Source organism: Globicephala melas, chromosome 10, assembly GCF_963455315.2.
Source record: "Globicephala melas chromosome 10, mGloMel1.2, whole genome shotgun sequence".
NCBI lineage: Eukaryota > Metazoa > Chordata > Mammalia > Artiodactyla > Delphinidae > Globicephala > Globicephala melas.
In genome coordinates, this window is record NC_083323.1 from 72,155,220 (window position 1) to 72,299,398 (window position 144,179).

At 34.8% G+C, this 144,179-nt stretch overlaps 1 protein-coding gene across 2 annotated transcripts; it reads left to right on the forward strand.

Moving 5' to 3' along the window:
• Positions 1-20,575: 20,575 nt before the first annotated feature.
• On the forward strand, positions 20,576-100,935 carry ABCD2 (ATP binding cassette subfamily D member 2). 2 transcript variants are annotated; one of them, XR_009565480.1, is made up of 11 exons: positions 20,576-21,850; positions 23,358-23,538; positions 36,594-36,715; positions 39,443-39,611; positions 40,341-40,435; positions 43,912-44,057; positions 68,610-68,755; positions 78,798-78,882; positions 87,231-87,356; positions 96,909-98,366; positions 99,865-100,935. XR_009565480.1 is itself a non-coding variant. In XM_030835005.2 (10 exons), exons 1-10 carry the CDS (start codon positions 20,915-20,917, stop codon positions 97,126-97,128), a joined length of 2,226 nt encoding a protein of 741 aa, XP_030690865.1. In that variant the 5' UTR covers positions 20,576-20,914; the 3' UTR covers positions 97,129-99,703. The 2 variants fall into 2 exon arrangements, 1 of the variants encoding a protein (XP_030690865.1); XM_030835005.2 differs by lacking the exon at positions 99,865-100,935 and having other exon boundaries at positions 96,909-99,703.
• Positions 100,936-144,179: the final 43,244 nt, after the last annotated feature.

A 144,179-nucleotide genomic window follows, 5' to 3' on the forward strand; every position in this document is an offset into this window, starting at 1 on the left:
TATATTTTGAAGTCTCCTGGATTTTATGCAAATATTCTCCAATATATTTTACTATAATGGTAAGCACAATAAAATGCAGCACTGATTATTACTTAGGGACAGGACTTCCATAGCCTGACCATCCCTTAGATTTCAACCTTGTTTTCCATTCTTCCGCTTCATGTATTCCAACACCCAACCAAATTAAGATATATGCTTCTCTAAGTCAGAAAGGGAAAAACAAATGCCGTATGCTAACACATATACATGGAATCTAAAAAAAAAATGGTTCTGAAGAAACTAGGGACAAGACAGAATAAAGACACAGATGCATAGAATGGACTTGAGGACTCGGTGGGGAAGTGTAAGCTGGGACGAAGTGAGAGAGTAGCACTGACGTATATACACTACCAAATGTAAAATACATAGCTAGTGGGAAGCAGCTGCATAGCACAGGGAGATCAGCTTGGTGCTTTGTGACCACCTAGAGGGATGGGATAGAGAGGGTAGGAGGGAGAAGCAAGAGGGAGGGGATATGGGGATATATGTATACATATAGCTGATTCACTTTGTTATACAGCAGAAATTAACACACTGTAATTATACTCCAGTAAAGATGTTTAAAAAAATAAAATATATGCTACTCTTCTTCATACATAGATACTTCTTCCACCACATTTTTTTATTCAGAACTTTCAGTACCTTCAAGACCCCGTTCAAAAGCCAGTTTCTTCACGAAATTTATATGTACTTTATAAAAAATAACTTTAAGAGTTTTTCTAATATTGCCTTGAAATTTTAACTACCAGAGAATTGGGAGTGGGGAAATGGGAATGAGGCTCAGCCTTTTAACAATTATTATTTCATTCTAGAAAATGGATTTTTAAAGTCACATACCGCAACCATCTCTTTCAATAAAAGTCTGAATGAACACTATTAGTTGCCATTATAGCTACATACTAAAAAGAAAATCAGTAGGGCATAACCTCTTCATAAAACACTACAAGTTATCAATTATATGAAGAAAGAATATAGATATTTGTTACATTATTTTTTGTTAAGCAAAAAGAATAAAGTAAAACAGAGAGGTGTAAAAAAGGTTAATTGAGGGAAGGTAGGGAAAAAAGGGGAAAATAGTAAGGGAGAGAGTGAGGGAGGTGCAGAGAGAGACAGATACAGAAAGAAATAAAACCATGCTGGGAGGGATCTTCAAGATGGCAGAGGAGTGAGACATGGAGATCAGCTTCCTCCTCACAAATACATCAGAAATACATCTACATGTGGAATAACTCCTACAGAACACCTACTGAATGCTGGCAGAAGACCTCAGACTTCCCAAAAGGCAAGAGACTCCCCACATACCTGGGCAGGGCAAAAGAAAAAAGAAAAAACAGAAACAAAAGAATAGGTACGGGACCTACCCCTCTGGGAGGGAGCTTTGAAGGAGGAAAAGTTTCCACACACTAGAAAGCCCCTTCACTGGTGGAGACGGGGGGGAGTGGGTGGGGGGAAGCTTCGGAGCCAGAGAGGAGAGCGCAGCAACAGGAGTGCAGGGGGCAAAGTGCAGAGATTCCCGCACAGAGGATCGGTGCCAACCAGCACTCACCAACCTGAGAGGCTTGTCTGCTCACCTGCCAAGGCGGGTGGGGCTGGGAGATGAGGCTCGGGCTTCAGAGGTCAGATCCCAGGGAAAGGACTGGGGTTGGCTGCGTGAACACAGCCTGAAGGGGGCTAGTGTGCCACAGCTAGCCAGGAGGGAGCCCGGGAAAAAATGTGGACCTGCCTAAGAGGCAAGAGACCATTGTTTCAGGGTGCGCAAGGAGGGGGAATTCAGAGCACCGCCTAAACAAGCTCCCGAGACAGGCGTGAGGCACGGTTATCAGCGCAGACACCAGGGATAGGCATGAAACACTAACGGTACTGCTGTCGCCACCAAGAAGCCTGTGTGCAAGCACAGGTCACTATCCAGACCTCCCCTCCCGGGAACCTGTGCGGCCCGCCACTGCCAGGTTCCTGTTATCCAGGGACAACATCCTCGGGAGAACACACGGTGTGCCTCAGGCTATTGCAACATTACGCCGGCCTCTGCCTGCTGCAGGCTCACCACGCATTCTGTACCCCAGCCTGAGTGAGCCAGAGCCCCCTAATCAGCTGCTACTTTAACCCCATCCTGTCTGGGCAGGGAACAGATGCCCTCAGGCAACCTACACACAGAAGCAGAGCCAATACCAAACCTGAACCCCAATAGCTGTGAGAACAAAGAAGAGAAAGGGAAATTTCTCCCAGCAGCCTCAGTAGCAGTGGATTAAATCTCCACAATCAACTTGATGTACCCTGCATCTGCGGAATACCTGAATACATAACGAATCATCCCAAAATTGAGGCGGTGAACTTTGGGAGCAACTGTAGACTTGGGGTTTGCTTTCTGCATCTAATTTGTTTCTGGTTTTATATTTATCTTAATTTAGTATTTAGAGCTTATCATTGGTAGATTCGTTTATTGATTTGGTTGTTCTCTTCCCTTTTTTCTTATATATATAAATGTATATATATTTTTTCCTTTTCCTCTTTTTGTGAGTATGTATGCGTATGCTTCTTTGTGTGATTTTGTCTGTATAGCTTTGCTTTTACCATTTGTCCTAGGGCTCTGTCTATCCGTTTTGGTTTTTTTTTTTAGTATAGTTTTTAGCGCTTGGTATCATTGGTGGATTGTTTTTTGGTTCGGTTGCTCTCTTCTTTTTTCTTTCTTTTTTTAATTACTTTTCTATTTCTTTTAATCTTCAATAACATATATATTTAAATTATGTTATTTTATTTACTTTTTTCTTTCTTTTTTTTTTCTCCTTTTTCTTCTGAGCTGTGTGGCTGACAGGGTCTTGGTGCTCCGGCCGGGTGTCAGGCCTGAGCCTCTGAGGTGGGAGACCCAAGTTCAGGACATTGGTCCACCAGAGACCTCCCAGCCCCACATAATATCAAATGGCGAAAGCTATCCCAGAGATCTCCATCTCAATGCTAAGACCCAGCTCCACTCAATGACCAGCAAGCTACAGTGCTGGACACCCTATGTCAAACAACTAGGAAGACAGGAACACAACCCCACCCAGTAGCAGAGAGGCTGCCTAAAATCATAGTAAGTTCACAAACACCCCATAACACACCACCGGATGTGGTCCTGCCCACCAGAGAGACAAGATCCAGCCTCATCTCCCAGAACACAGGCACCAGTCCCCTCCACCAGGAAGCCTACACAACACAATGAGAAAACCTTACCCACTGGAGGCAGACACCAAAAATAACGGGAACTATGAACCTTCAGCCTGCGAAAAGGAGACCCCAAGCACAGTAAGTTAAGCAAAATGAGAAAACAGAGAAATACACAGCAGATGAAAAAGCAAGGTAATAACCCACCAGAACAAACAAATGAAGAGGAAATAGGCAGTCTACCTGAAAAAGAATTCAGAGTAATGTAGTAAAGATGATCCAAAATCCTGGAAATAGAATGGAGAAAATACAAGACACGTTTAACAAGGACCGAGAAGAACTAAAGAGCACACAAACAATGATGAACAACACAATAAATGAAATCAAAAATTCTCTAGAAGGAATCAATAGCAGAATAACTGAGGCAGAGGAATGTATAAGTTATCTAGAATATAAAATAGTAGAAATAACTACTGCAGAGCAGAAAAAAGAATGAAAAGAATTGAGGACAGTCTCAGAGACCTCTGGGACAACATTAAACACACCAACATTCAAATTATAGGAGTCCCAGAAGAAGAAGAGAAAAAAAAAAGAGACTGAGAAAATATTTGAAGAGATTATAGTTGAAAACTTCCCTAACATGGGAAAGGAAATTGTCAATCAAGTCAGGAAGTACAGTGAGTCCCAAAAGGATAAATCCAAGGAGAAACATGCCAAGACATATTTTAAACAAACTATCAAAAATTAAAACAAAGAAAAAATATTAAAAGCAGTAGGGGAAAAGCAACAAATAATATACAAGGGAATCCCCATAAGGCCAACAGCTGATCTTTCAGCAGAAACTCTGCAAGCCAGAAGGGAGTGGAAGGACATATTTAAGTGATGAAAGAGGAAAACCTACAACCAACATTATTCTACCCAGCAAGGATCTCATTCAGATTGAAAGGAGAAATTAAAAGCTTTACAGACAAGCAAAAACTAAGAGAATTCAGCACCACCAAACCAGCTTTACAACAAATGCTAAAGGAGCTTCTCTAGGCAGGAAACACAAGAGAAGGAAAAGACCTACAAGAACAAACCCAAAACAATTAAAAAATGGTAATAGGAACATACATATCAGTAACTACCTTAAATGTAAATGTATTAAATGATCCAACCAAAAGACATAGACTGGTAGAATGAATACAAAAACAAACCCCGTATGTATGCTGTGTACAACAGACCCACTTCAGACCTAGGAACACATACAGACTGCAAGTGAGAGGATGGAAAGATATATTCCATGCAAATGGAAATCAAAAGAAAGCTGGAGTAGCAATTCTCATATCAGACAAAATAGACTTTAAAATAAAGACTATTACAAGAGGTGGGATGGGGAGGGTGGGAGGGAGACATAAGAGGGAGGAGATATGGGGATATATGTATATAGAGAGCTGATTCACTATGTTATAAAGCAGAAACTAACACACCATTGTAAAGCAATTATATTCCAATATAGATTTAAAAAAAATAAAATTAAAAAAAGAAAAAAAAGACTATTACAAGAGACAAAGAAGGACACTATATAATGATCAAGGGATCAATCCAAGGAGAAGATATAACAATTTTAAATATTTATGCACCCAATATAGGAGCACCTCAATACATAAGGCAAATGCTAACAGCCATAAAAGGGGAGATCAACAGTAACACAATCATAGTAGGGGACTTTGACACCCCACTTTCACCTATGGACAGATCATCCAAAATGAAAATAAATAAGTAAACAAAAGCTTTAAATGAGAGATTAAACAAGATGGACTTAATTGATATTTACAGGACATTCCATACAAAAACAACAGAATACACTTTCTTCTCAAGGGCTCATGGAACTTTCTCCACGATAGATCATATCCTGGGTGACAAATCTAACCTTGGTAAATTTAATAAAATTGAAATCATATCAAGTATCTTTTCCGACCACAACACTATGAGAGCAGATATCAATTACAGGAAAAAAACAGTAAAATATACATACACATGGAGGCTAAACAATACACTACTAAATAAACAAGAGTTCACCAAAGAAATCAAAGAGGAAATCAAAAAATACCTAGAAACAAATGTCAATGAAAACACGATGGCCCAAAACCTATGGGATGCAGCAAAAGCAGTTCTAAGAGAAAGGTTTATAGCAATACAATCCTACCTCAAGAAACAAGGAACATCTCAAATAAACAACCTAACCTTACACCTAAAGCAATTAGAGAAAGAAGAACAAAAAAACCCCAAAGTTAGCAGAAGGAAACAAATCATAAAAATCAGATTAGAAATAAATGAAAAAGAAATGATGGAAACAATAGCAAAGATCAATAAATAAAACTAAAAGCTGGTTCTTGGAGAAGGTAAACAAAATTGATAAACCATTAGCCAGACTCATCAAGAAAAAAAGGGATAAGACTCAAATCAACAGAATTGGAAATCAAAAAGGAGAAGTAACAACTGACACTGCAGAAATACAAAGGATCATGAGAGATTACTATAAGCAACTATATGCCAATAAAATGGACAACCTGGAAAAAATGGAGAAATTCTTAGAAAAGCACAACCTGAACCAGGAAAAATACAAAATATAAACAGACCAACCACAAGTAACATAATTGAAACCGTGATTAAAGATCTTCCAACGAACAAAAGCCCAGGACCAGATGGATTCACAGGCAAATTCTATCAAACATTTACAAAAGAGCTAACACTGATCCATCTCAAAACTCTTCCAAAATACAGCAGAGGGAGGAACACTCCCAAACTCATTCTATGAGGCCACCTCACCCTGATACCAAAACCAGAAAAAGATGTCACATAAAAAGAAAACTACAGTATCACTGATCAACATAGATGCAAAAATCCTCAACAAAATACTAGCAAACAGAATCCAACAGCACATTAAAAGGATCATAGACCATGATCAAGTGGGGTTTATCCCAGGAATGAAAGGATTCTTCAATATATGCAATGAATCAATGCGATACACAATATTAACAAATTGAAGCAGAAAAACCGTATGATCATCTCAATAGATGCAGATAAAGCTTTCAACAAAATTCAACACCCATTTATGAAAAAAACCCTCCAGAACGTAGGCATAAGGGAACTTACCTCAACGTAATAAAGGCCATATATGACAAACCCACAGCCAACATCATTCTCAACGGTGAAAAACTGAAACCATTTCCACTAAGATCAGTAACAAGACAAGGTTGCACACTCTCACCACTATTATTCAACATAGTTTTGGAAGTGTTAGCCACAGCAGTCAGAGAAGAAAAAGAAATAAAAGGAATCCAAATCAGAAAAGAAGTAAAACTGTCACTGTTTTCAGATGACATGATACTCTACATAGAGAATCCTAATGATGCTACCAGAAAACTACTAGGACTAATCAGTGAATTTGGTAAAGTAGCAGGATACAAAATTAATCCACAGAAATCTCTCACATTCCTATACACTCATGATGAAAAATCTGAAAGAGAAATTAAGGAAACACTCCCATTTACCATTGCAACAAAAAGAATAAAATACCTAGGAATAAACCCACCTAAGGAGACAAAAAACCTGTATGCAGAAAACTATGACACTAATGAAAATAATTAAAGATGATACAAAAGATGGAGAGATATACCATGTTCTTGGATTGGAAGAATCAACATTGTGAAAATGACTATACTACCCAAAGCAATCTACAGATTCAATGCAATCCATCTCTAACTATCAATGGCATTTTTCACAGAACTAGAACAAAAAATTTCACAATTTGTATGGAAACACAAAAGATCCCCAATAGCGAAAGCAATCTTGAGAAAGAAAAACAGAGCTGGAAAAATCATACTCCCTGACTTCAGACAATACTACAAAGCTACAGTAATCAAGACAGTATGGTACTGGCACAAAAACAGAAATACAGATCAATGGAATAGGATAGAAAGTCCAGAAATGAACACACGCACATATGGTCACCTTATCTTTGATAAAGAAGGCAAGAATATACAATGGAGAAAAGACAGCCTCTTCAATAAGTGGTGCTGGGAAAACTGGACAGCTACATGTAAAAGAATGAAATTAGAACACTCCCTAACACAATACACAGAAATAAACTCAAAATGGATTAAAGACCTAAATGTAAGGCCAGACACTATAAAACTCTTAGAGGAAAACATAGGCAGAACACTCTATGACATAAATCAATCACAGCAAGATCCTTTTCGACCCACCTCCTAGAGAAATGGAAATAAAAACAAAAATAAACAAATGGAACCTAATGAAACTTAAAAGCTTTTGCACAGCAAAGGAAACCATAAGATGAAAAGACAACCCTCAGAATGGGAGAAAATATTTGCAAATGAAGCAACTGACAAAGGATTAATCTCCTAAATTTACAATCAGCTCATGCAGCTCAATATTTAAAAAAGAAACAACCCAATCCAAAAATGGGCAGAAGACCTAAACAGACATTTCTCCAAAGAAGATATACAGATTGCCAACAAACACATGAAAGGATGTTCAACATCACTAATCATTAGAGAAATACAAATCAAAACTGCAATGGGGTATCACCTCACACCAGTCAGAATGGCCATCAACAAAAAATCCACAAACAACAAATGCTGGAGAGGGTGTGGAGAAAATGGAACCCTCTTGCACTGTTGGTTGGAATGTAAATTGATACAACCACTATGGAGAACAGTTTGGAGGTTCCTTAAAAAACTAAAAATAGAACTACCATACGACCCAGCAATCCCACTACTGGGCATACACTCTAAGAGAACCATAATTCAAAAAGTGTCACATACCTCAATATTCATTGTAGCTCTATTTTCAATAGCTAGGACATGGAAGCAACCTAAGTGTCCATCAACAGATGAATGGATAAAGAAGATGTGGCACATATATACAATGGAATATTACTCAGCCATAAAAGGAAACGAAATTGAGTTATTTGTAATGAGGTGGATGGACCTAGAGACTGTCATACAGAGTGAAGTCAGAAAGAGAAAAACAAATACCACATGCTGACACATATGTATAGAATGTAAGAAAAAAAATGTTCTGGAGAACCTAGGCGCAGGACAGGAATAAAGATGCAGACACAGAGAATGGACTTGAGTACATGGGGGGGGAAAGGGTAAGATGGGACGAAGTGAGAGAGTGGCATGGACATATATACACTACCATGTAAAACAGATAGCTAGTGGGAAGCAGCTGCATAGCACAGGGAGGGGTGGGATAGGTAGGGTGGGAGGGAGAGGCAAGAGGGAGGAGATATGGGGATATATGTATAGCTGATTCACTTTGTTATACAGCAGAAACTAACATACCATTGTAAAGCAATTATACCCCAATAAAGATGTTAAAAAAAAAAGTGAACCATGCTGACTACAGAAATGTATCAAGGCATTCTGCCCCTTGCTATTCTTTCTAATAGGAAAAGCTTTAAAGGAAATGTTAAAGAAATACTTTCTTTAAAAAAAAAAAAGACAAAAGTAATAAGGTTGTCAACGTAATATCAAAAAGAATACTGAAGTACATTTTACATGGAATATGCAGGATATATTGAAACTACATTAGGGATTAAAAACTATGGGTGTCTTATGCCTTAATTGTCAGTTAGTCTTAAATTGTTCTTTTTTGTTTCTTTCATTTTGTTTTGCTTTTTAGTTTGCTGCTTATTTTTTTCAGTGGCATGATATCATGCAAGAGAAACTGTTCTAGATTGTTAAAATTTTATAATACCTTACGTATAATTAAAAGTGGAAAATGTAAATAAAATTAATAGAGCAATAACTAAAAATGAAAAATAATATTTTATGGTTCGTGTTACACCGAAATTAATATTAACCTAAAACATCATAATCTAGCACTGTTAGCTAGCAGACTTATTAAGATTCAGGGCAGTAACTAGCCTAGAAAAAGTACTTACATTGGCTTTCCACAAAACTAAAGCAGGTCTACCTGATGCGTTAAGAATAGTAATGATATATTTTAGAATATTATAGCTTTAAATAAATTCTTCTCTTGTAATACAAGAAAAAAGTTTTTAGATGTATGAATTACAAAAGGTAAAGTATTGTGAAAAAAATTTGGCAAATCAATAGGCAGAAATCCATCTAATACTCAGAATACAGAGGTTAATTAAAAGTAAGTTCTTAAGAGACTGAATTATTATAGTATTTTCACACAGAAAACAATGTTTCACAGTTACAGGCTGTAATGATAAACATGAGCCGCCATCTCTTGAGTCACACAGTGGAAGAGATTTTAGAATGTGAATGATACCCCAACATAGGTGTATATTTCACAATTAAGTTTTAAAAACATTATTTCCAATAATTATAATTCACTAAAACCTTCAAAAGTTGAAGTTTTTTCCCTCCATTTAGGCACTACTTTGAATAAAAATTTCCAACTGTTTGAACAAAATGTCATCAAAATTTAGAGGACTTGCTTATAAAAATGTTCAATAACAATGTAGTACAAACAGACTGATTTATAAAGTAATTCTTAAAGGACTCAAACGTTCATGAAATTCAATTAAGGAAAGGCAGCAAAGAGAAAAAGCTTTTAATGACATGCCAAAGTATTCTTTTTGTATTCAACATTAGTATTGTCTCAAAAACACTGTAATTCAGTTACATTAACTGTGCATATATAAAATTGTTTGAAACTGTGACAAGTACGGCTTCTGTTTGGTAAAATATAAAGCCTCTTTGGATGCAACTATGAAATATATGTAAACCACAACCAATTCCAGGTATATCTTGGCTACATAGGTACATAATTTAGTAAGAACCCTGTTTTACCCATGATGCTATGATCCATCAAATTTGTATTCATATTATTATTGCAGAAGTAATTTTACCTTTAATGTTCTTCAGTTCCATGTGTCAAATTACTGTCTGCAGCTATAATCGCCTTAAAATAACTACTATATCTGAAAGTAAATCCTGATGCTTTTCAGTAGGTTTGTGGCTTCAGATTGTCATGTGGTCAACGACATAACCATGAGAGATGATAAATGTTGGCACACATCTTGTACACAAGTTACAGATTCACATCAACTTGACTGAAAAACAAAATATCAGAACTTAATTTATCATTAAGTATTTATTCTTCTTTATTTGAGCTCCAGGCTGCAAAAAAGATTACAAAAGCATTATCAAAAAATATAAAAAAAGAAAATAATTGTTGGCAAAACCACTACAGCAGCAACAGTCCTACTACTCTTTGTATGTTCTATCACAGGACTGAAAGGCCCCAATTCCTTATAGATACTTCACTGACACCTAATATAAAATTTCCCAACCCCAGCCATGGTGGCTGGACAAATCTCTCCGACCTTAGCATGCAATGGTACAACTAGCTGGTACAACAAGCGGCCAGCAAGGATAGCAGCATTAAATACTTCCCACCCAATGCAAGTTAGTTGCCCCAAGCTGCTCATGTCCCAGCACACTTAATTTTATCAGCAAGTGCTGATAAAATAAACAGCAAGGTCCTACTGTATAGCACAGGGAACTATATTCAATATCCTATAATAAACCACAATGAAAAAGAGTATGTGCGTGTGTGTATATATGTGTGTAACTGAATCATCACTTTGCTGTATACCAGAAACTAACACAACATTGTAAATTAACTATACTTCAATTAAAAATAAAAACAAAACAAAAAACCTCCAAGAACAAAGCTGAACTGGGCATGCCACTAGGACCACAGGCATAAACCATGACTGTCCCAAGCAACTGAAATGATGTTCACTGTACATTTAAGTATTATCCCCATTTAACAGATGAAGAAAGAGATGTATAGAGACAGAGGTTAATTTATTGTGAAGACAATTTATTGTAAAGCTTAAGCTTCAGGGCACTTCACCTGAATATGCATGCCCTTTCCAAGCCCTGTACATAATTTTGTAGTCACAATTTTGTATTCTTTTTCCATAAAGAGGGCTCCTTACAACCTGGATCTGCCCCTGTACAGAGGTTTAATAATTAACCCAAATTCACATAGCCCACAGTACCTAAAAAGGAGTTAGCACTGGTATTGATTTGATTTGGAGAATATACAGTCATATCAGAAAATGAAAAAATAGTATTAGTTGTTTTTTCCCCCCCCAAGCAGAATCCTAACTAGTATTGCTATCCTGGAGTCTTTCCCTGCTATATTCCAACCTACACACCACTAACATCACAAAGAGTCATAAAATACCACTTTCATTGCGTTACTTCTGAATTTGAATGAGTCTTCAATAACAGATCAAATTTCAACTTCTCAGTCTGTCTTTCAACCTGTCAAGCAAATACCACACACACTGTAAAATATTTAAATATATAATCTTATCTCCAATTAGTTATGTAATGTTTATTTTCTTCTTTGTCTTTCTCCATCTGAACTTTCTTTCATCCTTGTTTCTGATTTGCCAAGCCCTATCTAAAACTACCCCATGTTCTACTATTATTCACAGTATCTATTTTTTAAACCACATATTTTGGCCTCTGACCTTAAACATTTTCAAGCTTAATAGCATGTCATATTCCCCCTCCCCCCGATAAACTATAAATCTATCAGAAAGAGACTAAATTTCGGTTATTTTGTACCCCAACCTGGCACAGCACCTGGTGCATAGCATTCAACAAATGTTTTGAACAGGTGAACATTTTAGGCCTACATTTACAAAGGCAAACCTCTACCTCACCTAAATTTAAACAAGATTTTAATCTGTGTTTTTCTTATGACACTGGTCACATTCTTCAATCTAAGTTATAAAAAGGCGATCTCATTCTGAATAGCATATTCTGGCCCAAAGACTGGTTACATCTTTATATTCTACTTCCTCTCCTCTATCCTACCACCCTCATTTCTGAAGTGGCTATGAATTTGGTGAAACAAGTCACCAATCAATAAATAAGGAAAATAAAAGAGAAACTTTTCCAAATTTAAAAAAATCAGTTGCTTATACCTGACCTCTCTCAAATTTATACCTTAACCTGACTAGGAAAATACAGGGTCTCAGCGGTGACTTGTAAAAAGTATAAAACAAAAATTAGAGTTCTAGGTCAATGATTCCCAAATAAAAATAATTTTTTTAATTGGTAAGACTGACAAATTACTGATATTTTAATTTTGTCAAGAGAGGACTTAAAGGGGGAGAGGTACTTTAAAATCAAAAAAAGTAAGAGAAAAAAAAAGTAAGAGGAATATAATTTTAGAACAGTCCTTAAATTGAAAAACCTGACATTATCACTGATTAGCAAGTTTCAGGGACAGTAGATTGGGAACTGCTATCAGAGATGTATAAATTAGTTTCAGCTTAGATCAAATATCTTTACCCTAAATGAGACTTCGTTTGAAATGAAATGTTATGACATCTTGCAAAGATGTCCACAAACCATAACACTAAAGGCAAACCAAGTTAAGTAATTTAAAAAGGAAAATAAGGGAAGCTTAGCCCTTTCCCTCACAAAAGAAGACATTTTATGTATAACTGGTAGAGTCCCTGAACTGAAGAGCAGCAAAAAGTCAAATACCAAGAAAAACTGTAAAGACCTTTGCAACTATAAAGATGCTCCTATTAGATGATTCTGTAATTACACTTAACATATATCAGATTTCTATAATATACAAGAATACTCTCCCTCAGTTTAATGTATACAATCAAGTTGTTATGACCAAAACATAAACTTGCTATAGCCTGCTTCATTCATTCCCTTGACAAAAATATATAGTCCCTTAAGTGTTTTCCTGTCCTTATGCAGACCCCCCCCACACACACACACACTGCAAAATAATCCTTTCAAGTTCTTTAATACCTCCCCTCCCAATCCATCTCTTCTAAGAACTCTTGCTAAAGATTAGGTCTCCAACTTGATCAATTATTTATCTCACATCCTTTTCAACTTTTAAGAACCTGTATTTCATTGCTTCTCTGTGGTGTTTGTTCTGCTATTCTTCAAGGCTTAACATAATTTCCTGTTTCTCAATTCTCTAAATATCCGCAGCCCTTTATTTATCCACAGGCCACTTTTACAATACACATGTTTCTATATAGCACTGTGTAGTGGTCAAGCACATTGTTCTCTAATCCTAACTCTTGTCACTGATTAGCTAGGTGACCTTGGGTGAGTCACTTAACGTTAATGGTTTCCCCATCAGTAAAATGGGGATAACATCTGTACATACCTCATAGGGTTCTTGTTAAGAGTAAATGAGCTAATATACAAAAAGCACTTAGAACAGTGCTTGTTATATATTAAGTGCTATGTATCTAGTATTACAGTCATTTACCTAATTCTAATCTCACCATTCTACCATATATTCTTTTTGTGGGCCAAAATTATATCTTTTCACTTCTGAGCCCTTACAGCTTAACACCCCCATACAGCCTAACAATGTCCTAAACATGTAGGCATGTAAAAATATACTTGTTGAATACTTAATGTTGAATGTTATAAGGGAGCAGTTGTTCTGAGGGGACTCTGTAAATGTTCTCCAGTTATTTCACTTGTCTATATTTTAAGTTCCTAACAGTTCCCAAAATTTTCAACCACAAAACCATCCTAACATCAGAGGGGAAGAAACAAGTACTCCAGGATGGTCTGGGATAAGAATTAAAATTTCTATTCTATAGTAGCTCCAATCAGCTGCTAGTGATTACTAAGCATTGTCTGGGATTCTGAGGCCCTTTAGGGTCTCATGATCAGATGCCATGATCAACTAATCTTGTCAACTGTTATAGTAGAAAGTGGAGGTACTCATCTTTTCATTACAAATCTGCGGTTTGACCCTAAGGAGCCCCTTCACCTCCCTGCACCCCCACCATGCACAAGAAAATTTATTTTAAATTACATATTGTACCTTAAAATTTCACAGGAGTTTTGTATTTTGCTCTATAATGTATCCATGTTAGTTTAAATTTTAAAATATATTTTTCTCTGATCTCCGAGGAGATCTGATGCTCCAAGGAGATGTGTCATGTTTCTTCTGTGGTTTCTTAAGCCCCCTGGTACCTAATACCTCCAGGTACAGCACTACCTCACTTTGAGAAACACAGTCTTTGACTACACGTTTCCTGTAGTTTACTGCTTTTACATCCTCCCAATAGCAACTAAAATATTACTCCCTGAATAACCAGAAGTTTGAGATATATAACAGAATAAGAATAGCACTTTTACATTTTCATGCTTAAAATGTAACACACTTGGGCTTCCCTGGTGGCGCAGTGGTTGAGAGTCCGCCTGCTGATGCAGGGGACACGGGTTCGCGCCCCGGTCCGGGAGGATCCCACATGCCACGGAGCGGCCCGTGAGCCATGGCCACTGAGTCTGCGCGTCCGGAGCCTGTGCTCCACAACGGGAGAGGCCACAACAGTGAGAGGCCCGCGTACCGCAAAAAAAAAAAAAAAAAAAAAAAAAAAAAGTAGCATATTAAATGCTTAAGCATTTGTAAAATGACTTCATATCTCATTTAATATTCACATTTTAGAAAATATTATAATCAAATTGTATGAAATTATAATCATATATCAACTAAATCTTGTGAAGCCTGTAAATGAATTTTCACTTTTCTCCAAAGTGGAAGTTTGATGGTAGAACACTAGCCAGGAATAATCAAGATAAATTTCTAAAATAAAATGCTAACATATTCTTCAACAGGATAAATGTGCCTGCTAAAATTATTGGGCACAGTTACAATATTTGGTGAATACAAAAACTGTCTTTCCTCTTACAAATTCGTTAGAATTTAAATGTGTTATATTCTAACCATATACCACTCTCCTGGGTCTACTTGTGAAAAAAATTGTATTTAATGGCTTAGAGTTTCAATCAAAACAATTTTTTTCATCAAGGAATTTGATCAAATGAAATTATAGACCCACATGATTTCCATCCTAGTGGACTTCAAGGTCAATAGCAATGAATAGGTTATATAAAACTAAATTGTCAACCCATTATGTTTTATGTGATTACTCCTAAATACAAAGTACATTGTAAATTCTCTGTAAGTTATTAAAGTAAAAACTATTTATTTTATCTCACTTTAAAACAAACAATATTGGATTTTTATGGTTGATAGTGCCCCCCCATCAATATATTTAAGGGCCGCAAGGAATGTCCTCTTCCATAATACTTTGCAAATTCATGCAAAGATTATATATTGACCTAAAAGAAACCGCTCCCAAGAAAGAGGGGCAGGGCGGGAAGAAGGCAGAAAAGGGCTTAGGTGCTCAGAGGCCTCATTAGAGGAGGACGCGGGACACTAGGTGAGCAGAGAACCGCATGGAAAGTAGCACCACCCGTGAAGCCTTTGGAAACACAGCGGGGAAAAGCTGGATTGCTTCTGGTTTAGGAATAGAGACTTGGTGCTAGGATCTCCCATCTCAGATAACGATTGAAAGCCGCACTCCTGACAAGTTCTTTCCAGCTAAGTCTCTGCACTCCCCACCAGGGCTAACGGAAGAGGCGCCATTATGGGAATGGGACTCAAATGCTACAGTCTCAGGCTCCAGTAGCACAACTCACCGGGACCCCCCGACCCAATTCATCTCCTCAGAACTTCGGAGCAAGAAGACACCGGGGTCGCGACAGGCTGTTGCTCTGACTTCTTCGTTTTGGGATGAGCGACACGTTCTTAGGCCTCAGACAGCCCCTTCTCGGCTCCAGGGAGTATGGCGCAGCCTCCCAACAGCCTCTGTGGCCTCGGGTAGGCTGCTTCCGGGCCTCCCGACAGCCTCTGCGGTTTCTGCGGAGAACATATCCTGACAGAGCCGCAAGCGAAGCTCTGGGAAAGCAGTCAGCCCGCCTCAAGGAGGAAGAACACAGATTTAACAGCTCAGGCAAGGGAAACCTAAGTAAATGAAATATTGGATTGTGGCCACAGGGTTAGTGTTTCAAACCACCTGCACCATAATTTTATTTAGTTCTGTATTGGTTTCAGACTTTTCTTCCAGGTCAAAGACCAGACTTGGTGGAGAAAAAGAGAGGACAAAAGTTATAGATCCATAATCCTAAAGATAATATTTCCTTTCCCACTTACCACTCTTTCTCCAAATCCTTTAAAATCTTTCACTTGTAGTTTTAATATTCAGTAAACAGTTGTCTGTTAGAAACATTGCACCATAGTAATTGATTATTCTGTATATTTTATTATTTTTTGAGAGAACTTCATCAAAACTTAATTTAGCTGTAAAGGCCCAAAGACTTTAAACTCCTTACTGAAAAAAAACCTCAAAACAAAAATTGGGTTTAGCTGTTCATATCTGTGTTATGTTTGTATGTCCTTACAAAAATTTATATTACAAAGTGTTCTATGATATTTTGGTTAGAAACTAGGAATCTCTTATCCCAAACAAATGCACAAAATACTTTTTTTTTTCGCAATTGTCATGATTGTTTTCCACATTTTAACCTGGGGAATATCTCATAATTTCAAATATAATACGTTTTCTGTTGTCCTTAGGAAATAGTACCTAAAATAGGATTATCTCCCAGGATATACATCTTGTGTAATCATATAAATACTGATTTTTATAACAAAAATTCAGTGAACTAAAAAATTAGACTAGTTGGGCTTCCCTGGTGGCGCAGTGGTTGAGAGTCCGCCTGCTGATGCAGGGGACATGGGTTCGTGCCCCGGTCTGGGAAGATCCCACATGCCGCAGAGCGCCTGGGCCCGTGAGCCATGGCCGCAGAGCCTGCACGTCCAGAGCCTGTGCTCCACAACTGGAGAGGCCACAACAGTGAGAGGCCCGCGTACCGAAAAAAAAAAAAAAAAATTAGACTAGTTATTAGGTAGTTATTTGTAACAGCTGAAATGTTGACTTAAGATATCATCAATATTATGCCTCACATGAATAAGGCTAGCATGACTGATAGATAGTAAGAGTCAAAGACTGATCTGTTTTAGGGTCAGAGGGCAATTAGGTAACCTCTTAGGTCAGGAAACTGTTCAAGAAAGAAATACAGCACTGATAAAATATTTAGCATTTGTTGGAAAGGAAATCCATCCAAAATTCTTAAACCTTAATTTATCTTTATTACTAAAAATTATTTACTTTCTGATGATTTACTATCTAAACACATAAGCATATATTATCTACATGATATATATTTTTATTTACATACCTGTATATGTAGATCTCTTTATTATAAAAAATTACATTTTACAGTTTATAAATCATATAGTTTTCCTAATATGTGTAAATATGTGTATATGTTCTCTAACATATATAAAATGTATTTAATCCTGCTCTTCCATGGACATTGGTAGTATCCACTTTGACACGGACATTGAGAGTATCTCACTTGAGAACAGAGTAATTTAATAATTATTGCTTAATTTTATTATTATTATTATTTTTATTATTATTATTATTTTTTTTTGTGGTACGCGGGCCTCTCACTGTTGCGGCCTCTGCCGTTGCGGAGCACAGGCTCCGGATGCGCAGGCTCAGCGGCCATGGCTCACGGGCCCAGGCGCTCTGCGGCATGTGGGATCTTCCCGGACCGGGGCACGAACCTGTGTCCCCTGCATCGGCAGGCGGACTCTCAACCACTGCGCCACCAGGGAAGCCCTATTTTTAATTTTTATTTACTTTCAATATCTTTGTCTAAGATTATTTCTTCCCTCTTAAGAAAATTTTAATACTTCCCCATATAAAAACATGTAAACTTGACAAGCTGGAGTGGAAATTAGACTGAACTATGTTTACTATAGTAAGCAGTGATTTTTTCTTCCACCTCCCTTTTCTCTAGTTTGGAACTCAACTTAAATTAACATTATCGCTGCTTTAATTGCATCATGCCAGTATAAAAAAATGAAAGAAGTACTTTGACATTCGTAGTTTCTTATTTAAATGGCATATATTTCCAACTGGAATTACCTATCTGGTTTTCTGTCATCTCTGCCTTTCCTGAAGGCTTGAGCCTAGTCTCAGATGCTCAAATCAATCCTGGCCTTTGGGGGCAGGGTGGGATAAAGGGTGGGAGTGGAATTTAAGTGGTGATAGTTAGGCCTGTACTTTAGTGGCTTAACAAGTTAAATCTTATATTGACCTTTTCCCTAGTTCTAGTAACTGGACTTCAACCTTCCTTGTACCACATTTCTGGCAAACAAATTTCTCTTCTTGATCATTTTCTTTATACCCAGTTCCTCAGTCTAACAAGGCTTTCACTCCAGGCTTTAAAAGCTTTTTCCTGTACCCCAGCTTCATTACCAGTTGGTAAACTGACCTGCCTACATATTTAGGCCTGCATATTTAGGTCTCTAATTTTCTTTGCTTCTAGATTTCCCACTGCTCTGCTCCTCCCCTGATCTTGTTGTCCTATGCCAGTGATGCAGGCCACTTCCCTTGACTGCCAGCTGCTTTCTGACCCATGCATCCCTCTGTGTATCATGTTCTGCCAGCTGAACATCCTCCTATCACCCCCAGTTAAGTTTATCCTGACCCTCCACATGTCCTATCATAGTCAGGAGATGTGACATAAAGAATTAAAATTTATAAATGTAAGGCAGCCTTATTTTGACACATGAAAAGCATGAGATTAGGAACAAAAAATTTTTTGAAAATAATCACTATGACACTATGATCTCTATGTACAGACTTAGAAAGTCTTAATGGAATGATAGATTACTGTGCTAATATGGCCAGCTATCAAAGAACCTTGCATGAATTTGCTACTCATGTATTAGTAAATCTGCTGAATTGAATGCAAACAAATGAAAAGAGATCTGTGATGATTCTTGGAACTCATATAGGTACCTGGAAAAGGAGGAGTTTGGAAAGTTTAAAAATACGGTTACTAATAAAAGTGAGGATAGTTCTTTATTCACCATAAACTGAATAATGAAGATCACAACACTGAGGCAAGTTTTATATTCTAGCACAGGGTTTGGCAAACTTCTCTAGAGGGCCAGATAATGAATACTCTGGGCTCTATTTCATCTACCCAGTTCTGCCACTGTGGCTTGAAAGTCAAGAAGTAAATAAATGGGCGTGGCTTGAAAAACAATAAGTAAATAAGTGGGTATGGCTATGTTCCAATAAAACTTCATTTATGGACCCTGGTATAAAAATTTCATATAATTTTCACATGTCACAAAATATTATTCTTCTTTTGATATATTTTCAGCCATTTTTTAAATATAAAAACTATTCTTAGCTCATGGGCTATATAAAAATAGGTGGTGGGACAAATGTGGCCCACTGGTTGGGTTGTAATTTGCCAACCTCTGTTCTAGTTTAATGCATATCTTCCCAGGCTTCCAACTGACTAGATATGTGTGTGTATGTTGTGTATGGGGGAACAGGGGCAGTGGAGAAACAAAAATGTTTTTGCATTTTTGAGAATAACTCATCTTTGCCTAAAAACATGCCTTTTACATTTTTAAAAATATCAAAATTTTGCTTGACTGTTTAGCAGCTAAGTTCTCCATTAGGGATGTAGAGAATTTTTTAAAACACTTTTGATTTTTATCAAATAATCAAAATGGAAATGGGAAGTAGCCAGTAGATTATCTGTAAACCTAAACAAAGCAAAAGCTTACAAAAGTCAAAAACTCTTGCAAAATGAGGTAAGATCCTGGAGAAGCTATTTCTACCATCTAACTCCTGTTTGATTCCCAAATGGTTAACTTTTGATTGTAAAGTAACATACCTCTAAGTAACAACTCTAAAGGACCCAAGGGGGTGGTAGAAGTGAAACACTGCTCTCATTTATTTAATAGTCACCTTGTAAATAATCACCAATGCATCAGATCTCTATTGCTAAAAATAGCAGTTATGGGGCTGGAAGATTTTCATTATAAGGACAAGTAAACTTTGGAATGGACGCATAGCAAAGAATTATTTTCTATTATACAGAAGACTTATCTCCTATTTATTTACCAAAAAATAGGCTCAACTTGTCTGATAGGTTCTGGGACTTCATGTGAAATTACAGAGACGGAAAAAAAAAATTAATGGGGGAGGGAGGAGTGCAGAAAAACAGATCCAAGTACTTGATACTTTGGTTTTTTCCAGTGCCCCTCCCATTTGTCACTTTCATCTCTCTCCCTTTCAGATTCATTCCATACTCTTTTCATTATATGTTGATCCTCTTGTCTCTCTTCCCTCATCTCCCCAGTTCCTCCTCCCTCATTCGTTTTTAAGCTCTTAGAAATCTCCCTTTCTTTTTGCTCTTCCTTTGTGGTATCTGCTGAAACCTTAGAGAAGTGATGTATTTTCTGAAACTTCTGTGGGTTTCTAAGTGACGCTGAGCATGCTCAGTCGCTAGGGCAGGTTTTGTCGCCAGCAGCTGCCCTGATTCGACCTCTCCAAAAATAGACATTTAACTCTCTGAACTGTTTAAGGATGTAATTCGTTTTGCTCTCTCTTCATTTTCAAGGTTCAAAGGAAAGCGGCGAGGATTCCAGGGGTCCCGTCGCCCCTACAGCCAATGAGGGGCCTGAGAGGGAGGAGCTTGGGGCTGCTTGGTGCAGCTTGAGCTTCTGAGGGAATCATCCTCACTAGACGCAGTGGAGTCTGAGCTGTGCTGCATGTCACAGAACAAAATCTTAAAAAATAAAAACAAAAAACAGAAGAGGAGAAACGCTGCAGAGTATGGAACGCTATAGAACTTTCTGAAACATTTGCTTGGGATTCCCAGGGAGCATGATCTTTTAAAACCAATTCTTTCTGAAGCCGGTTTGGGTAACTGGGAAAATGATACATATGCTAAATGCAGCAGCTGATCGAGTGAAATGGACCAGATCGAGGACTGCTAAAAGGGCTGCCTGCGTGGTGGCTGCAGCATATGCTCTGAAAACCCTCTGTCCCATCATTGGCAAGCGTTTAAAGCAATCTGACCACTGGAAGAAAAAAGAAGCTTACCCGGCTGCAGAGAATAGAGAAATACTGCATTGCACCGAGGCCACTTGTAAAAAACCTTCGCCTGGAGTGAATGCAGATTTTTTCAAACAGCTACTAGAACTTCGGAAAATTCTCTTCCCTAAACTTGTGACCACTGAGACAGGATGGCTCTGCCTCCACTCGGTAGCTCTAATCTCAAGAACCTTTCTGTCTATCTATGTAGCTGGTTTGGATGGAAAAATCGTGAAAAGCATTGTGGAAAAGAAGCCTCGGACTTTCATCATCAAATTAATCAAGTGGCTTATGATTGCCATCCCTGCCACCTTTGTCAACAGTGCAATAAGGTACCTAGAGGGCAAATTGGCCTTGGCCTTCAGAACTCGCCTAGTCGACCATGCCTATGAAACCTATTTTACAAATCAGACTTATTATAAGGTGATCAATATGGATGGGAGGCTGGCAAACCCTGACCAGTCTCTTACTGAGGATATTATGATGTTCTCTCAATCTGTGGCTCACTTGTATTCCAATCTGACCAAACCTATTTTAGATGTAATCCTGACTTCCTATACGCTCATCAAGACTGCTACATCCAGAGGAGCAAGCCCAATTGGGCCCACCCTTTTAGCAGGGCTTGTGGTATATGCCACTGCTAAAGTGTTAAAAGCCTGCTCTCCCAAATTTGGTAAATTGGTGGCTGAAGAAGCTCATAGGAAAGGCTATTTGCGGTATGTGCACTCCAGAATTATAGCCAATGTTGAAGAAATTGCCTTCTACAGAGGACATAAGGTAAGAAAGAAATTAAGGTGACGGGTGAAATGTGAGACTGTTCAAGCTGCCACTGCAGTGCTAGATACCATCTGTTGTACTGTTGATGGACCCACTTCTTTAGGGTTTTAGATTCTTATGACATTCAAACCTGTATTAAAATATATGCTTCATTACCCTTTTTAATCACAAGCTGTTAAAGAATTATATGTAGAGTGCAAACTTTTCTAAAGTTTCATGAAAATAACATTTTCAGCATTCTAAAACAGTCTACTTAGTCTCAGTTATCCAAATATGCTCAGAATTATCTCTAAAGCATTTTCTTAAAACTGAAATCCTAAGTAGATGGTCCTAGAACATTGAAGAAAATATATGTTTAGAAACTAAGTAAACATACTTCCACTGAGATGGAAAATTTAGGATGGTATTGTTTGTTTGTTTGTTTATCAAGAGAAAAAAAAAGTGCTTTCATATGAAAGACAGGTGTGACAGTTTTGCATGCCTGGTCCATGATGGAGTTCCTCAGTTCTAAGAAGTGCAGGAGAGTGGCTTACAAATGGCATTTCCATTACTCTTAATGTTCAGTACCATGTTTTGACACAAATTAAAAAAGGTAGTGAAATGAAATTTTGTCTAGCTTAGAGGGAAAAGCTAAGATTAGAGATGAAGAGGCAAAAAGGAGCTCCAGAATGTTATTTTTAAATATTAAAGATTTTCAACATTAAGCAGGTCCCTTAAATAGTTAACCTGATTACATAAACTTGCAGTACATTAAAGACTTTTTAAGGTGATGCATCTGAAATCTTAATACAAATGACTTGGCAAATGAAATAGTAAGTTATTCTAAAGTTGAAATGGTATTATAATTAAAAAGCAGAATTATTTAATTTTGAAACATCATCAATAACAACAAAAAAAAATTTTATAGTAGTACCAATCTGAAGAAGAAAATTTAAAGCAAATTTAGGACTTCTATTCCCACTTGAAAATTGGCTTATATGTTGTAGTAATCATATTTATGTCATTCTTGAATCACTGAGCTCAGTGATATAAATTATAGCATGTTGTAGGCTTCTTGCATTTAAGACAAAACCCAGTAAATTGAGTTAATTCAAAAGTGGAGTCTAATTACACATATACATGTCTTGTGTTTATTTTCAGATATTTTTGCTATAATCAAAAAGGATAAGGTTCTAACTGTTTATTCATGTCTTATGGCATATCATTTAATTTTAACATCTTATACATATAAATTTGAAAACATAAGTATAAATCACTTGTATATATTTATATTTAACATTATATTTACTGAATATCGACATTTAAAAAATAATATAGGTGTGATTACAACTAAGTAATGACTAATTCTGACATTAATCTGTATTTATTGGTTGTTAGAATCACAGATAATAGTATACTAAGTAAAACAAAATAATATGTAATTATCTTTAAAGAAAGTCCTCAAACATACGTTATTTATTTTTATAGTTCATACTAGGTTAATTCTTATCTCTTTTTGTCTCCATAGGTAGAAATGAAGCAACTCCAGAAAAGTTACAAAGCTTTAGCAAATCAGATGAACCTCATTTTATCCAAACGTTTGTGGTACATTATGATAGAGCAGTTCTTGATGAAGTATGTTTGGAGCAGCAGTGGACTAATTATGGTGGCTCTACCTATTATCACTGCAACTGGCTTTGCAGATGGTGGTAATGGCATTTATGCTTAATATTAAATATATGTTTCTGATTATTTCTCTTTAAGGTGTCACTGCTGGAGTTATGTCAGTGAATTGTGTAGTCATCATTCTATAGTCCTTAATGGTCAGAAACAATGGCAGACTTTGCAACATCCAGTAATAAGACCAGCAATATGAAAGAAGTGACTCAAAAGACCTTTCCAGTTCTGTGATATTTCAGAAACCTCTGATTTAGTGTTTTTGGGAGATGATCTTGAGCAATTTTAATTATACTGCCTAATATAGAATGATTCTCTAGTTTACAGTTCAACTCAACACAAATTAATACCTTCAAAAGGAGTATAATAGAAAGTCTCCCCATGTGTTGTAAATTTCAGTTCTGCACATAGCATGCATTTAGTCTATAAATATTCTATAATTAGATCTGCCCTGATTTGTGATTTGAATAGTTGGTTGACTACATAAGACAACTAATAATACTGTTTCAGGGAGAGCTTCATGCCATGGAACAAGGTCTCCTCTACTTGTAGGTAATATAGAAAACCTCCTATTTGGTGGTATTGTGGGGATAGGGATTGTCAAGTTTCAGGGGTCTAATTCTATCCTACCACTGTCCCAGTGTTTTTTTTAATCAACATTTTTCATCCTTTGGAACAACTAAGAAAGATAAAGACAAGGAGGACAATATTAAAATGTTATGTAATACTTGAGATGGGAGTTTGGGTCTTAATTGGCAGGACAAAAGGGGATTAATTAAAGAAGCAGCATTTTCCTCTCTTTTTTCAAAGTAAAATATTCCCCCTCCTCTTTAAAAACCACTTGACCAAAATTGGTCTTAGTGTTGAAAGAGCTAGACAAAAACATGGACTTTGTGGTGAGACAGCTTTGCTCAAGTCTTTGCTTTCCCTCTTTCTGTCTGTGTCCTTTTAGTCATGTTAATTAAACTGTCTAAACCTCAGTTTCCTCATCTGTAAAATGAGAATCAGAAAGGCTACTTCAGAGTGGGGTGGTGAGGATTTAGTAAAATAATGTATCAAGAGCATGTATCAAGAATATTGACATGGTGACAATTATTGCCTAGAAAACAAAAGGCAACACTAAGAAAAATGTAACAGAATTCACACTATTTTACAGTTATTTTTGGTGTAGAACTAAGTATTAATAGTTATTTGTTTGAAGTCATCCAATAAAAACAAGTAAAAAATTACATATGCTTTAATATTTTAAAACAGTGCTTTAATGCTTTACCAATTCTCACAAAAACACCTGTCAAATTTGAGTCATTCTTAACCTAAAATTGTTCATTTTGGTAAAGTAGGATTTGTCAATCCCTTGTGGTAAGTGCTATACATATACCAAATGTACTGTGCAACTCAAGTGTCTAATAGTGTATTTAGACCACTAGGAAAACTGAATTTTATCTGTTTATTTAATGTTTTCAAAATTTGTTTTAATCATTTTTAAAAGCTTCTATTGAAAAAGGCATTGTTAGTATTTTTAGATTTAATCCTTTCATAATGAAATAAAATAAATTGCTTTTTCAAAAGAGTATTAGAGAAAAAAACACAAAAATGTATGGTCTTAAGATTAGTTTTACTAAGAAATTTAACAAAATTGTCAGATATTCATAGTGAATATCTATCCATCAGTGTATGGATATTTTAAAAGTTTCATGTATAATGTATATTAGAAACTACCCCCGTGACAAAATTATGGTGGTGTTCTGTTAGCCTTTGGAAAAACCGGTCTTATTAGAAAACCCTGGAGTATTCAACATAGAACAGAGAAAATGCAGCTATTAATGGTGACAAATTAACCCCACAGAGACCAGTAAGAAGTAAACAATGTATGCAAACAATCTAACAATCTTCTGTAGGTGATGTAATAAGATATTTTAAAATGAATCCTACAAATCTTGAAAATACAATAGTAAATTAAAGAAACAGCGTTAAAATTTTAGATTGAAATTGTGATAATAATCACATTGATGCAAGTGAAAGAAAATAATTCTTAAAGCTTCTTTTCAAAAGAAAATTTTATAAAAAGAAAAGCAATGTAAGAATTTCATAGAAGAATAAAATGAATTCATATGATAATATTAAGAGAGTGTGTCTTGATATCTTCTATAATTTCTAAGGTTACTGTGTGTATGCTTATAATGTTCGTATGTATGTATTTATGAAATATATTTGACTTATGATGACATACCACATGAAAACACTAAGTTATCATTTTACTCAGACAAAATAATTAAGTTTTTTTTTAGATAATGATATTATCTTTGAGGCTTTAGGTCTTGGAATTAAATACTATCTATCCTAATCTAGTCTTCAATCTTAATTTATACTTATGCCCTGAGTTGTCTCTTACATTAGAGATAAATTAAGCGCATGATAGTACATATTTTAATGCAAAAATAGATGGGAAAAAATGGATGAATAAGAGGGATGGCAAAGAGGAAAGGGAGAAAAAGCAGAAAAGAGGAAAGAAAGAGAAGAGTAAAGGAAGAAACAGGCCACTGTTCAAATCTTGACTCTGCTATTTAGTAGTTATCCATCCTTAAGAAAGTTACAGAAACTTTATATGCCTCAGTTTTCCTTTCTTAACTATTGGAATAATAATATATATTTTACAGAATTGTTATGAAATTATAAATAATGTATTTCATGTGCCTTGAAACAGTCCATGGCAAATAGTAAGAATTTAGGTGGAAGCAACGGTTAATATTTATTACATTCTTACTATGCGGGCTCTGGTATCAGATTGCCTGGGTTCAAATGCTGGCTCTTTTGCTTATTGGGCTGTGACTTTGGACAAATCATTTAACCTTTTTGTGCTTCAGTTTCCCCATTTCCAAGATGGGGGAAATTATAGCAGGGTTGCTATGAAGATTAAGGAAGATTCCATGTGTAAAATTTATAGCAATGCCTGCATCATAGGAAATGCTCAATAGATGTTTGCTGGCCTGATCATTGTTAAAAGAGCAAGGCATTTGAAAGTGATTAGGAAGTTGGAGGTAAAGATGCAAATAGGAATAACCTACATAAATTGTTTGAGAGGAGAAAAGAAAAACAGTTCTGGAGTAGATTGGTTACACCATCTAGCTACAACTTTAAGTAAAATCTTGTGGTAAGGACAGGATTATGTTTATATTCAACTTCACATTACAAAACTGCATATGGTATCATGTCATTTTCATGTCAGAAGCGGAGCTTACAGGTGATCTAGTCTGGAGCCCCAGGCATGCCTAAGATCACACAAATGGTTAGTGGAAGCACTAAGGATAGAAGACATTATGTAGTTCCTTGTGCTTTGCTTTTTTCCCCTTCACTATGCTGCCTCTACATTAGCTATATTAGAACTTATTCTATAAGGGACTTAACTTATTTGAGACCAAGTAATCATGGGAGCAAACGGTTGAAAAAGGCATTGAAATAGTTGATTTTGTATCATCTCTATTATCTGTATAGAGAACATTACCCCTTTATTTGCTTCATATTAAGAGAAAGACTGAAATTATGTGAAGAAAATAGTTACTTGGGAGCTATAATCTCAGTTGTTTAATGTTATAGGCCACTTCCACTTTTCTTCTCTTTATGTCAAGAGCAGTTCTGGGCAAGGCCAGGGAAAGCTACTTATAGGTCTCTCCTGCCAGACCTTATTACAGACACCTAACGAGTAGGGAAGAGAGCAGCTAAGCCACTGGCACTGCCAGTGTTGGTAATCTGCTAGTGTGAGGTGGCACATCAGAAGTAGCAACTGAGAGATACTGTTCTTAGGAATAGAACTATATTTTACCCATCACCCTAGTAACATGGGTGATGTTTGTATTCTCAAAATGTACCTGCAACAAGATTCTATCCATAGCTCCTGCTGCATTAGTATGTCTCATATTCCTATGTCAAATTATTCGAATAAAATGTTATATTATAGGTCAGTTTAGATATGATTACTCTCCTGTCGACCAATAACAGTAATTATCAATATATATCAAAAACATACTTTTAATTGTAAGTAGCTATGCATATATGTAGTTATGATTTTAAAGTATAACACATATCTCAACAAGACACAATCATTAGTGTACCACTCAACCAATTGTCACAAAGTTAAGACATATACATAATCACAACTCAGAAGAAATAGAACCTTACCTTCATCCCAGAAGCCTCCATACCCCTTCCCAGTCCTATCCTCATCATTAGCCCCCCACCCCAACTCCACTTACTCCTGCCCTTGCCATGCCACAGCAAAGATAATTATTTTACTGACCATTCATTAATATTTACTGGTTTTTGAATCTTCTATAAATAGTATCGTATAGTATGCATGAGCATTCTAGTCGCTCCACATCTTTGTCAATGTTTGACGTCATTCTTTTTCGTTTAGGCATTTTTTTCAGCTTAGGCATATGGTGAGTGTATAGTGGTACTTTACTGTGGTCTTAGTTTTAACTTCTTTGATGACTAATAAGATTAAGCACTTTTTATTCATTTATTGGCCATTTGGATAGCTGTTCTTATGAAGTGCTGATAATTTTTAAAATTAATTTTAAATTAGCTTATCTGTTTTTTTCTTATTGATTTGTGAAAGCTGTTATGTATTCTGTAATAAGTCTTTTGTCAGACACACACACACAAAATCTCAAATATCTTTTCCCACTTGATTCTTCCTTTTTCAGTCTCCTAACAGTGTCCAAGAGAAGTTATCATTTTAATATAGTTCAATTTATCAATCATTTTCTTTGTGGTTAATGGTTTTATGTCCTGTTTAAGAAACATTTGTCTAACCCAAGGTCATAAAGGTACTCTCCAATTTTATCTTTTAGAAATTTATTGGTTTTTCTTTTCACATTGATATCATCAATCTATTTAGAGTTGATATTTATATATGGTATGAAGTAGGGTAAGGCTATAGTTTTTGCTGAGATTTGTCAAGATGACAAAGGTAAAGTGTAAATGAAATTAAATAAACTCAGATTAGAAAAGCAAAGGATAAAAGTACAAAAGAATAGCCTACTTTTTTAACTTTTAAAAATTAATAGACTTAAACCTGAGTTATAAAATTCTTTCTCATCTTTTCAGTGAAATAGCAACAGATGTGACTGTTTCAGTACATACTTATTATTAGCAGTGATGAAAAGTAGCAGTAAAATGAGCAGATATGTTAACTATTAAATCCTTAAATGTGGAACTTTTGAAAAAATATTTTAAATATTTGGTGAGGAAAATGAAATATGTTTACCTAGGATACAAAATAGGCGAGTGCTTTAGGTCATGAATTTATATCTCTGACACTAAGGAATCTGGCCTTGTCATAGAAGTTATTTGCTTAATGTGTACATGACAAAATACTCTTGCACTGCTCTCAAACTACCTGCCAAAGAAAAACCAGTAGAATAAGTCAAATGAAGTCTTTCCAGAGCTATTTGTAATTTTGTTACAAATTTGTAATTTTGAAAGCATGGAGAAAACCCAGTAGATAATAGTCTGCCAAAGCAACATAGAAATTACCATGCCATACCAAACACCAGTCCATCTGTGCTAGTGTTATTTCTTTTTTGAATTTTATTTTATTTATTTATTTTTATACAGTAGGTTCTTATTAGTTATCTGTTTTATACATATCAGTGTATACATTTCAATCCCAATCTCCCAATTCATCCCACCACAACCCCTGGGCTTTCCCCCCATGTTGCTCATACGTTTGTTCTCTACACCTGTGTCTCTATTTCTGCCTTGCAAACTGATTCGTCTGTACCATTTTTCTAGATTCCACATACATGCATTAATATACGATATTTGTTTCTCTTTTTTTGACTTGCTTCACTGTGTATGACAGTCTCTAGGTCCATCCATATCTCTACAAATGACCCATTTTCATTCCTTTGTGTGGCTGAGTAATATTCCATTGTATATGTGTACCACATCTTCTTTATCCATTCATCTATCAATGGGCATTTAGGTTGCTTCCGTGACCTGGCTATTGTAAATAGTGCTGCAGTGAACATTGGGGTGCATGTGTCTTTTTGAATTATGTTTTTTTCTGGGTATATGCCCAGTAGTGGGATTGCTGGATGGTATGGTAGTTCTATTTTTAGTTTTTTAAGGAACCTCCATACTATTATCCATAGTGGCTGTATCAATTTATATTCCCACCAACAGTGCAAGAGGGTTCCCTTTTTTCCACACCCTCTCCAGCATTTATTGTTTGTAGATTTTTTGATGATGGCCATTCTAACCAGTGTGTGGTGATACCTCATTGTAGTTTCGATTTGCATTTCTCTAATTAGTGATGTTGAGCAGCTTTTCATGTGTCTCTTGCCCATCTGTATGTCTTGTTTAGAGAAATGTCTATTTAGGTCTTGTGCCCACTTTTTGATTGGGTTGTTTCTTTTTTTAATATTGAGCTGCATGAGCTGTTTGTATATTTTGGAGATTAATCCTTTGTCCATTGATTTGTTTGCAAATGTATTCTCCTATTCTGGGGGTTGTCTTTTTGTCTTGTTTATAGTTTCCTTTGCTGTGCAAAAGCTTTTAAGTTTCAGTAGGTCTCATTTGTTTATTTTTGTTTTTTATCCATTACTCTACGAGGTGGGTCAAAAAAGATCTTGTGTGATTTATGTCAAAGAGTGTTCTTCCTATGTTTTCCTCTAAGAGTTTTAGAGTGTCCGGTCTTACATTTACGTCTTTAATCCATTTTGAGTTTATTTTTGTGTATGGTGTTAGGAAGTGTTCTAGTTTCATTCTTTTACATGTAGCTGTCCAGTTTTCCAGGACCACTTATTAAAGAGACAGTCTTTTCTCCATTGTATATCCTTGCCTCCTTTGTCATAGATTAGTTGACCATAGGTGCGTGGTTTTATCTCTGGGCTTTCTATCCTGTTCCATTGATCTATATTTCTGTTTTTGTGCCAGTACCATATTGTCTTGATTACTGTAGCTTTGTAGTACAGTCTGATGTCAGGGAGCCTGATTCCTCCAACTCTGTTTTTCTTTCTGAAGATTGCTTTCACTATTGGGGATCTTTTGAATTTCCATACAAATTGTGAAATTTTTTGTTCTAGTTCTGTGAAAAATGCCACAGGTAATTTGATAGGGATTGCATTGAATCTGTAGGTTGCTTTGGGTAGTATAGTCATTTTCACAATATTGATTCTTCCAATCCAAGAACATGATATATCTCTCCATCTGTTTGTGTCATCTTTTTTTTAACACCTTTATTAGAGTATAATTGCTTTACAATGGTGTGTTAGTTTCTGCTTTATAACAAAGTGAATCATCTACACATATACATATATCCCCATATCTCCTCCCTCTTGTGTCTACCTCCCACCCTCCTTATCCCACCCCTCTAGGTGGTCACAAAGCACGGAACTGATCTCCCTGTGCTATGCGGCTGCTTCCCACTAGCTATTTTACATTTGGTAGTGTATATATGTCCACTTTGATTTGTTTCATCAGTGTCTTATAGTTTTCTGAGTACAGGTCTTTACCTCCTTAGGTAGGTTTATTCCTAGGTATTTTATTCTTTTTGTTGCAATGGTGAATGGGATTGTTTCCTTAATTTCTCTTTCTGATCTTTCATTGTTAGTGTATAGGAATGCAAGAGATTTCTGTGTGCTAATTTTGTATCCTGCTACTTTACCAAATTCATTGATAAGCTCTAGTAGTTTTCTGGTGGCATCTTTAGGATTCTGTATGTATAATATCATGTCATCTGCAAACAGTGACAGTTTTACTTCTTCTTTTCCAATTTGTATTTCTTTTTCTTCTCTGATTGCTGTGGCTAGGACTTCCAAAACTATGTTGAATAATAGTGGACATCCTTGTCTTTTTCCAGATCTTAGTGGAAATGCTTTCAGTTATTCACCATTGAGAATGATGTTTGCTGTGGGTTTGTCATATACGGCCTTTATTATGTTGAGGTAGGTTCCCTCTATGCCCACTTTCTAGAGAGTTTTTATCATAAATCGGTGTTGAATTATGTCAAAAGCTTTTTCTGCATCTATTGAGATGATCATACTGGTTTTATTCTTCAGTTTGTTAATATGGTGTATCACATTGATGGATTTGTGTATATTTAAGAATCCTTGCGTTCCTGGGATAAATCTCACTTGATCATGGTGTATGATCCTTTTAATGTGTTTTTATATTCTGTTTGCTAGTATTTTTTTGAGGATTTTTGCATCTATATTCATCAGTGATATTGGTCTGTAATTTTCTTTTTTTGTAGTATCTCTGTCTGGTTTTGGTATCAGGGTGATGGTAGCCTCATAGAAGGAGATTGGGAGTGTTCCTTCCTCTGTAATTTTTGGAAGAGTTTGAGAAGGATGCTGTTAGCACTTCTCTAAATATTTGATAGAATTCACATTTAAAGCCATCTGGTCCTGGACTTTCATTTGTTGGAAGATTTGTAATCATAGTTTCAGTTTCATTACTTGTGATTTGTCTGTTCATATTTTCTATTCCTTCCTGGTTCAGTCTTGGAAGGTTATACCTTTCTAGGAATTTGTCCATTTCTTCCATGTTGTCCATTTTATTGGCATAGGGTTGCTTGTAGTAGTCTCTTATGATGCTTTGTATTTCTGCGGTGTCCATTGTAATTTCTCCTTTTTCATTTCTAATTTTATTGATTTGAGTCCTCTCAGTCTTTTTCTTGATGAGTCTGGCTAAAGATTTATCAAGTGTGTTTATCTTCTCAAAGAACCAGCTTTTAGTTTTATTGATCTTTGCTATTGTTTTCTTTGTTTCTATTTCATTTATTTCTGATCTGATCTTTATGATTTCTTTCCTTCTCCTAACTTTGGGTTTTGTTTGTTCTTTCTCTAGTTCCTTTAGGTGTAAAGCTGATTGTTGATTTGAGATTTTTCTTGTTTCCCGAGGTAGGCTTGTATAGCTATAAACTTCCCTCTTAGAACTGCTTTTGCTGCATCCCATAGGTTTTGGATCATTGTATTTCCATTGTATTTTGTCTCTAGGTAGTTTTTGATTTCCTCTTTGATTTCTTCAGTGATCTCTTGATCATTTAGTAACATATTGTTTTGCCTCCTTGTGTTCGTGTTTTTTTACGATTTTTTCCCTGTAATTCATTTCTAATCTCATAGCATTGTGGTCAGAAAAGATGCTTGATATGATTTCAAATTTCTTAGATTTACCAAGGCTTGATTTTTGACCCAAAGTGTGATCTATCCTTGAGAATGTTCTGTGTGCACTTGAGAAGAAAGTGTAATCTGCTGTTTTCGGATGGAATGTCATAAATATCAATTAAAGCTATCTGGTCTATTGTGTCATTTAAAGCTTCTGTTTCCTTATTAATTTTCTGTATGGATGATCTGTCCATTGGTGTAAGTAAGGTGTTAAAATCCCCCACTATTATTGTGTTACTGTTGATTTCCTCTCTTATAGCCATTAGCATTTGCCTTATGTATTGAGGTGCTCCTATTTTGGGTGCATTTATATTTATAATTGTTTTATCTTCTTTTTGGATTGGTCACTTGATCATTATGTAGTGTCCTTCCTTTTCTCTTATAACACTCTTTAATTTAAAGTCTATTTTATCTGATATGAGCATAGGTACTCAAACTTTCTTTTGATTACTATTTGCATGGGATATCTTTTTCCATCCCCTCACTTTCCATCTGTATGTGTCCCTACGTCTGAAGTGGGTCTCTTGTAGACAGCATATATATGGGTCTTGTTTTTGTATCCATTCAGTGAGCCTGTGTCCTTTGGTTGGAACTTTTAATCCATTCTCATTTAAGGTAATTATCGATATGTATGTTCCTATTACCATTTTCTTAATTATATTGGGTTTGTTTTTGTAGGTCCTTTTCTCCTCTTGTGTTTTCTGCTTAGAGAAATTCCTTTAGCATTTGTTGTAGAGCTGGTTTGGTGGTGCTAATTCTCTTAGCTTTTGCTTGTCTGTGAAGCTTTTGCTTTCTCCGTTAAATCTGAATGAGATCCTTGTCGGCTATAGTAGTCTTGGTCGTAGGTTCTTCCCTTTCATTACTTTAAATATATCATGCTACTCCCTCTGGCTTGTAGAGTTTCTGCTGAGAAATCAGCTGTTAACCTTATGGGAGTTCCCTTGTATGTTAGTTGTCATTTTTCCCTTGTTGCTTTTAATAATTTTTCGTTGTCTTTAATTTTTTTCAATTTGGTGACTATGTGTTCAGCATGTTTCTCCTTGGGTTTATCCTGACTGAGACTCTCTGTGCTTCCTGGACTCAGGTGGCTATTTCCTTTCCCATATTAGGGAAGTTTTCAACTATAATCTCTTCAAATATTTTCTCAGGTCCTTTCTCTCTCTCTTCTCCTTCTCAGACCCCTGTAATGCGAATGTTGTTGTGTTTAATGCTATCCCAGAGGTCTCTTAGGCTGTCTTCATTTCTTTTCATTCTTTTTTCTTTATTCTGTTCCATGGCGGTGAATTCCACCATTCTGTCTTCCAGGTCACTTATCTGTTCTTCTGCCTCAGTTATTCTGCTATTGATTCCTTCTAGTGTTGTTTTCATTTCAGTTATTGTACTATTCATCTCTGTTTGTTTGTTCTTTAGTTCTTCTAGGTGTTTGTTCTTTAAATCTTCTAGGTCTTTGTTAAACATTTCTTGTACCTTCTCAATCTTTGCCTCCATTCTTTTTACGAGGTCCTGGATCATCTTCACTGTCATTATTCTGAATTCTTTTTCTGGTACGTTGCCTATCTCCACTTCATTTAATTGTTTTTCTGGCATTTTATCTTGTTCCTTCATCTGGTACATAGTTGTCTGCCTTTTCATTTTGTCTGTCTTTCTGTGAGTGTGTTTTTTGTTTCACAAGCTGCAGTATTGTAGTTCTTTTCTTCTGATCAGTTTTATTTCTTCTTAACAGAGGCTATCAGTGAAAGCTATTATTCAAACTACTTTTAACCCAAATTCATAAAATCCCATAATTATTTTAGATCATCAGCCAGATTCTCTGAGCCAAAACTATTCTTAGCACTTTAACTGATACAGCAGTTACTATTTTGGTAGCTTGCAAGAATCCTTTGTTAATTTTTTGTGGCTATCTAAATTTTATCCCACATTTAAATGTGTTTAAGAATATCTACATTCTGTTCCCAGCCATTTTAGCCATTCAGGTCTTTCTCTCATCACTTATACTAACAGTCAAAGCCTTTCTTTTTTCATTCTTCAAGGAAACAGACTAACTTCAAGGGAACTAAAGATAGTTTTCTAGAGCAGTACTTAACTCTAGAACTGGGAGGTTCCCATGAACTCATGGTTTTTCTGATACACAAGTAAAATCAGTGCTTAACACCAACCCATACTGTAACTTGACCAGGTTATTATTCAATTGGCATTGCTTGAAATTTCCCTTCTTTGAGACATTGCTTATGCTGTACTTGTGATCTTTTAAAATTGTATGCAGTCTTCGAGGCCTCACTCCCAGTCTACTCCTCCATGAAGCATTTCTTGTCTCTTGCAGAGAAATTATTTTTGCATCCTTCAAATGTGTCATATTAACTCTCCTCATAGGCTGCCCTGCATTGTTATTTGGGAACTTGTCTTCTTTCTCCTATCAAACTGTAAGCTTCCTAAGGAAAGAATCTGAAAATTACATTTAATCCTTGCATATCCTGTAACACCTTGCCTAATTTCTTGTAAATCCTGCTGTTCAGTAAATATCTGCTGAGTGAATTTTACCTTATATTATGCATGGATCTCTTTCAAACTCAGCTGAGCTGTCTATGAGCAAGTAAAGGTGAAAGTATCCAGTAGTTGTAGCAGGGCACATGTTAAATATTTGCATGTCATGGAGAAAAAAAAAAACCTTTTCACTGAGATAAATCCAAGCAAAATAAATAGCAAAGTGGTCTCATGGCTATTTATATTATTCTAATTTCTTCATTAATTTACAGCTTTCAATTTAGAATTTTGGTGATAGTCCATAGAAAGACTGGATAGAGAATCAAACTGCTGCCAAGATTAAAGTAATGACCTGGAAAGAATAATTTTAAAGAATAATACTAAATGGAGTAGATAATAATAACAATAATAACAATAACACTTAGAGAAAGTAATAACACCTAACATTTAAGAGCAATTATTATAAACTATGGATTAGGCTAACACTTGGTTTACATTTCCCCTTTAAATCTCACAACAACCCTCTGAGATAGAATTGTTTGAGATAGTACTATTAATTCCCTCATTTACACATGAGGAAGTAGCATGGAGAAGATTAGTGGCTTGCTCTACTAACCTTACTACTTGCCAATAAGTAGTAGAGTCTGGACTCTAACCTAGTCTGACTTCTGGCTTTTAACCATAATTCTGCGTTGACAGTAATTTAGGATATTTATCTATCCATCCATCCATTCAATACACATAAAGGAGTATTGTGTTCTAGACACTCTGGTGAGTACTAGGAATAATGAATAAAATACAGTCTTGCCCCTTAAAGAACTTATAGTCCACTGGAAAAGCCAGACAAGTGTTTCCAGGGAAACCTGTACTAAAGAGTTAACTCTTTAAGAAAGAGCTTGGCAAAAAAGAAAGTATATTAAAGTCAGAAAATATTATATATGCAAATACCAGAGAGTAAGCAGAATATTGCATGGTTGGGGTGTTGCTAAACTGTAGGGTGAAAGTTGAAACAGGTAGACAGAGCTAGATTATGAGGGTCAGCTACTTTGCATTTCTATTAAAGAAATCACACTTGAAATATTTGCTTAGATTCTAGTTAATGGTATTTTATTGACTGAATCAGTAGTATTTTATTACCTAGCTCTAATAAGGGCAGGACGTTGACTTTGGTAAGGGTTGAAAGAATGCTAAATGAAAATAGTCTTAATTCCTATAGATTTAATTCTTCTGACTCTCCTTCTAGAAAAATAATAAGACAAAGGAAGATTTAAATAAAATCTGGTACAAACACTATTTTTTAAATAATTCATTAATTTCTAGGAAATTGCTGATACTAATGAAAAATTTTCATGCGGTTGTTTTAGTCACAGTCTCATAGTACAAAACAAAACATTTAGTTACTTAAAAAATTCAACAGTTTTGTAATTTGCTTTTAGATCTAGAGGATGATCGAAAGCAAGCTATGGTTAGTGAGCGGACAGAAGCGTTTACCACTGCTCGAAATTTATTGGCCTCTGGAGCTGATGCTATTGAAAGGATTATGTCTTCATACAAAGAGGTACTTGCATTTCTTGTTATCAATTTGATTAAAGTAAGATATATGGAAATCAAGCAAAAATGTAAATTACCACATATGTTTATTATTTTGGAAACATCTTTTCTCTACCAAAAATTGCTAAGAGTATAATCAAGATAAAGGACAACAACTCCCAAGTCTATTGCTGCTAATACCTTTCAGTTTTTATACTCTCAATTGTCAACTCCTTTTTCTGTCTATAGTATGACATATTTGCTCTTAAATTTTACTAAAATGTCCTTTGGTATGGATTTTGGAGCCAGAGTGCCTAAATCTAAATTCTTGCTGCAGTATTTACAAATTATATGAACTTGACCTGTTTGTGTCTGTTTCTTCATCTGTAAAATGGGGATAATGATAGTGATGACTTGGTAGAGTTGTTTTGATAGTAAGCACTTTAATAAGTGTTAGCCAATAATATTACTTATATACCTTGCAAACTTTTACTTATACTTCAGGACAAGTCAAGCCTTACCAACCATGTATAAAAAACCCTTTTGTGATTCTACTTTCTTTCTGACTTCCCTGCAGAGTCTGGGTCTTCCTCCTCTGTGTTCATAGTACATCTGGTGCTTTATTTACCACATTATAATTATCTGTCTTTTGCATAAGACGCTGAGTGGAAAGCAGGAACTATCTTATTCATCTTTACATTCCTAATATCTATTTTAATGCTTGGAATATTGTATATGGTCAGTAAATATTTGCTGAGAGAATGGTAATAAGACCTACAGATAGCACAGGGTTAAGATTAAAAATCACTTTATTCAATTCAGATATTAAATAATATTCCCATGGACAGTCATTCTCACTATTAATTACTCTTGTGGCTTTTGTATCAATATAAATTGCCAGAGCATCATTATAAATTTAGCTACCTATTAAATTATCCTTGAATAAATTATATAAGATAGTTGCAAAGTTTGTGATTTGCTGACAAAACTTTTCCATCTCATTTAACAACTGATTTGTTGAATTGGGTTTTTTTAAAAAAGGTAAAACCAGTTGTTTAGGGCCACAAAGCAAGACAACTCAATTAAAACTTTTTTTCAAATAGTAATTTTGATAATCTGGAGACACAGTTTTGGGGATAGCTTTTTCAGCTAATAAATTACTTATTATTAAAGTTAAATGAGAAATCAAAATTTTTATATATCTCACATTCAATTCATTTTGCCTGTATGTACATTGAATCATAGAACTTTTACTTCTAAAGAATCTTATTACTCCTGTGAAAGCACATGAAAGCATCATGGATTCTCCACTAGCTCTAGAGGGAACAAGGTTTCTTTTTAGACAAACCCCCTTGTCTTATATCCCAAAGTAATTTGTCCACAGTCACATTCTCATTTCTTTTTTTTTTTTGACACTCTTTGCCCATTCATCCCTGCATCCTGGTCTACTAACTCAATGCCTCCTGCCTTTCTTTAATTGACCTCCACATTTGTTTCAGACTCTTTTAATGCAACTATATTTACTTAGGTTTCTTTTGGATCCATATTTTGTTAATCCTTAGTTCTGATTTCCTCTACTTGGGAACTCAAGAGATTCTTCTAGATAACAGTTTAGAAATTATCCTATATAATAGCTATAACATTAATATATAGAAATGAAATACTAATCTAATTATAGACCTCTCACACAGTAGAGACATGTGGTAGAAAGCTTTTAACAATAATACCTGCTCATTCACTGTTTAAGTTTTGCACACACAAAAATCTTACACAATGTTGGTAATGTATTAGTCCATAGTTTATTGTTTAAGAGACATTTATTAGTGACATGCCTTGCTTATTGATACCAATTTCCTACTAAACAGTTCTGTAAGGGAATGGTTTTTGTTGCTTCCTTTTCACTGAGAAAGATGGTCTTGACAGGCCATGAGTCACCTTTCAGATGAGTCACCTTGATAACAAGGTGTTCTTTTAATAGAAAAGCAGCAGAGATTCAACCTAAATTGGACAACTGGCAGAATAGGAGCAATATACCACTCTATTGAGCCTTTTGAACTAAAGCAGAGATTTATCTCATCTAGAAAAAAAGTCATATTTAATATTTTTCTTTGGGCATATAAATCATGTTTGGCTTGAAAAGAAGCTGAATTTTGTGGGATTTGGACTGAAAAGGATTTAAAGCTTTTCACTGAGCTCACGCCCAATATTGGTATCCACTAGCAGGGGTATTTTCTCTGGCTAAACTTAGGAATTTTGACAATCAGTTTGACTAAGAAATGTCGTTTCATAATAAGAAAAATATGCATTTTTCTTCTATTTAAAATCTATTTTTAATTGAAAAAAGATATCAAAATAAAGAATCATTATTTCACTGAATGGATTTAAGCTTTTCACAAAACTTCTAATTTCTGGAAATCAAATTTTCTTGCAAACAGGGGCCAAATCAGAAAATTGATTGAAAGATTTTTAAGTCTCACTAATATTCTGAAGTCTTTACATTTCACTTTGAACCCTGACTTGAATGAATAATTTTTATGTGTTTTTTAATTCCAATCAAACTTAAGCTGTCAACTTGCTATGCTGCTTTCTTGGTAAGTTTTTTAGTGTTACTGGCTTTAGTTATCAGATGTACTATCTACTTTTCAAGTATAATAAAATAGGATCTTTAACATTAAATCAAGAAGCTTATATGATTGCATATTTGTTTAAAAGTCTGTCTTGAGTATACTGTTTTATCTCCCTATGTTGGTTTTAGATAACTGAATTAGCAGGCTATACTGCTCGAGTATACAACATGTTTTGGGTCTTTGATGAAGTAAAAAGAGGCATTTATAAGAGAACTGCTGTCTTGCAAGAGTCTGAAAACCATAGCAAGAGTGGAGTTAACATAGAATTACCCCTCAGTGAGACATTGGAAATCAAAGGTATTAAACTCAAATGTTTTTATATTTTTTCTATATTTAAATGTTTATCAACAGAACCAAAGTTTTTTAGAAGATAGCTTTGAACAGATGTAAGGAACCAACATTTAGTTATTTAAACAGTTATTCCTAAAGTTAGTGCTGCATTTTGAGAAGTAGTGACTAATGTTACCATAAAAAATATTATGCTACTTTTATTTAGGACAAAATGTCTAGAATTATTTTTAGAAACTGCACATATGGCAAAATGAATTGTTTGCATTTAAAATTCAAATAACAGAATTAGAGCTAATGTCATACTGTTCTCCATCATTCTGTCATTTGGTTTGGTTATTATAGTTTTAAAAATTATAGTTTTCTATGTCTCAATTTCCTTTTTACAACTGTTTTTTTCTATAGGAAAGTTTAATTGAGAGAAATAAGTAGTTATAAACAGTGTGGCTGGGTTATACCAGATAGAGTTTAGCTTTGCTCTCATTATGATATTAACATCATATTACAGTAAAATAATATTTCTGAGAAAGATTTTCCAAATAGATATGTCAAAATGTGCAAATTTACATTAGACTTTCTTTAGATATAGATATCTATATTTACATTTATTTCTATGATTCATTAATGTGAATTATCTTTATAGTGAATTTATCTGTTATGCTACATTATACTTTAAGTTATTTAATTAGCAATAACACATGATAGCTTTTGAAACTTAAACTCTTCCTTAACTTATAGGAAAAGTTATTGATGTGGATCATGGAATTATTTGTGAAAATGTTCCCATAATTACACCAACGGGAGAAGTGGTGGCTTCCAAGCTAAAGTTCAAAGTAAGATGATATTCAAGAATCTTCTGATTGTTGCGAACACAATAATACAAAACAACTCAGAATTCATGTACTTTATATTAAATACTTGGAGGAGCATATGGAAAGGAGGGGAAATCGAGAAAGGTATGCATAGAGGCTCAATTACAGAAGCAGTTACTTCCTCAGAAAGCAGAGAGAAAGAAAAATTTGATTTCTACCGCTTTATGGCCTGGTTGAAAATCAAAATTAGAGTACACTGAGAGCCTGTACAAAGTAACTTTTGGGAACAATAGGAAATTTCTTCAGAAATTAATATCTGGAAATACATTTTATTTTTTTTCCTTATAGGAGTTACTCAAAAAATACAAGCCTATATTGTTATATATTTACTAAAATATGAGAGAAGTTATCAGCAAGCTTATATTCTCTAAATTTAATTTATATTTTCAATAATCACATCTTCTATTAGGAAAAAATGATCAGAAGATTCATGAATTGGAATTTAGCTTTTAATTCTGTTGAGAATAATAGTTATTTGTTATTTAATACTCTGTCTTGATTACAAAAACTAAGGTGCAAAAATAGCTAATAAATCTGAGACCCTGATTTAAAGTATTGTAAAATTCAAACACACATTTTGGAATTCAAGTACAAAATAATTTGCTGATAAGTATAATGGAGTTATCTGTGCTTAGTTCAAACAATGACATGATTGGACTTGATAACAGAATTAGAAACATGACCCTATATGTGCATTTAATGATTTTAATATGGACCTTAGCCTAGGTTTAATTATTAAAGATATATTTGAAAATGCATAAGCCTGCTGGAAGAGGATGAGAAGTACTGAAAAGGGAGAAATTCTGTGTTAATAAACGTAAGAGAAATTGTATTTTAACTACAATTTGGTTGGGCTCTATTTTTCCATTAATGGACCTGTAGAGTAGCAATAAGGTGCTAATGATGCAGCATAATCTTAAGTAGATTTAAAATAAAACCTTTGAAGAGGCCTACATGGGATATTTAACTATTTGCTAATACTTTAGCAATTTTTAATGTATGATTTTGTATAGAGGTTTTTCATCAGGTTAGGTTTCATAATATCAATTCTTGTTGCTCCATTTATTAAATAGAGGAAGAGTCTTGAATTCTGCCACCTACTAACTAAATACATTATTGTGGACACATAACACTCTTTCTGTGAAAAAATTCAGAGCTCAGTATATTTTTATATAAAATGAATTTTAAAATACTTAATCTAGTGAAAGTGTCATAAATTTTGAGGTTCTACAAAGGTATATGTTAATATAGTATACTTTTATGATAATTATTTATTTCTGAGTCAGACAGGGAGTTTTATTTAAAGTCTCAGGTCCCCAAAGTATAATACAAAATTTTGTTTCCTCTGCATGGATTGATAAATAAACAGGTTTCTAGAGGAAAACATTCTCATTCTTATGTTAGCCTTTTGGAATTAAAAAACCATTTGGAGAAGAAAATTTCAGTAAATGTGGGAATTCTTTTGCCTCACACTGTTTACTAAACATCAGAGAACTTATGCTAAAAAATAATATGAATGTAGAAAAGTCTTCTATTATGACTCAAAATGTGTTAAATTTCTGAGAATTCCTAGTAGAGAATGACCCTATTAAATATTTTGTTTATATACCTTTTCCATGGCACATACCTTTAAAAAATCATTTGAAAAGTGTTTATGCTTCTATAAAATTAAACTTTCTTAATCCTCTCTCTACTGAAAGAGCAGAGCAAATCACAAAACCCTTTCTGGGTTCTTCCCAGGATTTTTTTTAACTTTATTCTATTAAAATGGCATTTCAGTTTGCCTACAATTAGGGAGAAAAAATATCTGTGGTCAGATTTTATAGACTCAAGCTTGCACCTGTCTTATGTCCTTGTGGTAGCTATCTTTATTGCCTGGAATGCTCTTCCACCAGATCTTACTTGTTGCTTCTTGTCACCAGGCTAAGGCAAAATGGTATCTCCTCAAAGAGGACTTTCCTGACCACCTAATCAAAAGAAGCCCCCTTCCCCTGCCAACCTCACAATGCCACCATCTTTCCCTAACACATCTTCCGTTTTTGCTATCATAATAGCATTTACGACTAGTTAATTTTTTGTTCATGTGTTTATTGCCATCTTTGCCATTGAAATGTAAGCTCCATAAGAACAGGGACTTTGTCTTGAGCAGCACTATAATTTCTGTGCCTGGAAGAATGTCAAGCACATTTAGATATTCAATCAATGTTTGCCGAGGAAATGACTAATTACTTAGAATATAAATCTGAACCATTTTTGCTTTACATATATTTATTACATACATTCTTAGTTCTTTTATCTAACCTTCATATCAAGCTTTTTTTCCTTCCCTTCCTCCCTCCCCCGCTTCCTCTCCCTACCACCTTCTTTCAGCAAAAATATTTTAGCTTATGTTATACACGGCAAATGAGTAATGGATATACATGGATGTGGTTCCTTATACTGACATAATACAAGTAATATAATGCTCTTTCACCTTTGAGTTTTCAACATAATGTATTCTACATCATGGACCTTAGATATATGTATCTAATACTGTACAAAGCTATATATACAGGCATACTGTAAATTTCTGCCTCTTGTACTTTCATACTATATTCATTATTTAGTCACTGATTATAAAATATCATTTGTTCTTAGAAGTAAATCAGAGTTTCAAATAATGTTCCTTTTTCTTGACCCTTACAATACCTTTAAGATAGCACATTGACAACTTCCTGATCCTATTGGGTGGAATAAGAAGTCATGAAATTTAACTGTTTAAATGATAAATAAGCTGAAAGATTCTAAGAGAATCATCCAATCAACAATCAGTAAATAGCTTAATTCATCCCTAGACATAAGACTAAATTACAGTCTTCTTGCTTGTCTCTGTCTTAATTTCATAAATGTATTTTCTCCATCTGTGAATAAACCAAAATTAGAATCATTTTATGTCTCTCATTATGGGCTTTTGTAATTTCTGTAACATTTCAGACTACTGAATTAAACAACCCAGCTGACTTGTAGAACTCCAACTTACAAATACAACAAAGTTGTATCTTAATTGAAGTAAATTTAATCAAATATTAATATAAATAAAATAAATTCAATCTATTTTAATTTAAATTAAATTTTTCCAATTTCTTATTTCCACGTGGTTATGTTCCTATGTATTTGTGTAGTATGTGATGGCAAGACCTCAATGAAAATTTTGGGAAGTCAGTGCTCATTTGAAGAAGATCCATTTCTTTGGAATTGGATTATTTTGTGATGCTTTTAGCGTCAGAGCATAGTCAAAAGCCAGATTTGATGGTCTCAATCCCGATATATTTTTCTTTGATTCCTTGCCCATCCTAGGTTATCATGTGTTTGAAAGTTTAAAAACAAATCCCTTTTAAATGCTGCCAAATGAAACCATTTTTACATATTGTAATTTCTAATTTTATTTCTTATGTTAGGTAGAAGAAGGAATGCATCTTTTGATAACTGGTCCGAATGGTTGTGGGAAAAGTTCTCTCTTCAGAATTTTAAGTGGGCTCTGGCCTGTGTATGAAGGAATCCTATATAAACCACCTCCACAACATATGTTCTATATTCCACAAAGGTAGGTAAAGTTTCTTATATCACAATGAACAATTTCCTTTTGCTTTTGAATTATCTTGATTCCTTAAGCTCTTCTGTAGGTAATCTTTAAGCATGTTTTTATTGAGAGATGCAATTAAGGAAATAAAAATTATCCTGAAAGTTTTATTACTGCTTTGATTATAATAGTTTCCAGGATAATAACAATTCTTTTCATTTTCACATCATTGTAATGAACATTCAAAGACTATAGATGTTAGTCTAAAGGAGTAGCAGGCTAGTCCAAAGAGTAAGTATATTGCCTTAGATGTCAGATTATCTCTTCTCACAAAAAAATTAATAGTTCTTGGATAGTATAGTAGTCTTTCCATCAGGCTGCATATGTTCATATGTTCTAAAATTGTTCAATTATGTTTTAAGAGCCTCTGTGAAATAATCTTTATCACAATTCTGTTATATAATTAATTAATGATTTGAAACTACCTTAATTAAAAATATTTTACTCTAATAATGAGGGTAAAAGTAAGCATAGAAATATTTAAAAGGAACATTTTTCTTCTGAAGTTTTAAACTATCTGCCTTCATAACAATTTACAGATGTCTAAACAGAAAGTTATACTTGAAAATTTGGAATATTCATTGTGGGTGAGAGAAAATTAATTTAAATAAAATTAAAATTAAATTCATCTGACCCAGTAATTTTTCCATCTGTCATCACCCTGGGTTAGGTCGACATCACAAAAGTACTCCTACTGTGTTAGAGGACTATTCTGTGGAACGTAGTAGAGCACCTATGCTGAAATTATATTACAAGAGCAAATATAAAAGTTACATCAAGTATGATGCCATCACATCTCTCTTCCTCTTCTTCCTTTGTTAGAAAGTGTTTGTACAGTCCTGCCCAATGGACTAATTTTTAGATCATATGTTGTAATTATGCAGATGAGGCTTTGTAGGGTTTTTTCTTTAAAGTAAGACCTATCAGAGTAGTAGGAAGCTATCTGAAGTGTAGAAGGATGAAGAACTGTATTGGCAGTAAAAAAATATTGGATGTGAGCAGTGCTATGAAAACTTATATTTAACACAAAATAGATAACAGACAGCAGAATCACTGTCTCTTTCTGTCTGTGCTTTAGAATACTTTTGGGAAATGTTCTGGATCTGAAAACTAAATAATACTGCCAAAGTTTAAGTTTCAGACATTAATGCATTAAGTAGACCAATTTTAATTTCTTATTTAGGTTTTAAAGCATAGAATCATGAGGAAAATATTCTGTTACATCATAGAATCTACTCTTTTAATGCAGATAAAATTGTATACATAAATTTTATATTTTTCACTATTTTAGATTTCATTTATAATATAGATACAGTTCTTAAATATAGCTATACCCTGAGCAATAAAAGACATTTCTCAGACTTAAGAAAGTGCATTATCAGCAAAGCTAGCCTTCAGAAATGAAGGAGAAATATTTTCCCAGACAAATAAAAGCTGAGGGAATTCATGTTCATTAGACATGCCTTACAAGAAATGCTGAAAGGAATTCTTCAAATTGAAATGAAAGGCTGCTAATTAGTAACAGGAAAACATATGAAAATATACAAACCTGGTAAATGTAAATATATAGTCAAATTCATAATACTCTAATACTGTATTATGGTGGTGTGTTAACTATCTAACTCTTAGTATAAAGGTTAAAGGACAAGAGTATTAAAATAACTATAACTAGTACAATTTATTAATGAATACACAATATAAAAAGAGGAAAATTATGACATTAAAAACATAAAAGGGGGAGAGTAAAACTTGCAAGAAGTTTTATATACGCCTCATAGGAACCAGAAAGCAAAAACCTACAGTAGATTCACAATAGATAAAGAGAAGGAAATCAGAGCATACCACTACAGAAAATCACCAATTCACAAAGGAAGGCTACATGAGAGGAAGAAAGGAACAAGAGACAAAACAACCAGAAAACAATAAGATGACATTAGTAAATCCTTACCTGTCAATAACTAGTCTAAATGTAAATATATTGACTTCTCCAATCAAAAGACATAGAATGGCTGGATGGATGGAAAAAAAGACCCAACTTAATTGCATTATAAGACATTATAAGACACTCATTTCAGCTTTAAAGACACACATAGACTGAAAGTGAAAGGATGGAAAAAGTTATTCCATCTAAATGGAAACCAAAAGAGAGCAGGGATAATTATACTTATATCAGAAAAATTAGATTTTAAGCCAAAATTGCTAAAAAGAGACAAAGAAGGTCATTATATAATAAAAATGGGGTCAATTCATCAAGAAGACATAACAGTTGTAATATATGTACACTCAACATCAGAGCACCTTAATATATTAAGCAAATACTAGCAGATCTGAAGGGAGATAGACAGCAATAAATTAATAGTCAGGGACTTCACTGCCCCACTTTCAACAGTGGGTAGATCATCCAGACAGAAAATCAACAGGGAAATATTGGAGTTGAACCAATATTTAGACCAAATGGATTTAGTAGACATATACAGACATTCCATCCTATGGCAGCAGAATACACTTCTTCTCAATCATGCCCGGAACATTCTCTAAGAATATTATATAATAGGACACAAAATAAGTCTTAGCAAATTTAAGAAGATTGAAATCATACCAAGTATTTTTCCCATTGTAACAACATGAAACTTGCAATCAATAACAGGAGGAAAGCTGAAAATTTTACAAATAGTGGAAATTAAACAACACACTCTTGAGCAACCAGTGGATCAAAGAAGAAATCAAAAAAGAAATTAAAATATCTTGAAAGAAATGAAAATGGAAATACAGTATATGAAAACCTATCTGATGCGGCAACAGCAGTTCTAAAAGGGATATTTATAGCAATAAGTTAAGAAAAAAGAGCTCTCAAGTAACTAACTTTACATCTCAAAGGAACTAGAAAAAGAAGAACAAATAAAGTCCAAAGTTTGCAGAAGGAAGGAAATAATAAAGAGAAGAGCAGAAATAAATGAAATAGAAACCAGAAGACCAATAGAAAAGATTGATAAAACTAAGAACTGATTATTTGTAAAGATAATATTGATGAGCCTTTAGCCTATCCCTGAGATGCAAAGATGGTTTAACATTGCAAATCAATAAATATGATATACCACATTAATAGAATGAAAAACAAATATCATATGATCATCTCAATAGATGCTGAAAAAGCATTTGACAAAATGCAATATCCTTTCATAATATTAACTCTCAACAAACTGGATCTAGAAGGAACATACTTCAACATAATAATGGCCACATTTGACAAACTCAGAGTTAATATCGCATTCAATGGTGAAAGAATGAAAGCTCTCCCTCTAAGATCAGGAACAAGACAAGGGTGCCCACTCTGAACATTCTCATTCAACAAAGTACTGGAAATCTTAGATAGAGCAATCAGACAAGACAAAGAAATAAAGATATTCAAACCAGAAGGGAAGAAGTAGAATTGTCTTTGCAGGTAATATGATCTTTCATGTAGAAAATCCTAAAGACTTAACCAAAAACATTTAGAAAAAATCAATGAATTCAGTCAAGTTGAAGGATACAAAATCAACATACAGAAATCAATTGTGTTTCTATACACTAACTACAAACTATCTGAAAAGAAATAAAGAAAAACTATTCCATTTACCATAGCATCAAAAACAATAAAGTATTTAGGAATAAATTTAAACAAGGAAGTGAAAGACCTATACACTGAAAACTATAAGACTTTGAGGAAAGAAAGACTTTGAGGAAAGAAACTAAAGAAGACACAAACAATTGGAAAGATATCCCATATTCATGGATTGAAATAATTAATATTATTAAAATGTCCATACTGCACTAAGCCATCTATAGATTCAATGCAATTCTTATCAAAATTCAATGGCATTTTCCACAGAAATAGAAAAAACCATCCTAAAATTTTTGTGGAAGTACAAAAGACCCTGAATAGTCAAAGCAATCATGAAAAAGAAGAACATGGTTGGAGGCATCACACTTCTTGTTTTCAAACTCTGTTACAAAGCTATAGTCATCAAAACAGTATGGTACTAGTATAAAAATAGACATAAACCAATGGAAGAGAATAGAGGGCCCACAAATAAATGCCTGCATATGGTTAATTAATATTTGCCAAGAGAGTCAAGACTACTCAAGGATAATCTCTTCAATAAATGGTATTGGCAAAATTGGATAACCACATGCAGAAAAATGAAATTGGACTTCCTCTGTCTTACACCACTCACAAAACTGAACTTGAAATGGATTAAAGACTTAAATGTAAGACCAGAAACCATAAAACTCTTAAGACATAGGAAAAACTCCTTGACATTGGTCTGAGCAATGATTTTTTGGATATGACACCAAAAGCACAAACAATAAAAGCAAAAATCAGCAGGTGGAACTACATCAAACTAAAAATCTTCTACACAGTGAAGGAAACCATCAACAAAATGAAAAGCCAACTAATGGAATGGGAGGAAATATTTGCAAGTCTTATATCTGATAAGAGGTCAATATCCACAATATATAAGGAGCTCATACAACTCAATAGGAAATAAAAAACAGTACAGTTTAAAAATGGGCAGAGGATCTTAATAGACATTTTTCCAAAGAAGATATACAGATTGTCCAACAGGTACATGAAGAGGTGCTCAACGTCACTAATCATCAGGGAAATGCAAGTCAGACCACAATGAAGTATCACCTGTCTGAGTGGCTAATCTCAAAAGATAAGAAATAACAGGTATTGGCAAGGATGTAGAGAAAAGGGAACGCCTATGAACTCCTAGTGAGAATGTAAGTTGATGGAGCCACTATGTAAAGCAGTATGGAGTTTCCTCAAAAAATTAAAAATAGAACTACTGTACGATCTAAACTCCCATGTTCATTGAGGCATGATTCACAATAGCCAAAATATGAAAACAACCTAAATGTCTGTCAACAGATGAATAGAAAGAGATATGGTATGTATGTATATACAATGGAATATTCTTAAGCCATGAAAAAGGAAATCCTGACATTTGTGACAACATAAGTGAAATAAGTCTGACAGAGAAAGATAAATACTGTATTGATATCACCTCTATGTGGAATCTAAAAAAGCTGAACTTGTAGAAACAGAGTAGAATGGTGGTTACCAGGAGCTGGAGAGTGGGGGGAATGGGGAGATGTTGGTCCAGAGTACAAACTTACAGTAAGAAGTTGAATAAACTCAGGGAATTTAATACACACCATTGTGATCAGAGTTAATAACACATTATATACTGGTAGTTGTTAAGAGAGTAGACCAATGTTCTCACCACACAAAAAAAGTGGTAATTATGTGAGTAATAGAAGTGTCAGGTAACAATACGGTGATAATTATTTTGCTGTATGTAAGTATATCAAATCAACATGTTTATAACTTGAACTTACACCATGTTATATGTCAATTTTATCTCAGTAAACCTGGAAAAAATATCACTGAGCTGTACACTTAAAAATGGTTAATATGGTAAATTTTATTTTACATGTATTTTACCACAGTTTTTAAAAGTGGAAAAAAAAGAAAAAAAGTGCAAAAATTCTAGTCTTTGCCCTCAGGAGACCTATGTTATTTTGCAACAAACATAAATCACTAGGAAACTTTTTCTTAATTATGAAATTTACTGTTGCCTAGGCAAAAGGTCAACTACAACTTAGTTAAGAAAAATGAGAATGAAAGTCTATTTTTAAGGCTTAATTTTTTTAATAATGTTAAAAGTCATTTTATCTTGATTATAAAGCTTCTAGAAACATGAAAACTTGTATTTGTTTAAAATCCTATAGGACCAATATCTTGCAAAAGAGCATAAAATTTATTTAAATGTATATGTAAACTAGGAGAGCCTAAATATAGTATTTACATCTAGTATTCTAAAAGCTATTGATTTTTTCAAAAAAGTTTGAAAATAATCTTATGTGTCTTTATGATTTAAAAGAAAGCTGCTACATAGACGGGAGGGGAGTTTGGGGGAGAATGGATACATGTATAGGTATGGCTGAGTCGCTTTGCTGTGCACCTGAAACTATCACAACATTGTTGATTGGCTATACTCCAATATAAAATAAAAAGTTTTTAAAAAAAAAGAAAGAAAGCTGCTACAACCTATTTCAAAATATTTGTCAGTAGGTAATTTTAAACTTTTCTTTTTAGGATATTCTTATTAATGAATATTATCTAGTATCTTATTGCATTAATTTATAGCAATAGAATATAGGTTAAGTACTAGTTTGGCAGAAAAAAACCCTGTAAATTAAATATAGAATTGAGTCTTATGTACCTACAGAATAAACTTCATAAGTCACAAACAGACCTTTATAATAATCCCCGTTTTCACTTTTCATGATTGAAAGACTTCTTGGTAGAGGATCAGTCTCTTTATGCAATGATCAAATGTAAATTAATTGTTATTTTTATGGGGAAAAAGGAGTGGGTTTTGTTAAAGTGGATTTCTAATAATGTCATGTAGTGTACAGAAGAAAAAGTAAACTGGGAGAAAAAATGTTCTGATTAAGTATATTGAGACTGCTTATTTTTTTAATGAAATTTGCAGAGAATTTGAAGAGTTGCTATGGCTCAGTTTCAAGTTGGGAAACCTGAATTCCTGAGAAATTGTGAAATCACCTCAATATTTTCCCAGTTAATATCTTCTGATACTTCAGCAATGTTAATAATGAGAACCAGATAAAAAAAATCCTGGCCTTTGTTCAAGAATACAAATAAAAAGTTATTTGGGATGGTAGATGGTAAAATTCTTAGTTTTGCTCAGATAGTTCTTAAACTATTTTGGCAATCTTAGGCTGTTTGAGACTGAATTTCCTGAGCAATGTGACTATACTCTTTAAACTGATAGTTGAAACTTATTGTTCCCTACTGTATTAGCCATCTGACCCTCAGGAAAATTCTTACACTTGAATACAGATCCTGAATTTCTTTTGTCAGTTCTTGGTGCACTTTGTCTTAACCACTTAAAGGTTGATTTATGATCTGCTCTAGCTTTCACTAATCCACAAATTTATGGCTCAGTAGTCATTTAGTAATTCCCTAGTACATCTCTGTCTTCAGCCATTAAAGACTCTGAAGCCCAATCTTTTTTTCTTTTTTTTTCTTTTTTGGGCTGTGTCTGGTCTTAGTTGTGGCGCTCAGGCTCTTTGTTGCTGTGTGCGGGCTACAGAGCTCATGAGCTCAGTAGTTGCAGCTTGCGGGCTTAGTTGTCCCGCGGCTTGTGGGATCTTAATTCCCCGACCAGGGATCAAACTGGCGTCCCCCACATTGCAAGATGGATTCTTAACCACTGGACCACCAGGGAATCCCTGAAGCCCAATCTTTAATTTGTTTAGTTCACTTGCTAACAAAATACTATTGTATGCTAACACTTACCAAAATGGGAAATTGAAACATTTGGTGGGGGTTGGAGAAACAGAGCGTGAAGGAGATGAAGGGAAGGAGGGAAGAAGGAAGGAAAGAAGAAAGGGATGGAGGATGGAAGGGAGGGCAGGAAGCAAGACAGAAGATAATAGGTGTTCACTGACAAAAGGCAGCAAAATCTTGGGTTCCTTTGTACTATTTTTTTAAAAAAACTCTCCAGGGTATCAGTTGTATACATCACATATTTCTCCCCAGCAACAGTCTCCAGTTTGGCAACAACCCACCATGTAATTCTGTTCCCAAAGCTCCTGCTGTCACTATCCTTTCTTGGTGGAAATATCTAGGGACAGAAATTTTAACCATGATCTTCTTACTACTGTAAACTTTATGCCCAAATACTTACACTAATGCCAACAGATCTAAAATAGATTCAGACTTCCCACAAATTTGCATGAAAAGATAATTTGTACACATTTCTGCCCGTACTTGACTTTGAAATATGAGAAGTAAAAGGTTAAGAAAGTGAAAGGATTATAAGGATTGAATTAAATTTGACTAAACATTTTTTAAAAGAAAGAGAAAAAGAAAAGAAAAGAAAAAATGGGGGTGGAATAGTAGGGATATTTTATTTCATATCTTGGGAAAATTACTGTACTTTATTCTTTGTCAATGCTCTACTCTTTTTTTTTAAATCAATGTTTATTAATGCCCTGCTAGAAAATGCTTTAGAGGATAGTGAGTAAAGACACAGTCACTCTCAATGTGTGTTTGTGTCTAATTTGGTTATAAACAAAAACATGCAACTATGTCCTATAAAAACCCAGAACAAATGCCTCAAGAAAGACAAGAAATGCTATAGAAATATTCAAAATGAGAAAAAATATTGTAGAACAGCATGTCACTTGACCTGGGTTTTGAAAGTTAGAATTTTAACAATTGTCATAAATTGGATGTTTCTCAAATGTCTAAGTAGAGCAGAAATGCCACAGATTCAAGTAAGCATGAGTCTTCTGGTTTTGTTTTTTGGATACTTCCTTCTAAGCAGGGCTGTTCTATTCACCCTCCTTCTAATACACCAAGCTGAGGAAAGCAATTATTTATTATTAATATTATGTCATTGGTACATACTGAAGATAATAGCATCCATCCCCTAGGTCCTTAATCATTCCTAAGATGTTCTTTCAGCTGAATTTCTTTGAATTACTTTTTAAAGTTCTCTAGTGCTTTGGGGGTCTGCCCTTTCCCTAGTATCCACCTAAGAAGCTCGTCTCCTCTTTTTGAATAAATGACGTAGTCTTAACAGGTTAAATTTTAGTCTACTAGTGCTTCTTGCAAAACATAGCAAAAGATGACAGTAACTTGTTTCTACAACACTCATTTTTTTTTTTTGGTCAGAAGATATTCTGAAATTATAAATAACATATTATCAGCTCAGTATTTATTTACTAACTACTTCATTCACAAGGTATTATATTCAAGTATCATGTTACTTAATCTTCTAGACTAAATGTAAATGCTGCTTAATAGATAAAGTAGTTATGAATCAGAGTTTTAAATTAAATACAACATTAAAATCCTAAATTTGGTTGTACACAGGAATAATAGCATGACTAATTAGATTGTACAGAGAATTAAATATAGATAACATTACTTCTATCTTTTAACATATGAACAGTACCTATTGATCACTCTCTGCATGTCATGCTAAATAGATTATTTTAAATGATTAAATTTGAGTTCAAAGGGATTATAAACTTTAGGACTTAGAGTTGCACACCAGTTTAAAGCCAGGGTCAGAGTTCACCAAATCTTTGGATACAAATCCTCTGTATTCACTGCCCCTTATTGCAGGTTAATAAAATAATCTTATTAAAAACATCTACCTCAGGTAGAAAATAAAAAAGCCCTACTGTTTGACCTTAAAATATTTTCTCAGACAGTCTTAATTAATAAAATAAAAAGATTCTCTAACACTGTCCCAAATGTATGGGGAATAACGAACTATCATTCTTTTATAGTTTGCATTCACTTCCAAAAATTTCTATATTCTTCAACTGTTTCTCTTAGAAGAGTTTATGACATGAAATCTCATCTTTTAGAAGTGCCAACATGTAATCCATTGTTTTCTTTGATGGCATTTCCACACATCCCTTTAATAATATAGGTTATGTATTTTTTAAATAAGGTGAGTTAATATTGATTTTTATTTTGACAATCTTATGACCTCTTGAGATAATTGGTGGATCCTAGGGCATCTTGAGCAAGGACTGAGCATCACTGGTCTATTACTACTAACACAAGCAATTACTATATATTAGTCACTGCTTACATATATTACATGTTTCTGATTTTTCTGTATGACAACTCATAAAGTTGGTGTTAGTATCCCTATTTTATAGATGAGAAAACTTGGAGAGGTTGAAGTCATTCCACTGATAACTTTTGGAGCCAGCATTTGAACTTTGGTGTGTCTGACTCTAAAGTCACTTTGTCTTGCTTATTGCTAGCAGCAGGGTACATGTTTCTGAAAAATTACTACTCTCCTGCCTGCCCTTGAAAGTGAGTATCACCAGTTAAGGTTGTTTGCTTGGTATGCTGAATCTGTACTAATATCAAGCTATTGTTTGGAAGCAGAGGTCCTTATAATTCTTGGGGTATAGGGCAATCCAAGCCAATTTTAGCATAAAGTTTAGCACAGATACTTGGCTGTCATTCATTTATGTTAATGTGAAAGAAGCTATATTCTTGTGTAAAAGTGAAATTCGTTTAAATTAAACTATGTTAAAATCACTTTCAAATTAGAATATGTTCTCTGTTCTTTCCTATTCTTCTAAAATCTATTTCTCTATAAAATATAAAATAATCTCTCAAAAATATACCCATAGTTTTAAATCAGACTTCTTGCAGAAATGTAAAATAAGCAAATCTTAATTTTCATGATGCATTATGGCATAAAAAATTATTATTTACCCTTTAAGTTGTCACAAGAAGAGATTATCTTTTGCAACAAAGACTGTGTTTTGTGTTAGGAAGTTCAGCAGAATGGACAGAATACTTAAATAACACTAGTAACAGCAGCATTGCCACAACTGTACTGCATGCTAAGATGTGCCTGTGTCAAATAAGTTCTGTAGATATTTTAAAATATGAACTTTCTTTTGAATTGTTTCTTTATGAATGCCTTCCAAATCCAGGATTTCCTCCTTGGAGGGATAAGAGAACTATGTTATACAACAGCATTGTTTAATCCACACATTTAAAACTAGATAATGACTATTAAGGAACCAGAAAGCACATGAGACCAGAAAGGAGGTTAGAAGACCAAATTTGCCTCCTTTCTCCATGGAAGAGAGGGTGCCCTCATAGTAAAGAATTTTTGGTGTGATCCTTACTTTTCTTCTTTTTGCCTAAGATCTCAGATTAAAAAATGAGGGTGTGATCTGGAAAAGGACGTACATAAGAATATGGGGTCGTGCTACTTTAGATATCTTGATGACTGTTTTCTATTGAGTCTCTAGCTTTCAGACTTTTTGATTCTTTTTGATGAATCTCTAGGTGCCAAAACGAGATAGGGAGAGCCTCTGAAGGACAAGGAGTGTATTAACTTAAGTAAGATGCAGGCTAGCCTGAGTGGAATGTTGGTCTGAAAGGGCACTGTAGTAAAGGAAAAATGTAATATGGCTTAATCCAGGCATATTCATGGAGCCCCATACCTAAAAGGTTATACATACACTGATCTTGTTGCCCCCAAATTAGACAAATCTGGACTTGAGGAGAGGGAGTTGTCACTGGAACAGATTTTGCCCTTTTTGAGTCACTGTTGAATAAATCTTTATAGAATATAAGCTAGAAAGGGCATGTCTCTGTACAGCACTCTGTACAGCACTTGGGGTATTCTACTAAGTCTGTAGTATACCTATTGGCATACTGTAACTGTGCAATGAATGATGAATGATTTAATAAAGGAGTGAATGAACATCTCCACTGATTTGGTTTCTACTGCCAAATTGGTCTGACTTCTTATACTAATTAGGAAGCAAACTATTTATTTTCTTGCTTGCACTAGATATGTCACAGAATCTTCTTTGTGATGGCAATAAATATTTGTCACTTAACATATATGTTTTGTGTGTGTGTGTGTGTGTGTGTGTGTGGTACGCGGGCCTCTCACTGTTGTGGCCTCTCCCGTTTTGGAGCACAGGCTCCGGACGCACAGGCTCAGCGGCCATGGCTCACGGGCCCAGCCGCTCTGCGGCATCTTCCTGGACCGGAGCATGAACCCGCGTCACCTGCATCGGCAGGCAGACTCTCAACCACTGCGCCACTAGGGAAGTCCAACATATCTTTTTTAAAAGAAATTATTTTAGCCATGAATAAGGCTCAGTAGTATTGCTATAGCTAATTCACTTCTATTCCTTTGCTTTCTGACTATTAGATTCAAATCAAGTAAACTTTGCATAAATATCTTTGGACACTTGGCTCAGAATGATAAACTATACATTTTAGTACGTCCTGTGTAATAATTGGTACAGTTCAGTTTTTAAAAATCTCTTTTAGAGATCTATAAATATAAAAATGATTTCCTGTAGCTTTTTTTTTGCTTTAATTTTTATTTATCACTTGGAAAAATGTTAAGGATACTTTTTTTTTATATTTAACTCTTTTATAGGCTAATTTATAAAATGATAATGGAAAAATCTTCCTTTGCATATAAAAGTTTTCATTATTTTATGAGTCAATTATTAGGTTAAACCAAATGGAATTGCAATTTTTGTAGGTCAAAAGGTCAAATATCAGGAATTTCATACAGTAATCTAATATAATGATAAATGCAACAAAGTTGACTTTTAAAAAGTTTGCATTCTTCCTAGTTTGGGAGTACTTTGATTATTACACTAACAGTATTTTTATTACTACTTGGAAATAAACACAGTCCCTGCTCTTAAAAGGCTGTGCACATATCTCCTTTGGTACCTAGAAATATCTTACCTTAGAAATGTAATTTCAGGAATGGTAAGTATATCTTTTCAGTTGGGAATTTCTTCTTTTTTGCTACATATTTATTTTAAGACTATTATGAGTGACTTATGCATTGAGGACTCAAATCTAGTTGTTGCTGTTCATGAAAAAATTCTGATGACATGATTAGTTCCAGAATGTACATTTATATGAATTATTAATAGCTAGATTTTATGGCTTTCAAATTGCTAACTTATTACTATGGTAACACAGCAGTACTTAGCTGTACCTTATTCTTAAACTTAACACATCTCATGCCTTAAATACATGAGTATTGCTGTAAAATTTTTATCAATATTGTTCACAATTAAATTCTAGATGACTATGAAATATTTAGCATTTTGGGTGATCATTCCAAAGACTTCAAGTACAGAGCTAACATTTCTCAGTGCTGTCTTCTTCCTACTTTGTCCCTATTAAAGAGAAAAAGAGAGAATAGTATAAACCCTAATAAATGTCAATACATTTTGCCAAGAATCATATATTGTCAGATATTTAATATAGAGTAGTAGGCAGTATAATACAAATTATAGAAGTACCCTGAGACATTGTAATATAACTGTAAAAAGCCATAATCCCTGGGAGTGGATTTGATCTCTAATAATTTTACTTTAATTTTGCTATTATAATTAACAGTTTTAAACATAGATGCATTCAAAGTAATTTCAGATTACAAAGGAAATTTTGATAATTGCTCAAATAATGATAATCTAAATTATAGTATGATACCTGTAGCTTTATTCCAATATCTTTTCCACAACAAATAGAGGTAATTCTGGATTTTACTTAGAGAAAGTAAATTGAAACTAGATAATGTTTCTTTTTGATATCTACTAATTGTAAGCAATCTATTTCTTTTGTTTGGACTACGTTTATACTTTCTGATGGGCCAGAGCAAGTGTTGTGGTAATTGATCTACCTGAAATATTTAGAAGATAATCTGAATAGGTCTATATATCTAGAAAGGAAAGTTTAGTAAAGAGTACTTTGAGTCCTTATCAATTATGTATAACTGTGGTAGCACTAGAGAAACTTGAGCTAACTTAAAATGTTAAATTCCAGGCCTATGAGCAGGAAAAAGGATCACATGCAAACTAATCGTATAAACATGGGATATAGGGTCCTCCATTTTTTTGTGCTTTCAAATAGATTCAACATCAACCCAAATTTCCTTGATGTAGCCTTTCCAGAGAATTCAGTTGTAACTTTATAGTAGTATTTTTAAATAATTATATTAATAAAATCTATTATTAGAGTATCCTTAGTTGCTATGTACCTCAATAAACACATATAGAATGTGTTATTTTTACCATTTCACATGATCATAAAACAATTGAGAAAAAAATGGAACTTTAATAAAGCAATATTTTTTGGGTCCTTAATGAATATATACTTTTATGAAATATTTTTGTATAATTTCACCAATATTCCATTCACATAAATTTTCAAAATAGCAATTTTCATATTCTATTAAATCATTTTGAGTAACAGTAAATCAAATAACAAATTATGTAGACATTTAATTTAAATCTCATCCTGATTGAATTTTTTAAAACTTAGTAGCTAAGAGTGTCTTCTTTTTAGTTCTGTTTTTACTTTTTTAGATTTTGAGAATGCATATTCAACATATTATTAGGCTTATAAACACAATAAGAAATTAAGCATTGCAAAGCAAAACTCAATTATAATTAAGAGTTTTTATGAGATAAATTTTCATATCTGTTCATCAAAGAGAATTGACAGATTTCAGAAGTCATAAATCATATTAAATGAATCTTTTAAAGAAGTTACAAAGTTTTAAAAATAAATTTTATTTGTTCATTTACTTACTTATTTATTTATTTTTGGCTGCGTTGGGTCTTCACTACTGTGTGTGGGCTTTCTCTAGTTGGGGCAAGCGGGGCTACTCTTCGTTGCGGTGCGCAGGCTTCTCAGTGCGGTGGCTTCTCTTGTTGCGGAGCACCAGCTCTAGGTGCGCGGGCTTCAGTAGTTGTGTCACGCGGGCTGTAGAGCGCAGGCTCAGTAGTTGTGGCACACGGGCTTAGTTGCTCCGCGGCATGTGGGATCTTCCCGGACCAGGGCTGGAACCCATGTCCCCTTCATTGGCAGGCGGATTCTTAACCACTGCACCACCAGGGAAGTCCCGAAGTTACAAAGTTTTTTAAATTAATTTTTATTGGAGTATAGTTGCTTTACAATGTTGTGTTAGTTTCTACTGTACAGCAAAATGAATCAGCTATACATATGCATATATCCCCTCTTTTTTGGATCTCCTTCCCATTTAGGTCACCACAGTGGATTAAATAGAATTCCCTGTGCTATACAGTATGTTCTCATTAGTTGTATATTTTATACATAGTATCAATAGTGTATATGTGTCAATCCCAATCTCCCAATTAGAAGTTACAAAGTTTTGCTTCTTCAAATTCCTTTTACAAAGAAAACATTTGGCAGCCTTATGCATATTGATACCTTTGAGGTCCCATAAATTGCTGCAGTGAACTAAGTGGTGCTCCAGTTACTAAAAGAAATATTTCTAGGTAAACGAGATACTTAAATGTTTAACAGAATATACTCTCTAAAATCTAGGTAATTATGTATTTATTATTTATTAATCGTGTTGAGAATAATCCAAATTTACTATGGGAATAAAACCACATGTCTTTTAGCTGGCTAAATAGAAATTCTTTTGTATCTTCTTTTTTTCTTTGTTTTTTTAAATTGAAGTATAGTTGATTTACAATGTTATGTTAGTTTCTAGTGTATAGCAAAGTGATTCAGTTACATATATATTCTTTTTCATATTCTTTTTTAAATTGACCTATAGTTGATTTACAATGTTAATTACTGCTGTACATCGAAGTGATTCAGATATATATATATGTATATATATATATATATGTATACACACACACACACACATTCATACATATCTATACATTCTTCTTATATTCTTTCCCATTATGGTTTTTCATAAGATATTGAATATAATTCTCTGTGCTATACAGTAGGACCTTATTGTTTATCCATTCTATATGTAAAAGCTTACATCTGCTAATCCCAACCTCCCACTCCATCCCTCCCCCAAACCCCTCCCCCTTGGCAACCACCAGCCTGTTCTTTATGTCTGTGAGTCTGTTTCCATTTCATAGAGGGGTTCATTTGTGTCATATTTTAGATTCCACATATAAATGACATCATATGGTATTTGTCTTTCTCTTTCTGACTTCACTTAGTATGATAATCTCTAGTTGCATCCATGTTGCTGCAAATGGCATTATTTCATTATTTTTTTATGGCTGAGTAGTATTCCATGGAATAAATACACCACATCTTTATCCATTCATCTTTCAATGGACATTTAGGGTGTTTCCAAGTCTTGGGTATTGTGAATAGTGCTGCTATGAACATAGGGGTTCATGTATCTTTTTTTTTTGAATTTTATTTTATTTTTTTATATAGCAGTTTCTTATTAGTTATCCATTTTATTCATATTAATTTATATATGTCAATCTCCACTATTTCATCTTCCAGGTCACTTATCTGTTCTTCTGCCCAGTTATTCTGCTATTGATCCCATCTAGAGTATTTTTAATTTCATTTATTGTGTTGTTCATCATTGTTTGTTTCATCTTTAGTCCTTCTAGGTCCTTGTTAAATGTTTCTTGCATTTTATCCATTCTATTTCCAAGATTTTGGATCATCTTTACTATCATTCTGAATTCTTTTTCAGGTAGACTGCCTATTTCCTCTTCATTTTTTAGGTCTGGTGCATTTTTATCTTGCTCCTTCATCTGCTGTGTGTTTTTCTGTCTTCTCATTTTGCTTATCTTACTGTGTTTGGGGTCTCCTTTTTGCAGGCTGCAGGCTCGTAGTTCCCATTGTTTTTGGTGTCTGTCCCCAGTGGCTAAGGTTGGTTCAGTGGGTTGTGTAGGCTTCCTGGTGGAGGGGACTAGTGCCTGTGTTCTGGTGGATGAGGCTGGATCTTGTCTTTCTGGTGGGCAGGTCCACGTCTGGTGGTGTGTTTTGGGGTGTCTGTGGACTTATTATGATTTTAGGCAGCCTCTCTGCTAATGGGTGGGTTTGTATTCCTGTCTTGCTAGTTGTTTGGCATAGGATGTCCAGCACTATAGCTTGCTGGTAGTTGAGTGAAGCTGGGTGCTGGTGTTGAGATGGAGATCTCTGGGAGATTTTCACCATTTGATATTATGTGGAGCTGGGAGGTCTCTTGTGGACCAGTGTCCTGAAGTTGGCTATCCCACCTCAGAGGCACAGCACTGACTCCTGGCTGCAACACCAAGAGCTTTCATCGACACGGCTCGGAATAAAAGGGAGAAAAATTAGAAAGAAAGAATTAGTATAAGTAGAAAGAAAGAAAGGAGGGAGGAAGGAAGGAAGGAGGGAAGGAAGGAAAAAAGATAAAGTAAAATAAAATAAGATAAAATATAATAAAGTTATTAAAATAAAAAAATAATTATTAAGAAAAGAATTTTTTTAAAAAACAAAAACGGACAGATAGAACCCTAGGACAAATGGTGGAAGCAAAGCTATACAGCATAAATCTTGCTCTCAAAGTCCACCTCCTCAATTTGGGATGATTCGTTGTCTATTCATGTATTGCACAGACATCAAGTTGATTGTGGAGCTTTAATCCGCTGCTTCTGAGGATGCTGGGAGAGATTTCCCTTTCTCTTCTTTGTTCTCACAGCTCCCAGGGGCTCAGCTTTGGATTTGGCCCCGCCTCTGCATGTAGGTCGCCAGAGGGTGTCTGTTCTTCGCTCAGACAGGACGGGGTTAAGGGAGCCGCTGTTTCGGGGGCTCTGGCTCACTCAGGCCGGGGGGAGGGAGGGGCACGGAGGGCCGGGCGAGCCTGCGGCGGCAGAGGCCGGCATGACGTTGCACCAGCCTAAGGCGTGCCATGCGTTCTCCTGGGGAAGTTGTTCCTGGAACCTGGGACCCTGGCAGTGGCAGGTTGGACAGGTTCCCGCAAGTGGGGTGTGGATAGTAACCTGTGCTCGCACACAGGCTTCTTGGTAGCGGCAGCAGCAGCCTTAGCATCTCATGCCCGGCTCTGGGGTCTGCGCTTTTAGCCGCGGCTCACGCCCGTCTCTGGAGCTCCTTTAAGCAGCGCTCTTAATCCCCTCTCCTCACGCACTAGGAAACAAAGAGGGAAGAAAAAGTCTCTTGCCTCTTCAGCAGGTCCAGACTTTTCCCCGGACTCCCTCCCGTCTAGCCGTGGTGCACTAACCCCCTGCAGGCTGTGTTCACGCCGCCAATCCCAGTCCTCTCCCAGCGCTCAGACCGAAGCCCGAGCCTCAACTCCCAGCCCCGCCCGCCCCGGTGGGTGTGCAGACAAGCCTCTCGGGCTGGTGAGTGTCGGTCGGCACCGATCCTTTCTGCGGGAATGTCTCCGCTTTGCCCTCTGCACCCCTGTTGCTGTGCTGTCCTCCGCGGCTCCGAAGCTTCCCCCCTCCGCCACCCGCAGTCTCCGCCCGTTGAAGGGGCTTCCTAGTGTGTGGAAACCTTTCCTCCTTCACAGCTGCCTCCCACTGGTGCAGGTCCCGTCTCTATCCTTTTGTCTCTGTTTATTCTTTTTTCTTTTGCCCTACCCAGGTACGTGGGGGGTTTCTTGCCTTTTGGGAGGTCTGAGGTCTTCTGCCAGCATTCAGTAGGTGTTCTGTAGGAGTTGTTCCACGTGTAGATGTATTTCTGGTGTATCTGTGGGGAGGAAGGTGATCTCCGCGTCTTACCCTTCGCCATCTTCCCGTAAGCCTCTATATATGTCAATCTCAATCTCCCAATTCATCACACCACCACCACCACCACCACCACGCCCCCCCATGCCACTTTCCCCCATTGGTGTCCATACGTTTGTTCTCTAAATCTGTCTCTATTTCTGCCCTGCAAACCGGTTCATCTGTAGCATTTTTCTAGGTTCCACATATATGTGTTAATATATGATATTTGTTTTTCTCTTTCTGATTTACTTCACTCTATATGACAGTCTCTAGATCCATCCATGTCTCTATTGACCCAATTTTGTTCCTTTTTATGGCTGAGTAATATTCCACTGTATATATGTACCACATCTTCTTTATCCATTCATCTGTCGATGGGCATTTACGTTGCTTCCATGACCTGGCTATTGTAAATGGTGCTGCAATGAATATTGGGGTGCATGAGTCTTTTTGAATTATGGTTTTCTCTGGGTATATGCCCAGTAGTGGGATTGCTGGGTCATATGGTAATTCTATTTTTAGTTTTTTAAGGAACGTCCTTACTGTTTTCCACAGTGGCTGCACCAAATTACATTCTCACCAACAGCGTAGGAGGGTTCCCTTTTCTCCACATCCTCTTCAGCACTTGTTATTTGTAGATATTTTAATGATGGCTATTCTGATTGGTGTGAGGGGGTACCCCATTGTAGTTTTGATTTGCATTTCTCTAATAATTAGTGACTTTGAGCATCTTTTCATGTGCCTATTGGCCATCTGTATGTCTTCTTTGGAGAAATGTCTATTTAGGTCTTCTGGCCATTTTTGGATAGGGTTTGTTTGGTTTTGTATTTGAGTTCAATGAGCTGTTTGTATATTTTGGGAATTAAGCCCTTGTCAGTCACATCATTTGCAAATATTTTCCGCCATTCTGTTGGTTGTCTTTTCATTTTGTTTATTGTTTTCTTTGCTATGCCAAAGCTTGTAAGTTTGATTAGGTCCCATTTGTTTATTCTTGTTTTTATTTTTATTGTCTTGGGAGACTGACCTAAGAAAACATTGGTACAATTTATGTCAGAGAATGTTTTACCTATGTTCCTTTTTAGGAGTTTTATTGTCTTTAAACCATTTTGATTTTAAACCATTTTGATTTTATTTTTTTGTACAGTGAGAGGGTGTGTCCTAACTTCATTAATTTACATGTGGCTGTCCAACTTTCCCAATACGACTTGCTGAAAGACTGTCCTTTTCCCATTGTATATTCTTGCCTCTTTCATCAAAGATAAATTGACTGTAGGTTTGTGGCATATTCTTTTCCAGTATAGATTATTACAAGATGTTGAATATAGCTCCCTGTACTGTATGGTAGGACCTTACTGTTTATGTATATATAGTAGCTTGTATCTGCTAATCCCAAACTCCTAATTTATCCCTCACTTTCCCCTTCCCCCTTTGGTAACCATAAGTTTGTTTTCAAATGAATTTATTTACAAAATACAAAGAGACACAGACATAGAAAACAAACTTATGCTCTTTTTTAAGATATTGCCCTTTCACATAGGTAGATAACTAAGTTGAAATGAACTTTTTTGTCTCCATAATGGTTTATTGAATGCCTACTATGTGCCTGTAGTGCTGTACTAAGTGCTCTACATTGCTTTATAAAAACCTACTGCTTCATTTAATCCTCATAACAAATGCAATAAAGTGAGTTACTTTACAAATGACGTAACTATAGCTCAGAATTTGGGTCACATTGCTAGTAAATGATGAGATTGGGACTCCAGAACCATCTCCCCAAAGCCTATTATCACAACCATGACTCTATACTGTCTTCCCCAAAATGTAGATATAAAATACAATTTTATCAAATATTTCCAGTTAATCAAGTCTTATGGTAGAATCCTGTAGAAACACCATTGAAGTGAATGTTCAGATGTATTTTAATCATTGCAGTCTCAGTTATGTATTGTGTCATGGCTGTTCTGTGGATTGAATTATATTTGGGGTTTATGCTGAGGCTGTCTATACTTCTGATTTACATTAAGTTGGAACTGGCATCACTTTGTAAGTTAGCTAAAGTACTGACTCCTAATATTTCCTTGTATTTCTTCTTAGTAGTCTCAGGATACCAACTAAAAATTTGTTCACTGGCCCTGATGGTCAGTATCTATTTTATGCTGCTGTTATTATTACCAGATATTAATTTAAGATAATATCACATTATATAAATGCTTAAAGTGATGGAAATAAACAAATAACTTTTTGTCCTAATTCTGTTTTTAAAAAATATATGGTTAGACTGGAGAGGGAAAAAAATCAGAGAGCAGGAGAACACATACGGAATATGGTAGAAGAAAAGTGACTAGAAAGGTGCGGCCACTTGGGAAAACAATTGGTCAGTTCCTCAAAAAGTTAAACAGAGTTACCATATGCCCCACTACTAGGTGTATGCCCACTATTCATAATAGCCAAATAGTGGAAACAACTGAAATATCCAGATTAACAAAATATGGAATTTAATTCAGATATTAAAAGGAATGAAATACTGCTACATGCTACAACATGTGTGAACCTGAAGATATTATGCTGATAGAAAGAAGACCACATATTGTGTGATTCCATACATATGAAAATATGTGAAATTTCCAGAATAGGCAAATCCACAGATACAGAAAGTAGATTAGTGATTGCCAGCTGTTGGGAGGAGGGAAGAACTAGGAGTGCCTGCTCTTAGGTATGGAGTTTCTTTTGGGGGTGAAGAAAATGTTCTGGAATTAGATACTGGTGATATTTACATGAGCTTGTAAATATACTGAAAATCATTGAATTTTACACTTTAAAAGGGTAAATTTTATAATGTGAATTATACCTCAATTTAAAAAATATGACTAGAGATTCCTTATATTTGCAAAGACTCCATTGAAAATCTTATTACATGAATGCATATATGTATAATTGAAATATAAATATTTTGATTTTCAAATATTTGTTAAATCTGTTATAAAATAAATTTTTGTGCTTCAACTAAATCATTTGCATGTTATGGGAAAATAGGTAGAGAATTGATCTACAAACACAGTTTGTATTTAAAACCTTTAATTCTCTCTCTCTGTACACACACACACACACACACACACACACACATTTTTTTTAAGTTGCTATAAATAAATCTTCACCCCCAACTTCTTTAGGGTGTACAGTTGACACTTGAGCAATGCAGAGGTTAGAGGCGCTGACCCCAGCACAGTTGAAAATCCATGTATAATTTATAGTCGGCCCTTTATGTATAATTTATAGTCGGCCCTTTATATCTACTGTTCCACATCTGCAGATTCAACCAACCACAGATTGTAAAGTACTATAATATTTCCTATTTTAAAAAAACCATGTATAAGTGGACCCATGCAATTCAAACCCATGTTGCTCAATGAGGAACAGTATTTTCAGAGAGCAAGAATAGTCTCTAATATAGACATAGTATGATGATCAAATTTATGAAAATTAACACTGATATAATATTATCTGAACATACTTTTGTTGGTTCTCAAACCGGCCCTTGTACACAGTGGGCAAGAAGAGACAGAAGAAAGAGGCAGACCACTCCAGATTGGTGGATGGCAGGTTTAATAAGCAAGGAAATTTACATTTGAGGCTTGTCATGGGCAGCCTCAAGATGAGCCTCTCCACTTCTATCCACCAGAATCTTAAAAGTTTATATAGAAGCCTTCATGGGGTTCGGTCATGTATACCATCCATATGGTCTCAACACCACATTGCTCCCTCAAGTCTGTGTCCTTGAAAATAGTTGACAGCTGTGGGAACTGTGGGTTGAGCATACATTCCAAGGTCAGGGAAGAGGGTTGGAGCGTCAGATTGCCTGGGTCCAGCTCAGAGGTCAACTGGCAGTGAAGTCCTCTTGATTACCTCCTCCAACAACTTTCCACGTTCAAAGTTTGCCAATTGTCATAATACTATTCTTTATAATAACTTGTTTTTCTCAGTCCATCATCATACATTGTATTTTAGTTGCCATGTTGCTCTAGTTTCTTTTAATGTGAAAGAATTCCTTAGCCTTTCTTTGTTTTTTATGACATTGATATTTGTAATGAGTGCAGGACTGTTGTTGTTGTTGTATATTCATAAAATCCCACAATTTGGGTTTATCTGATAGCTTCCTAATGAAACAATACAGTTTACACATTTTTTTGCAATAATACTACCTGCATTAGTTTTCAAGATCTACTGAAACCAAAAACTTGCTGGTCTGAAGCAACAGAAATTTATTTTCTCACAGATCTAGAGGCCAGGAGTCCAAAATCAAGGTGTTGGCAGGGCCACCCTCCTTCTGGAAGCTCAAGGGGAGAATTTTTTCTTACCTCTTCCAGCTTCCAGTGGTGCCAGGCTTGTGACAGCATAACTCCAATCTCTGCCTCTGTCTTCACATGACTTTCCTCCCTGTGTTTTTCCTCTTCTTTAAAGGTATTTATTGGATTTAAGACCCATCTGGTTAATCCAGGATAATCTTATCTCAAGATCCTTAACTTAATTACATCTGCAAACACCTTTTCTTTTCCTAAATAAGGTCACATTCACAAATAATACGGGTTAGGACTTGGACATATCTTTGAGGTCCACAATTCAACCCTGTATACTTCCTAAATGCTGTTGTGATCTTCTCAAAGGGTAGTATCAGGATGCAGCAAATGTACACAGAACGAGGAAATAGATTTTTGTTCAAAAAATTATGAATTCATGCTGATATTCTAATTCAAATTAAACGTTACAGAATATTTTTCTCACCTTCCCACATTTCATATTTGTATCTTCCTTCTTCCACGGCGAGAACCTTACCTCCTAACGTTATTAAAATGTTTACTTATTTGATCAATCCTACAACATAGTTTCAGAATTGCTAGCCTATAGCAACAAGAAGCATGAACAATTAGTTTTAAGGTTTCTTTAGGGTTTTCAACTGAAATTATGTAACCAAATTTGAAAGTTACTTGGATCAGTCCCTCCTCCCCATTTTATGTGGTTATGTTATTCATTTGATATACTTTTCAGTTCATTTGTTTCTGTTTGTACTCAATTTTAGGGTTTATTCCTTCATTTTACTGGTTAAATTAAAAAAAATAATAACACTTTAACATGATTCTAAGAGTAAAAACTATATAGAAAGTATTCTTAAAGAGGTCTTTTCCCTCCCTTATCTATTCTGCCTTGTTCCTCCCATCTCCTATAGGTAACTGATTTCATTAGTTTCTGGTTTACTGTTTCCTTTTGTAAATATAAGCAGACAGATGTATATTTTCTTATTTTGCTTTCATTTTACATAGAAGTGGTATACTACATATTAGTGGTTCTATCAAATGGGGATGGTTTTGTCCCCTAAAGGGACAAAATAATATTTGGAGACTTTTTTTTTTGTCACTGCTGCAGTGGATGCTAGTAGCATCTGGTGCGTAGAGATCAAGTGTTCCACTAAACATCCTATAATACACAGGATATACCTCAGTGACAAAGAATTATCTGATTTAATAACTCCATAATACCACTGTTGAGAAACCCAACTATATATCTACTTTGCACTTTGCTTTTCAACTTAACAATATATTATGTAAATCACCCTATATCAATTCATAGAGATCTTCCACATCCTGTTTTATAGCTGCATAGTGCAGGTTCTATAGTTTATTCAGTCAGTCTCCTTTGTATGCACATTTAGGTTGTTCTCAATATTTTGCAATAACAAAGAATGCTGTAATGGATAACTTTGCACATTTTTTTGTTGATGGTGGTGTATTTTTGGAAGTATATCTTTAAAATAAATTCCTAGAAGTGGGTCAAAGACCACATGATACATTGGTTTGTAGAATCCTCTCCAAAGGGTTGTACCATTTTGCATTTTCACATTGTATGAAAATACCTTGTGTCTCCATAGGCTTGCCAATTGAGTGAGTTGTCAAACTTTTGAACTTCTGCCAATGTGATAAGTAAGAAACTCAGTATAGTTTTAATTTGCATTTCTCTTATTTTGAATGATACTTTTTAAGTTTTGTTTGTTCACATTGCTGGGTCAAAACCTCAGATTTTATGTTTAACGCAAATAGTTTTAGATGAAATACAGAAGCAACATTTATAAAATACAACAGAACAAGTATGTATTTCTATGCTGAAAACATACAAGTATTTCTTGTAGAAACTTTTCGTGTGGCTATGTCTCTATATGTTTTTACATGAATATAACAGTGTTTTATCCTGCCACGCCTGAGAGAGAAATACTCATCACCAGGTAATAAATATAATCCTAGAAATATGGTATTTAAAGTCTGCTCTGGAGTTTTCAGACCACCAGGATGTCACATTGAGTAAACTAAACTGATTTTGTACTAAGATTCTTGTGTTCTTGGTGTTTTACAGGCCGTACATGTCTCTTGGAAGTCTTCGGGATCAAGTCATTTATCCAGATTCAGTGGATGACATGCATGATAAAGGCTATACAGACCACGATCTAGATTGTATTCTACATAATGTTCACCTCTATCATATAGTTCAAAGAGAAGGAGGTAAAGTCTATAATTTGTGTTTTTTTCATGTATTTAAATTAATTTTTAAAAAGAAAACTTGGGTTTAATTTGAATGTATGCTGTTGTTGGAACATAAGCACACAAGTAAAGATGGAGTTTACAGCTTTTGTTGCTTTTCCATTCTTGACATGCTCTTTTCTGCTTATGTTATATTTCATGCAGCACACTAAGCTTTTTACTAAGTCTGCTGCTAGCATTTGAAAACAGTTTTTTTTTTTTGGTCATATTTTAATGTACATGTGTCCCTGAGGCCATAGTCAATCTAAATGTATGTAAAGTTCATGACAGAAATATTCTCCTGTCAAGCTCTCGGCTTATATTAAATGTAATAATTTGAGAAGTAGGTATCACAAACTTATTTATTTTCAGAACCACAGTCTTACCAATACATTTTTTTTTCTCTAAAGCAACACACAGAGAATTAGATAAAATATAGAAACTTCTGTACTGTAGTATTTCAACATAAAACATACTTTTGAAAGAGTAGGAATAACAGTTATACATATTAGCTCAAAAAAGAATTACTTTCAAAAACACAGAATTACTTTCAAATAACTTGATAAAAATATAATTTGATAGCCTAGAAAAACTAATGAAGTAGCAAGCTAGAATTCTAGGTTAAATTTTGCATGGGTTTTATGTTTTACTTTTTAGCCCATTTACATTATCAAAAGAAGCAGCATACTACAGTAGTTAAGAATGTAAGCTTCAAAGTCAGAGTTCTAGAATCAAGTCTTAAATAGCTGGGGGACCTTCAAGATGGTGGAGGAGTAAGACATGGAGGTCACCTTCTTCCCAACAAATACATCAAAAATACATCTACATGTGGAACAACTCCTACAGAACACCTACTGAATGCTGGCAGAAGACCTCAGGCTTCCAAAAAGGCAAGAAACTCCCCACGTACCTAGCTGTGTGGCTGACAGGGTCTCAGTGTGCCGCTTGGGTGTCAGGCCTGAGCCTCTGAGCTGGGAGAGCCGAGTTCAGGACATTGGACCACCAGAGACCTCCCGGCCCCATGTAATATCAGTCAGTGAAAGCACTCCCAGAGATCTCCATATAAACGCTAAGACTCAGCTCTACTCAAGGACCAGCAAGCTCCAGTGCTGGACACCACATGCCAAATAACTAGCAAGACAGGAACATAATCCCACCCATTAGCAGAGAGGCTGCCTAAAATCATAAGTTCACAGGCACCCCAAAGCACACCACTGGACGCAGGCCTGCCCACCAGAAAGACAAGATGCAGCCTCATCCACCAGAACACAGGCACCAGTCCCCTCCACCAGGAAGCCTACACAACCCACTGAACCAACCTTAGCCACTGGGGGAAGACAATAAAAAGCAACAGGAACTATGAACCAGCAGCCTGTGAAAAGGAGACCCCAAACACAGTAAGTTAAGAAAAATGAGAAGACAGAGAAATATGCAGCAGATGAAGGAGCAAGGTAAAAAACCCACCAGAACAAACAAATGAAGAGGAAATATGGAGTGTACCTAAAAAAGAATTCAGAGTAATGACAGTAAAGATGATCCAAAATCTTGGAAATAGAATGGAGAAAATACAAGAAACGTTTAACAAGGACCTAGAAGAACTAAAGAGCGAACAAACAATGACGAACAACACAATAAATGAAATCAAAAATTCTCTAGAAGGAATAAATAGCAGAATAACTGAGACAGAATAACGGATAAGCGACCTGGAATATAAAATAGTGCAAATAACGACTGCTAACCAGAATAAAGAAAAAGAATGAAAAGAATTGAGGACAGTATCAGAGACCTCTGGGACAAGGTTAAACACACCAGCATTCTAATTATAGGGGTCCCAGAAGAAGAAGAGAAAAAGAGACAGAAAATATTTGAAGAGATTATAGTTGAAAACTTCCCTAATATGGGAAAGGAAATTGTCAATCAAGTCCAGGAAGTGCAGAGAGTCCCATACAGGATAAATCCAATGAGAAACATGCCAAGATACATATTAATCAAACTATCAAAAATTAAATGCAAATAAAAACTATTAAAAGAAACAAGGGAAAAGCAACAGATTACAAGGGAATCCCCATAAGGTTAACAGCTGATCTTTCAGCATAAACTCTGCAAGCCAGAAGGCAGTGGCAGGACATATTTAAAGTGATGAAAGGGAAAAACCTACAACCAAGATTACTTTACCCAGCATGGATCTCATTCAGATTCAACAGAGGAATTAAAAGCTTTACAGACAAGCAAAAGCTAAGAGAATTCAGCACCACCAAACCAGCTATACAACAAATGCTAAAGGAAATTTTCTAGGCAGGAAACACAAAAGAAGGAAAAGACCTACAAAAACCAACCCAAAACAATTAAGAAAGTGGTAATAGGAACATACATATCGATAACTACCTTAAATGTAAATGGATTAAATCCTCCAATCAAAAGACATAGATAGGTTGAATGGAAACAGAAACAAAACCCGTATATATGCTATGTACAACAGACCCACTTGAGACCTAGGGACACATACAGACTGACACTGAGGGGATGGAAAGAGATATTCCATGCAAATGGAAATCGAAAGAAAGCTGGAGTGGCAACTCTCGTAACAGACAAAAAAGACTTTAAAATAAAGACGAGACAAAGAAGGACACTACATAATGATCAAGGGATCAATCCAAGAAGAATACAATGATTGTAAATATTAATGTACCCAACATAGGAGCACCTCAATATATAGGCAAATGCTAACAGCAATAAAAGGGGAAATTGACAGTAACACAATACTAGTAGGGGACTTTGACACCCCACTTTCACCTTTGGACAGATCATCCAAAATGAAAATAAGTAAGGAAACATAAGCTTTAAAGGACACATTAAAGAAGATGGACTTAATTGATATTTATAGGATTCCATCCAAAACAACAGAATACACTTTCTTCTCAAGTGCTATGGAACATTCTCCAGGATAGATCATATATTGGGTCACAAATCAAGCCTTTGTAAATTTAAGAAAACTGAAATCATAGCAAATATTTTTTCGGACCACAATGCTATGAGACTAGATATCAGTTACAGGAAAAAAAACTGTCAAAAATACAAACATATGGAGGCAAAACAATGCACTACTAAATAACCAAGAGATCACTGAAGAAATCAAAGAGGAAATCAAAAAATACTGAGAAACAAATGACAATGAAAACACGATGGCCCAAAAGCTATGGGCTGCAGCAAAAGCAGTTCTAAGAGGGAAATTTATAGCAATACAATCCTACCTCAAGAAACAAGAAACATCTCAAATAAACAACCTAACCTTACACCTAAAGAAATTAGAGAAAGAAGAACAAAAAAACCCCAAGTTAGCAGAAGGAAAGAAATCATACACATCAGATCAGAAATAAGTGAAAAGGAAATGAAGGAAACAGTCGCAAAGATCAATAAAACTAAGAGCTGGTTCTTGGAGAAGATAAACAAAACTGATAAACCATTAGCCAGACTCATCAAGAAAAAGAGGGATAAGACTCAGGTCAACAGAATTGGAAATGAAAAAAGAGAAGTAACAACTGACACTGCAGAAATACAAAGGATCAGGAGAGATTACTACAAGCAACTATATGCCAATAAAATGGACAACCTGAAAGTAATGGACAAATTCTTAGAAAAGCACAACCTTTCAAGACTGAACTAGAAAGAAATAGAAAATATAAACAGACCAATCACAAGCACTGAAATTGAAATTGTGATTAAATATCTTCCAACATGTATGGACACCACAGGGAGAAAGAGGTGGGTAGGGATGTTGTGATGAATTGGGAGATTGGGATTGACATATATACATTAATATGTATAAAATAGAAAAATGATAAGAACCTGCTATATAAAAAAATAAATAAAATAAAATTTAAAAAAATCTTCCAACAAACAAAAGGCCAGGACCAGATGGCTTTACAGGTGAATTCTATCAAACATTTACGAAAGAGCTAACACCCATCCTTCTCAAACTTTTCCAGAATATAGCAGAGGGAGGAACACTCGAAACTCATTCTAGGAGGACACCATCACCCTGATACCAAAACCAGACAAAGATGTCACAAAGAAAGAAAACTACAGGCCGATATCACTGATGAACATAGATGCAAAATTCTCAGCAAAATACTAGCAAACAGAATCCTACAGCACATTAAAAGGATCATACACCATGATCAAGTGGGGTTTATCCCAGGAAAGCAAGGATTCTTCAATATATGCAATTAATCAGTGTGATACACCATATTAACAAATTGAAGGAGAAAAACCATATGGTCATCTCAATAGATGCAGAAAAAGCTTTTGACAAAATTCAACACCCATTTATGATAAAAACCCTCAGAAAGTAGACATAGAGGGAACTTACCTCAACATAATAAAGGCCATATATGACAGACCCACAGCCAACATTGTTCTCAATGGTGAAAAACTGAAACCATTTGCACTAAGATCAGGAACAAGACAAGGTTGCCCACTCTCATCACTATTATTCAGAATAGTTTTAGAAGTTTTAGCTACAGCAATCAGAGAAGAAAAAGAAATAAAAGGAATACAAATCGGAAAAGAAGAAGTAAAGCTGTCACTGTTTGCAGATGACATGATACTATATAGAGAGAATCCTAAAGATGCTACCAGAAAACTACTAGAGCTAATCAATGAATTTGGTAAAGTACCAGGATACAAAATTAATGCACAGAAATCTCTTGCATTCCTATACACTAATGATGAAAAATCTGAAAGAGAAATTAAGGAAACACTCCCTTTTACCATTGCAACAAAAAGAATAAAATACCTAGGAATAAACCTAGGTAAAGACCTGTATGCAGAAAACTGTAACACACTAAGGAAAGAAGTTAAAGATGATACAAACAGGCAGAGAGATACACCATGTTCTTGGTTTGGAAGAGCCAACATTGTGAAAATGACTATACTACCCAAAGCAATCTACAGATTCAATGCAATCCCTATCAAATTACCAACGGCATTTTTTACAGAACTAGAATTTAAAAATTCACAATTTTATGGAAACATAAAAGATCCCTAATAGCCAAAGCAATCTTGAGAAAGAAAAATGGAGCTGGAGGAATCAGGCTCCCTGATTTCAGACTATACTACAAAGCTACAGTAATCAATATAGTATGGTGCTGGCAGAAAAATAGAAATATGGATTAACGGAACAGGATAGAAAGCCCAGAGATAAACCCACACTCATATGGTCACCTTATCTTTGATAAAGGAGGCAAGAATATCTAATGGAGAAAAGACAGCCTCTTCAATAAGTGGTGCTGGGAATGCTGGACAGTTACATGTAAAAGAATGAATTTAGAACTCTCCTAACACCATACACAAAAATACAATCAAAATGGATTAAAGACCTAAATGTAAGGCCAGACACTATGAAACTCTGAGAGGAAAACATAGGCAGAACACTCTATGACATAAATCACAGCAAGGTTTTTTTGACCTACCTCCTAGAGAAATGGAAATAAAAACAAAAATAAACAAATGCAACCTAATGGAACGTAAAAGCTTTTGCACAGCAAAGGAAACCATAAACATGACGATAAGACAACCCTCAGAATGGGGGAAAATATTTGCAAATGAAGCAAGTGACAAAGGATTAATCTCCAAAATATACAAGCAGCTCATGCAATAAATATCAAAAATAAACAATCCAATCCAAAAATGGACAGAATACCCAAATAGACATTTCTCCAAAGAAGACATACAGTTTGCCAACAAACACATGAATAGATGCTCAACATCACTAATCATTAGAGAAATGCAAATCAAAACTCCAATGAGGTATCACCTCACACTGGTCAGAATGGCCATCATCAAAATATCTATAAACAGTAAATGCTGGAGAGGGTGTGGAGAAAAGGGAACCCTCTTGCACTGTTGGTGGGAATGTAACTTGTTACAGCCACTATGGAGAACAGTATGCAAGTTCCTTTAAAATCTACAAATAGAACTACCATATGACCCAGCAATCCCACTACTGGGCATATACCCTGAGAAAACCATAATTCAAAAAGAGTCATGTACCACAATGTTCATTGCATCACTGTTTACAATAGCCAGGACAGGGAAGCAACCTAAGTGTCCATCGACAGATGAATGGATTAAGAAGATGTGGCACATATATACAACGGAATATTACTCAGCCATAAAAAGAAATGAAATTGAGTTATTTGTAGTGAGGTGGATAGACCTAGAAACTGTCATACATAGTGAAGTAAGTCAGAAAGAGAAAAACAAATACCGAATGCTAACACATATATATGGAATCCAAAAAAAAAAAAAAAAATTGGTTCTGAAGAACCTAGGGGCCAGACAGGAATAAAGACAGAGACGTAGAGAATGGTCTTAAGGCCACAGGGAGGGGGAAGAGTAAGCTGGGAATGAAGTTAGAGAGTGGCAGGGACATATATACACTACCAAATGTAAAATAGATAGCTAGTAGGAAGTAGCCACATAGCCCAGTGAGATCAGCTCGCTGCTTTGTGTCCACCTAGAGGGGTGGGATTGGGAGGCTGGGAGGGAGACGCAAGAGGGAGGAGATATGGAGATGTATGTATACGTATAGCTGATTCACTTTCTTATACAGCAGAAACTAACACATTGTAAAGCAATTATACTCTAATAAAGATGTTGAAAAAAAATCTTAAATAGCTCTGTTCTCTGTATCCTCACCTATAAAGTGGGGATAAATATCTACCTTATAAAGATTCTGTGAAGATTAAGTTAGACTGTATGTAAAGTATTTAGAACAGTGGCACATAGTAAATGTGCAAGAATCAGTTGCTAAAGGTAATAGAACTAGTTGATATTGATACAATGATATTTTGTCTTTGTGTGATGGTACTTGATATTTTATATAGAAAGTTCACATGTATTATTTTATTGATCCTTACAATAAGCAAATGAGTTAGGCAAAAGAGGCATTATTCTATTTATTTTATTGTGTTTATAATATCATAATTCATAAGTGCTGTAAATATGGAAAGCAGGTTGTCTTTTTGTTTCATATGGTCAACTTTTCCCCAGTTTTAAAACACTGTGGCTGAATAACAACTGCCTGTTAATTTGGGGTAAGTTATTTTGGGTAAGTTTGAAATCGAACAATCTGAATAAAAATTTATAGTAAACATGAGATATTCTATCCTTTTAGAAGTCAAAAGAAATTCTGGAACTGTTTTTAAGAATTTTCCAACCTTAATAATGTAATAGTAATTGTTATGGTTTATTGAGTACTTACTCTGCAGAATATAACATATTAAGCAATTTACAGTGTCATCCTGCTTAATATTTGTGACTGCCTCATGATGTGGGTTTTACCAACTCTCTTTTACAGGTGAAATTCAGAAGTTTAGTAGTTTCCCCAGGGCCCTCAGCAAGTGGTGGGACAGGGATTCAAACACCGATGGGACGTGAAAGTCAATATTCTATATTAGGCTATGCCACTGCGCTATGCTATCTTAGGTTCTTAGATACTAATAAGATTTGCTATATCCTTACACATAAAAAAACAAATGCTAAGGAAACCCACTTTACTTGCCTAGTCCTTAAAACCTGAAACTTGTTTTAAAGTAAAGCAGGAAAGCATTTAAATTTGCAAGGACATCACTTACTCTGGAAGAAGCATGCTGAAGTTCTAGTAAGATTAGCTAACACTTTGCTTAGAGATATTCTTTGCTTTAGTAAAAGATGGATTTTAAAACTATGTTTTTATCCATCAAAGATATTACAAAATAGAAAGGAGTAGAAGTGTTAACGAATAGACGTGAACTAAAGCAGTTTGTTCATCTTTAGGAAGCAGGAATACTGTTCACTTCTTAGCTGACTTATTCTCACCATTTCAACATCAAATATGATATTATGACTTAGAGTTTTGATTTATATGTTCTCTGATCATGAAATATTGCCTACTAAAACTTTTGGGTTTAGTGGAACAAAGGACATGATTTATTTAAAATACATAAAATTAAAGCTTCCTTTGACCCAAATACTTTTGTCTTGTGCATTCTCAGTTGAGGGGGGATATTTTTTTAAGTCCAGAATTTTTCTCCACTGTGTAGCAATCTGAACCTATTTGTCAAATCCTCACTTATGTTTCATAAATGCTATAAAGTTAAGTCATAGAGAAAATTTTATTTCAACAGTTTTCACTAGAAGCAAGAACTTTGAACCACATGGCATTTAGAGATTGCTTTTTCCTAATTTAAAATTATGGTTTTAAATAGATAGAAAATCCCTGGAAGTTTGCCCAAGAATGAACACTGGTCCCTACTGGGGAGTATCACTGGGAAACAGGGAAAGTCTTATTTTCAATCCAGGGCACAAGAAACAATGAAACTCTACTTCTTATTTCCTTTCCCTTTGACCAAGTTTATTTAGAAATTTTAATAAAGATGAAAGTTCAGCTGAGGAAGAATAAAGAAAGCAAAGAGCCTGGATTTTTTCCAAATGGAAAAATTAAGCCTTGAATACTCTGGGATTTGGAAATGTCGTGTGTGTGTGTGTGTGTGTGTGTGTGTGTGTGTGTGAAGTTTTGACAGTCATTTTCCTCTTTGAAAATCAGGTTTTGCCTAGTCTGCTCCATTTTATGATATTCCCACTTCAGAAAAATACTTGCTATGGCTGTCTTCCTAATAGGCCCCATGGTTTTGTTTCTAAGTAACATTTTTTTCTTATTACAAAATTAAGAAAGACCATACAAATAATTTTAAAATAATAAAATTTTCAAATATTATAAAAATGTATAGCTTAGAAAGTAAATGTCTCATAATTCTATTCCCAGAGAGATTGTGTATGTGTATTTATTTACAGAAATGCAATCATAATTTATATATGTATATGTGTTCTTCTAGTGAAAATCATAGAAAGAAAATTTTCTCTATGACTTAATTGTATAACATTTATGAAACATAAGTGAGGATTTGAAAAATAGATTCAGATTGCTATACAGCAGATAAGTGTTCTGGGCTTAAAAAATTTTCCCCCTGCCAACTGAGAAGGCGAAAGAGAAAAGTATTTGAGTCAAAGGAAACTTTAATTTTACATATTTATATAAATCATGTCCTTTGTTCCACTAAACTCAAAAGTTTTAGCAGGCAATCGAAAAATCTGCATATAACTTATAGTAGGCTGTCTTTAACCAAGTTTCCTCCGTATCTGCCATTCTGCATTTGTGGATTAAACCAACTGCAAATTGTATAGTACTGTAGTATTTACTATTGAAAAAAATACCTGTATAAGTATTTCACAGTTCAATCTGTGTTGTTCAAGGGTCAACTGTATACAAATACACACACAATTCTGCAATTTGGTTTTCCATATAAAAAATATTCTAGGTACATTTCTATATCAGTATGTATTGATCTAACCTATTTTATTAAAAAATAGAAGGCTTGCTTTTTGAATAAATAGCCAACAGAAAGTCCTGCATATAAATAGATCTGCATATAAATCCTAGCTCTAATATATAGCTGTGTAAAATTTGATATATCAATTTCTCCATGAATTTCAGCTTATCGACCTATAAAATAAAACTAATAATAGCTACCTAATAAGGTTGTGAAATATATAATGAGAAAACTCATATACAGTGCCAGTCAGATGGAAACCATTTAAGTTAGCTCCTGTCATACCCTTTGTAGACTTTGCAGTAAGCCTATGCAAATCTGTTGATCTTTTCTCCCACCACCCTCCAAAATAAGTCTATCAACTCTTTGGAGATATTCAGAAACAAACACATTTTCAAAGTGTCAGTATTTGGAATTCTTAGAAGATGCTTTGTCAATGTAAGTAATTATTACTTGTAAAAAATATCAAATCTAAATTAAAATGCTTAAAAATAAGGCTCTCTAGCTTATCCAAGCATTTCTGAGGAATATCAGGTTCTTTGTGTTAATAACTTAAACTTGCTAGGAATCACTTGTCTAGATAAAAACTGTAAAAGATGCTCTCTTTAGTTAAAAGATGCTTTATAAAATATATACTTATATATATTTTAAAGGATGGGATGCTGTTATGGACTGGAAAGATGTCCTGTCAGGAGGGGAAAAGCAAAGAATGGGCATGGCTCGCATGTTTTACCATAGGTAAGTATATTATACTCAAGTAATGACTATTCCATTGTTGTAACCAAAAAATGTTTGAATAGGATTCCGTGCCCTCATCTTTAGTCTGAAAATATTTTTCTGAAAAACTAGTGCTTAGAATTTACAGTTTTTTAATTTCCTAGGTTATTTTTTTAATGTGACAGAAATCTCCAAGTATTTAAAAAAAATTTTTTGTTGAGTAATGTTAGATGAAAAAATTAAATTTTTATATGTCCTAAGTTTGAAAATAGGATTATTATTAATTTTAAAATGTGAAGAATACATAACCACTGTTATACTGTGTGAACACAGGAGGTAGACATTCAGTAATACATCTCAATTAAATTATTAAATTCAAACTAAATTAACTTTCTAACCACTCAGTAGCCTATAAAACTTAGTAGTGCTCTCCTCCTTGAAAATCAGAGGCATATCCAATGGAAAAAGGAACCAGCCAGCCTAAGTCTTCATGGACTCAGAAATAAAGAGATGCAGGAAAAAATTTCTCTTGATAAAACTTTTCTATTTGCAACCAGCTTCATAGCCTTTTGAATTCAAGGTACCAAACCTAAGACATTGAAAAGAAGTATTAAAGCTATTCTGATTTATTCCTCTTTTTTGTCCTATTCTTCTGTGAAAAATAAATTCCCCCCCCTTTTTTTTTTACATTAGGCCTCTGGCAATGAAAACCTGAGTTGTTACTCACTTTTAATACTTTTATCTTGGGCAAAAAAGCCCAAGAGTTATGTACATGAATGCCTGAATAGACCATAAGCTGGGGCATATGCCATACTCTTGAAGAAGCTGCAGTGGAAACAATAATATCTTCATAGGGAACATTTAAAAGCTGATAAAAACCACACACAAAAAAATTATCAAGTAAGCCTCATTAAACACTTAGCAACAAGTTGGCCACCAATTTTTTTTAAATCTTTTATTATGGAAAAACCATTACAACTTCATCAAAGAAGAGAAAATTGTAAGATGAACCCCATATTCTCATCACACTGATTTAATACAGCACTTGATTTATCTATTTTTTATTTATGAAGCATTTTAAAGCAAATCCAAAATCATGGAATTTTTTCATTAAATACTTTGGCATCAATCTCTGAAATATTAGGATATTTTCTTACATAATATATCATAATCATAACTAAAAATTTGATAATAATCATTTAAAATCATTTAATACCTGGTTCATATTCATTTTCCCTGATTGTCTCAAAAATATTTTTTTATACTTGGTTTGTTCAAACCAAGATCCAAGCAAATTTTATATACTGAATTTTGTTGTTATATATCTTTTAATTATTTTTTAAAGAGTCTCTTCTTCTCCCTGCCTCTGTCCCCTTCCCCCATCTTTTATGCCATTGACTTGTTAAAGAAACTGGGTCAGTTGTTCTGTAAGAATGTTGTCCTTTGTAGATTGGTCTGATTCCTTCCTCATGAGATCCCTTTACCTCTTTCCTCAATCTCCTATTTGTCTTGTAAACTGGAAATTAGAGCTAAAAGCTTGATTATATTTAGGTTCAGGCTTTTTGGTAAGAATATAACATAAAATATTTATCATTAAAAAAATAATTTAAACAACTTTATTAAATATAATTATATGTTTATTTTATAAAAGTAGAAAATATGATAAGTAAAAATAAGAAAAAATCTGTTGTCTCACTACTTGTAACACATAAAATTTTGGTATAGTTTTTTCTCTATTTTGGTATACAAAAGTTGGTTGCTATTTTTTAATGTAACTACTTTCATACGTATATTGCAGTTTGTATCCCTCTTATTTTTTTTTGGCCACACCACACGGCTTGAAGGATCTTAGTTCCCTGACCAAGGATCGAACCCAGGCCTGTGGCAATGAAAGCACAGAGTCCTAACCACTGGACTGCCAGGGAATTCCCTATATCTCTCTTTTTATTTTGTATGCTATTATGTGTACTATTATGTAATAGCTAGCCAGGGTTTATTTATTAGTATTATCATTAGTGTTATTATTATTATAACAGTTATGTACCAAATACATAAATGTATTTAAGTATACAATTCTATGACTTTTGACAAATGTATATACATTATGTAACCAATATCCCAATTAACATAAAGAATGTTTCCATCACCATAGAAAGTCTCTCATGCCCCTTTCCAGTCAAATCTCTCCGCAGACAATTTCTGTTCTGATTTCTATCCTCATAAATTACTTCTCCTGTTCTACAATTTCATATAAATTAAATCATACAAATATGTATTATTTTTGTGTTATACCTGGATTTTATTAATGAAAAAATATTGTGTAATAACATGGTATTTGTAATAATGACACAGTTAGTTCAAGAATATGGCAAGCTAAAGAAGTATGAACCAAAACTTGTGAACTCAGAATTTTTAGTGAAGTGCATTTTGGAATGACCATTTTGAGATGATTTGGTGAGATTCAAGAGTAAACTTTACAGTGTGACGTTTATGACTAGCTGTTACCCACTATTACCCTGAATCTGTTTGAGCCTCATCCATAAATACTCACTAATATGATCCCCAGCATAATTGGTGAAATGTAATATGATGGAATGTAAGGTATGACCATAAATTTCTCACTGTGTCAGTGTGTTAATAAGATAAGCTCTGTAAGAAAAAACAACAGGCATTAATAAAAGATGCTAAATAGATTTTAAGTACCTATAACTTAAAATAAGTACTTGAAACTTTTGTATCTAAAATATTTTGGATATAATGTGGTACTGAATAAAAATAAAGTTATAACAGTGGAAAGAATTTAGTGCTCCACAGAAAGATGAGGGGAGATGAGCAAGTTGAAAAGCAGAATTTATTGAGAAAAAAATAAAATGAAATAGAACTGCTAAATCCAGTGAAGGACCTGCACTGTTGGTGAGAATGTAAGTTGGTGCAGCCACTGTGGAAAACAGTATGGAGGTTCCTCAGAAAACTAAAAATAGAATTACCATATGATTCAGCAATCCCACTCCTGGGCATATATCTGGACAAAACTATAATTCAAAAAGATACATGAACCCCTGTGTTGATAGCAGCACTATTCACAATAGCCAAGACATGGAAACAACCTAAATGCCCATCAACAGATGAATGGATAAAGAAGATGTGGTACATATATGCAGTGGAATACTACTCAGGCATAAAAAAGAATGAAATAATGCCATTTGCAGCAACATGGATGCAACTAGAGATTATCATACTAAGGGAAGTAAGTCAGAAAGAGAAAAACAAATACCATATGATGTAATTTATATGTGAAATCTAAAATATCACACAAATGAACTCCTCTATGAAATGGAAACAGACTCACAGACAGAAAGAACAGACTGGTAGTTGCCAAGGGGGAGGGGCTGGGGGAGGGATGGAGTAAGAAGTTGGGATTAGCAGATGTAAGCTTTATATATAGAATGGATAAACAACAAGGTCCTACTATATAGCACAGAGAACTATATTCAATATCCTGTGATAAACCATAATGAAAAAGAATATCAAAAAAGAATGTATAGGGGCTTCCTTGGTGGTGCAGTGGTTAAGAATCCTCCTGCCGATGCAGGGGACGCGGGTTCGTGCCCTGGTCCGGGAAGATCCCACATGCCATGGAGCGGCTGGGCCGGTGAACCATGGCTGCTGGGCCTGCACGTCTGGATCCTGTGCTCTGCAACGGGAGAGGCCACAACAGTGAGAGGCCCGCGTACCGCAAAAAAAAAAAAAAAGTATAGGGACTTCCCTGGCAGTCCAGTGGTTAAGCCTCCATGCTTCCAATGCAGGGGGTGCGGGTTCGAACCCTGGTCAGGGAACTAAGATCCCACATGCCACGCAGCGTGGCTGAGGGGGAAAAAAAGAAATGTGTGTGTGTGTGTGTGTGTGTGTGTGTGTATCTGAATCACTTTGCTGTACAGCAATGATCAACACAACATAGTAAATCAACTATACTTCAATAAAAAGTAAAAATAGGGCTTCCCTGGTGGCACAGTGGTTAAGAATCCACCTGCCAATGCAGGGGACACGGGTTTGAGCCCTGGTGTGGGAAGATTCCACATGCTGTGGAGCAACTGAGCCCGTGCACTACAACTACTGAGCCTGCCCTCTAGAGCCTGCAAGCCACAACTACTGAGCCCACCTGCCACAACTACTGAATCCTGCACGCCTAGAGCCCATGCTCCACAACAAGAGAAGCCACCGCAATGAGAAAGCCCACACACAGCAACAAAGACCCAATGCACCCAAAAATAAATAAATAAAATAAATAAAATTTTTTAAGTAAAATTTTTAAAAAATCGAGTGAAGGAAAAGTATAATAATGAGAAAGTGCCTCCCCTCATTCTCAAAGGGTTAATAACAAGATTTGAGTTGTAATGTGGAACACTTGAGCTAACTAAAATGGAGAACTTTCGCAAGGAGTATTAAGTATCAAAGTTGTGTACTCTTTTTGAGAGGATTTTAATTTTTCTTAAAGGATTACTATTTTTATTTTTGGGGGGGTACTTTTTCCTTTTTTTTAACAACTTTATTGGAGTATAATTCTTTACAATGTTGTGCTAGTTTCTGCTGTATAACAAAGTGAATCAGTTATATGTATACATATATCCCGATATCCCCTCCCTCTTGCGTCTCCTTCCACCTTCCTTATCCCACTCCTCTAGGTGGACACAAAGCACTGAGCTGATCTCCCTGTGCTATGTGGCTGCTTCCCACTACCTATCTATTTTACAGTTGGTAGTGTATATATGTCCATACCACTCTTGCACTTCATCCCAGCTTACCCTTCCCTTTCCCTGTGTCCTCAAGTCCATTCTCTACATCGGCATCTTTATTCCTGTCCTGCCCTTAGGTTTCTCAGAACGTTTTTTTTTCTTCAGATTCCATATATATGTGTTAGCATACGGTACTTGTTTTTCTCTTTCTGACTTACTTCACTCTGTATGACAGACTCTAGGTCCATCCACCTTGCTACATATAACTCAATTTCATTTCTTTTTATGGCTAATATTCCATTGTATATATGTGCCCATCTTCTTTAACCATTCATCTGTCAATGGACACTTAGATTGCTTCCATGTCGTGGCTATTCTAAATAGTGCTGCAATGAACATTGTGGTACATGACTCTTTTTGAATTATGGATTTCTCAGGGTGTATGCCCAGTAGTGGGATTGCTGGGTAGTATGGTAGTTCTATTTTTAGTTTTTTAAAGAACTCCATACTGTTCTCCACAGTGGCTGTATCAACTTACATTCCCAACAACAATGCAAGAGGGTTCCCTTTTCTACACACCCTCTCCAGCTCTTACTGTTTGTAGATTTTTTGATGATGACCATTCTGACTGGTGTAAGGTGATACATCATTGTAATTTTGATTTTGCATTTCCCTAATGATTAGTGATGGTGAGCATTCTTTCATATGTTTGTTGGCAATCTTTATATCTTCTTTGGAGAAATGTCTATTTAGGTCTTCTGCCCATTTGTGGATGGGGTTGGTTTTTTTTCCGATATTGAGCTATATTAGCTGCTTGTATATTTTGGAGATTAATTCTTTGTCAGTTGCTTCATTTGCAAATATTTTCTCCCATTCTGAGGGCTGTCTTTTTGTCATGTTTATGGTTTCCTTTGCTATGCAACAGCTTTTAAGTTTAATTAGGTCCCATTTGTTTATTTTTGTTTTTATTTCCATTTCTCTAGGTGGTGAGTCAAAAAGGATCTTGCTGTGATTTATGGCATAGAGTGTTCTGCCTATGTTTTCCTCTCAGGGTTTTATGGTGTCTAGCCTTACATTTAGGTCTTTAATCCATTTTGATTTTATTTTTGTGTATGGTGTTAGGGAGTGTTCTAATTTCATTCTTTTACATTTGGCTTTCCAGTTTTCCCAGCACCACTTATTGAAGAGGCTGTCTTTTCTCCATTTTATATTCTTGCCTCCTTTATCAAAGATAAGTTGACCATATGTGCATGGGTTTATCTCTGGGCTTTCTATCCTGTTCCATTGATCTATAGTTCTAGTTTTGTGCCAGTACCATACTGTTTGGATTACTGTAGCTTTGTAGTATAGTCTGAAGTCAGGGAGCCTCATTCCTCCAGCTTCGTTTTTCTTTCTCAAGATTGCTTTGGCTATTTGGTGTCTTTTGTGTTTCCATACAAATTGTGAAATTTTTTGTTCTAGTTCTGTGAATAATGCCATTGGTAGTTCGATAGGGATTGCCTTGGATCTCTAGATTGGTTTAGGTAGTATAGTCATTTTCACAATGTTTATTCTTCCAATCCAAGAACGTGGTATATCTCTCCATCTGTTTGTATCATCTTTAATTCCTTTCATCAGTGTCTTATAGTTTTCTGCATACAGGTCTTTGATCTCCTTAGGTAGGTTTATTCCTAGGTATTTTATTCTTTTTGTTGCAGTGGTAAATGGGAGTGTTTCCTTAATTTCTCTTTCAGATTTTTCATCATTAGTGTATAGGAATGCAAGAGATTTCTGTGCATTCATTTGTATCCTGCTATTTTACCAAATTTACTGATTACTCCTTCTAGTTTTCTGGTATCATCTTTAGGATTCTCTATGTACAGTGACAGTTTTACTTCTTTTCCAATTTGTATTCCTTTTATTTCTTTCTCTTCTCTGATTGCTGTGGCCAGTACTTCCAAAACTATGTTGAATAATAGTGGTGGTGATTTTATCATGAATGGATGTTGAATTTTGTCAAATGCTTTTTCTGCATTTTTCAAGATGATCATGTGGTTTTATCTTTTTTTTGCTGATGTGGTGTATTTCGTTGATTGATTTGCTTATGTTGAACCATCCTTGTGAACTTGGGATGAATCCCACGTGGTTGTGGTGTATGAATTTTTTAATGTGTTGTTGGATTAGGTTTGCTAATTTTTTGAGAATTTTTGTGTCTACATTCACCAAAGTTGTTGGCCTGTAATTTTCTTTTTTGGTGGTGTCTTTGTCTGCTTTTGGTATCACAGTGATGGTGGCTTCGTTAGAATATCTTTGGGAGTGTCCTCTCCTCTTCAACTTTTTGGAAGAGTTTGGGATGGATCAGTGTAAGTTCTTCTTTGTATGTTTGGTAGAATTCTCCTGTGAAGCCATCTGGTCCTGGACTTTCATTGGCATTTATTCTAAAATATCAGAATTTCTTCAGAGGAAGTTGTCCTGGTAAATACTTGGTACTGATTTTCAACCCTGAAATAAACAATAAATGACAGGCATGAGTTGACCTTTGGTCCCATTAACAAAACTAAGTCATGCTACTGAGTACCAAATAAGCCCGGACAGGCTTGAAAGAAAACAGAGAAAAGGAAAAAAAGATAAAGAGCTGTGGGGTGAAAATGAAAGGGAGAGAGTTATCAGGAGGAAATGGTGGCAAATAATAGGTGCCTCTGATAGTAGTAAACAATCATTTCCAGAGTAAAAATTGAGCTAGGAAATAAAATTGTTGAGTATAATCAGAAAAATATTTACTGATTTTTTTCCTTAAGAAAATGGTCTCAAAGTTACTAGGTTAAATACCTACTCTAAATTTGTCAGATTAAGCATACTTACTTTTGTAGGGTCTTCGATCAATGAAATTCCATTAATTGTGATTAGGTACTCACATTGTTGATAAAATTATCTTCTCAATAAATGTTTGCCAACAGGATTGTGACCTGTTTGATAGTTAGCTACTATGTGTAATGTATTTTCTGTGTTAATTAGTCAGAACCTTGTCACCAAGAATGAACCTGCGTGCTGCAGGAAAGTGCATTCAGTAAGCTGTCTTATTTTTCCTCTGCCTCATATTCACGATTCACCCATCTGCAATAAAGCATATTGTGTTATGAGCAGGTATCAAAAAATCTATTTTAAAATCTAAGAAGAGATGTAGAGAACAAATATATGGACACCAAGGGGGAAAAGGGGGATGGGATAAATTGGGAGATTGGAATTGACATATATTCATTATTGATAATAAAATAGATAACTAATGAGAACCTACTGTATAGCTCAAGAAACTGCTCATTGCTCTGTAGTGACCTAAATGGGAAGGAGAGCCAAAAAAGCGGGGATATATGTATACATATGGCTGATTCACTTTGCTCTACAGTAGAAACTAACACAACATTGTAAAGCAACTATACTCCAATAAAAATTAATTAAAAAAGTAAAATCTAAGAAAATATGAAATTCTAGTCTGAAGAGGGGTAATGACTTCTTTTTTGCTTTATTATTTATCACCATTAATATTGTCATTTTTCTCTTTTGCTCCTTTAAAATTGTTAACCTTGCAGCTCATATTGCCCAAAGAAAGATTTATAATTCAAAATGAAAAATTTTAATGTATTTGTGCTTATTTTTAAGACCAAAATATGCATTGCTGGATGAATGCACCAGCGCTGTCAGCATTGATGTTGAAGGAAAGATATTTCAGGCTGCGAAAGGGGCTGGAATTTCCTTACTTTCTATAACACACAGGCCTTCTCTTTGGTAAGTGTTTCCAATGCTCATTTATGATAGATGATTTTTCTTTATATTTCTGAAAGAATAACTTTGCCAAAGTTTTTACTATAGAGCATAAGACATTTCAGTTATTTTCTGCCTGTATTTCTCTTAACGTTAAACTATGTCTAAAAGAGTAAAATCAATCTCAAGCTAAAGGATGAAGTTTATGTATTTGATAACATATGACAGAGATTAGTGATCTTTTCTGTATACTTCTGAGTAACTATCTTTAGGCTTTTAAGATTTCCAAAAATTTGACTGCCCAATGGGTGGGACCTTACCAAAATTAAATTGAAAACAGTGTATTTCTATGTCAAGGGAAAAATTGAAATGTGAAAATACTGCTATTAAAATATGAGAGCTAAAATAAAAGTAATGGAAGAACAAAAGGTACACCAAACCTAACATTATAACAATAAATGTTTTGAAAATTATCATCACATTCCAATAATTCTGCAAGGAAGTAGAAAAATCCACTGATTTTTTAAAACTGAAACAGTCATTATTCCATAGCATACACTGGGAAAGAATATATTACATAATTTACATCATCTTTTTAGTTCTTTTTTAAATATCCAGGAAAAAGAAATACCACAACTTGATATCCCTCCAAATGATTAAGTTGGAGAAAGCACAGGAAAATAAAGCATGGTTGTTTTTGCTTTGTTTTAAGGAAAAATGAACAAAAATGTTTTATAAATAATATTTCATAAAACTAATGGGCCCTCCCATCAGGAAACTTGCACAAGCCTCTTAGATAGCCTCATCCACCAGAGGGCAGACAGCAAAAGCAAGAAGAACTATAATCCTGCAGCCTGTGAAACAAAAACCATGTTCACGGACAGATAGACAAGATGAAAAAGCAGAGGGCTATGTACCAGATGAAGGAACAAGATAAAACCCCAGAAAAACAACTAAATGAAGTGGAGATAGGCAACCTTACAGAAAAAGAATTCAGAATAATGATAGTGAAGATGATCCAGGACCTCAGAAAAAGAATGAAGGCAAAGATTGAGAAGATGCAAGAAATGTTTAACAAAGACCTAGAAAAATTAAAGAACAAACAAACAGAGATGAACAGTACAATAACTGAAATGAAAAATACACTAGAAGGAATCAATAGCAGAATAACTGAGGCAGAAGAACAGATAAGTGACCGGGAAGACAGAATGGTGGAATTCACTGCTGCAGAACAGAATAAAGAAAAAAGAATGAAAAGAAATGAAGACAGCCTAAGAGACCTCTGGGACAACATTAAATGCAAAAATATTCGCATTATAGGGGTCCCAGTAGGAGAAGAGAGAGTGAAAGGACCCAAGAAAATATTTGAAGAGATTATAGTTGAAAACTTCTATAACATGGGAAAGGAAATAGCCACCCAAGTCCAGGAAGTGCAGAGAGTCCCATACAGGATAAACCCAATGAGAAAGACTCCAAGACACATAGTAATCAAATTGGCAAAAATTAAAGACAAAGAAAAAGTATTGAAAGCAGCAAGGGAAAAACGACAAATAACATACAGGGGAACTCCCATAAGTTTAACAGCTGATTTCTCAACAGAAACTCTACAAGCCAGAAGGGAGTGGCATGACATATTTAAAGTGATGAAAGGGAATAACCTACAACCAAGATTACTCTACCCAGCAAGGATCTCATTCAGATTCGATGGAGAAATCAAAAGCTTTACAGACAAGCAAAAGCTAAGAGAATTCAACACCACCAAACCAGCTCTAAAACAAATGCTAAAGGAACTACTCTAAGTGGGAAACACAAGAGAAGAAAAGGACCTACAAAAACAACCAAAAACAATTAAGAAAATGGTAATAGGAACTTATATATCAATAATTACCTTAAACATGAATGAATTAAATGTTCCAACCAAAAGACACAGGCTCGCTGAATGGATACAAAAACAAGACCCATATATATGCTGTCTACAAGAGACCCACTTCAGACTGAGGGACATGTACAGACTGAAATGAGGGGATGGAAAAAGATATTCCATGCAAATGGAAATCAAAAGAAAGCTGGACTAGCTATACTCATATCAGATAAAATAGACTTTAAAATAAAGAATGTTACAAGACACAAGGAAGGACACTACATAATTATCAAGGGATCAATCCAAGAAGAAGATATAACAATTATAAATATATATGCACCCAACATAGGAGCACCTCAATACATAAGGCAAATGCTAACAGCTCTAAAAGAGGAAATGGACAGTAACACAATAATAGTGAGGGACTTTAACACCTCACTTACACTAATGGATAGATTATCCAAAATGAAAATAAATAAGGAAACAGAAGCTTTATATGACACAATACACCAGATAGATTTAATTGATATTTATAGGACATTCCATCCAAAAACAGCAGATTACACTTTCTTCTCAAGTGCACATGGAACATTCTCCAGAATAGATCACATCTTGGGTCACAAATCAAGCTTCAGTAAATTTAAGAAAATTGAAATCATATCACGCATCTTTTCTGACCACAATTGTATGAGATTAGAAATCAATTACAGGGAAAAAAAAGTAAGAAACACAAACACATGGAGGCTAAACAATACGTTACTAAATAACCAAGAGATCACTGAAGAAATCAAAGAGGAAATCATAAAATACCTAGAGCGAAATGACAATAAAAACATGACGATCCAAAACCTATGGGATGCAGCAAAAGCAGTTCTAAGACGGAAGTTTATAGCAATACAATCCTACCTCAAGGAACAACAAACATCTCAAATAAACAACCTAACCTTACACCTAAAGCAACTAGAGAAAGAAGAACAAAAAAACCCCCAAAGTTAGTAGAAGGAAAGAAATCATAAATATCACAGCAGAAATAAATGAAATAGAAACAAAAGACAGTAGCAAAAATCAATAAAACTAAAAACTAGTTCTTTGAGAAGATAAACAAAATTGATAAACCATTAGCCAGACTCATCAAGAAAAGGAGGGAGAGGACTCAAATCAATAAAATTAGAAATGAAAAAGGAGAAGTTACAACTGACACTGCAGAAATACAAAGCATCCCAAGAGACTACTACAAGCAACTCTATGCCAATAAAATGGGCAACCTTGAAGAAATGGACAAATCCTTAGAAAGGTATAACCTTCCAAGACTGAACAAGGAAGAAATAGAAAATATGAACAGACCGATCACAAGCACTGAAATTAAGACTGTGATTAAAAATCTTCCAAAAAACAAAAGCCCAGTACCAGATGGTGTCACAGGTGAATTCTATCAAACATTTAGAGAAGAGCTAACACCCATCCTTCTCAAACTCTTCCAAAAAATTGCAGAGGAAGGAACACTCCCAAACTCATTCTATGAGGCCACCATCACCCTGATACTAAAACCAGATAAAGATACTACAAAAAAAGAAAATTACAGACCAATATCACTGATGAATGTAGATGCAAAAATCCTCAACAAAATACTAGCAAACAGAATCCAACAGCACATTAAAAGTATCATACACCATGAGCAGGGATGCAAGGATTCTTCAATATACGCAAATCAATCAATGTGATACACCATATTAACAAATTGAAGAAGAAAAACAATATAATTATCTCAATAGATGCAGAAAAAGCTTTTGACAAAATTCAACACCCATTTATTATAAAAACTCTCCAGAAAGTGGGCCTAGAGGGAACCTACCTCAACATAATAAAGGCCATATATGACAAACCCACAGCAAACATCATTCTCAATGGTGAAAAATTGAAAACATTTCCTCTAAGATCAGGAACAAGACAAGAATGTCCACTCTCACCAGTACTTTTCAAAATAGTTTTGGAAGTCCTAGCCACAGCAATCAGAGAAGAAAAAGAAATAAAAGGAATACAAATTGGAAAAGAAGAAGTAAAACTGTCACTGTTTGCAGATGACATGATACTATATATAGAGAATCCTAAAGATGCCACCAGAAAATTACTAGAGCTAATCAATGAATTTGGTAAAGTAGCAGGATACAAAATTAATGCCCAGAAATCGCTTGCATTCCTATACACTAATGATGAAAAATCTGAAAGAGAAATTAAGGAAACACTCCCATTTACCATTGTAACAAAAAGAATAAAAGACCTAAGAATAAACCTACCTAGGGAGACAAAAGACCTGTATGCAGAAAACTATAAGACACTGAGTAAAGAAATTAAAGATGATACAAACAGATGGAGAGATATACCATGTTCTTGGAGTGGAAGAATCAATATTGTGAAAATGACTCTACTACCCATAGCAATCTACAGATTCAATGCAATCCCTATCAAATTAACAATGGCATTTTTAACAGAACTAGAACAAAAAAACCTTAAAATTTGTATGGAGACACAAAAGACCTGGAATAGCCAAAACGGTCTTGAGGGTCAAAAACAGAGCTGTAGGAATCAGACTCACTGACTTCAGGTTATACCTCAAAGCTACAGTAATCAAGACAATATGGTACTGGCAGAAAAACAGAAATATAGATCAATAGAACAGGATAAAAAGCCCAGAGATAAACCCACCCACCTATGGTCAACTAATCTATGGCAAAGGAGGCAAGGATATACAATGGAGAAAAGACTGTCTCTTTAATAAGTGGTGCTGGGAAAACTGGACAGCTACATGTAAAAGAATGAAATTAGAACACTCCCTAACACCATACACAAAAATAAACTCAAAATGGATTAGAGACCTAAATGTAAGACCGGACACTGTAAAACTCTTAGAGGAAAACATAGGAAGAACACTGTTTGACATAAATCACAGCAAGTTCTTTTTTGATCCACCTCTTAGAGTAATGGAAATAAAAAGAAAAATTAACAAATGGGAACCTAATGAAACTTAAAAGTTTTTGTATACCAAAGGACACTACAAACAAGACAAAAAGACAACCCTGAGAATGGGAGAAAAAATTTGCAAACGAATCAATGGACAAAGGATTAATCTCCAAATATATAAACAGCTCATGCAGCTCAATATTAAAAAAAACAAACAACCCAATCCAAAAATGGGCAGGAGAAAAAAAAAACCTAATGGTATTTTTCCTTTTTAAAAAATTATGATACCATTTTTATCATTCCCCTACTTTTTTATTGATTCATCATCATAATAATAGTTGCTAATGCCAATTCAGCACCTATTCTATTCCAAGCTCATTTTATTTAAGCCTAATAACAACACTATAGAGTACAGGTAGTCTAATTATTCCCATTATACAGATGAAGAAACTGAGAGCTAGAAAAATGAGAAAAGTAATTTACTGTGATCATACTCCCTATACTCTACTATATTGCTCTACGTATTTAAGGAACTCAAAATGTATCTCATGCATAAATCATAAAAACACTTTTTCATTCACACTGAGTTCTATCTCTACATTCGCATTTCTATTTCATAAATCAAAATCTTTTCCTTTGACAAGTTAGTAACGATATAATGGACTCTATATGCTTTGGCCTCCTATTTCCCAAGGGACAGGAAGGATTCTTCCTCTCTCTCTGACTGGAGCATTCTTTGGCATGTGGCTGATCACATTTATGCCAAATCTGTCATTATATACACAACTTCAAACCTAGACTAAGTAGCAAGCTTTATTTGAGTTAAAGCCTTTGGGTCTTTGAAGCCTTTCCAGACCCTCTACCTTATAGAAATGTTTACTTTAAAATTGTGAATAAGCTGAGCATTCCATGCAGATCAGGCTTTAATTGTTCAACCTTCTTTGACTGAATTCTACTTCTATAGAGAAGATAATAATCTATTTCACACTTTATTTAAACATTCATATTTTTCATATTTTTCTTTCCTCAGATAGTTTACCTGAAAATAGAGGATTTCATGAAGTGACCCTTTCTACAGAATTTTGTAGTTTGTCTCTCTGTTGTTAAAGAATTAATTAGCATCTGGAGTGATAGGACCCTGATTTGCCAGTCTCCCCAGAGGCAGTCTGGATCTAGTCCAGGATGAGGTAGAGTCCATGTCAATGAGTGTGATTGCTCTGATTTCCCCTTGGATAAAACCAACAGGAACTGGTTTAAGACAGTCATGACATATGCCTGTGGAACCAGGCCAGATGAACTCTTGAGTCCTTTCTGGCTCTTAGTCTTGGTGTTTTTCTGACTTTTATCAATGGGTTTATTATGCCTTCCTGTCATTTAGTTCCTATTCAAGTAGCCTAAAGAGGCATTGGAAGCATATTCAGCCATTTTTTTCTTAATTTAAGAACAAAGAAGTTTTTGTTGTTGTTGTTGGTATTGTTGTTTTTAAGACTTTTTTTTAGTTTTAGGTTCACAAAAAAATTGAAAGGAACAGAAATATGCCTTATACTCTCTGCCCAAACATGCATAGCCTCCCCCATTATCAACATCCCCCACCAGAGTGGTATAATTGTTACAATTGATGAACCTATACTGACACATCATTATCATCCAAAGTCCATAATTTACATTAGGTTTCACTTAGTGTTGTGCAGTCTGTGGGTTTGGACAAATTTATAATTACATGTATCTATCATTATAGTATTATATAGAATATTTTCACTGCTCTAAAAATCCTCTGTGCTCTGCTTATTTATCCCTCCCTCCGCAACACCTAGAAACCACTCATCTTTAATGTTTCCACAGTTTTTCCTTTTCCAGAATGTCATATACCTGGAACCATACAGTATGTGGCCTTTTCAAATTGGTTTCTTTAACTTGGTGATGATAATCATTTAATTTTCCTCCATGTCTTTTCATGGCTTGCTAGCTCATTTCTTTTTAGTGCTGAATGATATTCCACTGTTTTGATGTCACAGTTTGTTTATCCATTCACCTACTGAAGGACATTTGGTTGCCTCCAAGTTTTAGCAATTATGAATAAAGCTGTTATAAACATTCATATGCAGGTTTTTGTGTGGACATGAGTTCTATCAAGTCCTTTGGGTAAATATCAAGGCGTTCAGTTACTGGATCATACTGTTAAGAGTATGTTTAGTTTTGTAAGAAACTGCAAAACTCTCTTCCAAAGTAGCTCTACCATTTTTCATTACCACCAGCAATGAAAGAGAGTTCCTATGGGTCCACAGCTTTACATTTGGTGTTGTCAGTATTCTGGATTTTGTCCATTCAAATAGGTAGGTAGTGGACAATTTTTTAAACAAATAATAAAATCAATTTTATACTTTCTAACAAGAAAAACATGTTTTTAATTGCAGCTACCCATAGTATATTTCCCCGTAAACTGAAAAGCGCATTAGTTCTGCTTTATGAACTAGTTTAGTCATTTTACGTTGTAGAAACCTATTATTTCTGATTATCCTTTCTTCCTACATGAAATTCTTATTTTACCTGAAAAGATTTCAGAAAAGGAAAAATATATATTATATTTTCCTCCATAACAACAAATGGGTAATTGTTGATTGTAAAGATGAAAATCAATACCAGTATCAGAAGAGGTCAAAAATTATAGAAGTTTATTAAATTATCTGATTCTTGAATAGAATTACAGTTTTATAATTATCACTATCCAGTGGTTTATCTTATTTGTGTAGAATGTCTGCAGATTATTTCCAATGAGGCTCTGTTAAAATAGTAGTTTCTTTTAAATTCCTCTGACTAAGATAAACTCTGAAATATTATTTTAGCCCATGATATAGAACACACCTTTGAATATCAGGTCATGAAACACCTATACAGTTTCTTCCCCCATGTAAAAACCAAATAATGTTGTAGGACCAGAGTGATGAGCCAAACCTCCAATATAAATTGAAGATGGAAGTTGCTCAAGATCTGAACTACTGTGTTTTAAAATTGCTCCTGGTTGTAGATCAAAGGTTAGGAAAGCCCAAGAGAAGTTGAGAATGTAATAAACAAAATGATTTTTTTACTATTATTTCTCTTATATCACCATCCTTCTTTTGTTTTTCCATTACTTTTGTTTTAGCTCTCATATTTTAATAGCACTTTTGTCACATTTAAATTTTTTCCCTTGATTTAGGAATACATTGTTTTCAATTTAATTTTTGTCAGGTCCCACCCATTGTGAGGTCAAATTTTTGGAAAACTTAAAACCCTAAAGATAATTACTCAAAAGCATATGGAAAAGATTAATCTCTGTCATATGTTATCAAACATATGAACTTCAGCCTTCAGCTTGAGAGTGATATTTACTCTTTTAGACATAGTTTAACTTAGTTTAGCTTCCCCATCTTACAGCATGTTGAAACCACCCAAACAAAATGGGATGAAACCCAAATTTCTATCAATTGGTGAATGGATAAAATGTGTATACAATGGAATATTATTCAGCCATAAAAATGAATGAAGTACTAACACTACAACTAGATGAACTTTGAAATCATTTTGTTGGGTAGAAGAAGTCAGTCACAAAAAGCCACATTTTGTATGAGTCCATATATATGAAATGTCCAAAACAGAAAAATCCATAGAGACATAAAGGAGATTGGTGGTTGGCAGGGGATGAGCAGAAGGAGAAATTGGGAGGGACTGCTAATGTGTATGAGCTTTCTTTTTGGGGTGAAGAAACTATTCTGGAATTGGATAGTGCTGATGGTTGCATGAGCTTGTAAACATACCAAAAATCATTGAATTTTACATTTTAAAAGGATGAATTTATGGTATATGAATCATATCTCAGTTTAAAAATGGAGGTAAAAGCTATTTGATATACCCCCACTGATCATAGTAAATAATGACTGATGAGAGCTTAAAAGAGGGCAAGAAGTGAGAAAAACTGTAAGAGAAAAAACTGAGGACACATAAGAACATGTGCCTCTTCAGCATAGTGACAAAATGCAGTGGCTCAGCCATGCAAGGACAGCTCTGCCAGATTACCCTTTTTACACACACCCCACAATTCCCAGAGATTGGTGACCTTAGCCTTCATTTAGGAGAAGGTGAACTGCCTTCTGTCTCATCAATAAAGTCATCTCTATACCTCTCTGAAGTTCCTAATTATGAACTTGAGCCATGAGAAAAGAGATTAAATTATATGAAAGCATGGAAGTATTGATAGCTGAAGATTTCTATCAGTTCATTTTTTTAATGTTTTAAAACTTTAATTTTTGAGAAATTTTTATTTATGTTGACTAACTCATTCCCAAAGGATAGTGTACTAATGAATTGGTATTGTATTTCCTTTATTTTTCTTAGTTATTTTTTTAATAGCCTTTTAAATTTTTACTTTCTTCCCTCTGCTTCCTTTCCTTATTCCCATTCTAAGTGTGCTTTGATATTTATTCATACTGGGCTATGAATATAAATAAATGCAACAGTATGTCTTCCTTTGCAATTCATGTATATTCACAATATAAAATAAATTTAATACAAGCAATAGAACTTCCTAGAGGCTAGACTAATGACTTTTGGAGTAAAAAAATTCACAATATTTTACCTCTTGAGGGATTCTTGAAAATCAAATGTAAAATAGGCACCTTACTTAAAATTTGCCTTTGGATATCAATTAGAATGATAAATCTATAACTAAAATGGCTTTTTGTAATTATTGCTAATAATATTATTTCATTTTGATTATGCAGGAAATACCACACTCATTTATTACAGTTTGATGGTGAAGGAGGTTGGCGCTTTGAACAATTGGACACTGCTATTCGTTTAACACTAAGTGAAGAAAAACAAAAGCTAGAATCTCAGCTAGCTGGAATTCCCAAAATGCAGCAGAGACTCAATGAACTATGTAAAATTTTGGGAGAAGACTCGGTGCTGAAAACAATAAAAAATGAAGATGAGACCTCCTAATTTATTTTGACATGTTTTAAAAGTTAATTTTTAGTTAAAGGCTCAGAGACATTTATAGGGCATGCATTGTGTTAAGCTAAGCACAGAGGAAAAAAAGACAGCAAGAAATGTTTTATAAGATTTTAGCATCAAGGAAATATAAGATCTGACTTTTCAGAAGAAAATAAACGAATGCATTATGTAAGATTCGTCATTATGGCTTATACTAATTCCTAGTGAAAGCCTAATTCACATGTAAAACAGGATTTTCTAGGTAACTTCATAATGGATACTAGATTTGCTAATGTGTATGTGTTGTGTCTGAAATTCTTAACAAACATGGGACATATCTTGAGGATGGACAACTTAAGAGCAGTGTTTGGGTTGAAACAAGGTGATAAAGTTAGAAGTTTGAGTAACATTTCTATCCATTTATGGTTTTTAGATTTAACAGCTAGAATTCATGTTCCTTTATTGCTAGTGGTCAACTAAACCTGTGTACAAAACCTCTAACAGTTTGATAAATAATTTCAATACGAAAGAAATTCTTTTAATGGCAGTGGTTGAAAGAAAGAAGCATGGCTATACTTCTTTTATATGTATAAAATATCCTATTTTTAATTTTAGATTTTGAGCATCTCATGGGCACATAAATTCATTTTAATGAGAATCTTACATATTTGTTAATAAACTTTCATTTTGAAAAGAGAATTGCCAATACAGAAAAGGAGTATCCAAACAATGTTTGTCTCAGCCTGTTACTTTACTTGGAAGGATTATATATTGCAAATTCTGTCCAGAAATACTTAGCTTGTTTTTGTCCCCAAAGGAGGAGTCCACCACATTTTGAAAATAGCAGTGCTATAATAGAATAGAGGGATTTTCAAAATCATAGTAGTAATAACATACATTGGAATAGTACTTTATAATTTACAATCCTCACTTACATCAATTAATTTTAATACTGTGGCAAACTTTTGAGGCAAATATTTTTTTTCCTAGTTTGCTTTTGAGAAAATTGACACTCAGATTTGCTCTAATCATGCAGTTTATTTAGGGGCAGATCCAGGGGTCAAATGAATTTCCCCTGTTTCCCTGGTTCAGTGCTATTTTCAGTATTATCCTTGAAATTCAACTGGGCTATAATAGCAATAAAAGTTAGATGAGATGTTGAAAAGAGAATAAATTTAGTAATGTTAGTGTTATTGTTATTTGATTATTGTTTACAAGGTATGGAAATTTAAGTACAAAATGGAAAGGTTATTGATCTGTGGTTTAAAATAGGTCAGGAGGGCTTCCCTGGTGGCGCAGTGGTTGGGAGTCCGCCTGCCGATGCAGGGGACACGGGTTCGTGCCCCAGTCCGGGAGGATCCCACATGCCACAGAGCGACTGGGCCCGTGAGCCATGGCCGCTGGGCCTGCACGTCCGGAGCCTGTGCTCCAAAATGGGAGAGGCCACAACAGTGAGAGGCCCGTGTACCGCAAAAAAATAATAATAAAATAGGGCAGGAAAGTTAGCAAATCTTTCAGCACCTATGCACTCATACGCAATATTAATGTACCGCTACAGTCAGCATTCAGAAGGGGAATTGTGTTATAAATCAATTTAATATTTATTGAACATAATGAGAAAGAATCTGTATGGAATAGTCATATGAAATAAATCTTATATATTCGATTGCCTTGGAGTTGGAAGTATGAGAGCCAGGACTACCATTTTAATCTCCTACTGCGTATGCCACCATGTTTATAGGCCAGAGAAAATGGAAATGCTGTTATTAGTGGTTTAGGATTTTATTTGCATATTTAGACACAGCCATAATAGATGCTAAGTCAGTGATTCTCAGACTTTTTCAGCTGGTAGAGTACCTGTATGTCATTCATGATGCTTGTAATAGAACATGTAATAGAATCATGACATTTTCATATTTTCAATTCTTCCATGCTAAGACATTTTTATTATCAATAAATGTAACCACCTTATGTGAAGGAATGTAATGTAAAATCAAAACCAGTACATCTAAGTTTTTCTGTTAGTATCATTAGCTGTTCATTTATTCATTTGTCAGTTACTACTACTTCCTATTAGAAAAGTGAGGCAGACATCAAAGGTTTAAAAAAAAAGCATGGAATGAAAAATTAAACTTGATAAAAATTATTCATTAATCTAAGTTCTATATTAGCAGTTATTCAGTTTATACGGCTGTAGGGAAAATTCTGGGGCAAATAGCTTAAGTTAATTTTTAAAGATATAAGAAGAAAATGAAAAGTCCTCATTTGAAACATGTACATAATTTTTATGCCTTAATTTTCTTAATTTGAAAAATAAAGCTTTTAGGAACCAATATATTGTGTTTTGAAACTTTGAAAAGAATGCCAAAACAAATATTAGATTTTTAATTAGCCCTTATTTAATATACCCTACCAACTGACTGAAGTAAAGAACTCATTATTTATAATGTACAGGATTCAAGGATGTTTAAAATTCTTTATTAAAAGCTATACACACTGCAGTTTAAATGTTAAAGTTCTAAGAGAAACATGTTTCTTTTTTTTGTTTTTTTTTTTTTTTTTTGCGGTACGGGGGCCTCTCACTATTGCGGCCTCTCCAATTGCGGAGCACAGGCTCCGGACGCGCAGGCTCAGCGGCCATGGCTCACGGGGCCAGCCACTCCGCGGCATGTGGGATCTTCCCAGACCAGGGCACGAACCCATGTCCCCTGCATCGGCAAGCAGACTCAACCACTGCGTCACCAGGGAAGCCCGAGAGAAACGTGTTTTGCATGCGCTTTTTTGTGCCTGTTTTTTTTTCTGAATTTTCTTCCATGACCAATATCCTCTAACTTGCAGGGGAAAAAAATCTTTAATTTGAACTTGTATTTATGTTTCATTTAACTGTTTACAAAATGGTCCAATGAGTATACCATATTTTACTATTCTTATAGTTATATTTTGTGAAAAATGTGACAAGAGTGAGAAATGAAGTAGCCATCTTTGAATATAGATGAGGAAAGGAAAAAGAGAGAATATTTCAATTTTCAAACAAGTTTTACCATGTTATCTATTTTCCCCAATTATTTTGACTTCCGTTTGTTTTGTTTTGGTCAAAAAGAGCTGTAAGTTTATAGAGCTTGATTTTTAAATGTGCTTTTTTTGGTTAACTTATAAACTTGGAAAATAAGTTGCATTCTATGAAAATGTTGTGTTACATTTCTACAGCATGTAATGTTATGCCAAGCATGAGTCTAAAATAGTGTGCATTCTCGTCGACAAGATAATGTGTAAAAATCTTTCTCCATTAATCTCAAGGAGAATGATATATCTTGAAATTCAACCCGAGTTTACATTTGTTTCCAATGGGAATGGTTTTCCCTTGATAGTAATTTAGTTTTTGTGTCAAATTTTGTTCTTCCAGTAAAGGTATAAATGAACATGTTAGTTTTTTTTGAGACTTTGCTTCCAAATATAATTTCATATTTGGCAGTAGTTTTAGCTTATTAAAGCCTGTTTGGAATAGTTTTTTGATTCCATAAGCCTAGAAAAATTTGTTACACATTGGAACACCGATCCAGAGAATGTTACACACTTCTGAGATATGCATAAAATGGTAATGGTTATTAAACCATCGATTAAAAGAGATGTCTTTGATATAACTACTTTATGGGCAAAATTATTTTCATTTAGAAGTGTAAAGTACTTTCACATAACCCAGAGTATTTACAGGTCTGATGATTTACATTTAGGTATGATTAAGAGTTGTAATGTTTGCCACATGAGCACTTTCAGGTGGATGTATAAAATATTTTTATTAAAAGCATCCCTTCTTCATTGCTGGTACGTTTCCTGATTACCAAGTACAAAACGGCTTTACAGTTTTTATTGTGAAATTTTCAAAACCAATTATCTATACTTATAAGCAGGGGTTGAGTAGTAGTTGTATTAATGAAAGCAAATGAGAAAAATGCCCTTAATGGTAAAAATCACTATGTGGCTAAGCTACAATGTGATTATGGTGTGAATACATTATAATATAGTCTCCATCCAGTATGCAGTTATTTGAGCTCAGCATTACTTGTGAATTCCTAAATCATCATGAAAAAAACTTGATTAATCAAAGCAATTACAGATTATTCCAGTGATAGAAAATATCCTATTTCTATATTTTAAATGATTCTGTTGGGTGTCTACATACACCTCAGTTACAAGGTGTATGATGCACAATTTTGTCAAGTACTGTGCACAGTAGTCACCAAATAGTTGTTTAAATATTTATTTTCTTTATTAATTCAACACATTTATTTATTAAGTACCAACTTATGCCAGACACTGTGCTATGTTCTAGAAATGAATAAAATATGGTCCCTCTCCCAAGAAGCATACGGTCCCCTGAAAATTAGGAAAATGAGTACCTTCATTCGGAGAAAAATTCAATAGCTGCTATTTATTATTTACCAAGTAGGCACAAAGCATTGCATATACATTGACTCATTAAATCTTCACAAAACTCTAATAAAAAAGGAAAGTGAGAACAGAGAAGTTAAGCAATTCATCCAACCTAATGCAGCTACTAAGCTATAGAGCTGAAATTTGAACCTAGAAATATTTGATTACAAAGCCTTTGCAACTCCCCATCACCTTCCTTTTAATTCGTTTAGGTCATTTTTCATTATTACAGTTTTTAACTCTAAAGTTGTAGTATATTTTTTAACTGTCTCAGGGTTTCTGGTTAACCAAAAAGAAGCTTTTTTTTTCATCTAAAAAGGAAATTTGTCACACAAATTATATTTTTCCTTGTTTTTATTATAAACGATGGATATGGTCCTATGGGAGAAGGAGAACAGAAGGCAAATTTTCAGATATTTTGAGGAAGAAATTCCAAATCGGTTAACATTTATTAATTCAGTAAATATTTATTGACACATTCAAGGTACCAGTTACCATGCTAGGGATTCAGAAGCGAAGGAGACAAACCTTTTCTCAGCCCTCATGAAACATTTTAGTACCTCAATACTAAACAATTTTATTCCTGTTAGATATTGTGGTCCCATCTAAATGGTATATTTGTTTTATAGTGTCTTCTCAGTTCTTATATTTCCTGCCTAAGACCACTCTCTTGCAATATTTAAGCAATAAGCATTTTTTGGCAGCAGAATTCCCTTGATTATACACTTAAGGGCTTCATAAGCCTCATGCCCTCCAACTTGGTCTAAATTACAAGGTCCAATAAAACCAGTCTGTAGGACTATATCATCCTTCACCAGTAGGTGCTCCCATACATTTAGCATGTTGTCTTGAAACCTGAGAAATATGAGCTTCTCAAGTTCAGATCATGTAAAGTGAGCCAGTTTTGTACAATGAAAAGCATCTCTCTCGTGTTAACACAAAATGAAGATAACTATAGCAGAAAAGTTCTAAAAAGCAAAACACAAAGCAAAACAAAAACAACCAAAAAAAATCCCCAATAATTATAAAAGTAAATAGACAAGGGTTCCAGAGTTAAGCATATTTAAAACTATATGCTTTATCTCTGTACTTGTGTTCTAATGTAGGTGATATGGTGATTAAGTATTCATCTTATGTATTTTTATGTAATTTAATGCCTATAAAATAGATAAGGCATCAATGAGGCAATGAAATATTAAACACTGAATGATATTCTCTTGGCTCTATCATTTAATTACAGCTTGATCTGTATAAAAGAGGAGACAACTTTATATATCAAATATATTATTTAATTTTTACATATTGAATATATTAAACTTAATACTTAAAAAGTATTGGGTCTAGACATTATGCAGATGTATAAAGTTAGACAAGTTTACACTAGAAACGTGTCAGAACTCACAAAGGGTGAGGTAAAAGAAGTCCTATAATCAGATGACATTTTATTGGGAAACTAATGTAATGGGAACTTTTGCAACACAGATATTGATAATTCAAGAGTAATAAAAAATGGTTGAAACAATAATCAAAGTCCCCTTGTTTAGGACAGCTTGTTGCTCAATATGGGAAAAGTTTCCAAGATCCATGTAAGTGGGGTTTAGATAAATGAGGGTAATATAGATCCAAACAGATACATATATTTTCCTGCAACCTAATACACACACACACACACACACACACCTTAGAAGTTTAATAGTTTAATACAAAAGCAGCATAACGATCTTGAGAACTAAAGTAACTGAATAATTTTTTTATTGTGATAAAAAACATAAACTTTACCATCTTAACCATTTTCAAGTGTATTTTTCAGTAGAGTTAACTACATTCACATTGTTGTGAAACAGATTTCTAGGATTTTTTTATCTTACAAATCTGAAACTTTATCAATAACTCCTCTTTCCCCCTCCTCCCAGCCCCTGGTAACCATCATTCTACTTTCATGAATTTGCCAATGTTAGATACATCATCTAAGTAGAATCATACAGCATTTGTCTTTTTTTAACTGGCTCATTTCATTTAGCATAACGTCCTCAAGTTTAATCCATATTGTGGCTTGTGAAAAGATTTCCTTCCTTTTGAAGGCTGAATAATATTCCATTGTATGTATTACCACCTTTTGTTTATGTTTTCATCCGTTGAAAGAATAGGTTGCTTATTCCTCTTGGATATTGTGTATAGTGCTGCTATGAACATGGGTGTGCAAATATTTCAAGACCCTGCTTTCAATTATTTCAGATATATACCCAGGAATGAAATTGTTGGTTCATATGGTAGTTCTGTTTTTAATTTTTGAGAAACCTCCATTCTATTTTCCATGGTGGCTATACCCATTTACATTCCCTCCAACAATACACAGGGATTCCCTTTCTCCACATCCTAACCAACACTTGTTGGTTATCAGTTGTCTATTTGATGATAGTCATTCTAACAGATGTGAGGTTATGTGTCATTGTGGTTTTGATTTGCATCTCTCTGATTATTAGTAATGTTGAGCATTTTTTCACATGCTTCTTGGTCATTTGTATATCCTCTTTGGAGAAATGTCTATTCAAGTCCTTTGCCTGAAGAATTTTTTAATTAAAACTTGTTTCATGATGTTTAGGACTGCAGTCTGTTTCTTTTGCTTCCAAAAGCTGTCTCCCCTTACCCCTCATCCATCCTTCTGCACCTCATTCCTTTGGCTGTACATGGCAGGTGTTCCCTTTTATTTCCTCCCTTATTCATTTTCTTTCTCAAATCAGGAATGTCTTTATTCCACCAACTTCATCTACCAAAACTCTATCTAGCTTTAAGGATGTCTTAAATTCTTTCCAGTTATACAAAACTTTCTTTTTTAATGCTTACAGAGCACTTTATTTAAAATCCTGTCGTCACATTTATCACATGCTACCTTTTATTCAATTTTATTCATTTGTCACATAATCTAAAATAACCCCCCAACAAGTTCCTCTCTATCACATCAGTTTTATTTATGAAACTTATTTCTCCATTTATCTTATTCATTAATTTCTTAGTTGTTTCTCTCTGTCTACTACCTTTGCCCTCCGTAGACTGTGAACTCTGTGGACCAGGAATTTGCTTGTATTATTTATGGCAATATTTATAGCACCTGGAACAATACATGGCAGTTGGAGGACATTTAAAAAGTATTTGTTCAATAGGTGCATAAATGGATGAGTAAACAAATGAATAAAAATAGTGCAAAAGAACAAAAATGAATGAATGAAAGAATATTAATGAGAATGAGTGAAATCACTGAGGAAGAGATATAAAAAGAAGTGCATTCTCTCCTTCATATCCTCATAAACTAAACCCATACTGCTAGGTAAAACTATAATGTGTATTTTTTTTCTTTTCTGCTGAAAAAACTTGAGCATATTGGGATTTCATATATTTGCTTCATCCACCTTCTTTCCTTTTCTCTAGAATAAGTTAAGAAGTAATACACTGGTCTCAGTCTTCCCAACAGGATGCTGATTATAAAAGTTCCCCATAATTTGCTGATTCAGTAGAAATTAGATATCACATTAACTGTCTAATTGGATCACCTAGCTGCATGTTTTCTTTCTTTCTGAGATCCCACAAGTGTATATCCTTCCTCTTTCTACTTCTCTGGGTAGGTGTCAACACCCCTCATGTCAGGTAGAATAGGCCCAGGAATTCGTAGGTCCTATACCCTCATTATCAATCCCAATGACCATAAAGAGGTCTTTCTCCAAACTAGAGACATGAATAGACTTTTGCTTTCTTTAATGTTTACATAAAATTCATTAGCAACTGAACAACTTCACCCTAAGGACCACTAGACTCCTGATGGTAAGAACAAAAGGGTGAATTCTAAGGCTAAAGCAATTTAATTCCAACCCATAACAGAGTCTATTAGAATGCAGCACTTCTTCTCTCCTCACAACAAGCCTCAGGTGTGGCTATGTTGGGCAGTGATTTGTGAAATGCAGCAGGACCCTGTGGGGTCCTCCCAGGTATAAATTCTTTCTGTGTCCCCTGTTTCTTTTGTGTAGGAAATAAGCTTTGTTCGGCCTCCTTGACCTTCCCTGAGTTCCAGAGGGAAGATTCAAACAGCTGCTTATCAGAGAATGGAGGGAATGCAGAAACAAAGAGGAGCAGTCAAGAAACAGTAGTGCAGCCATGGGGCAGGGTCCTGGTTCCTCCTCAAGGAATATATATAACAGAATACCTTTGAACTCTTCTGAAGGAGAAAAGACCCCCAACCACGTGGAGGATGGTAACTTGAGACTGAGAACAAGGGTCCTGGAACACTGCCCTGGTTACCTCACCACCAAATAATCAGAAGAAAATCTACACACAGTGGAAGATAACAATGACTCTGACCCCCCTCCTCAGGTGATTCTCCCTTTAAAAACTTTCATGGCTGAGCAGAATATTCGGAGCTGGTTTTTGGACATGAATCCACGTTCTCCCCAGGTTGCTGGTCTCCTGAAAAAAAGTAGTTTTTTCCTTTTCCCTTTCATCTCTTGAGTATTGGCTTTCAAGTGGCGAGCAGCTGAACCTGAGCAGTAACATTAGGAAAACAGACTTTGGAGAAAGACTGTTTTGTTGAGTCCTGCCTCTGCCACCTCCTTGATGACCATGTTACTTAATCTCTCCATCCCTTGGGTTTCTCATTTTTAAAGTAGAGATAATAATACTACTTACCTCATAGTATGTTGTGAAGATTGAATGTATTCATACTTATAGAGTGCTCAGGAGAGAGCCTGGCATATGCTTATAGTTATTACCATTTATGCGTATACTCGTATGAGTTATCTAAATAAAAATCTAATCAGCATCCCTCAGGAAATGGTTGGTTTTGATTGAGTCATGGAAAAGACAGGGCTAATTTAGAAGAGAGGGGTGGTCCTTTTGGATTAAGAGACCCCCCCCAGGTCTGACTTGTTGGAAGACACCTAGCTTAGTGTCTGATATATTACTATACATCAGTAGTTACTCAATATGTTTGTGGAATAAACAAAGGAATAACTGAATGAATAAATTAGCTATTAGCAGAAGAAAAAGGGAGATAGGCACACAAAAAAAGGTAAAAATTCTTTCTTTTGCAATTTTGCCTAATGTCCAAATGCTAGTTGGCATATCACTTAAATTGTATAGACTTTGCATTGGGTCTTTGCAATGGATCCACTGGTTACTAAAGCCTAAAATTATGTATAAACTGATGTGTCCAAAAAGTTAAAACACTAATCTTCCTCTCAATTTAGTTTCTCCAGTCCCAAGTCTGCCAGTGTCCCAAGACAATTTTGGCAGATCCACTTCTTTTATTTCTTCCATACAATCCCCTAAAGGGAAGAGGACATGAGGAGGAGAAAGGGACTTGTAGAAAAAGAAAAATAAAGAGAAAGATGAGAAAGAAAAACGGTAATATGAGACTGTGGTTGTAGTACAAAGGAAGGTATGTTTAGAGAGGAGAGGAATAGTAATTCTGGAGACCTATGACCTTCATCACACTGGCTTCCCTCATCTCTGTTACCTTCTCAAGTGAATTTCCAGATTCCCAGGGAACACCTGAATAGATGCTCATTGAAAATCCTCTTTCATTATGATGAGGATGGAAAGTTGGAATGTACCCCAACCTCTTACTGATCTATTTTGACTTATCATATTACCTGAAAACTATATTGATCACACCCATCCAGCAAAACTCCAATCATGTGTGATCCTAATCACTGGTTCTCTTCATGCCTAGACAGGAACAGCTGAGTGTTGATGGAGCAAGTCACTCTTCACAGTAAAATCTTCACTAGAAAGTTATGATGATTCAGTACCACTCTGCAATTCTATCATATTTCTTTAGTTCATTCACTCTCTCACTCTCAACAACTCTCTGCTCTCTGAACAAATGCAACCCTACCTCCTTCTCCTTTTCTCACAGCTCATTTGTTCTACCCCTTGTCCCTTCTCACAAACAGAGGACTGCTTCTTTTGTTTCCTCAATCAGTTGCTCCAAGGAATACTCCTTGTTACTTCCTCATTCCTCACAGTCCCTATCTAATTTAGCACCAAATTCTGTTCATTTTGCAGCCTAAAAAATAACTCTCAAATAAGTCTCCTTTCCATCTTCACATTAGCAAGTTTCAAGGAGAAATGATTTCTCTCACTTGGATTACTGCCATTGCTTCCCAACCAATCTCATAGTATCCATTCAATAACTCTTAAAATTCAATCTATTCTTTTAAAAAGTTTAAATATGTTTTTCAGTGTGATATTGTACATATACTGAAAACTGCACAAAGTGTGAATATACGGTGAAATACATTGTCACAAATCCAACACCTGTTTAACCACCACCTAACAAATAGGGCATTGCCAGCACTGAAGCCCACCTAATGCTCCTTCTAATAACTATTCCCTCCTTCACCACTCATAGTATAACTACTATCCTAACTTCTAACACCACACATTAGTCTTGCCTGCTTTTAATTTTATGCAAATAGAATGAAACTGTATGTGTTTTTCTGTGTCTGGCTTTTATCTAACATTATGTGCTTGAAGTTCATCCATGTAGTAGTGTTCAGTCTTAGTCTGTTCATTCCCATTTTACATAGAAATCCATTTTATATGTAAGTGACAATTTACTTATTCATTCTACTCTTGATGAACATTTGGTCTGTTTCTACTTTAGGGCCGTTAAGAACAGCAAACTGCTATGAACATTTTTCTACATGCCTCATGCTACACATGGGCACACATTTCTCTTGGGCCCATCCACTCTAGTCACAATAGTCACAGTGATTTTCCTAATGCAACTCTAATCCTATTGTTCTTCTCTCAATGACTTTCAATAACTCTTGGGAAAAACTAAAATCTTAATTTGGCCTATAAAACCCTGCATAATCTGGATTCTCTCCTTCCAGAGCCTCTTCTTGAACAATGCCTTCTTTGCTCCAAGTTCTTCTTTCATTCCCTGAAATGGGAAACATACCTTCTTGTCACAGGGTCTTTCACATCTTCTTTATCCATACATCAATTGATGGACACTTAGGTTGTTTCCATATCCTAACTATTGTAAACAATACTGCAATGAACAAAGGGGTGCTCATATCCTTTTGAATTCGTGTTTTTGTTTTCTTTAGATATATACCCAGAAGTGAAATTGCTGGATCATGTGGTAGTTCTATTTTTAACTTTTTGAAGAAACTCCGTAATGTTTTCCATAATGGCTGCACAAGGATTCCCTTTCTCTACGTCCTTGCCATTACTTACTATTACTTACTATTTCTTATCTACTTGACAATGGCAATTCTGACAAATGTGAGTTGATATTTCATTGTGGTATTGATTTGCATTTCCCTAATGATTAGTGACATTGAGCATCTTTTCATGTGCCTGATGGCCAACTGTATGTTTTCTTTAGAAATATGTTTATTCCTCTGCCCCTTTTTAAATTGGATTGTTTTTTCATTGTTGAATTGTATAAATTTTAAAATATATTTTGGATATTAACCTCTTCTCAGATATCTAATTACAAAAATATTTTCTCCCATTCTGCCTTTTAATTTTGTTGATGGTTTTATTTCCTGTGCAGAAGCTTTTTAGTTTGATGTAATCCTACTATTTACTTTTGCTTTTGTTGCCTTTACTTTTGGAGTCAGACCCCCCAAAAAACATTGCCAAGATTGATGTCAAGGTGCTTACCACCCATGTATTCTCTAGGACTTTTATGGTTTCAGGTTTTATATTCAAGTCCTTAATCAATTTAGAGTGATCTTTTGTGTATGGTGTAAGACAGTAGTCTAATTTTATTCTCCATATGTGGCTGTCCAGTTTTACCAACACCATTTAGTAAAGAGACTATCCTTTCCCCATTACACAATCTGCACTCCTTTTTTCATAAATTAATTGACTATATATCCGTGGGTTTCTTTCTGGGCTCTCTATTTTATTCCATTGGTCTATATATCTGTTTTTATATCAATACCATACAGTTTGATGACTATAGCTTTGTAAAGTCATAAAATCAAGAAGTATAATGCCTCCATCTTTGTTCTGCCTCAAGACTACTTTGGCTATTCAGAGTCTTTTGTGGTTTCATACAAATTTTAGGAGTGTTTTTTAATAGTTCTGTGAAAAAAGACATTGGAATTTTGATAGGGGTTGTGTTGAATCTGCAGATTTCTTTGAGAAGTATGGCTATTTTAATGATACCAATTCTTCCAATCCATAAACACAGAATAGCTTTCCATTTATTTTTGTCTTCTTCAATGCCTTTCATCAATGTCTTATAAATTTTAGTGTACAGGTCTTTTACCTCCTTTGTTAAAATTATTGGTTAACGTTTTGATGCAATTATAAATGGGATTGTTTTCTTAATTCTCTTTCTGATGGTTTGCTGTTAGTGTATAGAGTGGAACAAATTTTTGTATATTGATTTTGCACCCTGAAACTTTACTGAGTTTGTTCATTTGTTATAAGTTTTTCTTGGTGGGGTCTTTAAGGTTTTTTATATGTAAAATAATGTCATCTGCAAACAGTGACAGTTTTACTTCTTACTTTTTACTTTCTAATTTGCATGTTTTTATTTCTTTTTCTTGTTTGATTGCTGTGGCCAGGACTTCCAATACTATGTGGAGTGAAAGTGGTAAAAGTGGACATCCTTGTCTTCTTCCTAATCTTAGAGGAAATCCTTCCAGTTTTTCACTATTGAGTATGATGTTAGCTATAGACTTGTCATATATGGCCTTTCTGATGTAGAGTTATGTTCACTCTATGCCAACATTGTGGAGAATTTTTATGGGTGTTGAATTTTGCCAAAAAATTTTTCTGCATCTATTGAACTGATAATATGATTTTTATTCTTCAGTTTGTTAATATGTATCACATTGATTGATTTGCAGGTGTTGAATGATCACTGGAAAAAATCCCACTTGATCGTGATGTATGATTATTTTAATGTATTGTTGGATTCAGTGTGCTAATAGTTAGTTGAGGATTCTTGCATCCATGTTCATCAGTGATAGTGGCTTGTAATTTTCTTTTTTTTTGTAGTGTTCTTGCCTGGTTTTGATATTAGGGTAAAGCTGGCCTCATAAAATGAGTTCAAAAGTGTTTCCTCTTCAATTTTTTAGAAGAGTTTGAGAAGTATTAAATCTTCTTTGATTGTTTGGTAGAATTCACCATTTAAAGGCATCTGGTCCTGGACTTTTGTTTGTTGGTAGGATTTTGATTACTGCTTTAATCTCCTAACAAGTAATAGGGCTGTTCAGATTTTCTATTTCTTCCTGATGAAGTATTGCAAGATTATATGTTTCTAGAAATTTATCTATTTTAGAAGGTTGTCTAATCTGTTGGTGTATACTTTTTCATAGCAGTCTCTTATGATTCTTTTATTTCTGTGGTGCTGGTTATAACTTCTCATCTTTCATTTCTAATTTCTAAAAAAAAGGCCCTGCCTTTTTTCTTAGTGAGTGTAGCTAAAGGATTGATTTTTTTTTTTTTTTTTTTTTTTGCAGTACGCAGGCCTCTCACTGCTCTGGCCTCTCCCATTGCAGAGCACAGGCTCCAGACGCACAGGCTTAACAGCCATGGATTACAGGCCCAGCTGCTCTGCGGCATGTGGGATCTTCCCGGACCAGGGCACAAACCCGTGTCCCCTGCATCGGCAGGCGGACCCTCAACCACTGCGTCACCAGGGAAGCCCCAGGATTGATAATTTTGTTTATCTTTTCAATGAACAAGTTCTTGGTTTCACTGATTTTTCCCTATTGTCTTATTAGTCTCTCATTTGTTTATTTATGCTTGGACCTTTATTATTTCTTTCCTTCTACTAAATTTGTGCTTCAGTTATTTTTCTTTTTCTAGGTCCTTTACATGTAAAGTTAGATTGCTTGAGATTTTTCTTGCTTCTTGAGCTAGGCCTGTATCAGTATGAACTTGCCTCTTAGAACAGGTTTTGCTACATCCCCACAGATTTTGGTATGTTTTATTTTCATTTTCATTGTATTAAAGAATTTTAAAATTTCCTCTTTGATTTCTTCATTGACCACTGGTTGTTCAGTAACATGGTGTTTATCTTAACATATTTGTTTGTTTGTTTGTTTGTTTCGGTACGCGGACCTCTCACTGTTGTGGCCTCTCCCGTTGCGGAGCACAGGCTCTGGACACGCAGGCTCAGCGGCCATGGCTCACAGGTCCAGCTGCTCCGCGGCATGTGGGATCTTCCCAGACCGGGGCATGAACCCGTGTCCCCTGAATCGGTAGGTGGACTCTCAACCACTGCGTCACCAGGGAAGCCCTGTCTTAACATATTTGTGATTTAAAAATTTTTTTTCTTGTGATTGATTTCTTGTTTCATACCATTATGATTGGGAAAAGTGCTTGATATTACTTCAACATTCTCAAATTTATTGAGACGTGTTTTGTGGCTTAACATATGATTTATCCTGGAGAATGTTCCATGTGCATTTGATAAGAATGTATTCTGCTGATTTTGGATAGGGTTTTCTGTACATATATATTAAGTTCCTTGGTGTAAAACTCATTTAATGCCACAATTTTCTTATTGATTTTCTACCTGGATGATCTATCCATTGATGTAAGTGGGGGATTAAAGTCCCCTACTATTATTGTATTGCTGCCAATTTCTCCATTTAAATGTGCTAATATTTGCTTTATTTATATAGGTGCTCTTATATTGGGTGCATAAATATTTACAAATGTTATATCTTCTTGTCATGACCCCTTTATCATTACATAATGCCCATCTTTGTCCCCCATTAAGCCTTTTATTTTAACGTCTATTTTGTCTGATGTAAATATAGCTACCCCAACTTTCTTTTGGTTTCCATTTGTGGGAGACACCCTTTTCCATCCCTTCACTTTCAACGTGTGTGTGTCCTTACATCTTAAGCAAGTGTCTTGTAGACAGCATATAGATGGGTCTTTTTTTTTTTTAATTCACGCATCCATTCTATGTCTTTTGACTGAAGAATTTAGTTCATTTTCATTTAAAACAATTATTGATAGGTATGTACTTATTGCCATTTTATAACTGCTGTTTAAAATGTTAGTTAAATATAGCCAATTATACACAGAATTATATGGACAAATATATAAGTGCCTTTTCTTAAAATATAACTTAATTACGAGAATATATTTGAACACTTCCATCTTGATGGAATGTCAATCTTGGAGCCTCCAACTATTTGGTCCTCTCCAGTGCAGCTGTAAGGTACAGACAGGACTCTCACTACCAGCAGCATTCCTGTGGTAAAACTATGTGAGGCCTAGATTGTCCTCAAATTATCAGAGCAACATTTTTTTAAATAAGAGAATAATGAACAAATAACAAACAGAAATACAAAGTAGCATCACAGAAATAAGACGCTGCTGTATGTGTGAAAAGTCGGTGAATAACTATAAAGTGTAACTTCTGGATTGGATATTTTACATGAATTTTTCATTTCTTTATTGTTTACATTTTTAGTTGATACTTTTAATCATATAGGGTATTTGATATTATATATATATATATATATATATATATATATATACACACATATATACCCACTCTTTTTTTTTTTAGATTCTTTTCCCACTTAGGCCATTACCCTTGTGCTATACAGCAGGTTCTTATTAGTTATCTATTTTTTATATAGTAGTGTGTATATGTCAGTCCCAATCTCCCAATTTATCCCTCCCCCCCCTTATCCCCTGATAACCATAAGTTTGTTTTCTACATCTGTGATTCTACTTCTGTTTTGTAAATAAGTTCATTTGTACCCTCTTTTCAGATTCCACATGTAAGTGATATCATGTGATATTTGTTTTTCTCTGTCTGGCTTATTTCACTTAGTATGAAAATTTCTAGGTCCATCTATGTTGCTGCAAATGATATTATTTTGTTCTTTTTATCGCTGAGTAATATTCCATTGTATATATGTACCACATCTTCTTTATCCATTCCTCTGTTGATGGACACTTAGGTTGCTTCCATGTCCTGGCTATTGTAAATAGTGTTACAATGAACATTGGGGTGCATGTATCTTTTTGAATTATGGTTTTCTCTGGGTATATGCCCAGGAGTGAGATTGCTGGGTCATATGGTAGTTCTATTTTTACTTTTTTAAGGAACCTCCATACTGTTCTCCATTGTGTCTGCATCAATTTACATTCCCACAAACAATGTAGGAGGGTTCCGTTTTCTCCACACCGTCTCCAGCATTTATTGTTTGTGGATTTTTTGACGATGGCCATTCTGACAAGTGTGAGGTGATACCTCATTGTAGTTTTGATTTGCATTTCTCTAATAATTAATGATGTTGAGCATATTTTCATGTGCTTTTTGGCCATCTGTATGTCTTCTTTGGAGAAATGTATATTTAGATCTTCCACCAATTTTTTGATTGGTTTATTTGGTTTTTTGATGTTGAGCTGCATGAGCTGTTTGTATGTTTTGGAGATTAATCCCTTGTCAGTTGCTTCATTTGCAAATATTTTCTCCCATTCTTAGTGTTGTCTTTTGTTTTTTTTTTTATGGTTTCCTTTGCTGTGCAATAGAAATTATACATTTGTAATTGAATGTATGGATGTATTTTGGACTTTAAATTATTTGAATTGAACAACTTGCAAACTGGCTTTGCTGCTAAAAGCTTTCTGCCCTCACATTTGTCTTTTGTCTTTTTTTTTTTTCAGAAAATGGTTTACAGGAAAATTTCAAGGAAAAATAAAATTTATTTTTTTAACTACATATATTGTAGAGGGAATGATTTAAAAAATATAACATTTACCTGTTCATATTTGTTTAAATACCTAGTTATTTCATATTTAATATTATGTGTTTTATTAGATGTTTTCTAATATCTCTTCAACATTCTGTAGTTATTTGATTCTTCTTTGATTCTTTGATTTTATCCTCTGATCCTAGTGTGATCAGGATGAGTGGAATTATATCTTATTATATATCCCTCTAGTGGCTAAAATTTAAAAGGAGTGCAATATTAAGGGAGAAAAAGAATCACAATTGTTCCAGAGAAAGAATATGCATTTAGAGAAGGAAAAGGGTCAGGAAGAACAGAAAGTAAGTGAACTAGAGAGTGAGAGAAAACTTAAATAAGAAGTCAGGTAGGTAAAATAGGTAGATAAGGAGATGAGTCAATATTTTCTAGCAAACATTGCACCAGGAACTTATCATGTATTTTCTCACTTAATGTTCACAAAAGCTCTACAAAGAGGATACAATCACTATTTCATAGGCAAAGAAGTTGAAGCTTAGAGGATAAAATAACATGTTCAAATCATACAATTAGAAGCTGTAGAATTGGAATTTGATTCCCTTAATATTCAGTGAAGTTGGAAACATTGACGATTAAGTGGATGTTTTCCTTTATTCCTTATAGGGTTGCAATTTCCTGTTGGCTCAACAACTGGATGAGCAAGGATATGATAGATGGATGTGACAGGGCTACCACCCTAAAACACACCTATCCACCTACTTATGGTTCTTGTGGAACTGGAAATGAGGGGTGGAGTTCATTGATGACATCCAGGTTCGTAGCTCCAAACATGATACATTAGTTTAAATAGATGAAGGAAAAAAAAAACCCAACAACCCAGCAACACCATGACAATTTGGGCTAAAGAAGTAGTTTGTATATCCTAGTTCTGCAAAACATAGTATTCATATGCAGGAATTCTTCATGACCTTGGGTTAAGAGAGATAATAGCCTTCATCTCTCACATATGCCTGTTATTTCTTATTTTTCTTTATCATTTTCATGACATGTAATACTGTCATGAAAATACTGTACCTATAAACAAAGGCTAGGGATGGGCTGTATTTAGTAAAACAATACACTGGTTCTAGGCAATATCTAGACATAGTGAATAGTTTTAAGGATATGTCTCAGGCAATGAAACATGTACCAAGCAGTGCCTGTTAAATTCTAAATACTGCTTGTCAAAATCTAGAGCTTATTGCTTTCTGAAGCATTTTTTTTCTTAATGTTTGAAGGAACTCCTAACACATATAAAGAAAAAAATTTCCTGTAAGGTAGATCTCACTTGTATATTGCCTACTTGACTATCTAACTTAGAATTTTGAATATGTTTGTTTATTTATTTATTTATTTATTTATTTATTTATTTATTTATTTATTTATTTATTTATTTTGCGGTACGCGGGCCTCTCACTGCTGTGGCCTCTCCCGTTGCGGAGCACAGGCTCTGGACGCACAGGATCAGTGGCCATGGCTCACGGGCCCAGCTGCTCCATAGCATGTGGGTTCTTCCCAGACCGGGGCACGAACCCGTGTCCCCTGCATCGGCAGGCGGACTCTCAACCACTGCACCACCAGGGAAGCCCTTGTTTATTTTTTTGTTTAAAGATTATTAGGAATGAGAAAAAATTCATGGACGTCTTTCCTTAGACTATGCCCTCAATAGATTATTTATTGATCTTTCAAGGCCCATCAATTGTTCTGCTTCTTGATGCTATTTTTATACTTCTTTTTATTATTATTATTATTTAACACAATACTGTATTTTAACTTTTTTTTTTTTTTTTCAGTATGCAGGCCTCTCACTGTTGTGGCCTCTCCTGTTGTGGAGCACAGGCTCCGGACGCACAGGCTCAGCGGCCATGGCTCACAGGCCCAGCCACTCCGCGGCATATGGGATCTTCCCGGACTGGGGCAGGAACCCATGTCCTCTGCAACGGCAGGTGGACTCTCAACCACTGCACCACCAGGGAAGCCCTGTACACTTCTTTTATCCTTTTATAAGATTTTAATTTCCTTTGAAGAAAATGTTTTATTTATTATGTTAATTTTATTTTTAAAAGTAAAAGTAGTACTGACAAGTCAAAAAAATCAAAGTGTATAAGGAAAGCATTCATAATTTCTATCTTTTCCATTTAATCCTATCCCATTATATATCCCATGTGATCAAATTGGTGGGTAATCTCCAAACCTTTCTCTACTTTCATACCAATATATACAAGATTTATTTCCTTTTTATTGCTTACTCCACATATAATTCTGTAACTGCAAAAAATTCTTATTATAGATATTTGCTCTTAAATCACTTATTTCTAATGTTCATTTTAGTAGGAGCATATTATTCTATACTACCAATGCATTGTCCCACTATTGATAAATATTTTGTTACCAATTTTTTAACACTGCTATAAGAAGATTTGTACCCAACCGAAAAGCTCTTAGAACTAATAAATGAATTTGGTGAAGTTGCAGGATATAAATTTAATTTACAGAAATCTGTTGCATTTCTACACACTTATAGCAAACTATCAGAAAGAGATCAAGAGGAAAATATCATTTATAATGCATCAGAAAGAATACAATACCTAGAAATAAATTTAACCAAGGAGGTGAAAGACCTGTACTCTGAAAACTATAAGAAGGAAGTTGAAGATGACAAAAATAAATGGAATGATAGCCTGTGTTCTTGGGTTGGAAGAATTAATACTGTTAAAAAGCCCATACTACCCAAAGCAAACTACAGATTCAGTGTAACTCCTATCAAAATGCCCATGACATTTTTCACAGAACTAGAACAAACAATCCTAAAATATGTAATGGAACAACAAAAGACCTCGAATATCCAAAGCAATCTTGAGAAAGAAGAACAGAGCTGGAGGTATCACACTCCCTGACTTCAAATTATACTACAAAGCTACAGTCATCAAAACATTATGGTATTGACACAAACACAGACACATAAACCAATGGAACAGAATAGAAAACCCAGAAATAAACTTATGCTCATATGATCAATTAATCTACATCAAGGGAGGCAAGCATATACCATGAGGAAAGGACAGTCTGTTCAATACATGTTGTTGAAAAAACTGGACAGCTACATGCAAAGAATAAAACTGGACCACTTTCTCACATCATATAAAACATAAACTCAAAAATGGATGAGAGATTTAAATGAAACCATAAAACTAGAAGAAAATATAGGCAGTAACATCTTTGACATCAATCTTGGCAACATTTAAAAAAATTTGTCTCCTGGGGCAAGATCAACAAAAAGCAAAAGTAAACTAAAAGGACTACATCAAACTAAAAACCTTTTGCACGTCAGAGGAAACTACCAACAAAATGAAAAGGCAACCTACAGAATGGAGAAAGATATTTGCAAATGATATATCTGATAAGAGGATGATATCCAAAATATATAAATAAATACATACGGCTCAACATCAAAAAAAAAAAAAAAAAAAACCAAGGAAAAATGGGATGAGGATCTGAATAGTCACCAAAGAATACATATAGATGGTCAACAAGCCCATGGAAATGTGCTCAACATCACTAGTCATCAGGGAAATGCAAATCAAAACCACAATGAGACACCATCCCACAACTGTCAGGATGGCTACTATCACAAAGACATAAAACAAGTGCTAAAGAGGATGTAGAGAAAAGGAAATCCTTGTGAGTGTTAGTGGGATTGTAAATTGGTGCAACCACTATGGAAACAGTATGGAGATTCCTCAAAAAGACTAAAGATATATTATCATATGATCCAGCAATTCCACTTTGGGGAATTTACCTGAAGAAAACAAAACCCCCACTAATTTGGAAATATACATACATCACTATATTCACTGTAGCATTATTTATGATAGCCAAGATATTGAAGTAACCTAAGTATCCATCAATAGATGAATGGATAAGAAAGATGTGATAGCTATATATATATATATACACACACACACACACACACACACATATACCACAGTGGAGTATTATTCAGCCATAAAAAAGAATAAAATCTTGCATTTGAGGCAACATGGATGGATCTGGAGAGTATTATGCTACGTGAAATAAGAGAAAAACATTGTATGATTTCACTTATATGTGAAGTCTAAAAAACAAAACAAATGAATAAACAGAACAAAATGGAAAAGAGACTCATAGGTACAGAGAATAAACTGGTGGTTGCCAGAGGGGAGAGGGATGGGAGGATGGATGAAATAGGTAAAGAGGATTAAGGCATACAAATTTCCAGCTATAAAAATAAATAATTCATGGGGATGTAATGTACACACAGGTAATATAGTCAATAAACTGTAACAACTTTGTATGGTGGTAGAGGGTAACGGAACTTTATTGCGGTGATCATTTCATAATGCATAAATATATTGATTCATTATGTTGTACACCTGAAAATAATATAATATTTTATGTTAATTGTAACTAAAAAAACAGATTTGTAGTAAGTTCCTGCAGAATAACTTCTCAAAAATGCACTGGGAGAATTAATAGATATTTTCAAATGTCTAATCAAAAAGATAGTAGCACTCCCTTCAGGGATACATAAGAATATCTGTTTGCCTGCTCAGCTCCCAGTACAGAACATTATCAATCTTTTAATGTTTACCAAACTGGTGAAAAATAATACCCTATTATTTTCTAATTTGCTTCTTCCTGACTACTGGAGGTGACAAATATCTTTTCACATGTCCCTTTTTAAATCTCTATTACCTCACATAGTTTCTTCTTTGTCCCAAGTCCTGCCATCATTCTGAATCTTTTCAATGTACATGTGAATTAATCATCCAAAAACATGGCGATTTTTTTCCTTGGCATCTTCATCTCTAATGATATTCACCTCCACCTGCATAAGCCATCCACTTCCATGGCTACAGATGAACTTGTCATCATCTGGAACTACTTGAACTTCTAAACTAAATTTAGATATCTTATTCAGAATACCACATTCTTTCAGCTATTCTCCTTCCCTTTCTCAGATACTCCCACAATAGCTGTTAATCCACTTAATTGAGACTTCCAGTCCCATCTCTTTGTTTTCTGTAAAAAGATCATCTCATAAGCAAGAATGCTCTGCTCTTCAAAAAATGAAGCAATCAAAGCTTTGGAAAGCAATGTTTCTTACTCTTCATTGGGATAATATAATATCTTCGTTGGGATAATATAATATCCATGATTTTCAATATGAGGAGCTGTAGGGAGTGTTTAGAAATATTGGGATTGTTTCGGGTTATCGCAAATACTAAGGGTTCACTACTGATATATGAGACAGGCTTCTAGGAGAATGGTATATGTCCTTCAAAACCTGGAACTCTTCCACACAAAGAAGTATTATCCCATCCAACATACTAACAATGGACATTGTTAGGAAACACCACCTCCCTTTTTTTTTTTTAATTCAGCAAATCTGTAGGATACAAGATTTTTTTTTCACACACACACACTGTATTTTATTTTTACAAGAGATAAATAAACTGACACCAAGCATTGTAAAAGGATGACCACAACAAAAGCAACAATGATTGTAATTACCAAACATGAAACACACTCATACTATGTCATAATATTGACATTCAGTCCAGTAATCCTCCACTGTAACAGCTCCTCTACTTTGCAGTGAAAATTGATTTGTATATTTTTCCCTCTGAGTCTTTGTGGGATTTTCTTTTTTTATTCAAACAGAAAGTCACAAAAATTCTAATCATCCTCATCAGTTCACTCAGTCCCATGCAATTAATATTTTTTCATCTTGATCTTTTGTTAGCACTTTTATGAATTCATTAGTTTTCCATTAGAGCTCTGAAAATGCTTATTCATTCAGTTCAGCAGTATAATCATTTACCAGAAACCTGTATTCGTCAGAGTCTTTTCCATAAATTACTTGAAGATGAAACCATTTTATAGGAACATTTTTGCAAAAGCATCAGAGTACACACAGAACTGTCTGTAAATGACCAAAGACTTAAAAATGACCATGGTTGAGGATTTGATGAAAGTTCATAATAATGCAATTGACAAGGAAATTTTGGTATTTCTGAGATATACATTTTAAAGTAATAACTAAAATTATGACTTATAACATTATACCAGAACGTATAAGATTTTTAGAAATTTCATGTAATGACTGAAACATTTATATTAGCATATTTACATACAAATAACTCAAAGAAAGTTAAGTATCAGTTGTTTTTTTTTTTGTTTCCTTGTATTTTTATACTGCAGGTTCTTATTAGACATCAATTTTATAAACATCAGAGTATACATGTCAATCCAAATCACCCAATTCAGCACACCACCATCCCCACACCACCATGGTATTCCCCCCTGGGTGTCCACACGTTTGTTCTCTACATCTGTGTCTCAACTTCTGCCCTGCAAACCAGTTCATCTGTACCATTTTTCTAGGTTCCACGTACAGGCGTTAATATATGATATTTGTTTTTCTCTTTCTGACTTACTTCACTCTGTATGACAGTCTCTAGATCCATCCACGCTCAACAAATGACTCAATTTCATTCCTTTTTATGGTTGAGTAATATTCCATGGTATATATGTACCACTACTTCTTTATCCATTCATCTGTCAATGGGCACTTAAGTTGCTTCCATGACCTAGCTATTGTAAATAGTGCTGCAATGAATATTGGGGTGCATGTGTCTTTATGAATTATGGTTTTCTGTGGGTATATGCACAGTAGTGGGATTGTTGGATCATATGGTAATTCTATTTTTAGTTTTTTAAGGAACCTCCATACTGTTCTCCATAATGGCTGTATCAATTTACATTCCCACCAACAGTGCAAGAGGGTTCCCTTTTTCCACACCCTCTCCAGCATTTGTTGTTTGTAGATTTTCTAATGATGCCCATTCTAACAGGAGTGAGGTGATACCTCATTGTAGTTTTGATTTGCATTTCTCTAATAATTAGTGATGTTGAGCAGCTTTTCATGTGCTTCTTGGTCATCTATATGTCTTCTTTGGAGAAATGTCTATTTAGGTCTTCTGCCCGTTTTTGGATTGGGTTGTTTGTTTCTTTAATATTGAGCTGCATAAGCTGTTTATATATTTTGGAGATTAATCCTTTGTCCATTGATTCGTTTGCAAATATTTTCTCCCATTCTAAGGATTGTCTTTTTGTCTTATCTACAGTTTCCTTTTCTGTGCAAAAGCTTTGTAGTTTCATTAGGTCCCATTTGTTTATTTTTGTTTTTATTTCCATTACTCTAGGAGGTGGATCAAAAAAGATGTTGCTGTGATTTACGTCAAAGAGTGTTCTTCCTATGTTTTCCTCTAAGAGTTTTATAGTGTCCAGTCTTACATTAAGGTCTCTAAGCCATTTTGAGTTTATTTTTGTGTATGGTGTTAGGGAGTGTTCTAATTTCATTCTTTTACATGTAACTGTCCAGTTTTCCCAGCACCACTTATTGAAGAGACTGTCTTTTCTCCATTGTATATCTTTGCCTCTTTGTCATACATTAGTTGACCATAGGTGTGTGGGTTTATTTCTGGGCTTTCTATCTTGTTCAATTGATCTATTTTTCTGTTTTTGTGCCAGTACCATATTGTCTTGATTACTGTAGCTTTGTAGTATAGTCTGAAGTCAGGGAGTCTGATTCCTCCAGCTCCGTTTATTTCACTCAAGACTGCTTTGGCTATTCAGGGTCTTTTGTGTCTCCAAACAAATTTTAAGATGATTTGTTCTAGTTCCATAAAAATGCCATTGGTAATTTGATAGGGATTGCATTGAATCTGTAGATTGCTTTGGGTAGTATAGTCACTTTCACAATATTTATTCTTCCAGTCCAAAAACATGGTATATCTCTCCATCTGTTGGTATCATCTTTAATTTCTTTCATCAGTGTCTTATAGTTTTCTGCGTACAGGTCACTTGTTTCCCTAGGTAGGTTTATTCCTAGGTCTTTTATTCTTTTTGTTACAATGGTAAATGGGAGTGTTTACATAATTTCTCTTTCAGATTTTTCATCATTAGTGTATAGGAATGCAAGAGATTTCTGTGCATTAATTTTGTATCCTGCAACATTACCAAATTCATTGATTAGCTCTAGTAGTTTTCTGGTGGCATCTTTAGGATTCTCTATGTATAGTATCATGTCATCTGCAAACAGTGACAGCTTTACTTTTTTCCAATGGTGTGTTTCTCCTTGGGTTTATCCTGTATGGGAGTTGCTGCGCTTCCTGGACTTGGGTGGCTATTTCCTTTCCCACATTAGGGAATTTTTCGACTCTAATCTCTTCAAATATTTTCTCTGGTCCTTTCTCTCTTCTCCTTCTGGAACCCCTATAAATCAAATGTTGTTGCGTTTGATGTTGTCCCTTAGCCTGTCTTCATTTCTTTTCATTCTTTTTTCTTTATTCTGTTCCACAGCAGTGAATTCCACCATTCTGTCTTCCAGGTCACTTATCTGTTCTTCTGCCTCAGTTATTCTGCTATTGTTTCCTTCTAGTGTAGTTTTCATTTCAGTTATTGTATTGTTCATTTCTGTTTGTTTGTTCTTTAATTCTTCTACGTCTTTGTTAAACATTTCTTGCGTCTTCTCAATCTTTGCCTCCATTCTTTTTCCGAAGTCCTGGATCATCTTCACTATCATTATTCTGAATTCTTTTTCTGGAAGGTTGCCTATCTCCACTTCATTTTGTTGTTTTTTGTGGGTTTTATCTTGTTCCTTCATCTAGTATATAGCCCTCTGCCTTTTCATCTTGTCTGTCTTTCTGTGAATGTGTTTTTTGTTCCACAGGCTGCAGGATTGTAGTTCTTCTTGCTTCTGCTGTCTGCCCTCTAATGAATGAGTCTTTCCACCCCCCTTAATAATCTGATTAAAAAGAGGAATGCAGATGTAAATACATTGTTTTATGATTTAAGCGGTTCTACTGACCCCTGATGCCCATTAATGGAGCCCAGATTTAAAAACTCTTGCATAAATTAGGTAGTATTTAAAAATACAATTGGCAGTATTCAACTCTTGCAAAGCTTCCTCATGTTGATCTTCCTGTCATGCTTGAACCCCACAGAATAAACTGCTCTTCTTTTTCTGTCTTTTAGGAAAGTCTAGTTAAGCATGAATACAATAACCCCTTCAATATTTTTTTCCATACAATGGCTGAAATGTTATAATTTTCACAAAGAACTTCACCACTCTAAGAATAATTTTTAAGACACTATAAAATGCACAGATTTTGTGTAACAATATTACTATTAATTATAAATGCCCTCTTCTATTTCCTACTCTGCCTAAAGAATGTATTACTGAGAAAATTTATTTTCCTTCTGTTCCTTGAAAAGGGATTAGTTAGGACTCACAGTGCCCTGGACAATCTAGATAAATTGTAGACTTTAAGGATGTTCTTAATCTTCACAAGGAACATATTCACATAGAGTAAAGCATCAACAAGTATACTAAATTTTCTTCTCCTCACAATTGGGTAGAGTTGTTTCTTCTTTCCTTAACTAGATACATAAAAATTGCTGTTCATTCTAATATGGTTTAAGTTCCATTTACTATGTCATCTCTTTTTTATCTCTCCACATACCTTCACTCCCTTTGCTTCTATCATATTTAACTGGTCACCATCTCCTGGATTTGGAATGTATTTCACCCTTCTTTGCTTTTTGTCAAACCTTTTTTTTTTTTTACTCATTATTCTATCAGCGGAAGTATAGTCATCCTTCAAAACCCAACTCAGCATTATTTTGTCCATAAATTCTTTTCCTGATTAACTACAATCAGAATTATTTAGTGATTTAGAATTATTTAGTGATTTTTCAAAAGAGATAAATAATTTTATCTCTTTTATGGTTTTATTTGATTATGTCACATGTAGTTTATTGTATATTTAATGTATGCCTTTCACTAGACAGTAAACTCTTGGAGATCAGAGCTATCCCTTTTTCATATTTGGGTCCATGTCCCACAGGACACAGCACCATGCCTTGACTACATCTAAAATATCTCCCTTTTTATTTCTTTAACAACATACTATTCATTTCCCCTTCAGCAATTATCACAAGATGTAATTACTTTCTTTATTTACACATACATTTACTGCCTGAATCTTTCAATAGAACGTAAAGTCCATGAGGAAAGGGACTATGCCTATCCTAGATACCATTGTTTCTCCAGATGAAAAAGGAGTTAATCAATAACTACCTGTTTTTCCATAAATTTAGCCTCCAGATTGTCAACATCTTGAAGTTATGGACTAATGTACAATTTATCTTCAGATTATTCCCTAATGTGTAGTAAGTAAATGCTAGTTAAAACCATACATGGAGAGAGGAGGTGGTCAATATGGTGGAGTAGGAAGACACTGAACTCCGTCCCTCCCATGGACACACCAAAATTACAACTATTTACCCCCCAAAACAAAAACAAAAAATCCCAAATTATGGCTACTTACAGAGCAACTAGCTATGAGAGTAACCTGAGACTAGAAGAAAAGATTTTCTACAACTAAAGATATAGACAGGAACCACAATGAGACAGGTATGTGGGGTGAAGACACACTAGAGTCAAGACCCACACCCCTGGGTAGGCAGTGCACAAACAGAAGAAGAATCACAAATTGCAGAGGATCTCCCCAAGAAGCAAAGGGTCCAAGCCAAATCTAGGAAGCATAGAGAGTACCAAACTAGATGAACAAAAAGAGGTCCACATCAAGACACATTACAGTAAAAATAGCAAAAACTAAAAAGAAAAAGAAAATCTTAAAGGCAGCAAGGGAAAAAGAATTTTTAAAGAAGCCCAAAGAATGCTCATAAGAACATCAGCTAACTTTTCAGGTGAAACTCTGCAGACCAGAAGGAAGTGGCATAATATTCAAAGTAATGAAAGGAAAAAAACACTACAATGAAGAATACTCTACCAGGCATGTTTATCATTCAGATTTGAAGAGGAAAAGATTTTTTCACAGACAAGCAAAATGTAGAAGAGTTTAGCATCAGTAAACAAGCTTTAAAAGAAATGTTAAAGGAATTCCTCTAAGCAGTCTAAAAAAGACCACAATTACAAACATAAAAATTATGAAAGGAAAAAATCTCATTGGTAAAGAAAAACATATAGTTAAGGTAGCAGATCAACCACTTATAAAACTAGTGGGAGAGTTAAAAAGCAAGCAACTATATTCACAATAAGTAGTTAAGGGATGCACAAAACAAAGATGCAAAAATGTAGAGTGGCTTGAATGTGTTCAAAATGAGATCATCAATTTAAAATATATAACAAACATAACAATAAAGAATAATAATCAAATCACAAGAAAGCAAAAGAAAAATAGAAGAAAGGATAAAAAAAATAACTACAGGGCTTCCCTGGTGGTGCGGTGGTTGAGAGTCCGCCTGCCAATGCAGTGGACATGGGTTCGTGCCCTGGTCCTGGAAGATCCCACATGCCGTGGAGTGGCTAGGCCTGTGAGTGGCTGAGCCTGCGTGTCTGGAGCCTGTGCTCTGCAACGGGAGAGGCCACAACAGTGAGAGGTCCATGTAACGCAAAAAAAAACCAAAACTACAAAACCAAAAAATGGCCATAGTACATACCCATCAATAATTAATTTAAATGTAAATGGATTAAATGCTCCAATCAAAAGATGTAGCCTGGCTGAATGGATTTAAGAAAAAAAAGAACAATATATATATGCTACCTACAAGAGACTGACCTAAAGACACACATAAGCTGAAAATGAGGAGACAGAAAAATATATCGAATGCAAATGGAAATGAAAAGAAACCTGGAGTAGCAATACTTATATCAGACAAAACAAACTTTAAAACAGACTGTACCTAGAGACAAAGAAGGGCATTACATAATGATAAAGAGACTGACCCAACAGGAAGACATAACAATTATAAATATGTATGCATCCAACATGGGCACACCTAAATAAATAAAACAAATATTAACAAACATAAAGAGAAAGATTTACAGTAATACAGTAATAGTAGGGTACTTTAACACCTCAGTTACATCAATGGACAGATTTTACAGACAGAAAATCAATAAGGAAACATTGGCCTTAAATGACACATTTGGCCAGATGGAATTAATAGATACATACAAAATATTTCACCCAAAACAGCAGAATACACATTCTTTTCAAATGCACATGGAATATTCTTCAGCATAGATCTCACACTAGGGCACAAAAGAAGTCTCAATACATTTAAGAAGATTGAAATCATATCAGACATCTTTTCCAACCACAAAGTATGAGACTAGAAATTACCCACATGAAAAAAAAATCTGTAAAAAACAGAAACACTTGGAGGCTACTCAACATTCTTCTACACAACCAATGGTCAATGAAGAAACAAAAGAGGAAATAAAAAAATACTTGAAGACATGAAAATGGAAACACAATTCTCCAAAATCTATGGCATACAGCAAAAGCAGTTCTAACAGGGAAGGTCATAGCAATGCAAAACTACCTCAGGAAACAATACAAAATCTTAAATAAACAATCTAAACTTTACAGCTAAATGAATTATAAAAAGAACAAACAAACCCAAAGTTAGTAGAAGGAAAGAAATAATGAATATCAAAGCAAGTATAAATAAAATAGAGACTAAAAATAGAAAACATCAATGAAACTAAGATGTAGTTCTTTGGAAAGAAAAACAAAATTGGTAAACTTTTAACCATATTCATGAAGAAAAAAGGAAAGGGTACAAATTAATAAAATCAGAAATGAAACTGACATCACTGAAATACAAAGGATCATAAAAGATTACTATGAAGAGTTATACACCAATAAAATGGACAACATGGAAGAAATGGAAAAATTCCTAGAAATGTATAATCTCCCAAGACTGAATGAGGAAGAAATAGAAAATATGAACAGACCAATTACTAGTAATGAAATTGAGTCAGTAAAAAAAAGAAGTCCCAACAAAGAAAAGTCCAGGATGAGACAACTTCACAAGTGAATTTTACTAAACATTTAAAGAAGAAACACTATTCTTCTCAAACTATTTCAAAAAATTGAAGAGGAAATAATGCTTCTAAACTCATCCTACAAGGCAGAATCACCCTAATACCAAAACCAGACAACGACAATTTAAAAAAAGAAAATTACAGGCCAATAACACGGATGAGTATAGATGCAAAAATCCTCAACAAAATATTAGCAAACCAGTTAAACAGTAGGTTAAAAGAATCATACGCCATGGGATTTATCCTGGGGATACAGGATGGTTTAATATCTACAAATGAAACAGTGTGATACCCCACATTAACAACTTGATGCATAAAACTAATATGACCATCGCAATAGATGTAGAGAAAGTTTTTTTAAAAATTCAACATCCATTTATGAGAAAACCTCTCTACAAAGTGGGTATAGAAAGAATATACCTCAATATTATAAAGACTATATATGACCAACCTGCAACCAAAATCATACTTAATGTTGAAAAGCTATAAGCATTTCCTCTAAGATCAGGAACAAGGGTGCCCACTCTTGCCACTTTTATTCTACATATTATTGGAAGTCTAAGCCACAGCAATCAAACAAGAAAAAGAAATTAAAGGTATCCAAATTAGAAAGGAAAAAGGAAGTGTCATTGTTGCAGATGACATGATAATATATATAAAAACCATAAAATTGCTACCAAAAAGCTATTAGAACCTATAAATGAAATCAAGGACAATTCAGGATACAAAATTAATATACAGAAATCTGTTGCACTTCTATATACTACTAACAAACTATTTAAGAAATTAAGAAAACAATCCCATTTACAACTGCATCAAAAAGAATAATACCTAAGAACAAACCTAACCAAGGATGTTAAAGAGTTTAACTCTGCAAAGCATAAAACTTTGATGAAAGAAATCAAAGATGACACAAACAAATGGAAAGACATACCATGGTCATGGATTAGGAGAATTAATATTGTTAAAATAACCATACTACCCAAAGCAATCTACAGATTCAATGAAATCTCTACCAAAATAAAAATGGCATTTTTACAGAACTAGAACAAATAATCCTAAAATTTGTATGGTACCACAAAAGACCCCAGAGCCAAAGCAATTTTGAGAAAGAAGAAAAAAGCTAGAGATATCATGCTCTCTGATTTTAAAGTATATTACAAAGCTAAAATAATCATAGCAGTATGGAACTGGCATGAAAACAGACACATAGATCAATGGAACAGAAAGAGAATATAGCCATGCTTATACAGACAGTTAATCTGTGACAGAAGAGGCAAGGCTATACAATGGGGAAAAGACAGCTTCTTTAATAAATGGTTTTGGAAAAACTGGAAAGTTAAATACAAAAGAATCAAACTGGACTACTTTCTCACACAATATATAAAAACAACAACAAAAGCCACCTCAAAATGGACTAAAGATTTAAATGTAAGACCAGATACTATAAAACTCCTAGAAGAAAACATAAGCAGTACAGCCTTTGACATCGGTCTTAGCAATATTTTTTTGGATATGTTTTCTCAGGCAAGGTAAAAAAAGCAAAAATAAACAAATGGAACTTCATGAAAAAAATAGCTTTTGCACAGTGAAAGAAACCACAAATGGAATGAAAAGGCTGCCTACTGAATGGGAGAAGGTATTTTCAAATGATGTATCTGATAAGGGGTTAAAATCCAAAATATACAAAGAACTCATACAACTCAACATCAAAAAAAAAACCTAAAAAGAAAACTTGATTTAAAAATGGGCTGAGGGGGCTTCCCTGGTGGCGCAGTGGTTGAGAGTCCGCCTGCCGATGCAGGGGACACGGGTTCGTGCCCCGGTCCGGGAGGATCCCACATGCCGCGGAGCGGCTGGTCCCGTGAGCCATGGCCGCTGAGCGTGCGCGTCTGGAGCCTGTGCTCCGCAACGGGAGAGGCCACAACAGCGAGAGGCCCGCATACCGCAAAAAAAAAAAAAAAAAAAAAAATGGGCTGAGGGCTTCCCTGGTGGTGCAGTGGTTGAGGGTCCGCCTGCCGGTGCAGGAGGCAGGGGTTTGTGCCCCGGTCTGGGAAGATCCCACGTGCCGCAGAGTGGCTGGTCCCGTGGGCCATGGCCGCTGACCCTGCGCGTCCGGAGCCTGTGCTCCGCAACGGGAGAGGCCACAGCGGTGAGAGGCCCGCGTACCGAAAAAAAAAAAAAAAAAAAAGGGCTGAGAATCTGAATAGACATTTTTCCAAAGAATACATAGTGATGGCCAACAGACATGTGTAATGATGCTCAACATCACTAATCATCAGGGAAATGCAAATCAAAATCACAGTGAGATGTTACCTCACACCTGTCAGAATGGCTATTATCAAAAATACAACAAATAAAAAGTGTTGGCAAAAATGTAGAGAGAAAGGAACAAGTGCACTGTTGGTGGTATTATAAATTAGTACCACCATATATAATACATCTGAAGAAAATGAAAGCACTAATTTGAAAAGATACATGCACCCCAATGTTCATAGCAGAATTATTTATAATAAACAAGATATATGGACGCAAGCTAAGTGTTCATTAAGAGCTGAATGGATAAAAAGTTCTGGTATATATAACAATGGGATATTACTCAGCTATAAAAAGGAATGAAATTTTGCTATTTGCAACAACATGGATGGACACACAAGGTATTATGCTTAGTGGAATGTCAGACATAGAGTGACAAATACTGTATATTATCACTTAGATGTGGAATCTAAAAAATAAAACGAATGAATATAACAAAACAGAAATAGACTCACAGATATAGAGAAAAAAAAAAACAACTAATGGTTACCATTGGGGAGAGGAAAACGGAGACAGGCAAGATAGGGGTACAAACTACTATGTATAAAACAGATAAGTGGCCTTCCCTGGTGGCGCAGTGGTTGAGAGTCTGCCTGCCGATGCAGGGACATGGGTTCGTGCCCCAGTCTGGGAAGATCCCACATGCCGCGGAGCGGCTGGGCCCGTGAGCCATGGCCGCTGAGCCTGCGCATCTGGAACCTGTGCTCCGCAACGGGAGAGGCCACAACAGTGAGAGGCCCACACACCGCAAAAAAAAAAAAAAAAAAAAAAAACAGATAAACAACATGGATATATTGCATAGCACAGGAAATTATAGCCATTATCTTGTGATAACTTATGATGGAGTATAATAAATAAAAATTTGGACTCACTATAAAACACCTGAAACTAATATAATATTGTAAATAATATTTAAATCAACTATACTTAAAAATATTAGAATTGAAAAAAATAATTTTTAATTAGGCTTCTATAGGCAAAGTTGTATGAGATATGATAAATAATTTTGTGACTTCTATTGACCTAAAAGAAAAGACTAATAACCAATTCACCTCAAAGTGGTTTGCATTCATTATCCAGAAAATTGTTATATTCTTCACTGATAGTCACATTAATATTTACTATAATAGCTTCATACTTAAAAATTACTTTTGACATAAATTAATATTTAGATTAATTTGTGGAGTGTTTTCCTCACTAGTTGAAACAAAAGATTTATATAACTGCATCAGGTCACACATATCCTCATAAATGCTATTGAGTAGAGCAATAGTTTAAGTCAATTTATTTGTTTAATTTTACTGTAAATCCTGTCTTATTCTGTTTGGGCTGCTATAACAAAAATATCATAGACTGAGTGGCTTATAAACCATGGAAATTTATTTCTGACAATTCTCTAGGCTGAGAAGTTCAAGGTCTAGTTCCCCCCAGATTTGGTGTCTGGTGAGAACCCACTTTTCATTTCATAGACAGCTGTCTTCTTTCTGTGCCCTCACATGGCATAAGGGACAAGGGAGTTCTCTGAGAACTCTTTTATAATGGTACTGTTCCCTTTCCCTTATGACCTAATCACCTCCCAGAGGCCTCACTTCCTAATACCATCACACTGGGGGGTGTGGGGTGGGTTGTAATTTCAACATATGAATTTTAGATGAGACCAAAACATTCAGTTCATTATAGTGTCCCAAAGCATTGGCTTTTATTATCATTCTTTATTTCAGCATGCATTACATTTAGTATAAAATAATCATATTTACTCACATTGTTGTAAAAGTATGTACTGTGGCTAGACTGAACAACCCATTTTAAAATGCACATCTTTGTCAGTCTCACATTTGGTATAAAATACTAATTTGACAGTAGTAATTATACAAGAATCTTTCTTAAAATATCTTAATTATTCTAAGACCTCAAGAAAGGAATATATAAGTAGAAGGTCTTTTATTTTGTTTTTATTTCATATCAAAATGTATAGAAATTAGATTGCTTTCTTAATAAGATAACAGGACATCTGTTTTAAAATATTAAAGACCTGAGTTGGAGCTTTAATAGTGGCTGATAAATTTATCTGACTTCATTACCTTTTTGTTGGATCCCTAAATGAAGCATTTTTCATGAGAGAAAAACTGATTTATAACAGATTAAAGAGTACTAATAGCTCAGGCAAGCACATCCTTGGTATTCAAATGCCATTTCATGAGCACACTCTCCTAAACAAGGTCAGTAGCTTCATTTTAATGTATGAAAACAATCCATTTTTATGGACACTTAAGACAGAGATGACAAATCCAATAAAATACAAAATCTCCCACTAGAATGGAATGCCTGGAACTGGTTAGATGTTTGCTAAATGACTTAAATATGTGCTTTAAATGGAGCTTGAATATATCTTGTCAAAAAGGGAAATCTTTAGCTCACATTCATAAATCACTGGATTGTAGATATTATACTAACCATTAAATAGCCAGATAAAACTTTGCTTTAACTTTCCAAAGTGCTAAAAATACATTGCCAAGACTTTTAAAAGCACTAAGAAAAATGAACAATTAGACCTCAACAAATCATAAAAATCCTATTCTAAAGGAGGAGCTGGGCAGTAAGAAAAATATGAATTTTTCCTAATGTAGGGAAAACAGTTTGCTATATAAAAATATGAGATATTAAATTCTCTGTGTATTTTATTATGTTTTATTTATTTTTTTGAAGTATAGTTGATTTATAATAGTATATTAGTTTTAGGTGTACAGTATAGTGACTCAGTATTTTGTCAGATTATACTCCATCACAAGTTATTACAAGATAATAACTTGTGCTATACAATATATCCTTATTACTTATCTATACTACTTATAGAGAGTAGTTTGTATCTGTTGATCTCATACCCCTAATTTGTCCCTCCCCCCTTCCTTATCCCCTTATCCCCTTTGGTAACCATAAGTTTGTTTTCTATATCTGTGTGTCTGTTTCTGTTTTTCATAACATTCATTTGTATTATTTTTTAGATTCCACATATAAGTGAAAACATACAGTATTTGTCTTTCTCTGTCTGACTTATCTGACTAAGCATAATATTCTCTACATCCATCGACATTGTTGCAAATGGTAGTATTTCATTCTTTTTTTATGGTTGAGTAGTATTCCATAGTATATAAACACCACATTTTCTCTATCCATTCCTCTGTTGATGAGCACTTGGTTTGCTCCCATGTCTTGGTTATTGTAAACAGTGCTGCTATGAACATTGTGGTGTATGTATCTTTTTGAATCAGTGTTTTTATCTTCTTCAGATATATATCCATGAGAGGAATTGCTGAATCATATGATAATTCTATCTTTAGCTTTTGGAGGAATCTCCATACTGTTTTCCATAGTGGCTGCACAAATTTACATTCTCACAAACAGTGTACAAATGTTCCCTTTTATCTACATCCTCTGCAACATTTGTTATTGTGGTCTTTTGGATAATAGTCATTCTGACAGGTGTGAGGTGACATTTCATTGTGGTTTTGATTTGTATTTCTCTAAAAATTAGCAATGAGCATCATTTCATGTGCCTGTTGGCCATCTGTATGCCTTCTTTGCAAAAATGTTTAGTCAAATCTTCTGCCCATTTTTTTATGGTATTGTTTCCTCTTTGATACTGAATTGTATGCGCTATTTGTATATTCTGGATATTAACACTTGTCAGTCACATCATTTGCAAATCTTTTCTCCCATTCCGTAGTTTATCTTTGTCATTTTGTCCTTTGCTACTATTTGTTTCAAATATAGTTCTCCCTGTGTTCTCTTCTAGGAGTTTAATATTTTCATGTCTTACATTTGGTCTTTAAACCATTTTGAGTTTATTTTTGTATTTAGTGTGAGGGAATATTCAAATCTCATTGTTTTACACGTAGCTTTCCAGTTTTCCCAGCACCACTTATTGAAGAGACTCTCTTTTCTCCACTGTATATTCTTCCCTCCTCTGTCATAGATTAATTTACCACAGGAGCATGGGTTTATTTCGGGGCTCTCTATTTTGTTCTATTGATTTATATGTCTGTTATTGAGCCAGTACCTTGCTGTTCTGTTTACTGTTGCTATGTAGTGTAAAGTCTGGGAGAGTGATAACCTCTAATTTTTTCACAAAATCACTTGGGAAATCAACGGGGGTCTTGGAATGAATTTTAGGATTGTTTGTTCTAATTCTGTGAAAAATATAATAGGTATTTCGATAGGAATCTTGTTAAATTTGTAGATTGCTTTAGGTAGTATTGCCATTTTAACAATATTAATCCTTTCAATCCCAGAGCACAGGTTATCTTTCCATTTCTTTGTATTATCTTCAATTTCCTTCATCAATGTTTTATAGTTTTCAGAGTATAGGTCTTTCACTTTCTTGGTTCAGTTAATTCCTAGGTTTCTTTCTTTCTTTCTTCTGATGAAACTGGATTGGGGTTTTTTTTTTACTTTCTCTTTCTGATATCTCATTATTAATGTATAGAAACACAACTGATTTCTGTATATTACTCGTATCCTGCTACCTTGTTGAAATCATTTATTAGTTCTAGTAGTTTTTGTGTGGAGACTTTAGGGTTCACTATGTAGTGTGTAGTGTAGTGCAAATAGTGACAGTTTTGATTCTTCTCTTCCAATTTGGATACATTTTATTTCTTTTTCTTGTCTGACTGCTGTGGCTAGTACTTCCAATACTTTGTCAAATAGAAGCGGTGAGAGTGGGCATCCTTGTCTTGTTCCTGAATTTAGCAGGAAAGTTTTCAGCTTTTCATCATCAGAAGTCTGGGCTGCTTCTAGTGTACCACTTGAGTAAATGCCAACACCTGCTGCCCCACCTGGGCTCTGCCTGAGGACCAGGTTACCTCTGTGCCCCAAGGTCATGTCTTTTCCCAGGTTCCAGTCACCCTAGATCCAGTGTTGCACTGTGGCATAGAGCGAGTGGGGTCTGGGCATTCACTCACCTCGGGCTGGGGAGCATGGTGAAGCAGTTTCTTGGGAATCCTAGCAGCTTCTAGGGCAGATCCCTCTCTGCCTTGCTTGAGGGCATCCAGCACCTGCACACTCCTCTCTAGTGGAGTCCCTGATTCTCCAGCATTTCTATCTGTTCCAGAAGTTCTCCAACCAGCCAAAGGGGCTTGTCTACTATGCATAGGGCCTCAGGACTGGGATGCCCAGTCTGTGGCTCAACCTTTTCACTCTCCAGAGCAGGTGTTCACTCATGCAATCTACCTATTACTCTGAGTCTTCTCATTCCAATTACATGTGTATCTTTCTTTCAGCCTTTGTGGTATAAGAGTCCTTCTGCCAGTTTCCAGTTAGTTTTCAATGAGAATTGTTCCACATGTAGATGTATTTTTGGTGTGTTCATGGGAGGAGGTGACCTCCATATCCTTTTACCCCACCATCTTAATTTCTCCCTGTGGAAATTCTTAAATCTTAACTCTTAAATTCACTATCTAAATTATGCAGAAACACTGATAATAAAAGTCTTGCTATTGAGTACCACAGTAAAACCCATAAAGAATGCATACTTTGGAAAGAAGAATGTTGTATAAGGAGTTTATTATAATGACTGAATTGTGATAAAATCAGGCTGAATTGGTTCTGAATTTTATACAGTTCTTTCTATTTTCTTCTAGTATAATGGAAGGTAAATGTTTCTAATGAAGAACAAATTGTCCACCAAAAATTGTAAAACAACTTAATGATTTTTTTAACATCTAACTAGTAATTAAACTTTTTAAACCAAATTTTCTAATATACTTATGGCATTTTCAGGCTTAAATTTTCAAAGACACACTGTGCCACTGATGAAGAAACTACTAGTTTCCTGACTAATGTTGCCTCTGTGGAAATGCTCTGTGGAGGATATTGAATTTGGAAAGGGGCACAAGATGGGGGTCAACTACCTCTGTTCTGTTTATCATCTTCTTACTGCCACCCAAAGAAGAAAGTAATCTGGAGAAAACATGGCAAAATTTAACATTTATCATATTTTGAGGCTTACTTTCTCTTTTTACAAAGTAGATAGTATTGTGACATGGTTAAGACCCAGACTGCAGAGTCAAGTGACCTGCATTCACATCCCAGTTCTGCTGTTTATTAGCTACCTTACATCAAACCTCACTTTTTTCACTTGTAAAATGAAGAGAATTGATGTATTTGCCTCAAAGTGTTACTGTGAAAATCTAATGACTCAATACATGTAAAATGCTTGAGAACCAAACCTGGTGCCACTATTTGCTACTATTATTACTTTTTGTAAGTTTGAAATCTCTCATAATTTGAAAAATAAAAGGAAAGGAAATGTCATATAAAGTTAAATTTTCTCCACTCATTCTGAAAATTGAAGACAGAAGTTAAATTCTCTGAGAGGATATTCTGTGGGAACAGACAAGCACTCAAGAGTGTGTTTTGCCTTTATTGTTGGAGATTTTAAACAAGGCATAATTTTTTTTTAATTAAGGAAAAGAATTTGTGTCCTGAATCTAGAAAATGCACATTTCTACTATAGACTTAAACAATATTACAGTTAAATTACATTCAAGTTTAGTTGAAATATATGCTCCATTAAAAAGCCAAGGGAATTGCAGTGATTGCTTACTATTTTCTAATCAACTGTCATAAGCATGATTTTGTGTCCCTTTCAGTTTTGATTTACTTCATACCATTTCACCTAACACTCTATAATCACTAATTAGATAATTAGTTTCATTTTACATATGAGGAAAATGATGGTCAAGGTGTTTCCCTAATGTTACCAGGTCTTTGAACTCCAAAACCAGTGCTCTTAAAATATATGCTGCCTTCTTTGGTTAGGTATCATTATCAGAAAAGTTTGCTGGAGCTAAAGGAGTATGCCAACAATAGAACAAAACCAAAAATGATTTGCTGTTGTATCTAGTTCAGGTTAAGAAAGTTGCTACCTCTTCTTTAGTTCATTTCTACAAATATTTTTTCATGCCACCCTTTCAGCTCCCAATGATTTCCATTTAAAATGGTTAGTAGTACATTCTGAGAGACTTTATGAATTACACAGGTTATGTATATGTGTGTATATGTGTGTTTTCACAATCTAGCATAGGTGCACACACACGCATTTGTATATGTATACATATCCTATAGTGTAAATCTATGCCTCTCCTCTATTCCCCTCCATACCTATCAGAAAATTAACACATGGCTACAGAATCATGACAGACGGCTTAATTAATGTCTAAGTTAAGTTCTTTAAATTAGTGAGAAGAAACAAGCTATAAATACAATGAAGTGGCATGATTTTTATAAAAACATTTAATCAGAAATGATTATTCTAAACCACAAAGATAATATTCACACTACTTTGTAGGGAAGATGTTTGAATTATCTAGTTAGAGATTATAGAGTGTTATTAAAACACTATGTAATTATTATTGGATCTGAGTCTCCTTCTATGTAATTAATTCAATGAGAATTTTATTATTACCCTTTTAATTTTAGAATTTTATTGCTCATACAAGAATCTCTGCAATATATCTGTGTGCTTAATATGGTAGCTTTCTTTTTCTAACTATCTGTTGAGAAAGAATTGTTGAAACCAATGAAATTTCTATGTGGACACAGAGGATATTATGAAACACTATGAATTGTGATACGAAGTTATCTCCTAGTTGAGGATTCAATAAGTTAGCTCCTTGACCCAATTAGTAAAACCTCTGTAAAGGAACTATCATACTTAATTTTAGAATCAACACCAAAAGTTGATAAGCTAGTATTTCTTTACTACACACAAACCGTGATCATATAAACTTTTTACAATGCAAATATTGGACTTGAAGTCATGAACATCATTTAGTCAATAGAGCATTGAAACTAAAGATCCAACTCCAGCAGTTAATACCTGTATATTTGGGCAGGTAATTCCTTAATGTTGCTCTCTTTTCCTTTTCTTTTTGACTACAGAAATCAAACTAAATAAAATAAGTGTTCTCAAAACTCAAAATGTAAAACAGCATTTGCAAAGCCTTTTCTAAATTGTAAAGTGTTATACAAATGTTACATTATTAATGTTATTGTCTTGTCTTTGATGCTCACCAAAAAGTGCTGCTAAAGTGTCATTGTCTAGTTCCCTCTCAATCTTCCAGAAGTCAGATTTATCCTTTTAAAATTATGTTTTAAAAGGACGTTTTTCCCTGAGTGGTAAACTTGAGTATATCACAGTAGGTAATGCTCCTATGTAGACTATATCTCAGAACATGTGACTGACTTGAGTTCAGAGAATACAAATTATTCCAAAAGTACCTAAAATAAATGCATTGCATGGACTCAAGATTGGGAGCAAATGCATGGACTTCAGTAAATCTTCACAGTCATTTAAAATAAGTGAAGCAATTTCATTTGCTTTATTTTACAGTCCAGTAAACATTCACTGATATCTCAGAGTTTAGTCCTTTCTTCCCAGCTTTATTGAGAAATAGATATATAACATTGTGTAAGGTTAGGTGTACAATGTGTTGATTTGATACATTTATATATTGCAAAATCTGTACCACTGTATATTAGCTAACACCTTGGTCCTGTCACATATTTACTGTTTCTTTTTTGTGGTGAGAATTTTTAAGATGTCTCTTAACAACTTCCAAGTATATAATACAGCAATATTAACTATAAGCATAGATTATAGATATTTTTCTGTGCATATAAAATCTTATATGTACAGAAAATCTTATATATTCTGAGGATTAAATATACAGCATAATATAAATATAATCCTGTATATTTAATATACAGGATTTAATATATTTAATTATGTAATTAAATATAATCCTGTATATTTAATCCTGTGTTAATCTTATAATTGGAAGTTTGTACCCTTTAACCAACATCTCCCCATTTTCCCCACCCCAAGCCATGGTAACCACTACTTTACTCTCTCTTTCTATGAATTTGGCTTTTTGAGATTCCACGTATAATGGATATTATACAGTATTTGTCTTTCTCTGTCTGACTTATTTCACTTAGCATAATGCCCTCAAGGTGCACACAAGTTGTTGCAAATGGCAGGATTTCCTTCTTTCTCACAGTTGAATAATATTTCATTGTATATATTTCAATGTATATACTACATATTCTTTTTTTTTTTTGCAATACACAGGCCTCTCACTGTTGTGGCCTCTCCCGTTGCAGAGCACAGGCTCTGGACATACAGGCTCAGCAGCCAAGACTCACGGGCCCAGCTGCTCCACGGCATGTGGGATCTTCCCGGACCGGGGCACGAACTTGTGTCCCCTGCATTGGCAGGTGGACTCTCAACCACTGCGCCACCAGGGAAGCCCTACTACATATTCTTTATCCATCCATCTTTTGATGGACACTTATGTTGTTTCCATATATTGGCTATTGTGAATAATGTTGCAATAAATATGGGAGTACAGATATCTTTTTGAAATCCTAATTTTAATAACTTTGGATATATACCCAGAAGTGGGATTGCTGGAGTCTATCATACTGTTTTCCATAGTGGCTGCCCAAATTCTCACCAACAGTGCACAAGGGTTCCTTTTTCTCCACATCCTCACCAACACTTTTTACCCCCAGAGCTTGGTCTTATCCACTTAAGGATGCAGAGAAGTGTCCATGGGTCCACCTTATCTGTCAGAGAAGAAAACTATGGGGTCAGAATTAGGATTGCAGCCCCATGGTGACACTGAGCTTTCTAGAATAGGATTAGAGGACAACTATTAGGAATATGAAGGAAAATAGTGTTTGTAAACTCTGCCTCAGGTCTCACTTGAGTTCCAAACCACCCACAGCTGATACCTTCACTGGTCAGAGATATTATTTATGAATCAACATAGGCTTAGCTATTTGCTTTTTCAATGTGTTTATTGGTCTTAAGAATGTTAAGATCTGTTTATTTACTTATTTTTTAATTGAAGAGATTATTTAAGCTAACACACAAGCTTTGTGTGTAGCTGTAAGGTAGTTTCATATTACATCTAGAGATTCACATAGGTGTAAAGAAGTATGAGTTCTTTTCTTGGTTACAGTTTTCTTCACACCACAAAAGTCAATAAGATGCCAGCAACCTTTACTAAATTCCAGTGGCCATCAAAGTTAGCCTATTAATACAGTCTCCAGGGGATTTTTTAAAATATATATTTTTAGGGTTTCCCTGGTGGCGCAGTGGTTGAGAGTCCGCCTGCCGATGCAGGGGACACGGGTTCATGCCCCAATTCAGAAAGATCCCACATGCCACAGAGCAGCTGGGTCCGTGAGCCACGGCCGTTGAACCTGTGCATCCAGAGCCTCTGCTCCCCAGCGAGAGAGGCCACAACAGTGAGGTCCGCATACCGCAAAAAAAAAAAAAAATATATATATATATATATATATATTTTTTTAGGTCCCAAGCCCTGAAGTTCTGCTTTAGTAGGTCTATGTGCAGCATGAGAATTGACAAGCACATATAAAAAACACTGCCCTCCTCTTGCCTGCTTCCCTCAAAATAGCATTATCATTACCTTTATTATTACCACATCATCACCATTTATTATGGAGTTTATTACATTCCATGTACTATGCGAAGTACTTTTCATTTAACACTTAAAATCCTGAAGGGTAAGTGCATTTAATAATATGGAAACTGAAAAATAGAGAGATTAAATAACACAGAGACCAAATCTGTCCAGCTCCAGAGTTTTGCTCTTTAATGCCACCATAAACTTGACTCCGTGCAGAAGTGTTTTACTTCAGCAGCCTGCTACCACCCTTCTTTTCCTTCCAGCTCCTTGCTTAAGAAACATTAGCTCAGCTTCTCTAAGTAGTTTTGCAAACATTTCAAAGACATTAGTTCAAAGCAATTTTAAAAATGCCGTCTAACCCAGAAAACCTTGAAAATAGATAGTTTTTGAGTTGACAAGATGTATTTTACTTTATTTAATTATTTTCACTGTCAGCCTACTCCAGGTCAGAATTTTCAATCTATACTTTCCTCCCATTTTTCCAAATGTAATTAACAGTTACACTAATTTGATATGTACCTAAAAAGTCTCATGGTACACACAATGCTTTCATTCTGTGTATTGCAATGTTGAAGCCATTTTTCTTCATAAATAGCACCAAAACTCAGATTCTTTGCTCATGAGAGTTATAGTAGAAGTGGCTAATAAAAACTTAAACCATCATAATCATGATTAAAGTTCAAATGTTAGTCACTGATATTTACTCATCTGCTTATTGGGCCTTAGAAGACTTAAGCCTAATCTCAAAAACTCTTCCACTTAGCAAATTATAAGAAAAAGGTAATATGACAATTCCTAAATGATTAGCTTCATCTTTCAGAATTAAAAGTAGAAATAGTTTTAAAAAAGAAAACACACACACACACTAATGCATATTGAATAAAAACTTTAAAATTGTCTTTTCTGTGTAACATTTTAATGACCTGAATGTTTGGTTTTCACTATGCTCCTCCCAATATGTGAATTGAACAGAATTCTTGAAGCAATGGTGCAGCAAATTTGGCTGTTGTGATTGTAAAGCCCATTGAATTAATGAAAATTGCATGACCTTCGGTTCTCCTTACTAAGCCATTTATTCTTTTAGTTAAAAGTATTTGTTAAAAAAAAAAAAAAAAAAGTATTTGTTGATCTCTATGTGCCAAGCAGTAGATTAAATTATACTTTTGTATTATTTATCAGATAGACTGGGTCAATACAAAAGTGAAAACAACTTTGAAATTTTTATTTTGCTTGTAATGTTCTATAGTTTAAAGACTATAATGAATGAATAAAAGGATGTCATTTTTTAATTTTTTATCTTCTTATCTACTTTATAACTCTTTTACTTTATTTCTTGTACACATGAACAGAATCCATTAATTAGTGTAAATTCAATAATACAATTTCTTCCTAGTAGAACAAAACATGAAAAAAAGTAGTCATTCCAGCAAATGTCAAAAGGAAGAGTTGACTTATATCTCAAGGCCTTCATCCTAGTCTTCAATAATTCACCTTTAAGAACTCTAACCAAACATCACTTATACAAATAACTAAAAGTTAAATAATAGATTTCCATCAGTTGTTCTCTGTCCTTCCCAAAAAGAAAATATACATAGGTAAGTATTAGATAACGTACATGGAAGAACCATCTGACATCACCGGTGGATTTTCCCATAGTTTGCCCACCTTTGTCTACATAATATGATTTGAAGGAAGACAGTAACCAACTGAAGTTTTTAGTCACAAACAACAAAACTCATTCTAACTAATTTAAACAGCAAGAAGTATGTTAACAGATACTAGAAATGGCACAGATTTCAGGTTTGTAAACAATGCAGCCAGAAACAAAGCCCCAATCACATTGCAGAACCACTACAGCCAAGATCTCATTGCTCTCCTACTGGGCACAGACAACCCAACTCACACCACTGACCTTGGGCATTAGATACCAAGGACTCTACGACTGCCCCCCTGAAAACTGTATGCCACTGCAACCACCTTCACTAGAAAAATGTATTTAATACAATGCCTGCCTCCTCACATACTCTCCTCCAACTGAAAGTCTCAACTGAATGCATGTGATTAGCAGAGCTAAGGTCACTTGTCTGTGGCTTAGATGTCTACCTTGGGGGAGGATGTCAAAAGATTACAAAGGTCAAAGCATGAGAAATATCCACTACAGATCTATTCCTGGTCTGTCACAGATTGGACTCATTTTTGTGTGCTAAAGATCTTTCTCAACAGTACTAGGTCCTCCTTTGAATGCAAATATCCATTGAAGAGGCAACACATAAAATCATGACAATTTACTGTATTTTTCCCCAGATTCCTTTGCTCAGATGAGAAGTTCTGGGCTGTATAGCAATAAAGAATATCCAAGAAAGGATGCAAATCCATGAACTGGTGCAGAATAAGAAGTCAGGATAAATTTTGACTTCCCAAACTGTTTAGAATCTTGGATTCTAGAAGGTCAAAGAAGGCACTACAGTCTCTTCCTTATGTTATTTGGAAGTATATTAATATATTTGATCATTCAGTTACCATAAATGTGGTTTATACAGATTATTACCACTTTTGGTGGTACTAAAGAGTAGGATAGTTACACAGGTAGTTTTAGAAATCCCATTAGGGGATTATACATAGAGGGAACTTTGGGAAACCACTGTACATTAATGATCACTCAAGAAAACTATCAGAACGTTGTGGAACAAAGCAGGCTTGCTTTATTATAAAGCCATCAATAAAAGCACAAGAAAGGCCCCAGGTCATTAAGTGAAAAAATGAGGCCTGCATTCTGCTAGTTCAGTCCAGCAAGATAATGATCCTTAGAACCAAGGATAGGAATAACCAAGGGAAAGGTGACATTCCAAAGTAGAAGGAAGACTCTCATTATACTGAAACCTGAGATAACTTAACATATTTTAGTATATAGTACCACCCTTCTGCTGATTTGAATAAGTGCCATGACAGTCCTAGTTTGACCTTATAGGGTCAAACACTCTCCTGCTCGTTGTTGAGAAGGAGCTAATGATGTAAGCCTGACATCTACTCAAAGAATGAGGAAGAAGTTGGTCTTCTTCCCCTCCCCACTTTCTTTTGATTATAAAAATGTAGCCTACTTAATTCTTGGGGCAGAGCCCCCTTGCCTGCTCACTTACATCTCTCACAAGCATCCTATATTAATAAATCTACTTCTTGCCTATCACTTTGCTTCTTGCTGAATTCATTCTGCAGTGAAACACAAAGAACCTGAGCCGCAGTAAGCCCTGACACCAGGTGAACAATTCTAATTAAAAGACCATGGGTTCAAGTCCCAATATGGATTTTGGCTGGGTTTGAGTCCCAGCCCTTGGGTTCAAATCCTAACCTGAGGTGTATGGTTTCACTTTCACACCACAGAACAAGTACCAACAAATTGTAGATACCAACAGATAATAAGATCTTAAAGAGCTCAATGAGTTACACTGATCCTATACTCCTAAACTTTAGTAACTATAAAAGTTCTATCCGCTACAACTGCTGAATGGGGTTCTGTGCTATATTTTAGTTTCCCCAGGGGAGCCAAAGGGAGCTAAAGACAGCCACAGAATGAATTGTGTCCTTTGATACTCTCATCTCCCTTTCTGCATTCTTAAAACCTAGGAATTTCCCTTTCAACTACTTGAAGCATCCAGTGCCCTTTCACAAATATCTTCTGCCACCATCAAAAACACATTTCAGAAGATCTAGTCTATGTGTTCACACTATCACAGTGAATTTCAAACTGATCAACCATGTCCTTCCATAAAGAATACATTTTACCTCATGTCCCGATACACACATATATAACTGAAGTTAAAGTATCCTGAAATAATACCTTCCTTTATTAGGAAGGATAAACTCAGATATTTTCTATTCTACTCCATTTAATTTATTTCATATTCAAGCTAAGATCTAATAAATTGATTTCACAGACATAGCTTAAAAAGCATTGGCCTCCTATCTGTATAAATGCTTAGTGGAATGAATGTTTTGCCTTTTAGATACATTTTCAATATAGATATTGAAAGATAGCAAAAGATAGTAAGAACAAAGAAATGAGTCTCTAAATTTAAATTTTAGACATCAATAAGCTTATTGCAGAGATAATTT

Excerpts from the sequence above, each read along its gene's own strand:
- ABCD2 (XM_030835005.2), top strand. The coding sequence starts at position 20,915 with ATGATACATATGCTAAATGCAGCAGCTGATCGAGTGAAATGGACCAGA. Across the intron at positions 21,851-23,357 it reads CCTTCTACAGAGGACATAAG|GTAGAAATGAAGCAACTCCA; the intron begins GTAAGAAAGAAA and ends TTGTCTCCATAG. Across the intron at positions 78,883-87,230 it reads GCTCGCATGTTTTACCATAG|ACCAAAATATGCATTGCTGG; the intron begins GTAAGTATATTA and ends CTTATTTTTAAG.